The 144,179-nt window shown below is 48.4% G+C and overlaps 2 protein-coding genes across 4 annotated transcripts; one reads left to right on the top strand and one right to left on the bottom strand.

Annotated features, from left to right (window-relative positions):
* Nucleotides 1-23,846: 23,846 nt before the first annotated feature.
* GALNT1 (polypeptide N-acetylgalactosaminyltransferase 1) lies at nt 23,847-96,851 on the bottom strand. Of its 2 annotated transcripts, none has more exons than XM_029053661.2 (12): nt 96,661-96,851; nt 65,041-65,289; nt 48,134-48,308; nt 38,740-38,906; nt 37,176-37,383; nt 36,002-36,172; nt 34,666-34,783; nt 32,858-33,038; nt 28,843-28,982; nt 27,628-27,726; nt 26,937-27,071; nt 23,847-25,039 (listed from the first exon to the last, which is right to left on the bottom strand). In XM_029053661.2, the coding sequence occupies exons 2-12, from the start codon at nt 65,177-65,179 to the stop codon at nt 24,893-24,895; spliced, it is 1,680 nt and encodes a 559-aa protein (XP_028909494.1). In that variant the 5' UTR covers nt 65,180-65,289; nt 96,661-96,851; the 3' UTR covers nt 23,847-24,892. The 2 variants fall into 2 exon arrangements, with proteins under 2 accessions (XP_028909494.1, XP_028909493.1); XM_029053660.2 differs by lacking the exon at nt 96,661-96,851 and adding an exon at nt 84,765-85,069.
* An 11,066-nt stretch (nt 96,852-107,917) lies between these two features.
* Nucleotides 107,918-135,581, top strand: INO80C (INO80 complex subunit C). Of its 2 annotated transcripts, none has more exons than XM_007655525.3 (5): nt 107,918-108,106; nt 125,376-125,486; nt 131,585-131,696; nt 132,992-133,059; nt 135,219-135,581. In XM_007655525.3, exons 1-5 carry the CDS (start codon nt 107,972-107,974, stop codon nt 135,348-135,350), a joined length of 558 nt encoding a protein of 185 aa, XP_007653715.2. In that variant the 5' UTR covers nt 107,918-107,971; the 3' UTR covers nt 135,351-135,581. The 2 variants fall into 2 exon arrangements, with proteins under 2 accessions (XP_007653715.2, XP_016080755.1); XM_016225269.1 differs by lacking the exon at nt 107,918-108,106 and adding an exon at nt 118,627-118,650.
* The last annotated feature ends 8,598 nt before the right edge of the window (nt 135,582-144,179 follow it).

Below are 144,179 nucleotides of genomic sequence, written 5' to 3'. Positions count from 1 at the left end.
TCGTCGACCTTTCGGGAGCCTGGGAGGGAGAATTTTTCCCTTTCCCCCTCGTGTTGTGAGGAAGAAGAGTGAAAGGCCCTTCTAAACCAGTCTGGCCTGTGGGTAAATCATGACTCCGAGAGACAAAGTTGCTCATCAGGACACACGGGCCCCGGGCTCATTAAAGCACGCTCAACTCTGAGAAGCTCTTGAGCAGAAACGTCCCGAGCTACTGCTCCTTTGTGGAACATTTCTTTGTGAAAGGTTTCTTCGGCACGCTCCGCCAATGCCAAACCACTTCCTTTCCCTCGCTTTCCTTTCTCTCGGCTTTCTCTCCTCGCTCAGGCCCTCCTTCCTCTCCTTCGTAGCCGACAGACCGCTGCTCTCCCCGTCTTCAAAGCCCTACGAAAGATCACATCTCCTCCAGGAAGTCTTCCCTGAATAATCTCTCGCGTCCACTCCCGGTCCCCTGAACGTCTGGGTTGGCCCCTGACCTTCCACCTCAGCTTTGAAGTGCGTATCTTTGAACACGGTTTTTTTCCTCCTAGCGTGATTCATTTTGGAGTCTACTACACCTATCACGCCTTTTCACGGGCTTAGTACAGTGCCCACAGTGAGCACTCCAGTCTGAGGACCGGGAACGTGTCTTCTAATTCTGCTGTGAGTCGGGCACTGGGGAGGGATGGTCTCTATCTGTTGCCGAATTGTCCACTCCAAGCGCTTAGTACAGTGCTCTGCACTGAGTAAGAGCTCAATAAATACTATTGAATGAATGAATGAATGCTGTATTGTCCTTTTCCAAGCTCTTAGTACAGTGCCCACAGTGAGCACTCCATTCTGAGGACCGGTAGCGTGTCTTCTAATTCTGCTGTGAGCCCGTCACTGGGCAGGGATGGTCTCTATCTGTGGCCGAATTGTACATTCCAAGCGCTTAGTACAGTGCTCTGCACAGAGTAAGCGCTCAATAAATACTATCGAATGAATGAATGCTGCATTGTACTTTTCCAAACACTTAGTTCAGTGTTTTGAACACAGTAAGTGCTCAATAAACACCACTGATGGAAGGATGATGGTGCTGGCGCACTCTGGGAAGAGCGAGGAGGGGGCTGATTTTTGCCTGGGACTCCCAGCGCTCAGTACAGTGCTCCGCACATTCATTCATTCAATCAATAGAATTTATTGAGCGCTTACTATGTGCAGAGCACTGTACTAAGCGCTTGGAATGGACAAATCGGTAACAGATGGAGACGGTCCCTGCCCTTTGACGGGCTCACGGTCTAATCGGGGGAGACGGACAGACGAGAACAATGGCAATAAATAGAATCGAGGGGATGAACATCTCTTTAAAACAATTGCAGATAAATAGAATTAAGGCGATGTACATTTCATTAACAAAATAAATAGGGCACATGGCAAGCGCTCCCTAAATACCATCGATCGATTGGTGTTCCGGGGCTCACCGCCGTCATTCCCTGACCCTATTCTCTTTCCCAGCGGACGGTTGGCTTGCCAGCTGAGAACGGATTGGAGATGTCCAACAGGGATCGCGTCGGTGCCTAGAGAGGCCCGGTAGTTTCCCGCTCCGGTTCGCTTCCGGGATTCCCGAATCCCGGGGCACCAAACGCCAGTTTGTCCGCTTTGGCGAAAGCCAACGAGGGTGGAGCTACCCACCAACGAATTTCACTTCCCTCCCAAACTGGAACGATCGGATAAGGGGGACCAGAAGCCGGAACAACTAGATCATTCAAAACGGTCTTCTCGTAAACCGAATATCATCTGTTGACCCCTGCAGCTCTTCCCCAAGCTGGCAAATCGATCCTATTTACCGAGTACTTATTATGTGCAGGGCGCTTTACTAAGCACACAGGTGAAAGTACAATATAAGAAAACACATTCCCTGCCCACAGCGAGTTTAGAGAAGCAGCGTGGCTTAGTGGAAAGAGCGTGGGCTTGGGAGTCTAGAGGACGGGGGTGTCGAATCGGGATAAACTCGGGCAAACCACTTAATTTATTGCTATTCTTCTTGTCCGTCTCCCCCGATTAGACCGTAAGCCCGTCAAAGGGCAGGGACTGTCTCTGTAACTGATTTGTCCATTCCAAGCCCTTAGTACAGTGCTCTGCACATAGTAGGCGCTCAACAAATACTATTGAATGAACTTCTCTGTGCCTCGGTCGCCTCATCTGGAAAATTTGGGATGAAGACTGTGAGCCCCATGGGGGACAACCTGATTGCCTTGTATCTTCCTACTGCTCAGAGCAATGCTTGGCACATAGTAAGCGCTTAACAGATATCATTGCTATTATTATTATTACAGTCCCTTGAAGAAATCGCCCATGACACAATTCATCCACGACTGTGTTTGGTGCCAGACGGTTCACGTTGGGGAATAGAATAGTAGGTCACAGGAAGCCAAACTCCACCCCTCCGCTTCATCCCTAAGGGGTTATAATAATAATAATAATGTCGGTATTTGTTAAGCGCTTACTATGTGCCGAGCACTGTTCTAAGCGCTGGGGTAGACACAGGGGAATCAGGTCGTCCCACGTGGGGCTCACGGTCTTCATCCCCATTTTACAGATGAGGGAACTGAGGCACCGAGAAGTTAAGTGACTTGCCCAAAGTCACCCAGCTGACAAGTGGCCGAGCCGGGATTCGAACCCATGACCTGCGACTCCAAAGCCCGTGCTCTTTCCACTGAGCCACGCTGCTTCAGTGGGTCGAACTTACTATGCGCCAAGCACTGCACTAAGCGTTTGGGATAGAACAATGCAACAGAATTAGCAGAGCCGCTCCCTGCTCCTAATGAGCTTACAGGGGAGAGACGTTCGATGCTATTTATTGAGCGCTTCCTGTGCGCGAAGGACTGTACTAAGCACTTTGGAAAGTGTGATATATGAATAAATAATTTATAATATGTAATTTAAAGATATACGAGGGTCATCTAGGCGGGAGCAGAACTGCCTCTCTGTAGGAGGCCAGGACGACCAGGTGACCCGGTGTAATAATCAAAAGGAGAGAGCAGACTCCAAGAAAAATGACGGGAAGGGGTAAGGCTTTTTAAGGGCTTAGTGGACTCAACCTCCATCAGCATCTCTGGTCTCAGGGACTAGCGTTAGGGAAGAATTTTCTAAAAAACACATGCAGTGTGGCCTAGTGGAAAGACCCTGGGCCTGGGCGTCAGAAGACCTGAGTTCTAATCCGAGATCCACTACTTACCTGCTGTGTGACCTTGTAACTTCTCTATGCCTCCATTCCCTCATCTACAAAATGGGGAATACCTGTTCTTTCCTCCTTCAAGAATTCCAGGAGGGGCCTGATTCTCTTGTATCGACCCCAGTGTTTATTAAAATGCTTGGCACGTAGTAAGCACTTAATAAATACCATGAAACAAATATGCCGGGAAGCCCAGCGCTTAGATTTCTCTCCTCTTTAATTGCCTCCTGGACTCCACTCTGCTCATTCTTTCCCCCCGCTCTGTAATCCTTAACGTATATTCTTTCTTTTTCTCCCTTTCTCTCTCTCTCCCCCTCCCTCCACACCTCCCCCCCCCCCTTTTCTGGCTCACCTTCAACCGGGCTCTGAAATCTGGCCTCAAACCACACCTGTCCTATAAATGTTCTCTTCGTCCTTTATTTCACCCCTCTTCCTCCTCGATCCATCAGTCAGTGGTATTTACTGAGCGCTGACGGTGTGCAGATCACTGCACTAAGTGCATACTCAGGTGAAAGTAGGACAGAATTTCATCAGTAATAACGATAATGCTTCTTGCCGCCCTCCCTCCCCTCATCTCACAGCTGGAAGTCTGCAGCTGCAGGACACAAATCCCCGTCACACCCACACATAAACCCACTCTCTCAGACAGATGGGACTGTTTTATTTTTAAAGTCCTGAGCAAATGACATTCTCCACCCTTCCTCAGTAGCCTATTCAGAGGTTTTAACACCCTTCACTGACAATAATATCTTCCTTATACCTACCTTCCACCTCTCCCTCTTCGAAACCAGGAAAGAACAGAGCTAATACTCCTCACCAAAGAGTTGCCCATTTTTTCTGTTCACAGTCTGTAATGCTTAACCCACACGTAATAATAACTGCGTTATCTGTCAGGTGCTTACGTGCCAAGCCCTGTACTAAGCGCTGTAGATAGAAGGTAATTAGGTCAGACACGATCCCTTTCCCACAGAGGGCTCACAGTCTAAGAGGGAGAAGAGGGATTGCATCCCCAATGAAGGAAATGAGTCACAGAGAAGTGAAGCCCAAGGTCACGTAAAAGGCAAGTGACAAGAGTCAGAATTAGAACCCAAGTCCTCTGGCTTCCAGACCCTACTCTTTCCACTAGGCCACACTGTTTCTACAAAAACTGGTAGCACAAGATGAGCCCAGGAGGGGGTGATTTCACAATTTAAACCTCCTTCTTCACATTCACTGCAGTCAATTTTTCCAAGACCAATCGACCTGTTCCTTGAACACAGGGAACGTGTCTACCGACGCTATTATATCATACTCTCTCTGGCGCTTAGAACAGTGCTCTGCACACAGTAAGCCCTCAGAAAACGCAACCGGTTGTTTAGGTGACCGAGAAAGAGGGACTTTCTCTCATCTTTTGAGCCAAGGAGCTCTCCGATGCCAACTCCAAAAGCAGAGCCTCGCTCCATCTTCATATGGCTAAGCAGCTTCCCGCTGATTGCAGCGCTCTTTCCAGGATCTTTCTCCGCACCGACGGAGAAGAAAACCTTACAAGGAGAAACCTCCCTGCATTTCACACGGCCTTGCAAAAACCCCAAACGGCGCACGTTCCGTTGTCAAAATTGGCCCTCCGTGGGAGTTGGTGGTATCGATTGTGATTTTGGCATCTGATTTTCCTCACAGGTTTTCCCGAGTGACGGCTGATTGATGGGTTTCGAGATTGGCTCTGGGCAGGAGGGGACGAGGAGGGGGTGGGAGAGAGGGGGAGAAGCCACCCATCTACCCATTCCCAACTGCTTCCACTCTTGGCTTTATTCTTAAGACAACCTACAGCTAACCCACCGCCTTCTCCAGCCACAACCCACTGAAAACCACGGAGAAGAGGTGAACTGCATTTCTTTTAGGACCGCTGCCCAATTTCTTTTACGCCTCGGACTTGTTTTGTTAGACTGGGAAAATTCTTCTCTCTCCAGCCAAGAGAATTAGTTTCCATTTGGCCCCCGCTCGGCTCCAAGGGGCTCTCCGTCCTGCTGAGGGGAACATTCAGCTGCTTTGGCAGAAATCCTCTGCATCTGCTGACTTTTCGTTTGGGGGTTCTGGAGGTAAAACTTGGAGCCATCAGTCATGTCTTTCCTGTGTTTCTGGCTCTCTCGATCCTTCCCGTGGCTCCTCTGGCAATAGATTTTGCTCTTGACGCTTCCCCTTGGGGCACTCGGCGTGGTCTAGTGGATAGAGCCCGGGCCTGGGAATCAGGAGGACCTGGGTTCTAATCCCGACTCCTCCACCTGTCGGCTATGTGACCCTGACCAAGTCCCTTCGCTTCTCCGGGCCTCGGTTACCTCACCTGGAAAATGGGAATTGAGATTCATGTGGAACAGGGACTGTGTCCAACCTGATATGCTTGTATCCAGCCCAGCGCTTAGAGCAGTGCCTGGCACATGTCAAGCGCTTGACGAATACTACAATTATTATTATTATTATTAATACTCTGAGTCAGAGGCTGAAAACTTAGAATCCCTGTTTGATGTCCACGGATTCAGGATGGGGCCAGGTCAGAGACACGAATCCCGGCTCTGCCACTTGTCTGCTGTGTGATCTTGGGCCAGTCAATTCACTTCTCTGTGCCTCGGTTACCTCATCTGTAAAGTGGGGAATGAGACTGTGAGCCCCACGTGGGACAAGGGACTGTGTCCAACCTGATTAGACTGTATCTACCCCAGCGCTTAGTCCAGTGCCTGGCATAGAGTAAGCACTTAACAGATACCATAATTATCAACATTAGACACACGCCCGCAGCCGACACCTGCCCGCCCTCGGTACAGACACCCGGGGGGACTTTTCCACCTCACCCTCCAATTCTTTGTACGGTCACCCTGAAGCCCAGGCCCCGCCTGTCGGGAAGGACAGTGACGATGAGATTTAAGTACTTACTAAGCAGTGTGGCCTAGTGGTTAAGAAGGTGGGCCTGAGAGTCAAAAAGACCTGGCTTCTGAACCCAGCTCTGCTGCTTGCCTGCAGTTGGACTTTGGGCAAATCACTTCACTTCTCTGTGCCTCAGTTCCCTCATCTGTAAAATAAGGATTGAGATTGTGAGCCCCATGTGGGACAGGGACTGTGTCCCATCTGATCACCTTCTATTCATCCAAACGTATTGATTGAGCGCTTACTGTGTACAGAGCGCTGTACTAAGCGCTTGGGGGTGTACAATACAGTGCTTGGCACTCCCGGGCCTGGGAGTCAGAAGGTCATGGGTTCTAATGCCGGCTCTGCCACTTGTTTCCCTTCCCTGGGCCTCAGTTTCTTCATCTGAGAAACGGGGATTAAGACTGTGAGCCCAATGTGAGACGTTCATTCATTCAATAGTATTTATTGAGCGCTTACTATGTGCAGAGCACTGTACTAAGCGCTTGGAATGGACAAATCGGTACATGGACTGTACATTGAGACATGGACTGTGTCCAACCCAATTTGCTTGTATCCCCCTCAGAGCTCAGTACAGGTACCTGACATAGAGTAAGCGCTTTACAGATACCATCGTGAACAATAGACCCATTCCCTCCAGAGCTCAGTACAGTGTTTGGCACACAGTAAGTGCTTAACAGATACCACATTATTATAATCATTATTATTACTATGTGCCAGGCACTGCCCTAAGCGCTGGGGTAGGTACAAGATGATCATGTTGAACACAGTCCCTAAGTAGGAGGGAAAAAAGGAATTGAGTTGCCATTTTAGAGAGGAGGCACTGGGCTCCATCCAGCGTGCTATGTTGCTGCTCTCCCAAGGGCTTAGGACAGTTTTCTGCCCGCAGTAGGCCCTCACTAAATAGTTTTTGAGTGATTGATGTGACCCCGTGGACCCTTTTCACTGAAAAATAGAAACCTCCCCTTCAGATTTCCCATTTTAGAAAGGAGGCACTGTGCTCTATCCAGTATGCTGCTCTCCCAAGGGCTTAGGACAGTTTTCTGCCCGCAGTAGGCACTCACTAAATAGTTTTTGAGTGATTGATGTGACCCCCGTGGACCCTTTTCACTGAAAAATAGAAACCTCCCCTTCAGATTTCTGCCCGCAGTAGGCCCTCACTAAATAGTTTTTGAGTGATTGATGTGACCTCGTGGACTGAAAAATAGAAACCTCCCCTTCAGATTTCCCATTTTAGAGAGGAGGCACTGTGTTCTATCCAGTGTGCTGCTCTCCCAAGGGCTTAGGACAGTTTTCTGCCCGCAGTAGGCACTCACTAAATAGTTTTTGAGTGATTGATGTGACCCCCGTGGACCCTTTTCACTGAAAAATAGAAACCTCCCCTTCAGATTTACGAAGATGACATTAAAATTGTTGACACGGAAACTCATAAAACATACTGACTGAATCGATATAATTTTCCCAAAGAAACTAAATGGTTGGGGTTTTTTTTTTTTTTTTTTGTATTATGACTCACCCACCTTGTGCAAAACAAAATCCTTCAAGCAAATAGCATAGAGACACAATTGATTTTCTTGCAGAAAGTCTTGTCAGGATAGCTGAATTAGATTCTCGCCGATACAATTATCTCGCTGCCAACTAAGTGAATCGGATTCTGAGGGATAAGCCTGCTGCTTTAATCAGTCACTTTCTAAAAAAACTCAAGCAAACTTTGTATATTTTCAGAACGTCGTTGCCGGAGAGTAAAACGTGAGGCTGTCGTATGTTAAAAGTGAGATGAAACACTACTGATTTAGCACTAATACTTATTTTAAAGGTTTCTTAGATTGTAAGTCTCCCGAAGTTTCTGGTTCTATGGCTCTCAGCCTCAACACCGGTGGAAAATCAACCAGGAGAAGCAACATGGCCTAGAGAATAGAGCCCGGGCCTGGGAGTCGGAAGGTCATGGGTTCTAATGCCGGCTCTCCCGCTTGTTTGCTATGTGACCTTGGGCGAGTCATTTCCCTTCCTCTGAGCCTCAGTTTCCCCATCTGAAAAACGGAGATTAAGACTGTGAGCCCAATGTGAGACATGGACTGTGTCCAGCCCGATTTGCTCGTATCCCCCTCAGAGCTTAGTACAGTTACCTGACACATAGTAAACGCCTAACAAATACCCCAATTATCATCATTATTAGTGACTGTTACATTGAACTATTAGTGACTCTTCCATTGAACTCTCCCAAGTTCTCAGTACCCCTGCGTACAGTAAGCGCTCAGTAAATACAACGGATCGATTTTCTGAAAAAAAAAATATCTGCTCCCTTGAGGTAGGGTGAACTGCTACAATCAGCTAATCAATCAATGGTATTTATTGAGCGCTTCCCGTGTGAAGAACCCTGTACTAAGCGCTCGGGGGAGTACACCACGACAGAGTTGGGAGACATGTTCCCTGCCCACAAACGAGGAATAATAAAGGGAAAACTCGGAGCAAATAAACAAGAGGGGAAGCTTAAAATCAAGAGGGGCCACCTGCTCCGGAGAAATGCCGGCAATCAAATTAAAAGCAAAATCAAATAAAAGGAAATTACTGATGTATAGAGTGGGAGAAATCTACCAGCTGTCGGATCAAATTACCGGTTGAGCACGGATGCCAAAACCTAATATTAACACCAGGGAAATCCTGGTTATTTCCAGTTTGTCATGATGTCACGTCTGGGTTTTTTCCTTCCTGCATAAATGACAGACTCCCCCTGGCCCGCCTATCTTTTTGCCCCACCCTGCTTACCCAGTCTCAACTAAAATGATTCATTATTTACGCACTAACCGAGTCACTTAAAAAAGCCAAACTAAAGTTTTCCTTTGTAATGTCCGGAAAGCAGCTGCTGACTTCATTCTCCACCATCTACCTCCACAACCACTCCTTTACCATAGTAATAATAATGTTGGTATTTGTTAAGCGCGCACTATGTGCCGAGCACTGTTCTAAGCGCTGGGGTAGATACAGGGCAATCAGGTCGTCCCACGTGAGGCTCACGGTCTTCATCCCCATTTTACAGAGGAGGGAACTGAGGCCCAGAGAAGTGAAGTGACTCGCCCACAGTCACACAGCTGACGAGTGGCCGAGCCGGGATTCGAACCCATGACCTCTGGCTCCCAAGCCCAGGCTCTTTCCACTGAGCCACGCCGCTTCTCCAATAATCATCGTGGTATTTGTTAAACGCTTCCTATGTGCCAAGCACTGTACTAAGTACTGGGGTAGATACTCGCCAATGAGGTCAATCACAGTCGCTGTCCCAAATAGAGTCACAGTCGAAGGGCGAGGGGGGGAGAAGAAGAGGTTCTGGACCCCCCATTTCACTACGGAGGAAAATGAGGCACAAAAAAGCCAAGTGACTTGCCCAAGGTCACACAGCAGGCAAGTGGCAGAGCAGGGATTAGAACTCAGGTCCTCCGACCCCCAGGACCGGGCTCTTTCCTCTAGGCCACCTTTGATGGCAAGCTAATGAGTCTATGTTGTTCCCTGCCTGAGACACAGGGAAGCACCCTGGTGTAGTGGACAGAGCTGGGTGTCTGTCAGAAGGGAGTCAGAAGGACCTGGGTTCTAAACGCGGGTCCGCCACTTGTCCACTGTGTGGCCTGGAGCAAGTCATTTCACTTCTCTGAGCTTCAGCGACCTCACCTGCAAAATGGGAATCGAGACTGTGAGCCCACGTGGGACAGGGACTGTGTCCAACCCAAATTGCCGGTATCCACCCAGCGCTTAATACAGTGTCTGGCACATAGTAAGTGCTTAACAAACACCACAGAGCCTATAGGGAGATTACAAAAATAGGTCTGAGTTAACAGAAGGTTCCCCCAGATAAGTTGTAAACAACACGGCCTAATGGATACAGCCCAGGTCTGGGAGTCAACAGGACCTCGGTTCTATTCCCAGCTCCTTCAGTTGTCTGCTGTGTGACCTAGGGCAAGTCACTTCACTTCTCTGTGCCTCAGTTCCCGCAACCGTAAAATGGGGGTTGACTGTTAGCCCCGTGTGGGACATGGACCGTGTCTAACCTGATCAGCTTGGGTCCAGCGCTTAGTACAGTGCCTGGCACATAACGGATGTTTAACACATACCATTAAAAAAAAATCCTTGAGGGCAGGATCGTGTTTACTTACTCTCTCATACATTAGACAAGCAGCGTGGCTCAGTGGGAAGAGCCCGGGCTTGGGGGTCAGAGGACATGGGTTCGAATCCCGGGCTCTGCCACTGGTCAGCTTTGTGACTGTGGGCGTCACTTCACTTCTCTGTGCCTCATTTCCCTCCTCTGTAAAATGGGGGTTAACTGTGAGCCTCACGTGGGACGACCCCATCACCCTGTATCTCCCCCCGCGCTTAGAACAGTGCTCTGCACATGGTAAGCGCTTAACAAATACCGACATTATTATTACTACATTCCCGAGCGCTTAGTAGAGTGGTCTGCACATAGTGAGGGCTCAAAAAATACCGCCGATCAATCGATCGACAGGGAATACAAGCGATGGCGGGAAAGGAGGTCGGCACCCCGCAGCGGTAGAAGGATTCCTTGGAAGGAGAAAGGATTAAGGAGGGATTTGCAGGAAGGTAGAGTACAGAAGATGTCAGAAGAGGTGAGTTTGGATCAGCATATTTTATAAACAATGTGGAGACCTTGGAGAGGGTCCAGTGTCGGGAGATAATCATTAAAGGGATAGAGGGGAGATCCAGCGGGGAAGCATCAAGAGAATGTGAGTTGTTCAGCCTGTCAGGCAGAAGCGGTGCGGCCTAATGGATAGAGCCCGGGCCTGGGAGGCAGAAGGACCTGGGTTCTAATCCCGACTCCACCACGTCTGCTGGGTGACCTGGGGCGAGTCACTTCGCTTCTCTCTGCTTCGGTTACCTCATCCGCTAAATGGGGATTAAGACCGTGAGCCCCAAGCGGACGGCATCCGACCTGATTAGCTTGAATCTACCCCAGGTCTTAGGACAGTGTCTGGCACATAGTAAGCACATAACAGATATCCTAATAATAAAAAATTAAACAAAGCAAAGGGTGGGCTGAAAAACCAACCACCACCTGGGCATGATGTGGGGGTCCCCGTAACCAAAGGAGAGGGAAATGCAGCCTAACGAAGCGGAAGAGAGAGGGAGGACAGAGACGCTAAGATCCAGGAGACAGATTCCTCTCTCCTCACAACAACCCAAACTCACCTCTTCCCTGCTCACACACCCATGTCTGCTCAGAAAAACAAACACCCATGTCCTCACTGAGCATAAAAACACCCCTCTCTATTTATAATGGTCTCTTGGGTTTGAGGAGGAGGGGAGATAGACGGACACAGAGTATAATGGAGGAATTTAGTGCCCAGAACATCACGTCTGGTGGATTTTTTTTTCTCTTTTGGTGGAGAGGTCGGGGGTTAAGTCCTAATAGACTAATGCCATCCCTGTTCACGCCCCATTTCCTTTTCCCCATCCACAAAAGACTCGCAGATCTAGAACTGTGTGCAATTTGGTCTGACTTTTTAAAGACCATTTGAGCCTTAGCATGGAAACTTGAAAAATAGAAATCTTGAATTCAACCTAATAAATCTTAACTTCTTAACTTAACCCTTAACGTCTCTGAACCTCAGTTTCCTCATCTGTATAATGAGGATTCAATACCCTGTTCTCCCTCCTATTTAGACTGTGAGCCCCATGGGGGACAGGGACTGTGTCTGACCTGATTAACACGTTATCTAACCCGCAGCTTAGAATAGTATTTGACACGTAGTAAGTGCTTAACAAATACCATGAAAAAAATCATAGTTTAAACAGAAACAAGTGGAAAAAAAAATCCTCTTGCCTATGCACATATGGTGACATAGTCTGGAAAGTTGAACCACGACGCTATGTCATTTTGACAGCCAGAATTATAAGTCAATTCTATTTTTAGATAATGTTCATTTCTTCAAGAAAAAACCCTCCAACTCCTCAAAAAAAAATTAAAAGCCTTGGTAAATAGGAGATTCTATAATTAAGGTGAGGTCCAGGGTACACTTGGACAAATACTACCTGTCGGGAGAGACACGACACGGTTCGTATATGGGGAAAATCATGTTTCACTGAACTGCCGGTGTTCTCTGATGGGGTCGGTCAACCTGAGACCACAGGGGACTCGGTGCGCATGATATATTTAGATTTTCCGAAGGCCCTTGACAGGGCTCCAAACCAAAGGTATTGAAAAAACAAAAAAGGAGAGGTCATGAGGTTGGAGGGAATGTTCTGTTATGGAGAGAAAACTGGCTAAAACAGGGGAAACAAAAGAAGAGGCGTAAATAGCCTCTTCTGAGGAGAGAGAAGGTAACAGAAGGCGCTTTGACATCGATGCTAAAATTCAAAATAAAATCAGTCTTAATATAGAATTTGGAAGAGGGAGTGTGTAAAGCAATAAAACTTGGGCAGGTGATGCAAGGCTCTTTTGTATGGTACTTCTTAAGCGCTTACTAAATGTGCCGGACACCGTTCTAAGCGCTGAGGTAGATACAAGGCTCATCAAGTTGAACATTGAACACAGTCCTTGCTCCACATGGGGCTCACAGTCTCAATCCCCATTTTCCAGATGAGGTAACTGAGGCACAGAGAAATAACCTGCCCCAAGTCACGAAGCAGACAAGTGGAGGAGCTGGGATTAGAACCCAGGACCTTCTGACTCCCAGGCTCATGTTCTAATCCACTAGGTCCCACTGCCTCTCTTGGTTGATGGCGAGGGGATAATAATAATAATGATGATGATGGTATTTGTTAAGCGCTTACTAGGTGCCAAGCGCTGTTCTAAGCGCTGAGGGGAATACAAGGTAATCAGGTTGTCTCACGTGGGGCTCGTAGTCTTAATCCCCATTTTACAGATGAGGGAACTGAGGCACAGAGAAATGAAGTGACTTGCCCAAAGTCACACAGCTGACAAATGGTGGAGCTGGGATTAGAACAGCCGGGATAAGGATAAGCCACTTGATAAACCTCATAAAACTAAGCGAAGCGCAGACGAACCCACAAGAGCAGGTGTTAGGGGAAGCATCTTTGGAAAAAACATCAAACTTCAACTCCAGGATGACACGCCCTGAGGGAACAGGCAAAAACGCAGGAAAGAGGTTTTGTTTTTGTTTTGTTTTTTACGGTACTTGTTAAGCGCTTGCTAGGTGCCAAGCACTGTACTGAGGACGGGGGTAGGCACCAGATAATCACGTCGGACACAGATCGCGTCCGACATGAGACTCGCAGTCTAACGGGAGGGAGAACCCGTACTGCATCCTCGTTTGGCAGGTGAGGCAACTGAGGTACAGAGAAGTTAAGTGACTTCCTGAAGGTCACAAAGCAGGCAAGTGGCCGAACTGAGATCAGAACCCAGGTTCTATTCACTACGCCACGAGAAGCAGCTGGGTGTAGTGGATAGAGCACGGGCTTGGGAGTCAGAAGGTCAAGGGTTCTAATCCTGGCTCTGCCGCTTGCCTGCTGGGTGACCTTGAGCAAGTCACTTCACTACTCCGGGCCTCAGTTACCTCATCTGTAAACGGGGATTAAGACTGTGAGTCCCCTGTGGGGCAGGGATTTTGTCCAACCCGATTACCTTGAATCCACTCCAGGGCTTAGTACGGTGTCTGACGTAGTAAGTGCCTCAGTTACCTCATCTGTAAAATGGGGATTAACTGTGAGCCTCACGTGGGACGACCTGATTACCCTGTATCTTCCCCAGCGCTTAGAACAGTGCTCTGCACATAGTAAGCGCTTGACAAATACCAATATTATTAGAGAAGCGGCGTGGCTCAATGGAAAGAGCCCGGGCTTGGGAGTCAGAGGTCATGGGTTCGCATCCCGACTCTGCCGCTTGTCAGCTGTGTGACTGTGGGCAAGGCACTTCACTTCTCTGTGCCTCAGTGACCTCATCTGTAAAATGGGGATTAACTGCGAGCCTCACTTCACTTCTCTGTGCCTCAGTGACCTCATCTGTAAAACGGGGATTAACTGTGAGCCTCACGTGGGACGACCTGATGACCCTGTATCTACCTCAGTGCTTAGAACAGTGCTCTGCACATAGTAAGCGCTTAACAAATGCCAACATTATTAACAAATAGCATTATTATTATTATTATAAAGAGGGATAATGTCCAAAACCCATACTCCGCTGATAATCTTGACAGAATTACACTGGAATTGAGGTGACACTTCGCCACAGCCCGTGCTAACAAAGCATCAACGCTAATCGGAGGTGATGCTTCCTTTAATTGAGGTCAAGCAGCAGGGATATAGCTTTGAAAATCCACTCTGACAAGTATAGCGGAGATCTCGACCACGCAGTTAAAAACGGCCACGGTCGAGTCTCGTAAAATACCGTACGCTCTGCACGTTGCAAACCGTAGCCAGAAAACTGCTCTTTTAGAAGGGCCGATTTCCCTGCGGGTCAGCAGAATTTGAGGAGGCTCTCAAAGTCAGGAAGCCAGGAGAAATGAATCCAAATGACCCCGCGAGGCAGGAAACTGAGAGTAGAGGTAAAAAGCCCTTTGGCGATTGGAGACGTGCCTACGAGAGTAGTAGCGGGGCCGAGTGGAAAGAGCCTGGGCCCGAGAATCAGAGGACTCGGGTTCGATTTCCGGCTCTGCCGCTCACCTGCTGTGTGACCTCGGACAAGTCGCTCTAACATCTCTGTGCCTCACTTTCCTCAGGTGTAAAATGGGGATTCAATAGCTGTTCTCCCCGCTAGTCTGTGAGTCCCATGTGGAACAGGGACCGTCCAATGTCGTGGCTCAGCGGAAAGAGCCCGGGCTTGGGGGTCAGAGTTCATGAGTTCGAATCCCGGCTCTGCCACTGGTCAGCTGTGTGACTGTGGGCGAGTCACTTAACTTCTCTGGGCCTCAGTTCCCTCATCTGTAAAATGGGGATTAACTGCGAGCCTCACGTGGGACCACCTGATTCCCCTCTATCTACCCCAGCGCTTAGAACAGTGCTCGGCACATAGTAAGCGCTTAACAAATACCATTATTATTATTATTTCGTATCTACCCTAGCGCTTGTGCAGAGCTCAGTCCAATTTCTTAATGCTTAAAAAATATCATTGCTATCATTATTATCATTATTAGTGGAGAACCCGAGGAGCCAGTGTTTTTGGACTGGTCTTACTTAATGTTATCATTTTCTATTTTTTTAATGGTATTTGTTAAGCACCTATTATATACCAGGGACTGTTCTAAGCACTAGGGTAGCTACAAGGTAATCAGGTTGGACACAGTCCCACATGGGGCTCACACTCTTAACCCCCATTTTAAAGGTGAAGTACCTGAGGCAGAGAGAAGTAAAGTGACTTGCCCTAGGACACAGAGGAGACAAGTGGCAGAACTGGGATTTGAACCCAGGCCCTTCTGACTCCCAGGCCTGTGGTTTATCCAGTAGGCCATGCTGCTTCTCCTTTCTTGCATCAGAAACAGTAAATACCAAACCTCTAGATAAAAGGGAAGAACGATGCCAGTCTTACATCATCCAGGGCAAGTTTGCACTCTACAATTATTTAAGTTCATGCCAGGTGCCATATCACTGATACTATGCCCAAGTGTCCTGACGGGAAGAAATGAAGCTGGCGGACCACGAGTCTAAGACGGGAGAACCGATCACACCCTTTCAAGTCCATGTCGAATCAAAACGGCGGAGCTTCGAGCGGGCCCGATGTATTGTTCTCCCCTTTTTTTTCCACTTTTGAGCCTACAAACCGCGGCGGTAGATTTTGCTACAGTGCTTCGAGAGACGGAGCTGTCAGAAACATCGCTACCCATTTCTGGCCCTCATTTTCCAAACCGAACAGGGCCCCGTCCGAGCTCCTCACCTATGAGAACCCCGAGGGTGGATAGCGTTCCTTCTACTCACAGAAATCGACGGTTCGTTCGGGGAGCTTCAGGTGGGGCTCGCAGACTATGAAGAGAAATCACTTGGCCGGGAACGGGGAGGGTGAACGTCAGAGGCCAGGGGTTCGCCAAGTTACTTTTCCCCATGGATTGGCATCAAGCGTGACCTTTCCACGTACCTGGCTTCGGGCTCGAGCTCTCTGGGGGCTGCTGGTGGATGGGTGGGCTGGCACCCTTCCTGATGGAAGGGGTGAGGAATACCGTCCCCTGCCTCCCCACGCCCCGACCCCACGGAATGGGCCGCATCAGTCCTCCTGCCGACACTGTCTCAAAATGGACACCGGCCAGTCGCTGAGCAAAGAAAGAGAAACGGGACTACAGCAAACCAGCGGACATCCCTCCCGGCCCACGCGTCGGCCCCTGGGACAACAGCTTTCCTATTCATTATAGGAGAACGAACGACTTCCCCGTGCCCTGCAAATAAAACATTTGACTCCCAGACAGCCTGTTTCCCTCACCCTAGCTCCAAACTAGCTTGCGGTCTCGGGGTGGGTCGGGGGGAGATGGACATTAATATAAATAAATAAAATTACAGGCATGTACACAGTGTTGTGGGGCTGGGAGGGGGGTGATCAAGGGAGCGGCGTCCCAAGCTTTTAGTCCAGAGGTCTGCACACAGTAAGGGCTCAGTAAGTAGCCTGATTGAGAGGTCAACGACAACCCAGCTTCTTGTCCGAGCGCTCTGCCAACGTCACTGCCCAGGTTTCACTGTGTTCTACCCACAGCTGGACTGGTCTGCTCTGGGTCTGTTCTGATGAAGCTCACCCTCTAGGCTGGGAGCTCATTACGGGCCGGGAACGTGCCTGCTAATTCTGTACTCTCCCAAGTGCTTAGTACAGTTGTCCGCACCTAGTAAGCGTTCAATAAATACCACTGACTGATTGGTCCATGCGGGACCGACAGGTCTCAGTTTATAGACATCTGGGCGGAGAACAGCCTTTCTGTACCCCCCCCCCCCGCCCCCGCCTCAGCTTGACACACACGGGTTTCGACAAGGCCTCCTCCTCGTGCGGCGTCAGCTCAGATCCACGGCCCCGGTCACAAGGGCGGAGGCAGGGGGACACACAGAAGCCGCCGGGAAACCGAGAAACGGTTTAAAAGTCACTGGGGCGGGAGGAGAGAAGAAGCATTTAAAGAGGGTGGGGGTGGGGGAAAAGCAGGATAGACTGAGAGGGAGTGAAGTGAGGGAGGGTGTGAAGCCTCCATTTCATCTGCAATAAACTAAAAGTCAGCTTCTCACACACGCGTACTCCGGTGCTATGAAAATAAATGAACGTTGACTATCATTCATCTGTAAATGGCGGAGTACACAATTCGGCGGCGTCTTGGTAAAAACAGGGCCTGTGTCCTGGGTTCGGGAACCCATCCCCCCGATCAGACGATGTTCTGGGTGAAGATGCGAGTCCTCGTTTTTTATTTTTTTAATGGGATTTGTTAAGCACTTACTATAAGCCAGGCGCTGTACTAAGTGCTGGAGCAGATACAAGTTCATGAGGTCGGACACGGTCCCTGCCCGACGTAAGGCTCACAGGCTTAATCCCCATTTCGCAGATGAGGAAACAGGCACAGCAGAGTGAAGCGATGTGCCCGAGGTCACACGGCAAGCGATGGGCAGAGCCGGGATTAGAACCCAGGTTCCCTGACCCCCAGACCCACGCTGGTATAATATTCATCCGATCGTAGTTACGGAGCGCTTACTTTGTGTCGAGCACTGTACTAAGCGCTCGGGAGAGCACAATACAACAATAAACAGACACTTTCCCTCTCCGCACGAGCTTACAGTCTAGAGAGGGAAAGGCAGACATGGCTAGACATAAAGGACAGACATGCCGGGAGCGGGGAAGAATCAAGGGACGAGTCGGGGCGACGCGACGTGAACCAGGACCGAACAGTAAAGCTGCTTGGGCTCATTTTAAGCTACGGTCCGAGAGAGGGCCGAATTCGAGGAGACGGCCGTTGCCACGGGTCAGTCTTTGGGAGAATCCCAGTGGATTCTCTCAGGCACGGTCGGACGCCGATCCTGCCCGTTGCCACTTGGGGCCAACACACCTAGGACCTTCTTCGATTGACCTTTGCGGGCCTCCAGTTTCCCCGGGACTCGCTTGGCCTGGATCCTGGACTCGGCGGTAGCCCCCAGCCTCCTGTCGAGTGCCGACACGGACGAACGGAGATCGTCCATTTATTATTTCCAAGCTTCTACGAGTTCCAAATGCCCAAAACACCCTCTGGGCCCATCACAGAGGCGATAAATCTTCATGAGAGAAACAAACAGGAAGTGCCCGCTCAGGTATGAGGAACTAAAGAGCCAAGGGGAGGTAACGGCCACCTCTGGGCACCTACCGCCAGGCGACGAGAGGTTCAGTTCCGGGCCTAAAGGTCAGGAACTTGGCTTGGTCCGACGGGGACAGAGAAAGGCCACCTCAAATAATCCCCTCTTCGTGCTTCCAAAACACCTTTCTTTCACCCTAGAATCAAGACCTTCCACAGTCAGCTGACTGTGGGCAAGTCACTTAACTTCTCTGTGGCTCAGTTACCTCATATGTAAAATGGGCATTAAGATTGTGAGCCTCACGTGGGACAACCCGATGACCCTGCATCCACCCCGGCGCTTAGAACAGTGCTCTGCACATAGTAAGCGCTTAACAAATACCAACATTGTTATAATCTCCCTTTTTTTGTGCATTGTGGTATTTGTTAAGCGCTTACTATGGGCCAGATACCGTACTAAGGACTGGGACGGGTACAAGCTAATCAGGTTGGACGCAGTCCGTGCCCCACAAGGCGCTCACGGTCTTAACCTCCGTTGCAGATGAGGTAATTAGTAGCGTGGCTCCGTGGAAGGAGCCCGGGCTTGGGAGTCAGAAATCATGGGTTTGAATCCCGGCTCTGCCCCTTGTCAGCTGTGTGACTGTGGGCAAGTCACTTCACTTCTCTGGGCCTCAGTTCCCTCATCTGTAAAATGGGATTAAGACTGTGAGCCTCACGTGGGACAACCTGATGACCCTGTATCTACCCCAGTGCCTAGAACAGTGCTCTGCTCCTAGAAAGCGCTTAACAAATACCAACATTATTATTAACTGAGGCCAGAGAAGTGACTTGCTTAAGGTCACACACAGCAGACAAGTGGAGGAGCCGGAATTAGAACCCAGACCTCCCGTTTTCCAGGCCTGGGCTCTTTCGGCAAGGCCACGCTTCTGCCCGGGACGCTCGTTGGCCGGAGACGGCTGTTCGGTGGCTGAGGAAACCAGGCTCCGGGAAGGCGGAGCGGACCACGGCCCAGACCCGCTCTGACGAAGCCAAAGGGGGTATGGGCTGGGCCTCGTCCCCGAAGGCCTTCTGCTTAGCTTGAACTCTTGCCGCTGTGGGGTTTCTTCGGTTACCCGGTCCTGGATGGAGGGAGGAACTTTGGTTTCCCCGGAAGCTCCCGGCCCCCTTATCCGGCAGACTCCTTTTCCAACGCACCTGAGGCCGTGGAGGTTGTAGGGGAGGAGGGAGAGAACGATCCCACGTTTCCCTGGCATTTGAAAAGAAAAATAAATATCAAATCTTTTTTCACTGTTTGCACATACAGGGGATAGGCAGGGGGCAAAAAGACACTATCCCCGCCTCGTCTGGACTGTAAACTCCCAATGGGCAGATAACGTGTCTGCTCTCATATTTGTACTCTCCCAAGCGCTCCGTACAGTGCTCTGCACATCCTAAGCGTGCAACCAATACCACCGATTGATTGTTCTCTCTCCCACTTTAACTGTGAACGCCACAGGGGACGGAGAACGTATCCGATCTGCTCGTGTTGGATCCGCCCCAGCCCTCAGCACGGCGCTTGGCACGTCGTAGTAGTCCGTATTTATCAGCAAGGACTTAACGACAGTCTCGATTTTTACCCGAACGAGAGCCGGCGGCTCGTTGGAAACCTCGCTTCGAAAAGGTCTGAACTCGAGGTTGCTGCCGGGGGTGAAGGTCTCGGCGAATCCCACCGAGCTCTTCAGATACGGCCAGGACGCTGATCTTCGACCGTTGGAAAAGGGGCCAGGACGCCCGGGACCCTCTCCGCTCACGTCTCTGTGTCTTCTGCTGTTCTCTCGGCCCGTAGCCAGCGTTTGGGAGCCCGCACGCACCTCGGGAGATGACTGCCATCCCGCTACCACGGAACCGGGACCTTCGGCAGTCAAGGGAGGTGGAGGACGCTGGAAGAAAACAGGTGCTCAGCCCCCCACCCCCTCCACAAGACAGACACCTGTTTAAACCAGAAAAAGGCGGGGGGCCGGAGACGGGGAAAGGAACGGGGCGAGGGGAGGTGTCTTTTTCCTGCATTAGCGCTCACCTCCGCGGTTGAGTCACTGGCTTCCTTCCCAGCTGTTTGGAGAATGGCCAGCCCGGAGTTTCTATTGCTCCATATCAACCTAATATCCTAGAATTTCTTTCTCCCCATCTCGGGAGCAGGAAGGCTTCTTCCGCCAGTTGGCCAGGATTTGGAAGGTAATCAACAAAGTATCACGGAGCTCGCTCGAAGCAGAGTCCAACTCCCAGAAATCATCCGCTCTGCAGACCGGACCAAGGTGGCCTCAGCTCCTTCTTCGCCTCCTTCCGCACTTCCTCTGTCCTCTCTTTCTTTCATCGGACCCAGATCTGTTAACCGATCAACGAACTCACGGTATTTATTGAGCGCTTCCTGGGTGCGGTGAACTCACACACTATACTAAGCGCTGGGAGAGCGCAGTGGAGTTGGCGGACGTTATTATTTCCTACCCTCAAGGACTTAAAATCCCACTTTAATCCCACTGGTTGGTCTCGGGGGACTAGGTTGATAACCATGAGGCAAACCCTAAAACACCCCGAAGGCAATCTGAAAGGAGTTCATTCTTTTTCATTCTTTTCGAAGATAATTTGAGCTGCTCCAAGTTCAGGGATCATGCCTACTGCCTCTACTGCATTCTCCCAAGCGTTTAGTACAGTGCTCCGCACAGAGTAAGCACTCAATAAATACCACTAATTGACTGGGAGAAAAGGCCACCAGAAGTGAAAAGATGCCAGGCCTGGGAGTCAGAAGGTCATGGGTTCAAATCTTAGCTCCGCCACGTGTTTGCTGTGTGATCTTGGGCAAGTCAATTCACTTCGCTGCACCTCAGTTACCTCAGCTGTCAAATGGAGATTAAGACCGTGAGCTCCAGGTGGGACAGGGACTGTGTCAAACCCAGTTTGCTTGAATTCTCCCCCCAGCGCTTAGTAGAGTGCCTGGCACATAGTAAGTGCTTAACGAATACAATTGTTATCATTTGTTACTCAGCTATCCTGCTTCATTTCAATTCCTTCATCTATTCAGTGATTTGAGTGCTTACTACATACAGAGCACTGTACTGAGCGTTTGGGAGGGTACAATACAATAAGCAGACACATTCCCTGCCCGCAAAAATCAGGACCAAAATAAACACCCTCAGCACAAGCGAAGACCGGCTTCTACGGCAGAATTTAGAAGTTTCGCTGGCTTCTGTTGCAATTCTCCATATGCCACAGAACCAACCCAGGCTGACTTCCTTCCACGTGGCGTTCGTGAGCAGGCTTAATCCCGACCGAGAGAAACCGTACACCCGCCCGTCATCCCGGCGTCGACCCTGAAAACCTGTTTCTAATTATTCTTCCCTTGAACAAACCACTGCGCTTTACTCGCTAAACCATGAAACCCCACCTCCCCTCTGTCTGACGAAACCCCGTCCTGTTCTCCAGAATGTCCCCGACTTTATCCACCTCCGGTGGCAGCTCCAAACCACCCCATGGGGAATTAACTGGATTCTAACAGGAAATTAAATTAAATTTTTACGCCATTTGCTAAGCTCTTACTATGCGTCAAGCACTGTTCCAAGTTCTGGGGTGGATACGAGTTAATCGGGTTGGATACAACTCCCGTCCTATATGAGGCTCACAGGAACAGGTATCTGATCCCCATTTTACAGTTGAAGCAACTGAGGCAACGGAGAAGTTGAGCGACTTGCCCAAGGTCACACGGCAGGCAACCGGCGGAGGCGGCATTAGAACCCAGGTCTCTGACTCCCAGAACTCCTCCAAGAGGCCTTCCCTGAGTAGGCCCTCATTTCCCCTTCTCCCACTCCCTTCTTCATCCCCCCCCGCTGCACTATTTGCGCTATTCATTCACCCCTCCCTCAGCCCCACAGCACTTACTCCCATATCTCTAATTTACTTCTGTCGATGTCTATCTTCCCCTCTAGACTATAAGCTCATCGTGGGCCGGGAAAGCCTCTGCCAACTCTGTCCTATTGTACTCTCCCAACTGCTGAGTACAGTGCCCTGCACACGGTGAGGGCTCAATAAATGACTGATGTTCCACGGAGCCACGCTGCTTCTCAAGGAAACTCTGGGAGATGTCCCCCTCAGCAGCTGCATTCCACTCCAGTTTCCAAGAGGATTTATTCAGTCGTAGTTACTGAGCACTTACGGTGTGCAGATCACTCTACTAAATGCTAGGATCTATTTTCTCAGGACCCTCCGACTCTCGACAGAGCCCAGTTCCCGCCACTCTCCGCTGTTCGATCGCGAAATAATCTACGACCGTCCCGAGATCAATGGCTTCGGGCACGGTCATCCCTTTACGCCGCTGCCGACGGCCCCGGAGCTGGGTGAGACCAGAGTGTCAGATATTTACGAGCCCATTTTAGTACGGTACACCCTATCTCAGTACACTCGGTACAGTGCTTGGCACACAGTAAGCGCTTAAACACCACAGTGATGATCATCGTTCTGACTCGTTCAAATCGGCCTGTCGCCCGGACATATTTCCGACATCGGCCCGAGCGGACGGGACGGGCACCTGCGGCCACAGAATCCACGTCAACAAACCGCTGCCCTTGGAAAGGCCCAGAAGGAGAAAGGAAAACACAGACCCGAGCTAGAGTAGGTTTCCTCCCTCGGGCCAGCTCTTCAGTCTGGGTGTGGTTGAAAGCACAGGAAACGAGCGAGCGAGGAGTAGCAAGGAGTGTGGAATTCGCGGGAGCACAAGGGAAATGAAGAGGCACCTTCAGTCCCGGCAGAGGCAGAGAGAGTGAAGTCGACGAGCAGGGAAGCACGGCACGACGACTCCACGCTGGGACTTCAAATCGCCCCTTGGCAGGACTTCTGTTCAGTGGCATCTCCGAAGCGCTCACGACGTGCCAGGCACCGTTCTAAGCGTTGGGGCACGTTCAAGCTGAACAGGTTGGACACGGTCCCTGTCCCACCTGGGGCTCACAGTCTAAGAGGGAGAGAGAACAGGTACTGCGTCCCCATTTTACAGATGAGGAAACAGGCCCTGAGCAAAGAAACCTCGGACGTGTCACGCGGCGGGCAAGCGGCTGAGCGGGGATTAGAACCCATGACCTCTGGCTTCCGAGCCTGTGCTCGTTCCATTAGGCCACATTCCTTTAGGCCGGGAAGGTCGGGGAGCACAATGATCCCACAGTAGCTGGCTTTAATGTATTTGGAAGAAAAAGGGCCGTTCCTTGAATTTGTCTTCTAAAGACCTGTCTCGCTCAGAGCAGTTTGGAGTTTCAAGATCCGAATAATCCAAATGGATTTAACTGAACGTGGAAGGGAGGCTGGAAATGCGCTCGGTATACTCGAACAACAAAGAAAATACGATAAGGCTGGGTTCCCTATTTTTAAAATGCCAAATGAACCATTCTCCTTCAGATTTTACTTGGGGGGAAGAGAAGTAGATCGATATTACATTTCGAGCCTCTAATCTCAATGTGCTAGACAAACAAGCCTAACTGAGTATGGAGTGGAAAAGATTTTCCAGAAAACCTTTGGCTACATCAGCCTCCGGTTACCCAAATAATAAATCACATTTGCAAACTTTTTGTGGACTGGAATAATAAACCAAGGCCAAAAGATTTATTGCTGTGAAAACAAATCTGTAGTACAGTAGTAGGAGTGTTGGGCACTAGGTTTAATCAGTCAGGTTAAGTTAAGACGACGAAAAAAGCAAAAGTCGAAATCTTTTGCACAAGTCCGATGACCTAAGAACAACTGAAACGGAAGATCTGGAAAGACAAGTGAGACCTGTTATGCCTCCGCTTTTTAGCAGGCGATAAAAAATGAAATAAGGGCGCTACAATTTCAACAACCTCCAAACCAACGTAAGGACAAAGTGTGAAAAAAAACGAACTGACATTCCAAGAGCCAAATTTTTTCAGCTCAGTTTAATTTCAGCACCCCAGGAAAAAAAAAAAAATGCATCCATGACTATCACGTAACTGAAAACAGAAAATATTGTTGGAATTGGTTAATCCTTCCCCATTGAGGTATAAAATCTACATATAAATTTGATACTTTACTATAACAAATTGTACTTTTCATAGTTCCGATTTCATTTCCTTTAAACCCTGTTTAATATATTTCTGTAAAAATGATATTTCGTGATTCTGGTTCCGTCTCGGTTCCATTTATTCTCGTATCAATATTTAACGTCCCGGTTAGCAATTCTAACCGGGGGAAGAAAAAAATCTCGGAAATCTCTTCCACTATGACAGCACTCCTCGCGTAAGTTACTGTCATGCAAGCAAACTCTACTGAGGCAGCTCTCCAGAGAGCAGATTTCATTGATTAGGTTTTCATTGTCTAAACGTTCTCTACAATGATTCTTTGACGAAAGACTCTTTCAATCTTGTAAACATCAGTGTGCACAGTTTCACCAGTAAAGAGTGTCCACGTCCACGTCGGAGAGGCTGGTTTCACAGCTGGTGAAAAAGCGAGGGGCAGTTTCCACGGCTGATAAACCTTGCGTTCTCCAGAGCTGAAAGTTCGTTTCCTCTTTTTTTCGCTAGGTAAGGACGTGGCGGAGATGGTTGCCGAGGTAGCCCAGCCGATCCTTTATTCGTTCTCTTTTTGGAACTCGAACCCCTCAGAATATTTCCGGCAGGGTCACGTTCCGCAGCAGCCACTGCTGGGATCGGCTGCCGTTGCAGTCTCTAATGCTGGGTACCTGACTGTCCTCTTCTGTGGCTTTGTCCAGGCATTGATTACTGTTCACATGCAGCAGGGTTAATTTCTAGGAGGGCCGGGGAGAGAGAGAGAGACAAAATCAGCAACCGTGGCTAAAAAAAAAAAAACAACCTGGAAGAAAATGCATAGCATTCATTTAGGGACAGGATAAAGCTGACCTTTGGAAAGAGTTATGATTCTTTTAAAAATACACCCCAGTTGGTGTGGGCGATTTATGTTTGGCTCTGAAACCAGGCCGACACCGGCTTTAAGAATCCGGCCGGCCGTGCGTTATATCAGTGCATCGGCCGGGCGCAGGACACTGTGCCACACCAGAAATGCGGCGCTTCAAGATGGGAAACAATTACTCCGCTTACTCCGCTGGCTCGGGTGGCTTTCGCCACCTTGGGTGTGGGGAAGGTGAGGAAGAGCGCGGGGCCGCCCGCGGAAAGGGGCATGCAGGGATCTCTATTAGGAAGAGGAATTCATCTTGTTTACGGGTTACGTGTCTGTCTTGCCGGGGCCAGCTTCCGACTCTGAGCTCCTCGAGGGGAGGAGGGAGTTCAGCCGCAATCCTGCTCCAGGCAACGGCCTCAAATGGGTGTGGGAGCGTGGGGATCAGAACCGTCCACGTACCAGGATCCTCACCAGGTGCCAGGCCCGGCCGGGATCTCCGCAGTGCCAAGTCCCCACTCCCTTCAGGCCGGTCAGTCAGTCAACCGTATTTACCGAGCGCTTACTCCGTGAGGAACGCCGTACTAAGCGCTCGGGAGAGTACAATAAAACAATATGACAGATTCCCTGCCCACCGTGACCTTACAGTCTAGAGGGGGACGACCGACATTAAGAGAAATAAAGGAATGACAGATATGGACATAAGTGCCGTGGGGCTGGGAGGGGGGATGAACGAAGGGAGCGAGTCAGGGTGATGGAGAAGGGGGTGCGAGAAGAGGAAAGGCAGGGCTTGGTCAGGGAAGGCCTCTTGGAGGCGATGGGCCTTCAATAAAGTTTTCAAGAGGGAGAGAGTAATCGCCTGACGGATCCGAGGAGGGAAGGTTCCAGGCCAGAGGCAGGATGGGGGCCAGAAGCAGGCGGTGAGCTAGACGAGACGGAGGTACAGTGAGAAGGTTGGCATTAGGGGAGCCTAGTGTGCGGGGTGGGTTGTAGGAGGAGAGTAGCGAGATGAAGTAGGAGGAGGCATGGCAGACAGATGGCAGAACCGGCATCGGAACCCATGACCTTCTGACTTCCAGGCCCGAGCTCTTGACCGCAGCATGACTAAGAGGATGTGGCTTTCCCCCCAGGGCCATAAACCCATTTCCCAACTTCACTTTCTACCCAACCTATCTACCTTCTCCACTCCTTGGACAATTTTAAATGGTCGGTGCCACGCTGCAAGTAAAACCCCAGCTCTTCTGGAGCTGAAGCCACGATGGCTTTTTTTTTTGCGGTGGGGCGGGGGGTTCGGGGTTCCTTCCACAAATGGAAAAGGGATCATTTTACTGGGTTGTATAATCTGAGGGGACTGCCATGGGCTGGGAAATGAGAGAGGCAGCATAGCCTAGAGGAAATATCACGGTTGCCGGGGTGGGTACAAATTAATTAGGTTGGGCACAGTCCTTATCCTCAATGGGGCACACAGTTGGAGTAGGAGGGAGAACGGATATCCCCATTTTACAGTTGGGGAAACAGAGATCCAGAGAAGTGAAGCGACTTGCCCAAGGTCACACTGCAAGCAACCTGCAGGTGCAGGTTTCGAACCCAGGTCCTTCCAACCCAAAGGCCGTGCTGTCTCCACTCGGCCACGCAGCTTGTTCAGTTCTCAAGTGACCTAGGCTCTTTCGCCACGTCTTCATCTGGAGAGGAACGTCCTTTAAACGGCCTTCCAAAAACCATCTCCCACCCTCCAAACAACCTGATAGGAAGAGTCCATAGGCTCCGACCGCTAGGATCGGACGACTCACCGTGGGATCGTATTCCCAGAGCTGATTGCCTTTCAGGTGGTGGCACTTGAGCATTGTGACCGGACCGTTAAGTTTGGAGACGTCCAAACATAAATCATCCGTCCGAATTTCTTTGTTGGCAGTGTAGGAGAACACCTGAAAAATACAGCATCCATTTCAGCACCCGGCTTCCACGGCGAGGAATGACGCGCTGTTTCAGTGGCGTTTTAACCGTCACTGACCGCAGGCAGGTCTCCGAGGCAAGGGGAGTAAGGACGGTTTTTAGTCGAACCAACGGGGTTTTGCGGCTTTAGGCAAAACTGTCAAAAGTTACCCTTCGACGCAGGGCTTTGTTTAAAAAAAGAAAAAGAGAAAAACAACAACAAAAGAAAGGGGAAAAAAATACAATCCAAGGTATGTATTCATTTCTATCCTCTGGACAAAATGATTCGGAAAAGATTTTGCCAATTAACTGGGAAAGGGGTTGCCGCCAATGACAACCAATCTGCAAGGTGCTTAAAAAAAGAATTTGCCATTGGGTGTCACCTCCTTGACAAAGGCTGACACACGCCCTTTGCCTCTGCAATAGAAATGAGCCATACGGGACATTTACATTTGCTACAAATCACTCTTCCCTCCTCCTACAGCAAAAAGCCTGCTCAGGTGACAGACCAATCTTCCTCCGCGCTTTTCTGAAGAAACTAACATTCACCTGATTACCCCCCATTCCGTGGCAGTTAAAAATTCCGACTTTTTCATTCTCTTTCCTTGCCATGTTATCCAGACACTGATTTGTTTCCACGTTTCGTATCTGCCGAGAAAACGGACAGGAACAACGGGTGTGATAATAATCGAGATATCGCTGGCCTCCCGGACAGATAAACCTTAGTACGGCGCACTGTACTGAGCGCTTTGGAGAGCACAGTAGAACAGAGTTGGTATGCACGTTCCTTAGCCATAAACTGACAGTCTAGAGAGGGAGAGAGCAAACTATGGACGTGGACATAAGTGCCGTGGGGCAGAGGGTGGAGATGAATAGCAAGTACTTAAGGTAATAATAGTAATAACTACGGTACTTGCTATGTGCCAAGCACTGCTCTGAGCGCTGGGTTAGATCCAGGTCATTCAGAGCCCCATATGGGGCTCACACTTTAAATCCCCATTTTACAGATGACGTATCTGAGGCCCGGAGAAGTGAAATGACTTGCCCACGGTCATGCCGCAGACACGTGACAGCCGGGATTAGAACCCTGGTCCTCCCGTCTCCCGGGCCCGGGCTTTATCCACTGAACCACCCTGCTCCTCATTACAGATCCAAGTGCATGTGGGATGCAGAAGGGAGAGGGAGGGGGGGAAATAAGGATCTCCCCGGAACACCCGTGATCCAGGCCAACCCAAACTCCCAGGGTGGCAAGCCTGGCAAGGGTGGTCAGGAATTTATCCAGCCAAAGTGACAGGACCAAACGCTGATAATCGGCAACGGGGCGGTTGGATGCGCAAACGTCGGCACGTGCACGAATGGATAACGGTGGTAACGCCCGGCAGACCAAAGTCAGTTGACTAATCAGAACTCCATGAATGGGTTTATTAAGTGTGATAATAGAAACAGCGCCAGCCATATTGAACGCTTTAGGAGATATTTCAGCTGTAATGGTACTAAAGAAGTAATTTATTTAGTGACTATGATTAGAACCTATTTATTTGCTGTCACCCGGGCACCAACATGACTAGCTCCCGGAGTTCAGTGGGATAAACTGTATCATCTCAGATGGAAACGTCAAAAATGCCTTCATACATTAATGAGAAACACACTTATCGGGATGTCTCAGTGCACCCATGGCTCTTGGGTGCAGAGAATCCCTTAAGTCAGAATTTTGATCCTTACTGCGTTAGGCAGAGGGTTTATACAAGAGGAAAAGCTTTTTACCTCTCCCAAAGAGAAATAGTGTCGTGGAATCTGGGAATCGGGATAAACATTTTCGAGGTACCAAGAGAAGGGCTTGCATTGTAGTTTGTGTCTTAGGCCAAGTCTTGATGATATATCCCCATAATCTACCTTTGTAACTCCTGTGGAGAAGAACCGTTGACAGTAAATTGTCTGTATTTCATGAGACAGAACACTTCCATATACACACTGAATCCAACAAGGTAGAGAATGCGGGGCATTATAACCTTTGAAAACAAAGAGGCCTCCCTAACCCTGAAGTGAATGATATATTGGTCTGCCGGCTCACCCGTTACCGGAATCAAAAATTTCAGAATAAAATTTCACGGAGGCAACCACTCAAGCTCTCCTGTCGAGCATCCTAGATCAGATCTGTGGATTTATGAACATCCCGAAATCTTCCGGCTTCTTGATTCAATTCTCGTGCCTTCCTCCAAACTGTCCCGCTTCTAACTACTGTCTCCAAACAACGACGACAAATAGTAAATGGACTAAATCTGAGCGGATTGCTACCGAGTCTTCCCCAGTGATTAGCACAGTGTTCGGTACAAACTAGGGACTTTAAGAGCCACTGTTGTTTATTTATGTACTTTTTTTGCATCCACAGTACACCTCTCGGACTATCAAGGCAGAACAACCAAATTCAGAGTTGTGTCCCTTAAGGTTTCTTCCAGAGATGAAGATTTCCTGTTGAGCCTCCTGAGATTTGAAAGGTGGGTCGAGACAAAGTGACTCAAAACCTGGAGGTGACAAAAACTTCCACCTCAACTTCCTCATCTTCACTTCAGGTGACGAGTAATTCCATGTAAAGCACCTATATAAACCAACACTTAAATGTTTTTAAGCTCCATATGGGAGAATGGCTCGACAGCATGAGCAACTGAGAAGAAGAATGCTCAAATTAACAATGAAACGTCTCTAATATCTTCAGCGGAACGGCAGTGACAAAGAACAGCCTGAAACTGGTAGGGAACTGCACTTTGAAAGGGTAGAGTTCAGTCACGCTCCCCATTTCCCCATTAGAACTTACCCTTTTGATATAATAGAACGGTATACTAATAATGATTCAAATTACAACCCTGAGTTCTAAAACAGAGTTTACGGTAAGCCACGATGTTATTTGTATAAGAGTTTTAAATGTCAGACCCAAACAATGAATGTGTTTTTCAGCTGTAGCCTCAAAAACCGTGGTCATGGCAACAGCCATATTAAAGTAAGGAAAGCAGAGTGGCTTCTACCCCTAACTTCCTTGATTTTACCACGCTTGAGGAAACTGATTCTGGTTCTCTTCCAAAGACAGCTAAGTTATCCTTATCAAAATTTCTGTTAGGCATCCAGATACCTGGTGGTGACCACAGCACCGTAAAAACAAGTTAAACAGATACGGTCTTTGCCTTCCAATGACTGCCGTTCTACAGTGGTTTTATTTTTGCGGGGAGAGGGGGAGTGACCAAAAAAACCCCCCAAAACCATCACCACCAAAACCGTCACCCCCAAAACACGGTTGCGAACCCAGAATATTCTGAATATTGACTTTCTTGTTACGACTGTCTTTGACTTGATTACCAGAGATTATTGAAGTTGGTTCTGCCCCAACTCGAAGACCATCTGAATTCAGGCGATAGGGATTCAGGAAGTTTGTAGGAAATATTGAAATGAACATTAAGTTCTAGTTGACAACCAGCTTCCCACACAGCCCTACCTCTCTAAATTTACGCAACTTTTAACATCTGGGAGAACTGAGCTAATCATGGGAAATTTGATCTTGGAATCGCTTTTGTAGGTACGGAGTCTTGCCCCGATTCAGTGACACCCAAACCGAACCCGTTTCCTGAACAAACATCAATTAAAGATGCGTGACCATCACGCCGGCCTGTGCCAGTCCACGCGAGATCTAAAAGCCTACTAATCTTAGCTGATAATAATAATGATTATAATTGTGGCATTCGTTAGGTGCTTATTATCCACCCCACTATACTAAGCACTGGGGTGGATATAAGAAAATTGAGTTGGGCCCGTCCCACACAGGGTTTAGAAGTCTCAATCCCCATTTTATAGATGAGACAAAGAGAAGTGAAGTGACTGGATAAGGTCTTCCAGCAGATAAGTGGTTGAGTCGGGATTAGAATCCAAGTCCTCTGACTCCCGGGCCCCTGCTCTTTCCACTAGACAACACTGCTTCCTAGTTAGGCAGTTAAAAAAGCGGTCAGGCCTTTTTATTCACTGGGCTAGATTTCAGGGAGGGAAAAAGTTTAGTAAAGCTGGAAATGATTTGCAAGAGAAGGAGAGAGAGCCAAGAGACAAGAAAAGCTAAGAAAGGCTGGTCGACCGGAGAAAGCACTGGTCAGTATGCCTTAGAGGTGGCATTCTGATGAATGATACTTGGGAAATGCCCTGGGGTTTTTTTTAATTTCTTCACCCTTTCTAATTTGTAGCACGGGACTGAAAGTTTCCTTAAGCTACAGTATCTATAGGCGGCCTTGTCTGGGAGTGAGGAAGGGTCGGGAGATCTCCGTCTGTCCCTATGACCGTGGGCGGGTTCTTCGGACCTTCTTATGTGATGAAAAATGAGAAGCTGAGTGGCCTAGTGGAAAGAGCCCGGTCCTGGGAGTCAGAGGACCCGGGCTCCTGTCCCAGCTCTGCCACTTGCCTGCCCGGTGACCTTGGGCACGTCCCTCAACTCTGCTGTGCCTCAGTCTTCTCCTCCGTAAAGCGGGGATTCCATACCTGTTCTCCCTCCCACTTAGACGTGAGCCCCATGAGGGACAGGGACTGTATCCAACCCGATTATCTCGTATTTACCCCAGCGCTTCCTACTGCAGCACGGTGTAGTGGATAGAGTCCCTGGCCTGGGAGTTAGAAGTTCTAATCCCGGCTCTGCCACTTGCTTATCGTGTGACCGTGGGCCAGTCACTTCATTTCTCTGGGCCTCAGTTCCCTCATCTGTAAAATGGGGATTGAGGCTCTGAACTATTAATTTTATATCAATTTCAGTGTCTTCTATAACATATGATTTGAAGAAACCCAGAAAAACAGCCATTCTCATCCCCTCCTGCAGGTCTTACAAGTTTTTGGTTTCTCCCGTTCCAGCATCCTGGAACTTACATCTTATGATGAAGGATTTGCTGTCATGAAGGGCTAAGCCCTGCAGAGAGGTTTTGGCCGGGCTGCTCCTGAGAATTTTAAGGATTTTTACATTAACGAAATAAGATGAAATGATGCTAGAACTGATCGCTTACACTATGGAGAACTAGAGAAGCAGCGTGGCTCAATGGAAAGAGCACGGGCTTGGGAGTCAGAGAAAATGAGTTCGAATCCCAACTCTGCCACTTGTCGGCTGTGTGACCGTGGGCAAGTCACCTAACTTCTCTATGCCTCAGTTACCTCATCTGTAAAATGGGGATTAAGACTGTGAGCCCCATGTGGGACAACCTGATTACCCCGTATCTACCCCAGCGCTTACAACGGTGCTCTATACATAGTAAGCGCTTAACAAATATCAACAATATTATTATTATTAAGGTTTTTTTGTTTAAAAAGTTTAGCTGAAATGTATCCTTGAATTTTTATTTGCCCTTTGTTCCATTCACTCATTCAGCCGCATTTATCGAGTGCTTACTGTGTGCAAAGCACGCTTGGAAGAGTACAACACAACAATAATCAGAAGAATAAGTTTGAAGAAAGCTTTGCAGCGTTCACCGGGAGACAGTGGGAGAGCCAAAAAACACACACCTTACAGAAACAGCTAGACGTGTCAATATTTTATCACAAATATTTCTCCTAGTCTGAGTCAAACAGACAGTAAGGAAGTCATCTTCTCCCCCTCGTGATGGCCTTCCCTATTTGAGACCAGTCCCTGGTGATCGGCTCTAGGACTCATATTTTCCTTTCCTGTAATTTCGGGGTGAAAGCACATCACATCCGGCTAGGGCATTTCTGACATTCATTTCGGAGAGGAATCGGATTCAATGTCCAAAATACGAAACGCGTTACCGACCCGGGGAAATGATATAGAAGAAATTCTTGAACTCGTCCATCCACACCTCGGCGAGCCTTCTGTTGTTTTTGTTGATGATCTGTCCCGTTCCCCCTGGAAATGTGTACGGGGTAGCTTTTCGGAACACATGCCCGACGTGTGAGCAGGTCACGATCTCCAAAGTACCCCCGCACTGCCATATCTGAAAATTAAAAACAAACGAAACAAGACTGTGACACAGAACGGGGAATGCGTTAGGAAGCAGCACCGGAGGTTCCATCAAATTACTTTTTACCCCTAGCTGTACGAGCCGGAATCTGAGGTGTCGGTGGAGTCGGGTCCCTTTAATCCGTAAAACTGGGAGAAGTTGCCATCGCTCATCTTCGGGTTCCACTGGCCGATACGCGGGGAGTTGGCAGACCATCACGTCACGGAGACTATCTCTGCTGAGCCTCGGGGTCTAATCCCAGCCCCAGCACTCGCCTTAACTTCTTAACTTGTAGAAGCAGCACGGTTTAGTGGACAGAGCCCGGGCCCGACAGTAGGGAGGACCTGGGTTTTAATCCCGGCGCGGCCACGGGATCACTTCTCTGGGCCTGGGTTTCCTCATCAGTAAAATGAGGATAAGACTGTGAGCCCCGTGTGGGATGGGGACTGTGTCCAATCCGATTAACCTGTATCAACCCCAGCGCTTAGAACAGTGCTCTGCACGCAGTAAGTGCATAACAAGTACCATTATTATTATTATTACTGCCCGCTGTATGACCCTAGGCAAGTCAGTCCTGCCTCTGGCCTGGAATTCCCTCCCTTTTCATGTCCGACAGACGCTCTCCCCCCGCATTCAAAGCCTTACTGAAGGCACATCTCCTCCAAGAGAGCTTCCCTGACTAAGCCCTCTTTCCCACTCCCTGCTGCGTCACCCGGCCCCACAACATTTATCATATATCCATCATTTATTTGTTTATATTAATGTCTGCCTCTCCCGCACCATCACATCTCCCGCATCATATCAACAGCACGACAAAGTGGACAGTGTTTTCTTACAAGACGGAGATCACGGTGTTTGCTATCTTAAACAACTGTCATTTCTTGAGTGGTCCGAACTGTATTTCGATGAAAAGGTCGAGCTGGTACCCTAAGCGTACCTTCCAGTCCAGCTTGGAAGTGTCTGCATATTAGCCAATGGATCTAAGTCTTTTTCACGGCTCTGACATGAGACTTCTTTCAAAAGTACGAATAACGGGGATCCCTTGTATAAGCTTAAAGCTACCTGTATTTTAAAAAAGCTGACAGGTAAAAAATTGGGCTGATAAATTCAAACACGCCCGACAAGTAGCTGCGTCATCGAGCACGCAACACTAAGACCAGTGAAAGCCTGCCCGACTATCCCTTCAAATAGCGTCGCTAGAGCTGTGCTAATTATGGTGCTTATTATGTGCTTATTACACGCCGAGCGGCACACTAAGCTATTTGGGTAGATTCAAGATAATCGTGTCTGACACGGTCTCCGTCTGACAAAAGGCTCGCAAACTAAGACCCACGATCAGTTCGAACACATAACGCACACCACACACACCTTTCCCTTAAAGGATTTTTTTCCCCCGTTTAAGGCTTCTTTTGACCGGAAGCTCCGAAGACAACTCGCTTTCCGTTTTCTCTGGCTGAAAATAAGGACCTCTCACTTGCCCTATAGACCGAGAACGTGAACAATCAATTACTATCGTCATCTGAAGTAAACTGGTGCCTGAGCACCAAAAAACCAGAGAGATATTCTTGAACACCACTAAACAGAAACAAAAGGTATTCAATAATAAAGCCGGTCTACTTACCCTGAAGGAGATCTCTAGGTTTTCTCCTCCCCAAATATCCATTCCAGCATCATACGTGCCTATTTCTTGAAAGTAATCTCTATCTATTGAAAAAAGCCCTCCTGCCATTGTAGGGGTCCTGAAAATGATTAATAAAGGGACAGAGGTTTAAAGGGAAAAATGCCTTTGATGACAGAACCACAATCAGTCACTCAGGAAACGTGCCTATCAACTCCGCTGTACTGCACTCGCCCAAGTGCTTACTACAGTGCTCTGCACACAGTAAGCACTCGATAAATACAACTGACCAAGTGATTGATTTCATATTTTAGGACTTCACTGGATCTCAGTTGTCTGGCCAGAATTCTGCTTTTCCCCAGACGAGACCTGGTCCCTTACATATTTCTTTCTTTTCTTTCTTCCCTTCTCTCTCTCTCTCACACACACACACACATCCGTGTATCTAGAGAGAATATGTTGCTGCAGTTCTCCATCCGGGACATCGGGATTAACTATCGACCGGATCGGTGATTAATTACAGAAGATAACAGGAAACTGTAGTTCAAATATACATACACCCTTGAAATGGTCAGAAGTTACAATGGGTGCAGAAGATGGAAACAAGATTATCATTCTTATTGTTATTACTACTACTATTAATGATAATGAACAGGTTCTAGCAAATACAGTTAAGGGTCGGAAAGTGATAGAGATGCTCTTGGGGATGTGTGCATGTGTGTGTGTACTTTTCCTCCCATGAACCTTGTATTGCATCATTTATAAAGTCCCAAAACATGTTCTTATCAATATCGTTAGGAAAGATGCCCCTGAGAAAAGCTTAAAAAAAACCAAATCCTCAGGGTATTTCCTCTCATCTTCATTAACATTTAAGCTCTGTAAGCTCCTCTTAAGACTGTAAACTCCAGTATAGTGTTCTCTCCCAAGCGTTCGGTGTAGAGTGCTCTGCACACAGTAAGCGCTCAATAAATATGATTGACTGAGTGACTTTGACCTTGAAGTCCCAAAGTCCTCAGGTTGAAATCTTCTGGGCGATGTTTTAGCATTAATAATGTTGGTATTTGTTAAGCGCTTACTATGTGCCGAGCACTGTTCTAAGCGCTGGGGTAGACACAGGGGAATCAGGTTGTCCCCACGTGGGGCTCACAGTCTTCATCCCCATTTTACAGATGAGGGAACTGAGGCACAGAGAAGTTAAGTGACTTGCCCACAGTCACACAGCCGACAAGTGGCAGAGCTGGGATTTGAACTCAGGAGCCCTGACTCCAAAGCCCGTGCTCTTTCCACTGAGCCACGCTGCTTCTCTGTCATTAGCATTGTGAAATGCATTTTACTATACCTGACGGGAAGAGTCCGGTCTCCTTTCCTTCGGTCCATCTCTCTCTGGGGAACGGGATACCACCGGAAATTCAATTTCCAGTTGAACCCACCGTAAGTCATGTCAGAGCCGGCCATGTATTCAAAAGTATCGTCGCTGATTACGTCAATGATTGGACACACTACTGTTCGCCTTTAAGAGAAAAAAACAAAAAAAAAGGAAAAGCACATGAAAATCAATTAAGTAACTAGAAAGGCTTTCTATAAGCCATACTCGAAAAGAAAAAAGGAACCCTTCACTTTTACACAATGATTTGAATGGTCATAGGAGAAGACTTCTGACATCACCAAGTACTTTATTAGGGAATATTTCTGCTGTTTTTGTTGCACTACACTCTTATGATGGCTTAGTACAGCGCTCTGCACATAGTAAACACTCAAATATCTCTGACTGATCAGATTGGAGTCACTTATGAGAAGACTCACTTAGTCGTTGTGGTACTTCAGTACTACTGCTGGTCACTTTTCCCAGTGTGACTTCATATATTAGTGATATTCAGTGGCCTCAACTTCTAAAAAGAAGGAGGGGGGCTTAGCGGAGAGAGCACGGGCCCGGGAGTCATTTGCCTGCTGTATGACTTTAGGCAAGTCATTTAACTTCTCTGGGCCTCAGTTTCCCCATCTGTAAAATGGGGGTTCAATACTTGTTCTCTCGCCTACTTAGGCTTGAGCCCCAGGTGATGGCGTTGTATCTACCCCGGCACTTAGTACAATGATTGTCACACCGTGTTTCAAGATACCACAATTTAAAAACTTACAAGGGAAAAGGTCGACTGTATTAAGCCGCGTGAAACAATACAAAACTGAAAATGTATCTAGAGTTCCCTTCCATTCAATTCATTCCATCGTATTTATTGAGCGCTTTCTGTCTGCAAAGCACCGTACTAGGAGCTCGGGAGAGGATAATACAACAACCAACAGACACATTCCCTGCCCACAACAAACTCGCAGACTAGAGGGGGAGGCAGACACCGATACGCATAAATAAATAATTTACAGCTATAATTCTTCTGACCTATCCCTTAGAGAGCCCAAAAGCTGACTTGATAGAAAGTAAGTTTCCGCTCAGTACTACTAAGGAAGACACGGAGCCCCTTTCTAAGAGCTCGGGAAGCTACAGGTTTCCGGACAAATACCTGTCAAATTTGATCCTGGCTAATAGCGGCTCCAGCCACCCTACAGTACATTCGCAGTGTGCGTCCAAGAAGGTGATGACCCGGCCTTTGGAAGCAGCGGCCCCCTTCAATCGGGCTCGAATCAGCCCGCTGCGCTGCTCCATTCGAATCACGTGAACTGGCACCCGCAGTTTCCTCACGTAACTCTCCAGAGGTCTCTTCAAGAAGTCTGAAAAACATTCGTGAGGAACGTGAAGGGCAGAGCGGACTTTCTTTAAGGGGGCTGGACAGGGCAACATCACCTTGTCTTTCCCTCCTGGGCTGTGCAAAGATTAAGGGCGAGAGAAAGGGAATTCTCGGTATCGATCGAGACCCTGGCTTACAGGCAAGAGGGGGAGACAGACATTGATATAAATAAATGACAGATACGGTCGTAAGTGCTGGGGGGTTGGGATGGGAGACGAATGAAGGGAGCAAGCCAGGGCAGAAGGGAGTGGGAGAAGAGGAAATGAGGACTTAGTAGTCAACCTAGGGAAGATTCCTGTAAAATACACTCCCGGCTGAAGCATTTTACAACTCGGGTTATCACTTAGTAAAATCCTTCTACACCACGAGCTCCTTTTGTTCCTACAATTTAGAAGCTGTACTCTAGAGGTTGAATTTTCTGCCTTCCCGTGTGAAATTCTGCCCGCCTTACAGGATCGCCCTCTTTCGGTGCACCCAGAATGTAATTATAATCTTCGATAGGTTTACGACGTCTTTCAGATCGTACCACACGACGATCGAGTTAGCACATTCTAGATGATTTTCACTGATCTCTGAAGACAAAGTGTAGAAAAGTGGACTGGGAGGCAGAATGAACTTTGGAGGGATTACTTTCGGTCACCCCTGAAAGTGGATTACTACACCAGGCCTAATTTCTCTCTAGACTGTAGACTTACTGTGGACAGGCAATGTGTCTGGAATATTGTTACACTGTACTCTCCCAAGCACTTAATACAGTGCTCCGTACACAGCAGGGCTCAATAACTGCGATCGATCGACCGTTGTGTTAAAAACAACTCCACTGGTGACGCCGTGGTCAATAAATACCCAGTCGCTTGGAGAGGACACAATTGTACGGCAGAACCTAGAGATTAGAGAGCTAACTTTTATTCTCCCTTTGGTGACCGATTCCCGTGGATAACGAGGGGGTCAAGGAATTTACCCTCTCTGGGTTATTAAAATTGCACACCCCAGCTAAGTGAATGCAGATGTGTCTTGCTGGTATTTGCTTCACTACTCGAATAACTGAATGTCGTCGGGCTTGGCAATATGTTCGTTTTATGATGTAAAAATCTGGCTCTCGGTGCCTTAAGGATTTTCCTTTCCAGGACAGGATGGACTTTTTACACAGCGTGCGCTTTGTAGGGAACCGTGCTGTCTGGAAAACTGGAGCAAAACGCCGCTTTCTCCGGCACACGATAAAAGGAATCCTATGAAAACCCAACCTGGCATATTGGTTATTTCTCGCTTCTCTAACTAATTCTGTGCCAACTTCGTTCCAACTAGCAGCAGCCAACCCTTGGGAGTGCATCTACTTTACCTCTTTCGCTGGCATCGTCTACCAGCACGATTTCTTCCAGCATGTGTCTTGGCGAACGGTTTATTACACTGTGAACGGTTCGTAAAAGCGTGCTCCAGGCTTCGTTGTGGAAGACGATCACCACGCTTGTTGTAGGAAGGTTATCTGGATACACCTTAGTTTTACACCTAGGCGCAGGGAAGACAAATCAAAGGGCTGAAGAGCCTAATAGGAAACTGAGCCTCTAAAGCACATCCCTAAGGACTGGGGGAAGTGAACGCGCCTCCCGACTGCTTACCGTCCTCTCCCAAGCGCTCAGCATAGTGCTCTGCACACAGTAAGCGCTCAATAAGAGAAACAGCGTGGGGGAAGAGAAGGATTCATTCATTCGGTCGTATTTATTGAGGTCGTGCTGTGTGCAGAGCACTAGGGAGAGTGCAATATCGCAATAAGCAGAAACCTTCCCTGCCCACAACGAGCTTACTGTCCAGGGAGGGACACAGACATTAATAGAAATCAATAAATTGCATTACAGATACATACATAAGTGTTGTGTGCTGGGAGCGGGGATGAATAAAGGCAGCAAGTCAGGGCGCCGCAGAAGGGAGTGGGAGAAGAGGAAATGAGGGCTCAGTCAGGGAAGCAGCATGACACAGTGGACAGAGCCCAGGCCTGGGAATCAGAAGGACTCTGGGTTCTAATCCAGGCTCTGCCACTTGTCTGCTGGGTGACCTTGGGCAAATCACTTCACTTCTCTGGGCCTCAGTTCCCTCATCTGTAAAATGTGGGACAGGGACAGCGTCCAACTCGGTTACCTTGTATCTACCCCAGGGCTCAGAACAGCACATAGTAAGCACCTAGCAAGTGCCATAATTATTACGATTATTATTATTACTGAAATGATCTACCGGACTTCAGAGGCTGCTCTGAAATTTCTTCCACACTGGCGGCCTTTAGGGCGTCGTGGGAAACCCATCGACGTGACTCAAAGTCAGCTTCTAAATCCTCCGAGGCATGAAGGAAAACGGGGGCCGTGCTTGTTGGCCTCCACACTTAAACTTCATTACGTTGCTTGTGCGTCGGCGATGGTGATTTGATTTTCGAAGCTCTTACTGTGAAGAGCTTTGTCTCGTTTTATGCTGTCGACCATAGCGACGTCATGGACGCATCTCACCCAGAACGTCCCACCCCCATCTGCGATCGTTCTGGTAGTGCCCATAAGTTTCCTCGGTAAAAATACGGAAGTGGTTGACCATCACCTCCTTCAGCACTGTCAACTCGAGTCTCTTGATTCTCCGCCCTCAAACTTGCAATCGATTATTCTAGAAGGCTTCTCTCGTCGAGCTTCCACGAGTGTGGGCTCAGACAACTCTCTGGATTTCCTGTGCCTATGATTGCTCTCAAACCACCTCCCTAGATGTCATCTTGGAAACGGAAGTTTTGATCCACAGCTTTTTTTTATTAATCCATCTGCTCCGGCCCTCCAGTTTTCACTTTGTCGGAATAAAGGCAGGAGAGTTCTCCTTAAAAGGTCTCTTCTCGGAAATACACTTCGCTACAGAGTTGAACAGCCCTTGCATCTTTTGATCTTCCACGTGCAATGGAATTTGTTTATCCCAATGTTTAGCCATTTAACGGCACTAGAAGGCAATCTTTTTAGTACAGCCTACAATGCCTTCTTCAAGAGTTTGGTAGAAAGGCTCTTGGCAGAGAATGGATTCTGTGAAGATGACATGCAATGAGGAGGAAAAAGATTTTCAAGAAACTAAGCCCGATTCCTGAGAATGAGATCAAAACTTCTGCTTGAAATTTAGTTTTGTAAAACACTTCGGTCTACTGAGGCTGGTGAGGTTTCTTTAAAGTGACAAAACTATAAATGCAAAGAGAGGCTTTCGACTAAGTCCCTCATCTGTTTTATGTAATGACAATTAATGTGGCATTCGTTAAGTGCTTACCGTGTGCCAGGCACTGGGCTGAGCGCTGGGGTGGATACAGTCCCTGTCCCACATGGGGCTCACAGTCGCATTCCCCATTTTATAGACAAGGTAACTGAGGCACAGAGAAGTCAACTGATTTGCCCAAAGTCACAAAGCAGATAGGTTGCGGGGCCAGGATTAGAAGCCATGACGTTCTGACTCCCAGGTCCCTTCTCTAGCCACTACACCTAACCTCCACCTTAGCAAAATAGATAAGTGTTGAACTTCTAGAGTTATCAGTGACACCTCAAAAACGGGAAGGCAGGGTGAAATTGAGATTCTCTCAGAATGGGGAATTAAAAAAAGACCCCACACAAAACTTCCCAGTAAGAGCTTCAAAAATCAAATTACCATCACCGACACACAAGCCCCATAATCAGGTTTAAGTGTGGAAGCCAACAAATATGCCCCCGTTTTCCTTCATGCCTCGGAGGATTTAGAGTTATGTGGATTGTGCTCTCAAAAATGTCCATTAGGTGCCAAGACCTTAAATGCTGCGGCATAAACAGGGATATTTAGCAACCATAGCAGCGGGCAGATTCCGACTGCTGTTCGGTCATCAGGAGAAAGGCGGTTCTCTTTAAGCAGAAGGTTCCGGGCAATAATTATCTCAAGAAAGAGTGGCCAAATTATCGCCAGGCAGCACAAATCGCACATAAAACTGCTGGGCAAAGGATGGTTTTTACATCTGGTGCATCAAATCTGCTGCCAGGCACATCATCTCTGAAAAGCAGAGAAGCGAGGCAGAGAGGACTGAGCAGGGGCCTGGGAGTCGGAAGGTTGTGGGTTCTAATCCCGGCTCCGTCACTGGTCTGGTGTGTGACCTCGGGCAAGTCACTTCACTTCTCTGGGCCTCAGTGACCTCATCTGTAAAATGAAGATCAAGACCGGGAGCCCCACGTGGGACGGGGACTGTGTTCAACCCGATTTGCTTGTATCCACCCGAGCACTCAGCCCAGTGCCTGGCACGTGGGTAAGCGCTTAACAAATGCATTATTATTACTGTTGTTATTATCTCCACAAATACATTTCCAGAGCCGGCCATTTTTTAGCTTGTAATTATTCATGCCAAATTCATTCATCCGTCATAGTTAGAGAAGACTCGTCAGCGTTTCTCACTCACCTGTCTAACGTCCCCCAGGCACGCTCACACAACAGTCACAAGAGGTTTCCTCCAACAACACGGCATGCGGGGCCCAACTAGCTCACGAGGTCAGAAAAATGGTCTCTACAATGGCCAAAACGGCCAGCTAGCCAAAACGACACAGTGAAAACGTACTCGGGCGCAGCTCCAAGCCTCTTGTTTACTGGCTACAAAGTCCTTTTGGTGACGATGAAAATACATTCTGAAGGTTTGCGATGCTTAGTTCTTTTCCCCTCCTTGTTTTGTTTTTTGTTTTTGGGTGGGGTGGGCAGGAGGAACTTATATTTTGCTCCCAAAGTATCACAGGTTCCGAGCGAGGCAGAATATGGCCTCTCTGTTAACTGCAAGTGAAATCTGTTCTGCTCATGGAAGAGGCCTCGTTTATACCTCTCAAGGCCAAAGTCAGACACCTGGAGAATCAGGTGAGGACGAAACAAAGTGGAATACTCTGAAAGAAAAGGGGTTTTTTTTACGGTATTTGTTAAATATTTACTCTGCGGCAGGGTCTGTCCTAATCATGGGGGGAGCTACGAGTCGATCACGTTGGACATAGTCCCTTTCGCACGTGGGACTCGGTCTTAACCCGCGTTTTACAGTTGAGGGAACGGAGGCCCAGAGAAGTGAAGTGACTCGCCCAAGGTCACACAGCAGACAAGTGGCGGAGCCGGGATGAGAAGCCAGGTGCTTCTGAATCCCAGTCCCGTGATCTAGCCAGCAGGCCACACTCCTTCTCTAAACCTGAGGTACTTATATCTCTAGTGATATGACTTGCATGAGAAGCAGCATCGGGTAAGGCTTTGTTTTACCAATCAAGAGCATCTGTTGTGCACTTACTGTGTGCTAAGCACATGAGAGAGTACAACACAACAGAGTTGGTAGCCACATTCCTTGCCCACACTGAGCTTACTTTGTCCCTAAAATGTCTCCACCCCTCTCAGAATCGCACCTGGAGAGTTTCCACTCCTCCACCCGTCTCGGCGACGGGAGGGAGAGTCAAGCAGAGGCCTGTCCGTGCCATTCCTAGCCTGGGCAGTGGCTAGTGAGCGGAAGGCAATCTGCTACAAGTCAAAACTCACCTGTGCTGGGCAGAAGTGGCATGGGAGAGATTAGAGAACAGAGACTCAAGGTTACCGCGCGGAAGGCGGCCGTCGTAAACCACTTCCATATTTTTACCAAGCAAATTCTAAGGGCACGCCACCGGAACGATTGCAGGTGGAGGCGGGGGCGTAGTGGGAGACATTCATTCATTCATTCAATAGTATTTATTGAGCGCTTACTATGTGCAGAGCACTGTACTAAGCGCTTGGGATGAACAAGTCGGCAACAGATAGAGACAGTCCCTGCCGTTTGACGGGCTTACAGTCTAATCGGGGGACATGTGTCCATGGAGTCGCCACGGGTCGGAGACGACACATTTATCTGCTTTTGTTTTAATGAGATGTTCTTCCCCTTGATTCTATTTATTGCCATTGTTCTCGTCTGCCCGTCTCCCCCGATCAGACCGTAAGCCCGTCAATGGGCAGGGACTCTCTCTACCCGCTACCGATTTGTCCATTCCAAGCGCTTAGTACAGTGCTCTGCACATAGTAAGCGCTCAATAAGTACTATTGAATGAATCGAATGACACGACAGCATAAGACAACGTGTCTCCTCTGCTCTCCGTACCTTCCAACAGATACATCTCTCTGTCCCTTGTTTTACTGTGTTATTTAACACAGCGCTTTCTGCGTGCCAAGCACTGAGGTCGCACGGGGGGCTCACAGTCTACGTGGGAGAGAGAACAGGGATTGAATCGCCCTTCTGCAGATAAGCGAACTGAGGCACAGAGAAACGAAGCAACTTGCCCAAGGTCACACCGCGGGCCCAGTGACAGAGCCGGGATTAGAACCCGGGTCCTCTGATTCTCAGGCCCGGGCTCTTTCCACTAGGCCACACTGCTTCCCACGCTTTCTCTCCTTGTCTGGAATGTTCTTCCACCTAAAATAGTACGTGGAGGAGCGGATCCCTTTATAGAAAACCCTCTTCTCTATGGGACCGGGACAACACAGAGCTATTACTCCAGGAATTATTAGATTTTAAATTTCTTCAATCAATCCATGGTGCTCGTTGAGCACTGACTATATGCAGAGCACTGTACCGAGCAATTAGACTTACCTTCCAACCGAGTTAGCTGACGGGTTCCCTGCCCACAGCGAGCTTACAGTCTAGATGAGGCAGGGACAGTGTCTTTATGCCTATTCTCTGTCCCTATGCACACGATATATGTCCTAATGCTGGACACAAAGTATGTATCTTTCAGGCTCCAGAGCCCAATAATTACAGCACTTATCAAGTGCTTACTCTGAACTACGCACTGGGGTTAAACTTGTGAGCCTGGACGCAGCCCCCGTCCCAGAGAGTTTCACAATCTTTTTTTAATCCCTGTTTTACAGATGAAGACACAGATGAGGTCCAGAGAGGTGTAGTGACGTGCCAAAGGTCAACTAGCAGGCCAGGGTGAGGCTGGGACTTGGATTCAGGTCTGTTACCGATTTGTCCATTCCAAGCGCTTAGTACAGTGCTCTGCACAGAGTAAACGCTCAATAAATACTATTGAATTGAATTCAGGTCTCAGCTTCCGGGGCCGTTCTGTACTTGGGATCTTTGCCCTAAAGAACTTTCTTTGATTCCCCAGTAAAATTTTCACTACCTTGAAGGCAGGTAGTTACAGCCAATTCCAACAAACGCAAACACCAAACAAACACCAACGTCAAACCCAACACCAACAAACACAAATGCCAGAACTATTATTACTACGGTGTTGTGCTTTTTTGCCTCTTTGCCAATCTCCAGTCTCCACAGCCTCACCACTCGGTTGTTAGAACTAGCAGTTTCTCGCTCATACCCTGCCCACCTTCAAAAACCTTAGTCACTACTGGACAAAAATCACATCTGAATTGTCAACAACTGATCCAATAATGTAGGGGAGCAGGCAGCACCTTATCATCCACAGTTCTCTTGGTGTCGGGAAGCACCACCAAACCGGATAAAGTATTTGCAATCAGCAAGCCGCTCTTCTCTCCATCAGAAGAGACCTATTTCATCGGCCTTTCAAATAAAGATAAAAAAAACAAAACAGAACAACCTCTGCCGGTCCAATTTCACGGCAGTCCTCCCTCTTGCTGTGAGTCACAGGTAGAGCACAGAGATCCAACCTGATAAAAGTCAGTGTTGTGTAAAGGCACGTCGGGGCTTTCCAGGCAAGAAAACGTTGGGTCGTCGCATTATACTCTCGCAAGCGCTTAATCCAGCGCTCTGCACACTGTAAGCGCTCCATTAATATGATTGGATGAACGAAAGATGATCCCAGCACAGGGGAGGGAGGGTTCTGGAGGGCAGAATTAGAAATCCATCCATCAATCGACTGATTCCATTGAATGCTTCCGACGTGCAGAACACTACACGGAAGGACCATGAAGTCGAGGGGCTTAAGTGGCTTCCTCACTGCTAAAGCCAGAATCCAGTCTGTCGTCCACTCCTCTGAGAGGAGACCGGTGGAAAAGGAAACCCAGGTTTAAAAAAACCTTCTGGGACTCACCCCCTTCAGAAGTTTCCAGACCGAATCCACAGCTGATCTGCCTTCCTGAACCCAGTGATAATAGGATCGGGGGAATCGAGTCTTTGTGGAGAAACGGCTGTGGCAATCCAGAAAAAAAAAAACACCACCGGGGGCAAACACCGGAGTATTTTCAGTTAGGAAACCATTTTCCAGAGCCAAACGATAAGAACAGACGGAAGATCTATATCTGGCTCACTGACTGATCTTTTGGAAATAAACTCACAATCGGTCTATCAAAGGAGCAGACGGCTTAAGGTAATCGAAACTTTCTGAATGAAACGGCTGCAGATGTCTCTGGTGACCTTCCTGTTCGCTGACTGGCGAAGAAAAGGGGCTACTTAGCACTGAGCCCTGCCCTAGGGACAGGGGAAATGACAAAACAAATGAAGACGGGTCTCCGGTCCTCAGAATTCACGATCTAAGTGACCCTGGGCAAGTCACTTTACTTCTCTGGGCCTCAGTTCCCTCATCTGTAAAATGGGGATTAAGAGTGTGAGCCCCATGTGGGACAGGGACTGTGTCCACCCTGATCAGCCTGTATATCCATCCCAGCGCTTAACAACAGTGTAGTAAGTGCTTAACAAACGCCATCACTATCATTACTTACATCCACACTTTGGGTCTATTCACTGCATGTCCGATGGAATGATGCCAAATTCCAGATGGGCCTACGTGACGACCTTGCCGACGTACCACGTTACTTCACTGGACAACACAGGACAGTCTCGAAAAGCCACAACTGCACTTTCAAGCAGCGTCGTTTCAATAGCTTTCTCTCATTGGCAAGCGGCGTGGCCGAGTGGAAAGACCACGGGCCTGAGAGTCAGAGGACCTCAATTCTACTCCTAATTCCACCACTTGAGTTCTGTGCGACCTTGGGTAGGTCGCTTAGCTTCTCTGCGACTCAGCTTCCTCATGCCTACTCTCTCCTACTAGTCTGGGAGCCCCAAGCTCAGTACTGTCCTTGGCATGTTGTAAGCGCTTAACAGGTAGAAGCGGCGTGGCTCAGTGGAAAGAGCAGGGACTTGGGAGTCAGAGGTCATGGGTTCTGATCCCGGCACCACCACTTGTCAGCTGTGTGACTGCGGGCAAGTCACGTAACTTCTCTGGTCCTCGGTTCCCTCATCTATAAAATGGGGATGAAGAATGTGAGCCCTATGAGGGACAACCTGATCACCCCGTACTCCCCCAGCGCTTAGAACAGTGCTTTGCACATAGTAAGCGCTTAACAAATATCAACATCATTATTATTAAATACCATGATTTTTTTGTTATATCTGTAGATGAGGATTCAAATTCAAACCGGGGCGCTTTCTTCCTTGATAACAATAATAATAAAGTTGGTATTTGTTGGGCGCTTATTATGTGCAGAGCACTGTTCTAAGCGCTGGGGTAGAGACAGGGTAATCAGGTTGTCCCACGTGAGGCTCACAGTCTTAACCCCCATTTTACAGATGAGGTAACTGAGGCACAGAGAAGTGAGGTGACTCGCCCACAGTCACACAGCTGAGAAGTGGCAGAGCCGGGATTCGAACCCATGACCTCTGACTCCCAAGCCCGGCCTCTTTCCAGTGAGCCACGCTGCTTCAACCGCTCCCACTGCACCAGACACCAACTGGAATAATCCTGTAGATTTAAATTGGGTCATCGACTTTCCTGTGAATTGTGGTCTGGATTACGTTGTCAAGGAAATATTTATTACCTTAATTTCAAATCACAAAGTATTTCCATTACAGCAAATGAGAAAATGCGATATTAAAAAATGCAATAAATGATTTTCCAACCACAATTAACGTTTTGTAGATTATGTCAATCTGGACGGTTTCAGCGCCAATAAACCAAAACCGCTATATTTGCTCTTAAAATGAACGGGCAGGGTTCTTTTCTTCTGCAAAGAATAATTACGAGAATGAGGCAGGGTGGGCTAGTGGGTAGAGCAAAGGACTGGGGTTAGAAAATCAGGTTCTAATCCTGGTTCTGCTGGTTGCCTACTGGGTGACCTTGGGCAAGTCACTCAACTTCTCTGATATTTTGTGGGTTCTTTTTTTTTTTTAATGGTATGTGTTAAGCACTTACTATGTGCCAGTCACCGTACTAAGCGCTGGGTAGATACAAAGTAATCGTGTTGGACAGGTCCCCGTCCCACAGCAGGTTCGCATTCTTAATTCCCATTTTTCAGGTGGGAACTGAGGCCCAAGAAGTGAAGTGACTTGCCCAGGGTCACACAGCAGGCAAGTAAGTGGCAGAGGCAAGGAAATCCAGGTCTTTCTGACTCCCAGCCCGGGCTCTATCCACTAGCCCCTGCTGCTCCTCATCTGTAAAAGGGGAATAGCAATACTGATAATAATTATAATACCGGTATCTCTTAAAAATAAAACCGCTTAGATTATGAACCAGAGGTGGGGGGGGGGGGGGGGGATCGTGGCTGATCTGATTCACGTGTATTTACCCTGACGCTTGGCTCACAGTAAGCACTTAATGAAGGATAGCATTATTATTCATAATACAGAGGTGGTCAAAAGCTGGGAATCTGGGGAAAGGGAGAGAGGTGGAACGGCGAAAAACTGGTAGGCAGTCAAGTCTTCTCAAGTCTTTCAAACACTGTCCGGCGAAATATTATACAATCATTTGTTGACGCCTCCGAAAATGTGATTTTTCCGATAAAGTACAAGCATCGGCAGAACAGTGGGTACTTACCCTTCTAACCTGACATCAGGCAAAGACCTGTTAAAAGCGATCCTCTCGCTTGCCATTAAATTGAACTGATTGATTTTAAACATCTCTTTCATCTTTTCTTGATCCTCTTTAGGAATGACGACGGGTTTTCCCATTTCTCCGGGGCCTTCGTGTGGCTTTTGAATGGGCTCTGGAACTAAGAACGAGGAGGAGATTTAACCAGTGAACATTCATTTTTACAGCGGCGAAGTCTTCTACGGCTAAAGACCCGTTAGGTTTACGCCTACGACATCCATTCCGAAAGACTTCATCTATCATTGGCCGACACGGGCGGAGGTCACACGCGGTTTTAAAGGAACGGTTCTGAGAGACAAATAAAGAAGATGGAAATGGCTTCTGTTCGCAACTGGAAAGCTCTACGGGCGGAGGAGAGTGAGGGAGATCAGAGCCGCCTCCTTCCCAAGGCCTCCTTTGTCTTTCCAAATTTACGGAGTTCCTGTTTCTTCCAAGGGGACGGGGAATCTGAGCATCAGGACTCCCTGGACCATCTCCGAGAGAGTGGGGCCACGGCCGCCGTCGGCGGCCGCAACACCGATGCCCAAAGCAGCCTTCACGGCGATGGCCAGTTTGAGGGGAGCCAGTCGACGGTATTTATCGAGCGCTTACCGTGTGCAGAGCACTGTACTGAGCACTTGGGAGAACACAGTATAACAACGAACAGACGCGGCCTCTGCCCTCAACGAGCTTCTTAAAATCTGAGCCACCCCGGACCCCCTTGCTATTTCCCCACCCTTGACTTGGGTAAGCGAAGACCCCGTTGGCGAGCATCTGGAGAGCAATCTCAATGCTGAAAATGGCAGGAGGCAGCGTGCTTCTCTGTGCCTCAGTCACTTCATCTGTAAAATGGCGATTAAGGCTCCGAGTCCCACGTCGGGCAGGGACCGTGTCCAACCTGAATATCTTGTAGCTAATCCCAGCTTTTAGCACAGTGCCTAGTAAACACTTAGCTACCATAAACAAAAAAAAGAGGCAGAAGCATCTCCGTCCGCTAGGCTAGCATGAGCTTGGCCCCATCTCCAAATTCCCAAGTGGTTCAACTTGGAACACGATTGATAAAACGCTACTGCTAAACCCCACCATTTTCTGGTATTTTTGGCTAGGCTGGCATAGAATGTTGGAGGGAACTTAACCACAGTTTCTTCTTTTCTTTTCTGGTTTGCTGGGGGTTTTTTAATGTTCTGCATTTACAATTGACAGTTCGCAGCACCGAGGTAGGTACAAGTTAACTAGGTTGGACACAGTCCCTGTCCCGCATGGGGCTCACAGTCTAAGTAAGAGGGAGAAGAGGAGAAGTGAGGCACAAAGAAGTGAAAGTGACTTGCCCAAGGTCACACAGCAAGCAATTGGCAGAGCGGCGATTAGAACCCAGACCCTTCTCACTCCCAGGTCCATGATCTTTCCACTAGGCCACGTTGCTTCTGCACAGTTCATCTTCCTCTCCCTCCCCCTCTAGATTATAAATTCCTTGAGGGGAGGGATCGTGTCTACTTCAGTGCACTCTCCCATGCGCTTAGCGCAGTGCTCTGCACACAGAAAGTGCTCGGTAAAGACCACTGATCGTTTGATTGGTTTCCGGTGAAGGTGGATAAGCTAAAGATAATGTTCAAATCTTCCAAAGTGCATCGGCAAAAAAAAAATGGCGTGTCCAGCTATGCTCCTCGCCCATACGATATTGTTTCGAAGTTTGAAAACTCAACTCTCAACATATAATTCAGAGATTTAGTCATGCTTAAAAATGCTTCATCTAGGTTTCTGTGTGCAAATAACGTGGAATGTCAAATTCTAAACTGAAAAACCTTAAGTGGTGAGTTGGCAGGTGCAAATTAAGCAATTCTTCAAAAATGCCTGATTTTTACACTGTAATTACCTACGTTTCTGGAAAATATGTACCTAATCTTTCTTTTCATTGTCTTGAATAATCGAAGAGTAACTGCATCTCATCTTCTCCGTTTCCATAACTTTTACAGTCTCAAAAAGAGCTTTGAAAATACCTTGCAAACCCAATATACTCACATATCTACTGTAGACCATGTGAAAACACTTTCTTTGTAATTACAGTGGGAGCGGAAATTCAATCTTGCTTATTGAGCGCTGGGTGCAAAAAGCACTGTACTAAGTGCACAGCGAATGGGTGGACACTGATCGAAATGTGGAGAGAGCACGGGGCCTGGGAGTCAGAAGGTTCTGGGTTCTAATCCCGCTCCGCCGCTTGCCTGCTGTGTGAACTTGGACAAGTCACCTCCCTTCTCTGAGCCTCAGTCACCTCATCTGTAAAAGAGGGATTGAGGCTGCGAGCCCCACGTGCGACAGGGACTGTGTCCAACCCCATTTGCTTTTATCCAGCCTAGCGCTTAGGACGGTTCCTGGCACATAGTAAGCGCTTAACAAATACCATACCATTATTATTATTCTTCTTCTTGTAATGTGGGAGGGAGGTGGAGTCTGTGCGTAGAAGAAAACAGAGAGAGAGCCTGTGAACCCACAGATATGACAGCTATTTTGCCGGCTGCGTTTGATTTTAGGACTGTTTAGGAATCAATCATCTTTACTTACTGAACACTTACTACGTACTAGGCGCTTGGGAGACTGTGGGCAGGGAATGAGTCTGTTATATTCTACCCTCCCAAGCGTTTAGTACGGTGTTCCGCATAGAGTAAACTCGATACATAGGACTGATTGATTGATATAATACAAAAGAGTTAGGCAGACACATTTCCCGCCCACAATAAGCTCACAGTTTGGGGTGGGGGAGGTGGGGAGAGACATTTATATAAATAAATAATGAATAATTTCAAATTTAAAGATATTTCCAGCAGTGCTGGGGGGTTGAGGGTAGAATGAGTCTCCCTCCTAGTGATTCTCCCTGGGAGGTCGGAAAGGACGAGCTAGGGAACCCTCTTAGTCGCTTCACTTCTCTGTGCCTCAGTTACCTCATCTGTGCAATGGGGATTAAATCCTCCTCCCTCCAATTGAGACTTTGAGCCCCACGTGGGACAGGGACCGCATCCAACCTGATTAGCTTGCATCTACCCCAACGCTTAGAAAGGTGTTTGAAACACAGAGAGGGCGTAACAAATACCACTTGAAAAGCATTTTTTAAACTCAGCCCCATCATCTTCAGGTATTAATTCACAAGTTTCCACTGCCACACAGGCAACGGTTTGGTTGCTTTTCAAAACTACTTTCAAACCACGTAGTTGCTTTTGTTTGTCAGTTATATTTCTGTGGGGTTTTGTTGTTGTTGTTTTTTAATAAAAACCACTGAAATCACACAGGGATTAATTTCTACATTTATAAATTTACTCTGCTCAACTAGCAATCTAAATGGAAATTCCACTAAATGCAGAAAATGGTGTCTGATTTGCATATTCCATCAATTATTTTTCCTTTTAGATAATTCAGACCAGTGCTTTATGCAGTTAACTGACTGAGAGTGGGTGGAATTTGAGGGGGGAACAATTTTAAAATACATGCACAAAAACAAAGGAAATGTACTTGCTCATAAGCCTGAAAACTCCCCTGTGGACAGGGATCACTTATACCTACTCTTCTGTATCGTACTCTCCCAGGAGCTTATTATAATGCTCTGTAGACAGTAAGCGCTTAATACCTTTGATTGACTGAAGCATACATATATGATCTTAATTCCTACCTCTTGCTTCACTTATAATGCTTTATCATATGTTTCGGGGGATAAAGGAGTAGAAATTTCGACAGTTTTACATCCTAGACTTCAGTTACACCCAAAAGCTGCTGAAGAAGCACCTTGGCCTAGTGGGAGTCAGAAGGACCTGGGTTCTAATCCAGCTCTGCCACTTGTCTCCCGTGTGACCTTGGGAAAGCCACTTGTCGGAGCCTCAGTTCCCTCGTCCGTAAAATGGAGATTAAGACTGTGAGCCCCATGTGGAACAGGGACTGTGTCCACCCTGACAACCTTGTGTCTACCTCAGCGACTGGCATATAGTAAGCAATTAAAAAAAAGAAACACACACACAAAAAAAACCAAAACCCACAAAACAACTGCTTCTCAAGATTGACTGGAATATCATTAGTAAGAACAAAACATTTGAGACAAAACAAAATTAATTCAAGAGAGCAGTGTGATATAAAAAGAATACACTAACGGCCTCCAATCTCTGATTTTTACCACTATGATGGCAAAATAACTCCAAGACATCGACCTAAGATACCATATTGCTCTGAGAGCAAATAGATGCAGAATGTTATGAAAAGTCCCTTAAAATATGATACTTTGCCTCATATCTTGCTATCTCTACCCTTTCTCTCATCTCTGAACCCAATCTTTTGCTCATCCCTTTTTCCCCCCTTCTTTATTTTCTCGAACAACTTCCATATCCCTTATAGGGGCACACTTTTTTTTTCCTCCCACTTGTCAGAAGAGACAAGCCCATCAAACTGAGATACCAGGACAGTGACGGACCAAAGGAGCCAGAAAGAGGAAGAGGCCGAGGTGTGGCCACACTCGAAAAAGGCAAAGAATTTGGTTCTTCCCATCCTTTCGATCAATCAATGGTATTTATTGAGTCCTTACGGTGCGCAGAGCACTGTACTAAGCACCTGGGAGAGTTGGTAGACATGTTCCCTGCCCACAGTGAGCTTACAGTCTAGAAGGGGTGAGCTTACAGCCCACTTGCTTTATTTCTAAGAAAAGGGGAAGGACAGGAAAGTAAGGGGAGAGGAGGGAAAGAGTGAAGTGGCCTCAAATTCCAGTGTATTTCGGTGCGGTTAATGAGATTATTTTAAAACAGGCCTTTACTACGATTAGTGCTAAAAGGCTCCCAAAAGCCTAAGGGTGGTTTTGACTGTTCTGAGTCTGAATGAAGGAATCTTTCTTCTAGAAAGGCCTACCAAAAGCTCTGGGGCTTTGCTTCACCTGAATTGTTTCAAAGCCTTATTGAAGGCCTATCTCCTCCAAGAAGCCTTCCCTGATTAAGCTCTCTCTTCCTCTTCGCCCACTCCCTTCTGCATGGATCTTGCACTCGGATTCGCTCCCTTTATTCCCCCCTCCCCTCAGCCCTACGGCACTTACGTCCATATCTGTAATTTATTTATGTTTACGTCTGTCTCCCCTTCTAGACTGCAGACTTGTTGTGGGCAGGGAACGTTTCTACCAACTCTTATTCTGAATTCTCTCCCAAGCGCTGTACGGAGGTACAGTGCCCTGAAAAAACGACTCATTGATAGGATCCCACCTACCAATGAGAATGTAGCTTGGTGTTTTTTTTTTTAAGAGCAATACCACAACCTTCTTATTTATTCCGGCACAGTCCTATCTTTAAAGTTTTGTCTCAACGAAAGATCAGTAGGAAACTGAGAAACTTGAAAGACCTGCAAGCTTTAAAGGACTCCTTTCTGCTTAGAGTCTACTTTACAGGGTGGCTGTGTTTAAAGCCCCAAAGTGCAGAGGGGTGGTTTCCAGATATTCCGTTTGTGTCCGGGGATTCGGCGTTGTTAACGCTCTGTCTCTTGAGAACTAGCGCTGCCCTAGATGCAAATAAGAAGCACCATCCCATGACTACAGAGCGATTCCCTCTTCTCTGTTTACAGAGAGACAAACGGCACGTCTAGTGGACAGGGCGCAGGCCTTGGAGTCAGAAGGACCTGGGTTCTAATCCCGGCTCCACTGCTTATCTATTGCGTGTCCTGGGGCGAGTCACTTCTCTTCCCACCGGCTTTAAGGCAGTAAATCACCTTGACCCCTCCTGCCTTCTCGCTTCTTTCTTACTACAACCCGGCCCGTAGGCTTATATTGTACTCTCCCAAGCGCTCACCGTCCTGTTCTGCCCACAGTAAGAGCTCAGTAAATATGATCGATCGCTTCTCTGTGCCTCCGTTCCCTCATCTGTAAAATGGGGATTAAGACCGAGTCCCCTGTGGGCCACAGACTGTGTCCAATCTGATGATCTTTTATCTATCCCAGTGCTTAGTACACTGCCTGGCACACAGTAAGTGCTTAACAACTATCACCCACTCGCACAAAAAAAAAACAAACCAGATTATCTGACTGACCAAAAGACGCCTCTTCCTCTCCCAAGTTCTTTCCTTCCACCATATTTCACCACCCCGGCCGGCATCCGTGAGAAAACGAGCAATTGCACACAGTAGGCGCTCAATAAATACGACTTAGCCCCATCTTCCATCTCTAATGACGGAACGCCCGTCGTCTCGGATCATCATCCTGGGTCGGGATGGATCATCGGCCGTTCCTACCTTTACGCTCTACCCCCCTTCCTTGGCGAGCGATTATGAAATGCCCTTTGGTGCCAGCTTAGGTGAGTGAGCAACAGCTTTGCTTCATAGCTCTCTACAAATGTTAATTAACCATCTGGGCCCTTACTTTATATTCTAGGGAGCTGATGGAGACCCAACGGCAAATTAGCATTCATATTCCTTCCTTCCAAGTCTTGATTTAGGCAAGTAAATCTCACTATTTCCTTCTCTGAGGCTGGGCCATCTATAAAGGCTCTTTCGGGTTGGGGGTTGAAAAAAAAGTAATGTGTGAGAAGGCTAAGATCCAGAGCAAAAGGGTGAATTTGCCATAAGGTTGATGGTTACCTGCACAGTTCCCAGGAGTTTCATTTAATACTTTAACATGACGTTAGAAAGGTTATCTGAATTATAAGAATGAATCCGCGAGCCCTAAGGGGGACAGAGACTGTGTTCGACCTGACTACCTTGGATTTGACCCCGGCATAGTACCTGACACATAGTAAGGGCTTAAACATCCCAATTATTATGATCAATTTTATAATTACCGCCCATCAACGGTATTGACCGCTTACTCTCTGAGGAGCACTAGGCGCCCGGGAGGATATGAGGAGCGGACAAGGTCTGTTGTCCTGAAGGAGCTTCAGTCCATCGAGGAGACAGACTTGATAACTAATAATGATAATAATGATGACATTTGTTAAGCGCTTACTAAGTGCCAAGCACCGTACAAAGCGCTGAGCGCTGTTCTAACTCTTTACTACATGGCAGGTGAGGAGGAAGCAGAGAGCTATGTAGATCAGAGCAATGGGTGGCTACAAACCGCTTTGGAAGTACCAAGGCTTCCGTGTAGAGTCCGAACCGCTAAACCTTCTGTCCCTTTTGTTTGATTCATAAGAATAATAATAATATTTATTAAGCGCTTACTATGTGGCACGTACTGGTCGAAGCGCTGGCTTGGATACAAGCACACAGTCCCTGTCCCACATGGGGTTCACTGTCTCCATCCCCGTTTTACAGATGAGGGAACTGAGGCACAGAGAAGTGAAGTGACTTGCCTAAGGTCACACAGCAGACAAGTGGCAGAGCGGTGATCAGAACCCGTGACCTTCTGACTCTCAGGCCGGGCTCTATCCACTACGCCATGCTCTTTCTCATCTCATCTTCATCTCATCCCTGACTTGAACTAGAGGAAGCTCTTCCACCATCTCTCCTCCATTAACTGAGGGGTGACCCTCATGGCTCTGTTCTCGATACTCCTTTCCTCTCACTTTATGCTCACTTCTTCGGGGAGAACAGTAGATTGCTCTGCATGCAGTAAGCAGGCAATCAATCAATGCTATTTATTGAGCGCTTACCGTGTGCAGAGCACTGCACTAAGCACTTGGGAGAATACAATATAGCAGACATATTCCCTGTCCACAACGAGCTTACTGTCTAGAGGACAAGGATTATATTTACTACTACTAATGATAATAATTGTGGTATTTAAGCGCTCACCCTGTACTAAGCACTGGGGTAGATACAAGACCATCAGGTCCCACACGGGGCTCACATCTAAGTGGAGAGAGACCGGGTATTTTATCCCCATTTTACAGCCGAGGGAACTGAGGTCCAGAGAAGCCAAGTGACTTGCCAGGGTCACACACCAGACAAGTGGCGGAGCCAGGGTTCGAACCCAGGTCCTCTGACTCCCAGACCTGGACCCCTTCCCGCTAGATCACGCCGTCTCCCGCAAATCCCAAGCTAAGCGCGGTCTGGACCTTGGTCACAATGGCTCCCACCTACCTCTCCTGCGCTCTCTTTACCCTTTACGGCAGTGCTTAAGTACTCGCTATATGCGACTGATTGATCGATGGCAGGGAAGGAGAGTAGAAAGGTAATTCGGGAAGGGAGGGCGAGGGCGGAGAGGGGAGACGGTCGAGATGGCGATGGGGTGTGTTTAACTGGGGCCGATAAAGGGGCAGGAGCCAGAGTGTGGCGTGACTGTGAGATCCTGCCGCTGAGGCGTTCAAACTGAAATGCCTCTGCCAAATATTTGTTCTCCGGAAGATTCGTTTTAAGTCTCTTCTGTGTGGATGACACCTCGCTGTCATCGATCCCACTCCCTGCAGGCTCTCTCAGAGTTCTCCCGGAGGAAGCGAAACAACAGAATTAGCCGCGGGCTCAGTAGAGTGCTCTGCACACCGCGGCGCTCAATAAATACCACTGACTGATCTGTCACTGTCGTTATCCTTGGTTACCTATCTCACACGCTCTATTACTTAGGTACTACTGGTTGCCAAATTGTACTTTCCAAGCGCTTAGTACGGTGCTCTGCACACGGTAAGCACTCAATAAATACGACTGAATGAGTACTAAGGACCTCACTTTGGGATCACAGACTTTTCTTTCCACAGTGACTGCAAAAAATAGCCAACAGGTATAGTGGGTTTCACTGAATCGAGTGGAAAGCAGGGCACTTTAGACCCATCAGTTTCCACAGAATTGTTACGGAGAACTCTGAGTTCCTGGCAGATTCATCTGAAATACCTGGACTCCCGTTCCTAACTCACTGCTGTTGGGTTAGGGTTGGTTTTTTTTTTTAATATTTTGTCACATTTATCTGGAAAGAACACTTATCTGGAGAGAAGGAAAGATAATTTCTCCGAAAGTCTCTGGTATGTCCCTCCTGTCACCTCGTACAATACGACGACTGAGAAAAATGTCTTGTTCTAATCTATAGCATGTATGAAACTGATTCAAATTCAAGTTACACAGCATTGCATAAATACTCAAAAAATCCAATGGTCGCCTATGGCGATTTTTCCAATAAAAACTCAAACGCAATATTAAACGTAACGTGATTTAGACCACTCCAAACAGAATAACATAATAACAGAATAATATCAGTTTAGAGAAGAGCAATTTCTAAATCCTGCTCTGAATCATCAGATGAAGAATGGCAGTTATAACTACCACTTGCATAATTATGGAGTAGAATTGCTTCATCAGCCCCTCCAGATACTCCAAGGGATCTAACTTTCCACAAAACTGCCTCACTGCAAGTCGGTGGAATTGGAGAGGACCTGGCACCTTTTCAAACCGGTTCTATTGGTAAATCTTTCGAATCTCTCCTTGTTCTGGTTTACACAGCAGCATAAGGCTTGGAGCCAAGATGTCTTTTTGAAGAACGTTTGTTGATTTAGTTGGTGAATTTATTCCTCTGCATAAGGCACGGCTCTCAATGTATTCATATATCTTTCTGTGAGTCACAATTACTGAATTAGAAGGAATATTTCTTCCTGGGGAAGCTTACTTTAAATCTGAACAAACTTACTCTAATCTTAGATAAAAACTCTGCCCATCACGCGACGGTGAACCGCAGAATGGAAAGTAAATGCAACCTGGATTCTCCAAAAGAATAAATCCACCCTAGATCATCAGGGAAGGAATCAGAATGATAGACTACAATAACAATAATAATCATAATAATAATAATGTTGGTATTTGTTAAGCGCTTACTGTGTGCAGAGCACTGTTCTAAGCACTGGGGGAGATACAGGGCAATCAGGTTGTCCCACGTGAGGCTCACAGTCTTAAGCCCCATTTTACAGATGAGGTAACTGAGGCCCAGAGAAGCTAAGTGACTCGCCCACGGTCACACAGCTGACAAGCGGCAGAGCTGGGATTCGAACCCATGACCTCTGACTCCCAAGCCCGGGCTCTTTCCGCTGAACCACGCTGCTGAGCCCTGTAAAGTACAAAGACTATATTTTCTTTAGCAGTTCTCACTCCTTGCTTGCCTCGCCTCGCTTCAGGAGCTGAACTCTGCTCCTGACTCTTGTTGGTTTCCCTTCTGCAAACCCTGAATCATGACTATAACGCGATCAATTTATTTATTGAGGGTTTACTGCGTGCAGAGCACTGTACTAAGCACTTGGGAGAGTACAATATAACAGAACAGGTAAATTGCTCTCAATCAAATCTCTCGAGGCCCAACTGTGTACAGAGCAACGTCCTAAGCACTTGGAAAAGTACAATTCTACAGAGTTGGAATTTCAATTCCAACTCCAATTCCAATTCCAATTCCAGACTTTTGGAGAAATTATCTTTTCTTCTCTCCAGATAAATGTTCTTTCCAGATAAATGTGACAAAATATTAAAAAAAAAAAACCCTAACCCAACAACGGTGAGTTAGGAACGGGAGTCCACGTATTTCAGAGTGGCTCCCTGCCCACAACGAGCTTACAGTCTAGCTTACAATATCACTTAAAATAGCTAGAAGCATTAAGACAATCACTGTAACAGAGCTTTTAATGCATTACAAGCCCATCCAAAGTTGGTTCATCACTGGTATTTTTTTTTTTAATGATATTAAGCGCTTTCTATGTGCCAGGCACCAGGACTAAGCATTGGAATAGATACAAGCTAATCAGGCCGGATACAGTCCATTTCCCACATGGGGCTCGGTGTCTTAATTCACATTTTGCGGATGAGGCAACTGAAGAACAGAAGTTTAGAGACTTGTTCAAGGTCAGCCAGCAGACAAGTGGCGGAGCTGGGATTAAAAAACCCAGATCCTCTGTCTCCCAGGCCCGCGCCTCCCTGCTGCTTCAGGTACATCCTTCGAGTTTTCTCTGCCTGAGCTTTGAAAATTTGGCCTATCTTCTAACTAACCACTGGCAATACACTAGGAAAATACACTAAAGAGACAGACCTTAAAAACGCTACAAAAAGATTAAGAAAAAAAAAAAAAGTGGGATAATTGGTAAAACAAGGGGAATAGCTTTTCTCTGCTTGCCCAAGAGAGGAGGTGGTAAAACTGGGAATGGTGATAAAGGTGATAATGGGAATAAAGATCAGAACCTTGCAAGGGGCAGGGATCATGTCTAATTCTCACTTGTGCGTTCCCTGCCGGCACTCGGTACAGTGTTCTGCCTCCAGAAGGCACTCAGGCGCTTAGTACAGTGCTCTGCACACAGAAAGCGCTTAATAAATATGATTGAATGAATGAATACAGCAACTAAATAAATTCTTAGACTGTGAGCCCCATGAGGGGCAGGGACGGTGTCCGACCTGATGAATCTGTAATCCACCCCCGCTCTCAGAAAGGCGCTCAACCTAAGGTGAGCGCTTAATACCATAAATAAATAATAACAATATGGTCCTCTAGACCGTAAACTCCCTGTGAGGAGGAAACATGCCCATCAACTCTGTAATACTGAACTCTTCCAAGCGCCTAGTTGCGGTGCTCTGCATTCAGCAAGCGCTCGATAAATGCCACCGATCAATCGATAAATAGTATTACTACTAAAAATAGGAGATAAGAAGAGCGAAGGTGCTTAATAAATATTGCCAGCTTTGACCGGCAACAGATTAGGGACTATGGAAGAGAGCAAAAATGACAGAAAGGCAAAGACATGGGGAAAGTAGAGGTGGGATGGAGTTCTGCTGCTTCTCCCAAGAAGGTTTTGTTTGGAGTTGGCAGTTCCGGACCCCACGAACGCCACTCTAGTTCAATCCACGAACAATAATGGTATTTGTTAAGCACTTACAGCACCGTACTAAGCGCTGGGGTGGATCCAAGCAAATCTGGTTGGACACGGTCCCCGTCTCACACGGGGCTCACCGTCTCAATCCCCATTTTACAGATGAGGGAACTGAGGCCCTGAGAAGTGAAGTGGCTTGCCCAAGTTCACACAGCAGACAAACGGCGGAGCTGGGATTAGAACGCCAGTCCTTCTGACTCCCAGGCCCGTGCCCGGTCCGCTACGCCACGCGGCTTCTCTACGCCATGCAGAACCCTTCCGGGTCAGGCGTGCGGTGACCACACTCACAGAAGCGCTACCTTGGAAAAACGTGGCCCAGTACAGCCAGTGGAGAAGTGCAATATCACCTTGGGAGGAAACGTAGGCTGCTACTTAAATACCGCCTTCCCCTTGCCGAATTAGGTGAAGGAACGTTCGGCCTCTACGGTCTCCAAGCTGGTCACCACCAGAGAAAATCAAGTCCTCCGCATTGAGGATTTCATCTTACAATTCTCCGCTGATTCAAGATAACCCCATTTACCTCCCACAGATCCTGGAGCAAAACCTGAAGCCAGAGGCTGGTAGCCTATGAACCTACTTTGTTTCTGCTTGCAGCAAGTCAAAAAAACAAACTAAAAACAAAACAAAAACAAAACTTCTGCTCATCTGAAATTTCACCCAAAATGAGTTTGGGAATTATACAGTTCCTATAGACTGGCTCAATGGAAAGAGCCCGGGCTTCGGAGTCAGAGGTCATGAGTTCGACTCCCAGCTCTGCCACTCGTCAGCTGTGTGACCGTGGGCAAGTCGCTTCACTTCTCTGGGCCTCAGTGACCTCATCTGTAAAATGGCGATTAACTGTGAGCCTCACGTGGGACAACCTGATTACCCCCTATCCACCCCAGCGCTTAGAACGGTGCTCCGCACGTAGTAAGCGCTTAACGAATGCCAACATTATTATTAGACTCTATAGGTCTAAGCCTGATGGCTCAGTCTGGTGGCCTAATCTGGGTGAGTGGTTTGGCTTCTCTGGTGATTTTGCAAGGACGAAGAGGGGGTGTGAGTCAACGACCGAGTTTCAAATTCCCGGTGTTAACTGGAGAGCGCCACCTGACAAAAAACCAGAAACCTCATTTCAGTCCATCGCTTCGTATCGCCTCCCCGGCCAAACTGAGCACCTTCCAAATTGTAAAACTGGCCAATTTCAAGTTTGGCCATCGTGCTGGAAAGACCCACATGAATGTTGAAATGAACACAAGATGGGAAATTTAAAACGCCGGGGGCCTCGACTCACCATCTCTACAAGTTCACGGCCTTTTAGGGAGCACGGGTCTCGGAGTTAGATGGACCCGGGTTCTAGTCCGGGCTCCGCCACTTGTCCGCTCTGTGACCTCGGGCAAGTCGCTTCACTTCTCTGTGCCTCGGTTACCTCATCTGTAAAATGGGGATTTTTTGCCCTTCCCTAAGCCCTCATTTCCCTTCCCCCCTCCCTTCTGTGTCGCCCTTGCACATGGATACGTACCCTTTATTCGCCCCTCCCTCCGTCCCACAGCACTCCCATGCCAATGATTTATTTTAATGTCTGTCTAAACTCTAAGCTCCTTGTGGGCAAGGAACGTGTCTACCGACTCTACCGCACTCTCCCAAGCCCTTAATTCGGTGTTCCGTGCCCAGTCAAGGCTCATTACATGCCACTGATTGATTGACTGTTGGCACCAGTTTAATACTATGAACGGCAAGTCCTTGAGGGCTTTGAACATTCACTACGTCTGGTCCTTGGTCCAATTACTGGGGTTCCACTCGATATGCTCGAGACGACTATGACGTGACCCATGAGGTACGATCGCACTCTCGGATCTTGCCAATGAGAGTCACGTGAAACTAAACCCAAATTTTACCCACGTAAGGGCGCGGGCATTTTCTGTCTCCCTCCCTCTCTTTCATCTATTTATTACAGAAGAAAATTAAATTGGCCTGGTATTGCGCTTTACAAAGTTTTGTTAGTGGTTTCCTCTTATCTTTTTATGGAGGCCAATTGATTTTTTTTTTTTTTCCTCCAGAATCTTCCCGGATATCAATATTAAGCTAACCAGACCACTCTGATTGGGGATTTTTAAAAAACGAACACACTGTCCCTTTTCCAATGCTCATGGATTTCTCTTCTCCTCCTCAGGCTATTAAAACAGGGGTGTGACTCTGCATTAATAAACCATAATTCCTTAACATCTTGACATCAGGCTCAGCTGACTGAGGTGCTCCCAAGTGTTTAGTACAGTGCTTTCCACACAGTAAGCCTTCAATAAATACCACCGATGGGGACTGATGCAATCGACTGACGGACCGAGGCACATTCAGAGCCAAGTATTAGATCCAGACTCTAGTACTCCTTGCCAAGCTTCCACCGAAAGTAAAACCAGCCCCGGTCAACAGTCACCCTAGACGGTCTCTGTCATTTTCCTCCTCAACTATTCGCTCAAGTAGTCAACGTGTTTGGGATACCAAATTGTCACGCTATTCCCCGCAGTATAAACCACGAAATTTCTTTCTTATCAAACTTTCCCGCTACTTCAGACCCCGTCGTTGTTATGCATTTATAGTGCATATAAATTAATTCGGAACACTCTAAACCGTAAGCTCCCTGGGGGCAGAAATGAGGCTACCGACTTCATTCAATAGTGTTTAGTGAGCGCTTACTATGTGCAGAGGACTGTACTAAGCGCTTGGAATGTACAAATCGGTCACAGAGAGAGACAGTCCCTGCCCCACTTGGTTGGGAAGCAGCGGGGCCTAGTGGAAAGAGCACGAGCCTGGGAGTCAGGCGATGTGCGTTCTAACCCCGATCTGCCATATGTCTGCTGTTTGACCTCGGGGAAATCTCTGTGCCTCAGTTCCCTCATCTGCAAAAAGGGGATGAAGACTGTGAGCCCCATGTGGGACAGGGACTGCGTCCTACCCGATTACTCATTTCTACCCCAGCACTCAGAACAGCCCTTAGCACACAGTAAGCACGTAACAAATAGCACAAGGATTACTATTATTATTGTACTCCCCCAAGAGTTAGTAGAGTGCTCTGTACACAGAAACAATATGGCTTAGTGGAAAGAGCCCGGGCTTGGGAGTGAGAGGTCGTGAGTTCTAATCCCGGCTCCGCCACTCGGGAGCTGTGTGACTTTGGACAAGTCGCTTCACTTCTCTGTGCCTCAGTTCCTTCATCTGGAAAATAAGGGATTAAGACTGTGAGTCCCACATGGGACAACCTGACAATCTTGTATCCATCCCAGGCCTTAGAACAGTGCTTGGCCCACAGTAAGCGCTTAACAAATACCATCAGCATTAATACATACCACCGACATTCATGTCATTTCAACTTAAGTTTTGACTTGCTGTAAACCTGTTGTCACAGAATATTTACTTGGCATCTGAGCCTAGCACAAACTTTATTTCTATTCCAAATTATCCTTAATTTACCTTTATACTACAAATTGAACTTCTCCCATTTCCATGCCTTTCTTCAAATTAGACAGGCATTTGACTTCCTTCTTGTCTACATTGAGCAACTCTAAGTGGTTTTGGTATGTGGCATTTTTCTTTATCAGCTGTATATCTTGTTTCTTTTTACTACCTGCATCATTTTTTTCTGTAACAAACTAATGCAAAAAGATTATATATCCACTGCAGTAGTAACACTTTTTTTTTTTTAATGCAGAAAATGTTGCAATCACCTTTTTGCAATTTAATATGTTTCCAGGCTCACTACATTCTCATGCATTATTTGAACACTTCAACCAAAGTCTGGTTATTCTCGCTCATATGACTCATCTGTGGTGGCTTTGGTTGTTTTGCACCATTAGCAGCAGCAGTTTTGCCTATTTTGCATTCACCCTTTTATTCCCCTTCTAGTAACTTTCCCTATATGCCCAGTTTTATTCATATAACTTTGATAAGAGATGGAGACACAGATGGACAACAACAAGCTAGAAATATGACAGCTTCTTCCTCTGCTCCATGTAGTCACTTCTCACCAATAAGTCAAACTCCTCAATACGACATTTCCAATAATGGGCTCCATTCATGTCAGTTTTAAATTTCTAGCTCTTTTAACTGTTACATTTTTAAGTGCTGTAACTTTTTCTCCACTCGTGAATGCTGTCTGCCTTCAATTCTCTTGGGATACCACGTTTCCTATCTTCACCAATAATCAAATTGGTCACTGCGGGTTTGATGCATCATTATTTGATCTCTCTCATGCTCTCTTCTGAAGTTTCCTGCTGCCAAAGACAGCATTTCCTGTTACTCTTAAAGGTAGTTGTCCTAAGTCTGTGTTTATTTCACACAACTCAAGGGTCCTCCTTTAGCCTGGCTGCATTTTTTTTTCTGGCTTAACTATCCTAATCATGTCTACCACCTCTGTTATACTGTACTTTCCCAATCTCCTGGTACAGCGCTCCTAAATTCTACTTTTGGTGCTTTCTTTCATTAGTCCCTCAGGCTGCTGTAAAATCCTCAGTTTGGCCATCTTGGCAAATGGTTTTTATTCTGGTCCTCCCTCTGCCCTGGAAGTGGTGGGGGGAACCAACATGTCAAGGGGAAAAAAAGGAGGGGGAAGCAAACAAACCAATAATGGTCTTAAAGGGAAAAATGCTCGTCCACCAGAATTAAAGAGAACAGGCTACACATCAAAGAACAGGCTCTACCAACTCAGCTGTATTGTACTCTCCCACGTGCTCGGTACGGTGCTCTGCAGTCGGTAAGCACAAGATGATCAACACGCATGAATAGAAAGAGTGAGAATGGATGGATGAACACAGGGTGGTCGTTTAAAAAGAGTTGGTGGGAGAGAAGCAAAATGAAATGAAGAAAACCATAGAGGAGATGAAGGAAACAAAGAGCAGAGAAAGGAACAAGGGGGACACAAAAGAGCTTGGCTGTGGAGTTTGCTACCTAATTGAATCATCCTATCATAGAATTAGTCATTTTACTCTAAATCCAGAGTGATCGCAGTCTAAAAGGGATAATAGTTTCGCCCCGGTTCGGCAGAGCTATTCCCATAAACAGACGAATTGCACCGTTCAAGAATTGACTTTTATTATTATTATTATTATTTTATTATTATTAGAAACGGTGACTCACCATCCCCAGCAGGCAGTCCTCGCTCCTTTTTCTCATCGCATTTGTTGCACTCACTGAAGTACAGCAGCAAAAACATATCCAAAAGGACCCAAACCAGTGAGGTGGCCAAGACCACCTTGCAATATGCAAATTTTCTCATGGCACTTTGAGTCAAATGCAAAAAAAAAAAAAAAAGTTTAAAAAGGTAGAAGCGTTAAGATATCACTAGGAGGACTTGATCCAGTTCCGCTTGGAAAACGCCTTCAAAACCTGGAGAAAGGGAAAAGGAGAAAAGAGGAATTAGTGCCAGAATGAAAAATGAGGGAAGATTTTCATTTTTAGTTTTAATGTTTACACCAGCAAATAAGACGCTGTAGCAGTTAATCATTCTCCAATACTGATTATAAACACTTTATTCCCCCATGATCATTTTGCATATGGTTTCCAAACAAAACTATAAGCAGGGCTCTTTTATTTCCACGGTGGAGAAGCATTTCAAATCAAGGAGGAAAGAAGTTCAACCATTAGTCCAAATCTTAAAGCAAGACGAATATAGCCAAATGCTATGTCGTTCCTTCAGCCGTACTTATTGAGCGCTTACTGTGTGCAGTGCATTGTCCTGAGCGCTCGAGAACGGTACTACGTGCTTCACAAAACCTACTGGCCTTTCCTAGAATGTACAGCTTTTCACGAGAAATGGAAAACCCAAAATGCAAGAGGAGTAGTCAGGTCTGTATAAACGTTAGAGCAATAAGTCACTGATCAGAACGTGCCTCAGCTGTAGAGTTGTGACAAATGCATAAAAGATCATTTTGATTTTGCTGCCTAGCATCTTGCCAATCTTAATTTCCTTTTAAACTATAACAGTTTACATCATAAAGCGTAACGTGAGTTCCAAGAAACACCACCAACAGAAAAGCCTATGGGAATTTCTTGATAGGTATATGCCTCGTGCAACATGAAACACGAAATTCTTAATATTTTCTAGGGCAGGTAGAGGGAATAATATTTATTAGAGGCTTGCTGTATGGAGAGTACTGTACTAAGTGTTGGGAGAGAATATTCTAAAGCAGCACTGTCTCATTGCACTTTTACCATACGAAAACCTACCATTTTACCGGAAGGCAATGAGTCTCAATTTTCAGGATACTAAGCATACCGGGGTTTGGACGGGTGGGGAGGCGAGAGAGAAACTAACGTACTACACTTTCAATTCCAAAAACAGAACACTGGTTTGCTAAGTCTGGTGCAGCCTTTGCATTACCCATCAACGGGAGTCTCACTTGGTCGAGGTCAGTCATATTCAAACTTGCCCAGCTGAAAGGAAATCTGCGCGAGAACAGGCACCAAAAAACTCAAAACTGTCAATATCGATTCGCCTCACTCCTCTCCCACTTCTCTTTAATACCTCCCTGCTACACTCACTTTCTAGTCTGACTTGTCACCCATAGCCCGAGTTTCCCTCTTCTTCTATATTACATTGTTAAGCTCTACGAGGGTAGGGACTTGGTATTATTTTTAGCGCCTTCTTCCAATACTCTGTCCTCAGTAATCCCTCAAGAAGTGATTGCTGGCTTTAATAGCAATAGCGTTGGTATTTGTTAAGCGCTTACTGTGTGCAGAGCACTGTTCTAAGCACTGGGGTAGATACAGGGTCATCAGGTTGTCCCACATGAGGCTCCCAGTTAATCCCCATTTGTCAGATGGGGTAACTGAGGCACCGAGAAGTTAAGCGACTCGCCCACAGTCACACAGCTGACAAGGGGCAGAGCCAGGATTTGAACCCATGACCTCTGACTCCAAAGCCCGGGCTCTTTCCACTAAGCCATGCTGCTTCTCTACTTTAGAGAAACTTTGATCACCTGTGGCTTTACAAACCCACAGGTGATCAAAGGCTAATGGGCTACCATCAGACCAGAGAAAGTGGACTTTTTTCTTGTTTTAAATGGCACAGTAAGCGCTTACTGTGTGCTAGGCACTGCGCTTAAGCGCTGGGATAGATACAAATTAATCAGGCTGGACAAAGTCCCTGTCCCACAGAGGGCTCAGGATCTTAATCCCCATTTTACAGATGAGGTAACCGAGGCCCAGAGAAGTTAAGTGATTTGCCCAAGGTCACGCTGCAGACAAGTGGCAGAGCCGAGATTAGAACTCAGGTCCTTCTGACTCCCAGGCCCGGGCTCTAGCTACTAGGCCACACCGCTTCTCACTGGAGAGGACACCCCCCAAAATACTGGCCCCTTCTCTCCTTGCCCCTATAAACCAGAATAATCTACTTTAGGAGAGAGGGGATGCCCTCCACCAATTACACAACAAAAGCTTTTCATTTTTTAGAAGACATTCTTCTTGGTAGCATGATATGCTAGACACTCTTGCCAAACTGCTGTATAAATCTTCCTGGGAAGTAAAGCATTTCCAGAGATTAATCTTGCAGGTCACTAGGAACCCATTTTGTGAAGGCCAAGCATGAAAAATGTCAGTTTAAAGAGAAAATTTCAGAATAAATAAATGAAGTATTTGGTAGCACTATCTACCCATTACTTAAATAATACACAGAGGAATTTTCCCCAAGTTGCAATGAGCCAGCATTGAAACGGATAGCTTTTCTACTTCTCCGGCAACAATCAGCATGAAAAGCAAGAGGATTAAAAGGAAACAAAATCCTCCCTTTTTAAGGAAGGAAAAATCTGGGTGGATACATAAAGTCTTAAATCCACCCAAAATTATGTTCAAGGATGCATTTAGAGATCATAATACAAAATATCTGATGAACACATGGTCCATTAAGGCAATTCAGGAAAAGACTGGCTTTCATTTGTCAAATTAACTTTCGGTAGCAGAAATTTGTTTTCGTGGAATTGGGACCGAGAACGATTCAGAGGGGTTAGGTTTTGTCAAAATGAGCAGTACCACGCAACAGATTCATAGAAGCCACGGTATAAGATCAAAAAATCTGGCTCTTCTTTCTGTTCCTAGTGGGAAGGGAACGTATCGACCAAATCTGTTGTACTGTACTCTCTCAGGCATTTAATACATAGTAAGCGGTTCAGTTAATACCTCCGATTGACGGATTGGTATTTATTAAGTGCTAACTGAGTGCAGAGCATTTGCGCTAACTGCCGGGAAAGAATACCTGGGTGGGAATTAGGAAATGTTCAGAAATGTTCCTGAGGGGCTCGTGGGTTCTAAATTACCTAACATTCATTGTGACTTGAATTAGGTCACTTATTTCCCTCCTATAAAATGGTAATCCTGGGTGCCTCTTTTGCCATTCCGTACTAAACTGAAATTATCATCAAGAGAAAGCCAGTCTAGTTTAACCGGGCCTGGGGCTAGTTCAGAAAAGCTAGAGAAGCAGCACAGCCCAGTGGATAGAACCCGGGCCCGGGAGTCCGAAGGACCTGGGTTCTAATCCCCGTCCTGCCACTCATCTGCTGCGACCATGGGCAAGTCTCCTAACTCCTCTGTGCTATGGTTCCCTCCCCTATAAAACAGAGATTCGGTCTGAGCCCGATGAGGATGATAAGAGAAGCAGTGTGGCTCAGCGGAAAGAGCGCGGGCCTGGGAGTCAGAGGTCACGGGTTCTAATCCCGGCTCCGCCGCTAGTCAGCCGTGTGATCTTGGGCAAGTCACTTAACTTCTCTGTGCCTCAGTTACCTCATCTGTCAAATGGGGGTTAAAAAAAAAAAAAACTGTGAGCCCCACGTGGGACAAGCCGCGTGTGAGCCTTGTATCCCCCAGCGCTTAGAACGGTGCTTTGCACAGAGTAAGCGCTTAACAAATACCACAATTTATTTTATTTCATTTTTTTATTTTTGTCCGACCCGATCGGCCTGTTTCTACCACAGCTTAGTACAGTGCCAGGCACCTAGTGAGTTCTTAAATACCATTAAAAACCAGAACAAAAAGCCCAACTTTTCTTCCCTCAAAAAAAAAAAAAAAAAAAAAGGAAGGGGAAAAAGGTATGATCCCAGTCATGGGGAACTTATGGTAGAAAACAATGCTGGATGTTTTCAGATTGGAATTGGACCCGAACATACAGAGGGAAGAAAGGCAAGAAGCGATGAAGGAGGGAGTGACTGGGAATGGGGAATGGAGAGGGGAAGGTGGGGGGGTTTGAGGGAGGCCGCGAGAGGATCCAAATGATTTTTATTCATTCCACGAGGTGGCGATTTATTCTAGGAAAAAGGACCTACGAAGGGGAGAATAAGAGGAGAGAGAGAGAGAGAGAGAGAGAGATCTCAGGCTGAAACTATTTAAGGAACACTGTACTCCAAAAGCTCACTACATTTCAGTAACAGGGCACAGTGTGACGTTAAGCCCCAGAGAAACCTGCAGGCTGAAATCATTCAAACACACGTATTCTACCGGTCTCTTTGGGAAGGCCAGAGGTTTTAAGATCCTCGCTGGCAACTAACACAAAAGTTAAACGGACTCTAACGTTTAAAGGACACACCGTCCTCTGGCCTCTAAGCTCATTATGGGCAGGGAACATGCCTGCTAATTCTCTTGTATTAACAGTATTGTACATTAGTATTGTTGTATTCGTTCTCCCAAGCGCTTAGAACAGTGCTCTGCACAGAGTAAGAGCTCAATAAATACCATGATCGGTTTAAATGGCCATAAGAGGCCACGTTTGGGGTAGATCTCTTGATGTTACCACCCTAATACTACTACCTGGACTTTGATTTAATCAACTTTCTACTATTTTATAAAAATTATAACCCATTATGAAAAGTTAAGCAGCATCCACTTTCGTTCTGTCATTCAGTTGTATTGACTGAGCGCTTACTGGGTGCAAAGCAGTGTACTAAGAGCTTAGGAGAGTCCAATATAACAACAGACACATTCCCTGCCCACATCTATGCAACTTGGATAAACTCTACTCTAATTATGAACATAATTTGCTTCCACTACTACAAAGGTAACAAGACAAGAGGGAGGATTAAAGAACAATACTACCTGGCATACACATCATCAAAATGGCCAGTGTATCTTAAAAGAAGTGAAATTAAACTATTTTTTTTTTAAAAAAAGTAGTCGTTGAGAAACAAACACCAGCACCCCTCTCAGATCTTTCATTTCTTTAAAATGTGTGTGGAATGCAAAAATAGAAATATTACTGAAATAAAGTACTCTCTAACAGTGATTGAATTGGAACGAAGCCCTCATTCCCTCTTCTCCCACTCCCTTCGGGCATCGCCCTGATTTGCTCCGCTTCTCGACTGCAAACTAGTTGTGGGCAAAGAACGTGTCTACCAACTCTGTTCTACTGCACTCGCCCAAGCGCTTAGGAGAGCGTTCTGCACACAGTAAGCGCTCAAGAAATGCAATCGATCGTTCAGAACAGTTCTCCCCAAATAAACCTACTTAGACGGTGAGTCCCACGTGGAACAGGAAATGTGTCTGACCTGATCAACTTGTATCTACCCCGACACTGAGAAGCGTGCTTGACATATAGTGAGAGCTTAACAAATCAATAACAATAATTCTAATATTAATAAACCTGGGTGATTGGGGAAAAAACAAGCTTCATTCCCCCTGGGTCAGATTAGGAGAGTGTTCGAAGTACGCATCCATTCCTTAAAAAATTAAAATCCTTTAAGGACCCCAATATTTTCGGACCCAAACATCCCGTTAGTCTATTTCTTTAATTTAAGGACATCGTGACTTTTATTCCAAGTCTTCCAATCAGTCAATCAAGTGACGGTACTTCCCGAGCACTTACTGCACCACACTAAGTGGAAGAACTGGGAGCAAGAACAATATATTCTTTATGGTTCACAATGAGCCACTGGATGACTACTCTTCTGGGGAATTAATGTACTGGGGGTTTGGGAGGATACAACAGAGATAGCAGACAAGACAAGCAGGAGGCTGAGGGGACCTACGTTCTAATCCCGGCCCTGCCAGTTGCCTGTGTGACCTTGGGCGAGTCACTTAACTGTAAAATAGGGACGTATCACCTGTAAAACAGGAATTTGATCCCCGTACTCCCCCATACTTAGACTGTGAGCCCCGTGTGGGAGAGGGATTGCGCCTGACCCGATTATCTTCTACCTACCCCAGAGCCTAGAACACCGCGAGCCACACGGTGTAAACTTGATGTACAGGGTAACGATAAGGGTCATTTGCTGATTCAGTCACGGCCGACAAGTCAGGGATGCTCCTAGAGACTAGTCTTAAAGGGGAGGAGGAGGAAAGTTTTGCCCCATCACCCAAATATTAGCCTAGGACCCAGGATTGTAGACAGGAGGGAGTGATAACACCTTGGCTGTGGGGTGGGAGGGAGAGTCCTGATGTGTTCATCAGACTGGATGGAGGGGCAGCATTAGCTTAGTACAGTGCCTGGGCACATAGTAAGGGCTTAAATACCACTGGGGGAAGCCTGTTTGCTCATCAGAATGGAGAAGCCTGTTTGTTTATGGGACTGGGGAGAGTCTCGTTTGCTCATCAGATTAGGGGGAAACCTATTTGCTTGCTGGATTATTGGGGGCCTGTTTGCTTTTCTGATTAGGGGGAAACCCTTTGCTCAACAGATTGGAGGAGGCCTGAGAGCTCTTCATATTACAGGGGACGCTTGTTTGATCACCAGATTGGGGGAGACCTGTTTCGTTCACCCGATGAAGGGGAGGCCTATTTACTCACCCCATTAGGGCGTGCTGCCTTTTTTCCCCCACCAGACTAGTATGCCACTACGGCAGGCTGCTGAATTCTGCTTTCCTAGACTCGGGGGCGATCTTCTAGAGGATTTTGTCTGCCTCCTTCCTACCCCGGGTGCAGTCAAATAGACTCTGATGATTACAGACTCGCCCTGCTAGGTGGAGGCATGCCCCCAGAAGGATCCATCGCTAAACTCTGGCCTAGTATTTGGGGAAATAAAAGAATTCTGGCTGCTAGAACATTCCGGCTGCAAAAGTGTCAGATCACAAATGCTTCACTGTATCCATTCATTCAATAGTATTTATTGAGCACTTACTCTGTGCAGAGCACTGTACTAAGCGCTTGGAATGTACAGTTGGGCAAACAGATAGAGACAACCCCTGCCCAACGACGGGCTCACGGTCTAAACGGGGGAGACGGAAAAGCAGAACGGAACAAAACAACATCATCGAGATAAATAGAATCATGGAGATATACACCTCATTAACAAAATAAATCCTAACTAGTTGATGAAACTGCCACAGCGGACAGTGCCAGAGGCTTTTAAAAGGACAGACACGTTACACCTAGAAGCAGTGTGGTCAAGTGGAAAGAGCACGGCCCTGGGAGGCAGAAGGACCTGGGTTCTGATCTTGGAGCCTGTCTGCTGTGTGACCCTGGGCAAGTCATCTGGAAAGTGACTTTCTTCATCTGTAAAATGGGGATTAAGACGGTCAGCCCCATATGGGACAGGTGACTGTGCCCAATCTCTTTACCTCGTATCTACCCCGGTGCTCAGTACGGTGCCCGGCACACAGCAAGAGTTTAACCGATACCGCGATTATCGTTATTATTATTCTTGCCTCCATCCACCACCTGGTTTTCAAAACGGTACTCGGGCACACAGGGAAATTAATCGTGTCCCATCTGATGAATCCTACCTAGCTTTTGTTCTTCCCGCTGCTTGTAAATTCACTATTCGGCCGTTTGTTCTAACATCTTCCCAGAGTTATAAACTCAATGACCAATTTGTATCTATAGGAAAAAAAAAACATTTATCGAGAACTCTGACGTAACCAAGGATATATTGATTCAAAATTGGAAAAAGAACAACATGAGGAATTCTCAGGTGCAATTTCTTCACAGCTGAGACCATTCCTCTGCATGGCTTTTGCAGATCTACATCAAACTGACATAAGAGGTTCAGCACTCTATTCCATCTCATTCTCATCCATCCAGCAAAATTAAGAAATTGAGCTGAGCACACAGGTGTCTACTAGCAAGATAAAAAGCATCAGCGAGAAGCATCAGCTCTTGCAGTGGAGGCAGGCAGAAGAACACAACTCAAGAGACCAGGTTTCAGTCCCCCGCATTGAGTGGCTCGGTTGGAAATCGGGTCCGTAACATTTTTGTGGCGGTTTTAATTCTCCGGGAAATCCAGCTACACCCCGATGCGATTATCCCTAAATCAGATTTGGGTGCCAAAATGCCTAGACCGTAAGCTCGGTGTGGGCAGGAGACGTGCCTGTTTATCGTTGTACTGAATCTCCCGAATGCGTAGTACAGTGATCTGCACACAGTAAGCGCTCAATAAATGCGATGGAGCGGAAGGCGTGTAAAGCCCGAAAGACTGTTTTGGCCGGGATCGGTGAAACGCCCAAAATAGGAGGCCAGAGGGTTTGGAGCGTCTGCCCGTTAGGGCTACGATAAGACTTTACTGGCATCTTGCTTCCAGTCTGGGGCCACCCTGAGAAACTTTGAAAAGTTCAGCAGAAGGCAGGATTTGTGGAACACGCCCTCCAATCCCACAACTCCCCAACTAAATGGGTCTAATCCAGACCCGACCCAAAGGTCTACATTCAAACCAGACCCAGTCAATCAATCGGTGGCATTTATTGAGCACTTACCTCTGGATAATCAATCAATCCTCTTTACTGAGCGCTTACTGCGAGCAGAGCTCTGTACTAAGCGCTTGGGAGAGGACAATGCAATACGATACATGCCCTGCCGTCAACGAGCTCACAGTCTAGAGGGGGAGACAGACATTAATACAAACACATAATTATGGGGTTTGATAGCTTGAAGAGTATTTAAGTAGTGGCCCCCTTAACATTTTGGAGCTTTCAAAGCATCAAACCGTCACATTTTTCTAATCAGGGATACACGAGAGGGGGGTTCCATGTTTATGTCAAATAGGAATAACTCCCAATCGAAATACGGTCACAGCACTACATCACGGTACAGTTTTCGGATTGCTACATTTCATCGTGGCTCGTGCAATTAAATGTAGTTTACTTACAAGAAACAGATGTTTCAAAAATTATCAAATGTTTGCCAATATAAACCTTTCACACAGGAGGAGAACGATAAGACCCTAAGGCCCTGTTTTAACTGTCGAAATTTTTCTTTCCGTCACGGCCCTCTTACATAAACTTTACTGAATCATAACCCGCTGTTATATACTCTTGTAAAAGCAGACTGTAAAAGTTCAGATAATATAATTAGATGGCACTTCAGGCTCAATGCCCCAAGGCCTCTCTGACAGTACCAGATGAGGTGTTCTAAAGGCATTCGTTCATTCAGTCGTATTTATTGAGCGCTCACTGTGTGCAAAGCAAAGACATCCTCAGAACACGCCACACTGCAATAACTGACTTTCCCCCATGTCACCATAAAGCACGGGTCAGATGATCTTGGGATAGCCCCAACTTCAGGGCAAGTGTTTTTTAACCTAGTTCCTTCAGATTCTGAAAAGGAAAACGAATAATAATAATAATCATCGTCATCACGGTATTTGTGAAGCCCTCGCCGTGTGTCAAGCACGGCCCCGAACACGGGGGAGGATAAAAGATAATCGGATCCCACGGGGGGTTCGCAGGCTAAGTAGGAGGGAGAATCGGTACTGAATTCCCATTTTTGCAGATGAGGGAACCGAGAAGCGAAGTGCCTTGCCCAAGGTGAGGCAGCAGAAACGTGACGTAGCCGGCATTAGAACCCAGGTCCTCCGACTCCCAGGCCCGGGCTTCTTTCCATTAGGCCACGCTGCTTTCCTAATGGTTCTGGGTCAGCTTCTCCTGGGCCCGACTAACTGCTAAAAAGGTCCTCTTGTTCAGCTCGCCTCTTACAGAGGTACTAGCGTCGCATCTCCTCCAAGAGGCCCTCCGGGATTAAGCCCCTTTGCCCCCTGCTTGCTCTCCTTTCTGCATCGTCTGCGTCCTTTGGACGTGTGACAGTCACCCCACCCCCAACCCCATGACGCTTATCTTTAAATTACACATTATAAACTATCTGTCTCCCCCCTCTAGACTCTAAGTTCGTTAGGGGCAGTGAACGGCTCCATTAATTCTTTCGTATCCTTCTCCCCAGAGCGCTTAGTGCAGCGCTCTGCACATAGAAAGCGCTCAATACATTCCATGGATTGGCTGTTTGAGAGTAAATGTTACCAGCTCACCGAAAAATCTGCCAACCCCACAGCAAAGGGGAGAAAAAGACTCCCTCCCCACCCCCATTCCTTCCCCCGCCAGCTTTGCCTCCTTTTCTTTAGCTTGTTCTGTCCTTGTTAGTTTGGCGAGGGGAAAAATGGGAAAGCTCGCTGTGGGCACAGAGAATTAATTCACCTCAGTCCCACCAGAGCCGCTACACAGCCCAACGGCAAATTTTGCAAGATGTCACAGTTGTCGACACAGAAAGGACGGCCTGTGACCCAGATAGTCTCCCCCGATCTGATCTTGCAACTCCGAGCAAGATTTTCATCAGCTCCACCTCAGCTGTTCACTCAGGAAATACCCAGACGTGAAGAACGACACCTGGACGCCAGATTTAACGTGACTTCTTGAATTTTCCTAAAGAACCAGGGTAAACAGTTGCCCGTGTCTCCTTCAAGCAGAAGCAATCTATCGTAGCTCTTCTTTAGAATCCAGCCCCACGTGGGACACGGACCGTGTCCAGCCTGATCAGCTCGACTCTTATCCCGAGGCTCAGTACAGTGTCCGGCACATAATAAGCGCTTAACAAATACCATTTCGCCGCCTCTCTCAGGCATGACATTCGGGATCACACAGCAAAACAATAAGCCAGACCTCCGGGAGAAATTCTTAGGGGCGGGTTACATAGAAAGATAAGCTAGATAAACTACCGGAAGGTAAATCTTCAAAGATTGGGAAGAGGTGTACTAGGTGATGAGAGAATCCACCAAGGTGACTGCGAAAAGTGAAACACGCAGGATCCCCTAAGGGGGATTGCACCCCGAACGTGTACTTATGGGCCGAGAGCCACTGACTTCACAGAGCTCCGCTGATTTTTTATTTCCTCCTCAATTTACAGTTCCTTATGATTTTCTTCTTTCCCTAAATAACCGCTTCACTCCTGATTGAAAGTATGTTACAACAAGCTTGCAGATTGAAACGCATTCCACATTTCTAAATTGGACTAAGCTGAATGCCGGAGCGCTAGATAACTGAATAATTGAGTGGATCTTTACATCAACTGGCAAAATCTAATAAGCGTGTGAATTTAAAGGAAAAGAGCTGTGTCTCACTTTTTCCTGGTACTAATTCCCTCTATATAGCAACTGAATACGCACCGCTGGTTTATTTCGTCGTAAGAAGGTGGCTTTTCGCCACTGTCACGAATAACATTCCGAGCTACGTTTTACGTCCGTTCTTCCTCTACTAGGTAAATCCCGCCGAATAGGAGCAGTCCGGGTAAAACACGGGAGTTTCACTCCCGGGCACGCTCCGCGATACGGAGGGGTTACGGTTCCTCGAAGATGTGGTCGTAAAGAAATCCCCCGAGAAATATTAAAGCCCCCAGCATAAGCCGTCCGAGGAGACGGAATTGCCCTCGGTTACCCACCGGTTCTGGGGTTCCCCTCGTGCCGCTCAGCAAAGCGCCCTCCTTCTTGGCGATGTTCTTCTGGACTGGGGTGAGTGGTCAGGCTTCCCGCCTCCCCTTCTCTCCTCCCTCCCCTCTTCCCGACGACTTTTTCTGCCCCGCCCCACGGCCCCTTTGGGAACTTTACTGTGGACACTGATTTGGGGGTCCCTGATACTGACCTAGGCGACGGGGGCACGCCCCCTCTGCTTTACCCTCATTACTATCTGTGCCTCAGTTACCTCATCTGTAAAATGGGGATGAAGACTGAGCCCCAGGTGGGACCACCTGATCCCCTTGTGTCTACCCCGGGGCTTAGAACAGTGCTCTGCCCATAGTAAGGGCTTAACAAATACCGACACTGTTACTATTATTTACCCATTCGCTGTCTTGAAGCCTTGTTTCTCCATCCCGGCCGAGACCGTGGAAACACACTAGGGTGAAACTTGGGGGCACGGAGGGGGGGAAAGAACGGCCCAGTGGTTTGGGGGGCGGGACCACTTCCCTCCCCCAACGCACCCCGATTCATTCCCGTCTCCACTCGCACGGCTCCAACCGGGGTGAGAAATCCGAGGGGCCAGCCGTCAAACGGGAAGCGGCGAGGTGAGGCGGGGGAGGATAAGATCCGGCTGAAAGAGCCCCTCTCTAGACTGTAAGCTCATCGTGACCAGAGAAGGTATCCTCTCCCAAGCGCTCGGTACGGTGCTCTGCATACGCTAAGCGCTCAATTAATCCGATTGCTTAGAGAGACAGAATCAAAAATAAAAAAGAACCCTCAGGACAGCCCATTCAGCACCAAGGAGATAATAATGTTGGTATTTGTTAAGCGCTTACTATGTGCAGAGCACCGTTCTAAGCGCTGAGGGAGATACAGGGTCATCAGGTCGTCCCACGTGAGGCTCACGGTTAATCCCCGTTTTACAGATGAGGTCACTGAGGCACAGAGAAGTGAAGCGACTCGCCCACGGTCACACAGCTGACAAGCGGCAGAGCCGGGAGTCGAACCCATGACCTCTGACTCCCAAGCCCAGGCTCTTTCCACTGAGCCACGCTGCTTCCCAAGGGACGACAGGGAAGAAGCCCGACGGCTACCAATTACTTTTGTTGAGCTGTACTCTCCCAAGCGCTTAGTACGGTGCTCTGCGCACAGTAGGCGCCCAATAAATACGACTGAATGAATGGATGACCAGGAAGAGGGGAGGGCAGCTTACAGAGGGACCTTCCTGCGGCAACCGGCCATCACACTGGTGATGAGCTTGTGTTTTCCGACATCCGCCAGAGCGCTTATTTCTGGGTATCTTTATGATCCGTGGAGGGCCCGGAACCGGGGGTAAGCTCGTATATTCCTCTTTCTGGGTCCCCAAAGGAATATCGCCGGGCCAAATCGCTTTTTAGTTAAAATTCAATTAAAGATAATCTCCAGAGCTACTGGAGCCGATCGGGCACGCTGGCCGTATCCACGAGACCTATTTCGGGCAATACACTGCAACATATAATCAACAATAATCGTTCCAAATCAAAGGATGGGAAAATCAAAATTAAATACTTGCCTCTTTAATCGAACCGCTTTGGATGCTGGAATACTAAAAAAACGGGGGGCGGGGGCGGGGGGGGGGGGGCAACAGGCTTTAACAGCATCGACTCGTTCTGATGCGTCAACGTTTCTAAGTCGGAGCTCTCGAATGACTAAAAAAAGGGCACCTTCCGATGACCAATCTGACGGGCCGTATTACTGAAAGGAGTCTCAGACCGAGGCCCACCCCGTAGCCGAGAGCGAGCGAAAAAGCAGGTAGGCCTGGAATTCCAGTCGACGGGACCCGCTGACAACTGCTGGGTCCCCGGGTCTTGGAAGATTTAGAGAAAGTGGAGGCCGGACAGGGGCACTGAGAACAAAAATGGGAGAGGAGGGGAGAGCCGGCCAGGAAGTTCACGGGGCCTGTTTCATCCCCTCGATTCTATTTATCGCGATGAAGTTGTCTTGTTTCGGTCCATCCGTCTCCCCCGATTAGACTGTGAGCCCGTCAACGGGCGGGGACTCTTCTATCTGTTGCCGAACTGTACGTTCCAAGTGCTTAGTACAGTGCTCTGCACGTAGTAAGCGCTCAATAAATACTACTGAATGAATGAATGCTCCTTCCAGTAGCCAGGCGGCTCCCCTGGCTCGCTTCCTCAATCGAGGGTGACACCATCTTCTTATTCCTACCTGTAATTTATTTTGCACCCGTCTCCCCCTTTTAGGTTCAAGCTTCTCTTGGGAGGGGTCGAGCCTTCTAATTCCTGTGCTCTCCCAAGTGCTTAGTACGGTGTCCGGCCCCCAACGGGTACCCGACAAGAACTATTCATAGATCGATCGAGTAGAGGATAGGAGCGGGGTGAGGGTTAGTAGCCGTGGGATAGTGGAGAAGCAACGTGGCCTAGTGGGAAGGGCCGGGGAGCCGGAGGTCCTGGGTTCTAATCCCAGCTCCGCCGCTTAGCTGCTGGGTCACTTAACCTCACCGTGCCTCGATTCCCTAGTCTGCAAAATGAGGAATCGATACCTGTTCTCCATCCTGCTTAAACTGTCAGCCGCTTGCTTACCTTCTGTCTACCCCCACGCTTAGAACGGTACTCGACACACAGTAAGTGCTTAACAAATATCGCAAGTATCACTATTGGCAAATCATAATCACTATCGTCCTTTTCGAGGAATTATCGCAATGATCCCTGGACACCGACCACAAACTAATCTTTAAGTTTCAATAAGCTTGCGGGATTTCCACAACTGGCACCGCTCTTCTAAACAAAACACATAGAGTTCTTTTAAGTTCACGATGGGCGGATTTCAAGCGAGACCTCAAGAAACCCTACGTGCTCGGCATATCTAGCGTCTATCCCACTTTACCATAACTCCTATTGTTTCTTAGTCCATCCATAATAATCGTGCCTTTATCCCAGAGGTGACTACATTTCATTGTTAAAATGTGGTAAATCCATATTTCTCGGTGCAGAGACACAAAGGCCACAGAGCGGCTCACGAAGCTCACGAGCGCAGAACCAAAGTTCGGCTCGCCCCCCCCCCCCCCCCCCCCACTCTGGGTTCCTCTGCCCGAGCTCGTTTTAATAATAATAATGTTGGTATTTGTTAAGCGCTTACTATGTGCACAGCGCTGTCCTCAGCGCTGGGGTAGACACGGGGTAACCAAGTTGTCCCACGTGAGGCTCACAGTTAATCCCCATTTTACAGATGAGGTGACTGAGGCCCAGAGAAGTGAAGTGACTTGCCCACAGTCACACGGCTGACAAGGGGCAGGGCCGGGATTCGAACCCATGACCGCCGACTCCCAAGCCCGGGCCCTTTCCGCCGAGCCACGCCGAATGGCCCGACTAGGAGGCGGCGGACGCTGGTACCGGGGAAAGCCACGATCGGCGAGGGGAGGGGATCCTCTCCCAAGTGTTTCGTACAGCGCTCCGCACGTAAGCGGCGCTCGATTAAATACCGCCGAATGACTGAGAAGCGGCGTGGCCCAGAGGACCGGGCCCGGGGGTCGGAAAGACCCGGCTTCTGATCCCGGCGCCGTCACCCGTCCGCCGTGGGACCCCGGGCAAGTCGCTTAACTTCTCTGCGCCTCGGTCACCTCGTCCGTAAAGCGGAGACTGAGACCGTGAGCCCCGTGTGAGACAGGGACTGCGTCCAACCCGACCTGCTTGTAACCCCTCTCCAAGTGCTCGGCACAGAGTAAACGCTTAACAAATATCACAATTACCATGATTATCATTTCCAATAGGTTACTCCTTACTAGGCTGTAAACTCAATCTGGGCAGGGAACATATCCACCAACTCTCTTATACTGGACCCTCCCCAGCGCTTAGTACAGTGCTCTGCACACGGAAAGCACTCAAATACGACTGCTTGATCGATCCCTTCTTTCAAGCTGCTTGTGGCATCGAAAGGGACCAAAAGGATCCCCAATCCTTTCGGGGCTTGGTTTTTTCTCTCCTTTTAAACTCATCCACCTGTGATAAACGTACCAAAGCTGGAAAACGGGTGACGGATCTATGCCTAGCAGCGAGGAAACTCGGTCACCGAATAACCGTCCGGAGGCTACGAGAGGCTGTTACAAGGGGGAGACCGGCTGGACTCGAGCTCCTCAGACGGAACAAGAGAAAATGGACTTAAACCGCATCAGGAAGGATTTAGGTTAAACATAGATGAGGCTTGGGGATTCTTTCAATTACGCACACTAAACCCTCTCCACGATACCAACTAGGAAGTCCTAATTGTGTCATTTACGATGCCTTATAGTTTCTAACCTAAGGATTAAAGGGGGGGGGGGATAAAACTGTTACGCTTATGACTTCACCTTCCAGGTGATCTATTAATTTACCTCCACGAACCTCAATAGTCCCTCGAGCGCTTTACAATATGCAGCTTCTAGGCTTATTAAAGAAACCAGCAATTCCAGACGTCGCGGCAAAACCGTAAGGGAGACGGAAGGGCCCCGCACAGTTGCGCTCCCGACGAATGGCGCGAATATTATCTTTCGATCCCGTTGGCTTCTGCCCCACCAGAATTAAAACCGCACTTCCCTGGAAGCCGCGTATTGAGAGTCGACTCCGTTTTCTAAATGAAAAATCTATTATTTAGTGAGTGACGACTGAAGTCGGTGGAGGCGGCCAAAGGTTTGAGAAGGGGGCTTCGCAAAGATCCGAGAAGCGGTGTGGCCTAGTGGACGGAACGCAGGCCTGGGAGTCAGGACCCGGGTTCTAGTCCCGGCTCCGCCGCTTGTCTGATGCGTGACTTTGGGCGAGTCACTTCACTTCTCTGGGCCTCAGTTCCCTCATCTGTAAAACGGGGAGTAAGACTGTGGTGCCCCATGGGGGACAGGGACCGTGTCCGACGCGATTGGCTTGTATCCACGCCAGCGCTTAGTAGTACAGTGCCCGGCACAGAGTGAGCACTTACCAAATACCATATATTATTATTATTACTAAAGGGCCGATTTTCATTAGGCGGCTTGAGGGGAGGTGAAGAGGGGTGGTCTGCCCCCCGCCCATCTCCACGACCCCAGGCCCTGGACGGGGCTCTCCGGTGGACAACGGGGCTGCTGCCGAACAATTTCCACAGCGGGAACGTCGGTTTTCCGGGCCCTTCCCTTACTCCGGATCCGAGCTGCGGCCCATCCCGCCCCGCCTGTGACATTCAGCTCTCACCCGCGCTCGGGAGGAGCAAAGCCCATCTCCCTCCGTCACCACCTTCTATCTGGGTCTCTCCATTTCGCGCCCTGAATTCAGGGCAGTGACTGTCCTCTTCCGAGGGAAGCGGCGTGACTTTGCGGAAAGAGCACGGGTCTGGGAGTATGGCCTCGGGCAAGTCATTCATTTCTCTGCGCCCCGGTTTCCTCACCCGCAAAAGGGGGGATTCAATACCGGTTCCCCCTCCAAACTCGACATGGGAACCTCGGTTTGTCTGTTTACACTGATGTCTCTCCCCCTCTAGACTGTAAGTTGGTTGAGGGCAAGGGAACGTGGCCGCTGTTTTGTTAGACCGTACTCTCCCAGGCGCTTAGCACGGGGCTCCGCCCACAGTAAGCGCTCAACAGAGCCGATCGACCCTGCACTAGAAGGGAGAGTCGGGGAAGCCGCGGCACTTTTCGGTCCGGGAGCCGGACGGAGGGTGGCCGGGAGGAGCCGGAGGGGAAGAGAGGTTGAAGGGAAGAATCTGGGAAGGAAACTGCAAGGTCCTCACCTCAGGCGCCCGGCTACCCGGTCACATAAGCCTGTGGACAAAGAGGAGGAACCCCGAGAGGTCACTGAACTCTGCTCTTCCTCGATGGGCGCGACGCTCAGCAAGCGCCCACTTCTCCATTTCCCGGGTCCACGCCTCCGGGCGCCGCAGAGAAGTGGCACCCTTCTCGGGACCGGCTTCCCCACCTCCCGCGGGATCCCGGACCTCTCCGGCGGCCGTCATCTCTACCGACACTTTAGGTCTCTACTCTCTTCCGCCTCGTGACTCTCCCTCGCCACCCTCCCCTCTCCTCAATCCCTATCCCCTACCCGTCCCGCCCCCTCCCGTCTCCCAACCCGTCGTTCCTCCTCTCTTTCCGATAGCCCCATTCTGCAGGTGGGTAAGGGGAGGTCCGTGAGCAGGAGGGCCGGGGGAAGAAAAATCAAGAACCACCTCTTGGGATGCTATATTTCTATTCCTCTATGGGAGGATACCCGTAATTACCGCAAATCTCTTGCTGAGCTTGGGCGAAGGATTTCGTCTCCTAGGACTCCTGCTCTCCCCATTTTGACTAGCACTATGCGGTTAAAGGAGACGACGGAAGGGACGCAAACCTTCACCTCCCCGTCCCTGAAGAAATAAAAACGCGCTCTCTTTAAACTGCCTATTATACACTCCTCATTTCGGCGAAGTCGCAGGCGGCTGCAAGATCTTAATTTTGAAGGTCTCGTGGAAACGTCCCTCGGGATTTTCGCCCCTGAGAAGGCACGCTACCTCACAAGACCCCCCGAACGCCCCAACGGTCATCTCCGCGAGGGAGATCTGGCCCGTGGGTTGGGGCCGCACAGAGATCTGCAGCCCCACAGCGTGAGGAGGGGTCGGACGCCTCCCCCGCTTCGGGACCGTACGAGGACACCGCCTCAACGGCCCGGACTGAAAACACCCCTCTAAATCCGGCAGTGTTTCGGAGGGGCGGCACCCCGCCCCTCCCCAACTCCGTTCCCTAAAAATATTCAAGATCCGCATCCCCGTTCATTCCTTCGATCGTCTCCCTTTACGATCGCCTCCTATCCCGATCCCATTCAGGAGGTCACCGCGACTCGACGGTCACACCGGGCGGGGCCGGCTCGCCCACCAGGAGGACGCAGACACGCAACGCTCTCGCGCTTCCCTCGCACGTTCGGGTCGGCACGGGTCAAGGGCCCAGATCTAATTCCCCTTCCCCGGCCCCGACGGAAAATTGAACCGGAGGGAAAAGGCTTCCACGGGCACCGGATCTCCCGGAGGAGATGCAGTTCGGCCTAGTCCTCTCCGACGGCGGGGAAGGGCAGGGCCATCGCTCCCTTAACGCCCGCGGCCCTCGGCAAGAGACCGTATTTCACCCCGCGGGCGGCAGTGGAGATCTACAACGTTTATCCCACGTAGTCCCCGGCCCCAAGGCGGCAGTGGGGATTTACAACGTTTATCCCTGTAGTCCCGGGCCCCAGAGGCGGGGAGCTCGCATGGTCAAACGAGTAGAAGGAGGGAAGCCGTCTCGTCCAACGTCCGCCACCCATCTCTGTTTCTGTTTCCATCCCTGACCCCGGGCTGCCGGCAGGACCCCCATCGCTCAAAAAAAAAAAAAAAAGATGACCTGCGGGGAAAATGGGGTCTCGGGGTGGGGAAGGAGGGATCTCGCAGGATCGCTCCTCTGTCCTCGGCCCCGAAAGGCAGAGGTGAAGCTGGGGGGGATGGGGGTGGGGGATCCCCGCCTCCCCCGACTCCCAACTCTGCCATTCCGGCTTTACTAGGAGGCTTCGACAGATTTAGCTGCTTTTGTGAGTGTGCGTGTGTGTGTGTGTGTGTCATTAAAAAAGCACAAACTTCCGCCTTTCCGAAGTGAGCACACAACAGACACCCGATGTCAGAGCAGGACGGAAACTGGCCTCCTTGCGCTGCGGCCTGGGGGGTCGCCCTCCCCTCCCTCCCCCCCGCACCACCTGGGATCAGTCCCCCTCCTCCAAATCCCGCACCCCGGGGGTCAGTGTCCTTCCCCCCAAATCTTGCACCCCCGAGTCAGTCCCTTTCCCCCAGATCCCGCACCCCGGAGTCGGTCCCTTTCTCCCTAAATCCCGCACCCCGGCGTCGGCCCCCTTCCCCCCCAGATCCCGTGCCTCGGAGTCAGTTCCCTTCCCCCTAAATCCCGCACCCCGAAGTCGATCCCCCTCTCCAAATCCCGCACCCCGGGAGTCGGTCCCCTTCCCCCCAAATCCCGCACCCCGGAGTCGGTCCCCTTCCCCTCAAATCCCCTACGTCGGAGTCAGTTCCCCCTAAATCCCGCACCCCCAAGTGGGTCCCCCTCTCCAAATCCCGCCCCCCGGAGCCGCTCCCCTTCCTCCCCACCCTGCAGCCCGGAGTCAGCCCCCTCCCCCCCCGCCAAATCCCGCCCCCCGGCGTCGGTCCCCCCCTTCCCCAAACCCGCCCCCCGACCTCTCGTCCCCCCCGGGGGTCGGCAGGCCGCAGGCCGGGCCGGGGCCGCTCCGCTCACCTGGGGCCGGTCCCGATGCGGGGGCCGACGACGACGACGGCGGCGGCGGTGAGGGGTCGGGCGCGGCGCGGCCCCGGGGCGCCCAGCCTCATCCCGCGGCCGGACGGGCGGACGGGCCCGGGCCTGGCCCCCGCTCCGCTCCGCTCCGCTCCGCTCCGAGCCCGGGGCTCCCGCTCACCGCCGGCGGGGCTGCATGGCCCGGAGGGGCGGACGGGCACCGAAGGACGGAGGGACGGAGGGAGGGAAGGAGGGAGGGAAGGAGGAGCGGGGGCCTCCGCGCCCCACGACGGCTCAGCGCCCACTGCCGCCCCGCCCGCGCACGCGCACTGCCCCCGCCCCCCGGCCCCGCCCCCTACCCCGGCCCCGCCCCCTCCGGAGCCGCCGCTGACGTCATCCACCCCCCCCCCCCCGTCGCTCAGTCGTTCGCTCAGTCATTCAGTCAGTCCGCCAGTCGTTCATTCATTCATTGTCATTCGTTTATTCAGTCAGTCAGTCAGTCATTCATTTATTCATTCAGCCAGCCAGTCATTCGTTTATTCCTTCATTGTCAGTCATTCAGTCAGTCGGTCATTCAGTCAGTCGTTTACTCATTCATTCCGCCAGGCATTCAGTCAGTCATTCACTCAGTCGGTCATTCAGCCAGCCGTTCGTTTATTCATTCATTCAGCCAGTCATTCAGTCATTCGTTCATTCATTCATTGTCGGGCAGTCATTCAGTCAGCCGGTCACTCGTTTATTCAGCCCGTCAGTCAGTCAGTCCGTCAGCCAGTCAGTCGTTTATTCATTCAGTCAGTCATTCAGTCGTTTATTCATTCAGTCAGTCGGTCATTCATTCATTCATTCAGTCAGTCAGCCAGTCATTCGTTTACTCATTCATTGTCAGGCATTCATTCATTCAGTCAGTCAGTCATTCAGTCAGTCGTTTATTCATTCATTCCGCCAGGCATTCAGTCAGTCATTCACTCAGTCGGTCATTCAGCCAGTCATTCGTTTATTCATTCATTCAGCCAGTCATTCAGTCATTCGGTCAGTCATTCGTTTATTCATTCATTGTCAGTCATTCAGTCAGTCAGTCGGTCATTCAGTTAGTCAGTCATTCAGTCAGTCAGTCATTCAGTCGTGTATTCATTCAGTCAGTTGGTCATTCATTCATTCAGTCAGTCAGTCAGTCATTCGTTTATTCATTCATTCAGCCAGGCATTCAGTCAGTCATTCAGTCAGTCATTCGTTTATTCATTCATTGTTAGTCATTCAGTCAGTCAGTCGGTCGGTCATTCAGTCAGTCGTTTATTCATTCAGTCGTTTATTCATTCAGTCAGTCGGTCATTCATTCATTCAGTCAGTCAGCCAGTCATTCGTTTATTCATTCATTGTCAGGCATTCATTCATTCAGTCAGTCGTTTACTCATTCATTCAGTCAGCCGGTCATTCAGTCAGTCATTTATTCATTCATTCAGTCAGCCGGTCATTCAGTCAGTCAGCCGGTCATTCAGTCAGTCATTTATTCATTCAGTCAGTCAGCCGGTCATTCAGTCAGTCATTCGTTCATTCATTGTCCGTCATTCAGTCATGCATTCATTCGTTTATTCAGTCAGTCAGTCATTCATTCATTCATTCGTTCATTCATTCATTCATTCAGTCAGTCATGCATTCGTGCGTTTATTCATTCATTCAGTCATGCATTCGTGCGTTTATCCATTCATTCCGTCATTCATTCGTTCATTCCTTCGATTCATTCATTCACTCATTCACGCGAGAAGCAGCATGGCTCAGTGGAAAGAGCCCGGGCTTGGGAGTCAGAGGTCATGGGTTCGAAACCCGGCTCTACCGCTTGTCAGCTGTGGGACTGTGAGCAAGTCACTTCACTTCTCTGGGCCTCAGTGACCTCAACTGGAAAATGAGGACATAGTTAACTATGTCCAATGCCTGGCACATAGTCAGCGCTCAACAAATACCTGCACACAATAAGCGCTCAATAAATGCGACAGAATGAATGAATGAATGAATGAATGAATGAATGAATGAGATGCCAATAAAAGAAGAACTGAAGGACTGGCGCTTTGTCTCTCTCTCTCTCCCCTTGGATTCCCTGAGGACAGAAATCTTGTCTTGCACCAAACACTTATTAAATAGAGGTCCGGATAGAGTAGGCGTCTAGTAAATACTAGTGAGCGATAAAATCTTCCTCTAGACTGGAAGCCTCTGGTGGGCAGGGAGACTTCTACCCACTCTTTTGCACTGTACTCTCCCGGACGCATCAAGATGGGCTTCGGTGTCGGGTGGATTTTTAGCGGGGTCTCAGAGGAGGAGAGGGACACAGATGTCGAGGAGCTCTGTGGATTCTCAGCCGTCTGGGTTAGGGTCTCCGCAAAACTTTGGAAACAATAATAATAATTATGGCATTTGTTAAGCGCTTACCACGTGCAGAGCACTGTTCTAAGCGCCGGGTAGAGGGTAATCAGATTGTCCCCCGCGGGGCTCACCCTTTTTAATCCGCGTGCTTACAGATGAGGTGACCGAGGCCCAGAGAAGTGAGGTGACTTGCCCAAGGTCACACAGCAGACAAGCGGCGGAGTCGGGAAATACCGTGAGGGCCCTCGGGCGGGAGCTGCCGGGGACCGAATAGACAGCGTGACCTGTTCCGTCCAGGAGGTGGACCGCCGGTCATTCGCGGCACCGTGCGGGACAATTAGCCTTTAATATCTGTTAAATTACATTACAGCTACGGGTTCCTGCTCTTAATCGGTTCCGTGAATCAGAGCGTTAAATGAAAGAGCACTAGATGAAGTACAGCATCCCACAGGAAAAATGGAAAGCGCGCTAACGCGTTCCCGAGGTCCCCCGAATTGACCGAAATGATATACATGTATTAAAGACTAGTCGCTGCGGGTCGGAAACGACTCGACAGCGTAAGGCAGGGCAAGACAAGAGGCAAAAAATACCGTGGGTTTAGTTATCCTTCAGTTGTGAGCTCCCCGAGGAACGGGGACTGTTTAATCTCCGCTTCCGTGTTCTCTTCCGGGGTTTAGCGCAGCGCTCCGCACCCAAGAAGGGCTTAATGAGACGATAACTACCAATAAATAGAGCATGAAATGGCAATAATGATAATAATAATAATGATGGCATTTGTTAAGGGCTACTATGTGCCAGGCACTGTTCTAAGCGCTGGGATGGATACAAGACAATCAGGTTGGACCCAATCCCTGTCTCGCAGGGGGCTCACGGTCTGAATCCCCGTTTTCCAGAGGAGGGAATTGGGCCCAGAGAAGAGATGTGACTTCCCCAAGGTCACACGGCAGACGAGCGGCGGCGGCGGAATTAGAACCCAGGATCTTCGGACTCCCGGGCCCGGGCTCTCTCCATGAGGCCACGCTGCTTCCCTGCCATATAAATATGCACCGGTCAGTCATACCAGATGTTGAATTCGATTTTTGGGGTGTGCACCGTTCCAAACACTTGGAAAGTACAACTGAATTGAATGAATGAACGCTCCATTTAATATACATGATATACTTCTAGGACTGCCTTGTTCTGAGAAGATTACCCTGAACTGCCCTTGACTCTTTGAAAATAAGAAATGAGACGCAACCCCTTCACGGATCGGCAGAGCGTCCGACGTAGCCTACACAAGATAATGGTAATGATAACGTCGGTATCTGTTAAGCGCCTACTATGGGCAGGGCACTGTTCTAAGCGCTGGGGGAGATATAGGGTCATAGGTTGTCCCACGTGAGGCTCCCGGTCTTCATCCCCATTTTCCAGATGAGGGAACTGAGGCCCAGAGAAGTGAAGTGACTTGCCCACATCACACAGCTGCCGAGTGGCAGAGCCGGGATTCGAACCCACGATCTCTGACTCCCGAGCCCGGGCTCTTGCCACTGAGCCACGCCGCTTCTCTATGTTCCGCGCATTCCAGACTGGACGCTTTCACCTGAACCTGAAGGAATGTTCTCGTCCAAAGTATCGCCAGGGTATCCACCATAATAATGTTGGTATTTGTTAAGCGCTTACTATGTGCCGAGCACTGTTCTAAGCGCTGGGGTAGACACAGGGGAATCAGGTTGTCCCACGTGGGGCTCACGGTCTTCATCCCCATTTTACAGATGAGGGAACTGAGGCACGGAGAAGTGAAGTGACTTGCCCACAGTCACACAGCCGACAAGTGGCAGAGCTGGGATTCGAACTCATGAGCCCTGACTCCAAAGCCCACGCTCTTTCCACTGAGCCACGCACCATCCCTTCCCCACAGGAATTGCCCTCCAGAGCAGCATAAAGCGACAAAGATCAGGACGGCTAACGGATAGAGCGTGGGCCTCGGCTGCAAAATGGGGATTGAGACGGTGGGACAGGGAAACTGTCCAACCCGACTGGCTTGTATCCACTTAGAACGGTGTCTGGCACATAGTCAACGCTTAACAAATGCCACAGTTCGCGGTGGACCCCGTCTTCTCGTCGGGGTCCACAGGTCCGGAGAGGCCCTGAAGACGAAACTCTGCTTTTTCAGCGTTTGGTTTTTTGGAACCCGGCTTTTTGAGGGTAAGGAAGGCCTCCCAACGCTGCCGTCTTCTCCCAAGCGCTTAGTACAGCAGTCAGAGCTCAGTGAATACCACCGATAGATTCATTAGAGACCTGATGATTCCTCTATCAATCAATCAGTTGTATTTACTGAGCGCTTGCCGTCTGCCGAGCACCGCGCTAATCGCTTGGGAGAGTACGGAATAACAGGGTCGATGCACATTCCCTGCCCATAACGAGCTTACAGTCTAGGGGGGTAAAAGAGATTTTAACCAAATTTCCAATGATCTGGAGCTAAAATGGAGCTAGTAAAATGAGTTTAAAAGGCAAGGCTTTTCATTCATTCATTCGATCCTTTTTATTGAGCACTTACTGTACGCAAAGCACTGTACTAAGCACTTGGGAGAGTACAATTCCCAACGCTTTAGATCACTGAGGAATTTAGGATGACTATGAATTTTGGATGAAAATGTCTTTTCAGCCACAGTGAGCCCCTGGGACGGATTTAATGATGTTGGTATTTGTTAAGCGCTTACTATGTGCCGAGCACCGTTCTAAGCGCTGGGGGAGATACAGGGTGATCAGGTTGTCCCATGTGGGGCTCACGGTCTTCATCCCCATTTTACAGATGAGGGAACTGAGGCCCAGAGAAGTGAAGTGACTCGCCCACAGTCACGCAGCTGACAAGTGGCAGAGCCGGCATTCGAACCCATGACCTCTGACTCCCAAGGCCTTGCTGTTTCTGCTGAGCCACGCGGCTTCCCAACGACTTTTTAGCTCATCGCACAGGGGGGAGAAAAAGAAATAAGGTAAAACTGCAACTTTAGACACGATTTTCAAGGGGAAAAAAAACCCAAAGCCTCTGCAGAGCCTGTAGCTGTCCCGCTACTGATAAACAAAGGCCTTCATATATCGTGTTTTAATAATGTCTGCAAAATCTACTCTTTTCCCATTCTGGTTAGCCTTGGAGGATATCCTTTCTTTTCTTCATTCAGTCATATTTACTGAGCATTTACTGGGTGCAAAGCACTGTATTAAGCGCTTGGGAGAATACACTATAAACGGCAATTGTCTTAAGCATTATACCCGGCGCTATTCGACCTCTAACGGTTACCGTAAAAGGAGGTTCACTGCCAATATTTCATGCAGCTGACTCGGTTGGAATATGAAATCTTGTCATTTTCTGTTAGCTCCAGATGGAAAATATATTTTCAAGCAGCTCTTTCACTTCTAGCCAAAAAAAGCAACTAAAAGAAATTCTTTGACAACCTAGTTTTATCCCAAGAGTTCCATTATTGCAGTAATTACCTACTTAAAAAGCTTAAAACAGGAGAAAAAGATCTGATCGCAGTCTCGATACCACGGAATAGGCTGATTTTCTCCCCAAAAGGCAAGGAAGTAATGAAAGAATGAAGATAAGCAATAAAATGTGCTCAGGTATCCAAAGTAATCATTTCAGAGTATTTTTACTTTTGGTTTTTACCATTTTGTCCTGTTCTTGTACAGTGAAGCTTGTCAACCTGTAAAATTAGCTAATTTGATTTTTTTTTTGTGTGTGTGGTTTTACAATCCAGCCGATCAGAGGTTGGTGACAGCTGCTCTCAGTCTTTCCTGCTGATCGAGCGGAGAAGCAGAACGGGGTAATGGGTAGAGCCCGGGCCTGGGAGTCAGGAGGTCGTGGGTTCGAATCCCAGCTCCGCCACTTGTCTGCTGTGTGATGTTGGGCAAATCACTTCACTTCTCTGGGCCTCAGTGACCTCAACTGTAAAATGGGGATGGAGAGTATGAGCCCCTCTTGGGACAGGGACCGTGTCCAATCTGATTTGCTCGTATCCATCTCGGCATTTAGCGCAATGCCTGGCTCACAGTAAGTGCTTAGCAAATACCCCAATTATTATTAATGATATAATGATTATTAGTAGTAGGGAAGCAGCGTGGCTCAGTGGAAAGAACACGGGCTTGGGAGTCAGAGGTCAGGGGTTCTAACCCTGACTCCCCCGCATATCGGCTGTGTGGCTTTGGGTAAGCAGTGTGGCTCAGTGGAAAAGCTCACAGAGGTCATGGGTTCGAATCCCAGATCTGCCACTCGTCGGCTGTGTGACTGTGGGCAAGTCACTTAACTTCTCTGTGCCTCAGTTACCTCATCTGCAAAACGGGGATTAAGACTGTGAGCCTCACATGGGACAACCTCATTACCCTATACCTACCCCAGTGCTTAAAACAGTGCTCTGCACATAGTAAGCGCTTAACAAATACCAACATCATTATTATTATTATTATTAATAACTTCTCTGTGCCCCAGTTCCCCATCTGTAAAATGGGGATTAAGACTGTGAGCCCCATGTGGGACCTCCTGATCACCTTGTATCCTCCCCAGCGCTTAGAACAGTGCTTTGCACCTAGTAAGCGCTTGACAAATGCCATTATTATTATGATGATGTCTTTTCGTGAGTATATTTCAGCTAAAAATGTGGCTGGGGTAGAGGGTCTTTATTTAAGGGATTGTGAGCCCCCTGTGGGACCAGGTCCGTGTCTAATTCCCAACTTTGCACTCTTTCCCAGTTCTGAGTACGGTTATCTGCACACAGTAAGTGCTTAATAAATGAATTAATTCATTCAATAGTATTAATAAATGCTCTCGCCGCTAGAGTGGTGTGTATGCGGACACTCTACGGCCTTACCGGACTATACAATGGTGTGATTTTCCCCGAGACGTTCGGAACCAGTCACACAGAACGTGCATGCAAGTTTTTTTGTTTTCTGTGGTATTTATTAAGCACTTACTATGCATCAAGCACTGTCTCAAGCGCTGGGACCCCTCTCAGGGTGGCACCTGGAGAGTTTCCAGTCCTCTACCAGTCCCGACTACGGGAGGGAGAGTCAAGCAGGGGCCCGTCCAGTCCATTCCTAGCTCGGGCAGCGGCCAGCGAGCGACAGGCCACCGGCTCCAAGTCGAAACTCACCCGTGCTGGGCAGCGGCGGCACGGGAGAGAGTCGAGGGCGGAGACTCAAGTTGACAGCGTGGAAGGAGGCCATGGTAAACCACTTCCGTATCTTTAGCGAGAAAATTCTACGGGAACACTACCGGAACGATTGCAGGTGGAGCTGGGGCGTTCTGGGGGAGATGTGTCCGTGGCGTCGCTGAGGATCGGAGACGACTCGATGGCACCAGACAAGATACAGGGGAATCAAGGTTGTCCCACGTGGGGCTCACCGTCTTAATCCCCATTTTCCAGATGAGGTAAAATACGACTGATCGATTGGGTTTGTTACGGGTACAGCGAGTTGTGTATTTTCTGGGATAATAATAATATTCGTATCTGTTAAGCACTTACTATGCGCAGAGCACTGTTCTAAGGGCTGGGGGAGATACAGGGTCATCAGGTCGTCCCACGTGAGGCTCACAGTTAACCCCCATTTTCCAGATGCGGTAACTGAGGCCCAGAGAAGCGAAGTGACTGGCCCACAGTCACCCAGCTGACAAGTGGCAGAGCCGGGAGTCGAACCCATGACCTCGGACTCCGAAGCCCAGGCTCTTTCCACTGAGCCACGCTGCTTCCCTGGGAATGACAAGTCCCAGCTTTATTCTCTGGCAGTGAAACCTGGGTCTCCTCTGGGATGCAACCGGGCACAGGCTGAACCCAAGCAACAGTATCCTGGGACTCCTCGAGCCAAAATCGCAGCCATCTCTACACTGGGAAAATCGGTCGATGGTACTTATCGAGCACTTGGTGTGTGCAGAGCGCTGTACTAAGTGCTTGGGAGAGTCCGATACCAGAGTCGGTAGACACAATCCCTGCTCTCGAGGAGCTTCCCGTCTAAGAAATCAACTCGGGAGCCCGCAAGGATATACACCAAACACATCCGCATCCAAACACACAGAGGGATAAGAGTTAGACCGACTGAGAAGCGGTAGAATAAAGGGAAAAGCGAGAAAGAGAATCCTGGAGAAAAGAGAGAGAAAGGGAAAACGGAAAGAGAGAATGGAAAGTCCATTGTCTAGATACCCATTCTTGGTCCAGGTTGTTTCTGTGAGAAGTTTCCGAAGGCAAAGACTGTAATACCGTGTTGTAAGTATTCGGATTTTATTATGTAAGGAATATTATGTAAAACATAATAACAACAAGGAGTAATAATAGATTGGCTGGACCGTGACTTTCGCATTTTTTTAGGGCCTTACAAAAGAGTGGATTTTGAATTTTAATTTACTTTTCAGATATACATATATATATATATATATATATGTACGTGTATATATTTTCCTCCAAATTAAAGGGAAACCCAATTCTGCCATAATGCAGCGTGGCTCAGTGGAAAGAGCCCGGGCTTGGGAGTCAGAGGTCATGGGTTCGAATCCCAGCTCTGCCACTTGTCGGCCGTGTGCCTGTGGGCAAGTCACTTCACTTCTCTGGGCCTCAGTTACCTCATCTGTAAAAATGGGGATGAAGACCGTGAGCCTCACGTGGGGCAACCGGATTACCCTGTATCTACCCCACCACTTAGAACGGTGCTCTGCACATAGTAAGCGCTTAACAAACACCAACATTATTATTATAATGCATTTGAAGTGATCCTGTTGAAGAATTAGGTACCTTCTTTCAACACCGTCCAGCTGTCAGGCCAGAAAGCGAAAGAGTGTCTGGTTGTGCCTACGCGCACAAGGACCGTTTATGTCTATTACTGCGTGAATTCTCCCCGGCGCGAGGTTCTTCAAGAATTCAACTCCCGGGTAATAAGAGAACCGACCCTACTGTCGCCGCTGGTGAATCCTAAAACATCCCAGACTCGGCGGATCCAGGGACTGCAGCTGTACAGATTAAAGCGGGTCTGCCTCGACTCGTATTTGATGAGTTGGGAGGAAATGACGGGAAGGATTAAAGGTGCCCAGGAGCCCTGGCAGCCACGGCCAGTTGGCCTCATTTAAATGCCGATAAAAAGGGACCGATCCGCAAATGATGATGCCGAACCCTGGATCTCGCCCAACTCAAACACCACGTTGTTCCAACGCCGCCCATCTCTGGTTTCCAGTTCGATGAAGAGCAAAGTAGGAAAGGAAAATGGAGAGGAAGGAAGAGCAGAAAGGAAAGAACGAAGAGCTGTGGCTGGCATCCCTAACCAGTTAACTTATCACACGTGATCAAAAATTGAAAGAAAAAAACAAAAACCCTCAGTCCAACGGGCCCGGGAGTGGGAGGGCCCGGATTCGAATCCTAACTCCGCCTCCTGCTCGCTGAGTGACCTTGTTCAAGTCACATAACTTCTATGTACCTCAGTTTCCTCAACTGTCCCATGGGGAGGAAACAGTTGTTCTCCCTCCCGCCTGGACTGCGAGAGCCGTGAGAGACCGGGACTGTGTTTTATCTGATTGTCTGATCTCTATCGCAGTACTTGAGTTCAGTGCTTGGCACAAAATAAGCACTTAACAACCAGTATTATTATTATTATTATTATTATTCCCCCCATTCAGGGTGTCTTTCCTTATGCCAGCTCGTGGGAGTTTGGGTTTCTGCTGAAGCAGCACTTAAATGGTACTGCACACTTGAGTTTTATTTCATAATAACTTAGATTAGTTTTTATGGGAAAAACATCAGGAACTTTCAGGCTGATTTTGGCAAGAAGACAGCATTGATTTTCACATATTGCAAAACATGTATCAAAAATAAATATTCCCCCTTACAAACGTAAATATTTAAGTTCCCCAAGAATAATAACTGTTAATCTGTATGCAAATTGTATATTGTGTCCTGAGGATACTGTATTATTCAGGAGCCCATCGTGAATGTCTCTCGTCTAGGACATTCAAAGTGAAGTTGATGGATTCTCACACGGGTGATTTGTGAAACATCCTTTATGTTGCCTCGGGGTGACATAAATTTATTATAAAGCCCTGATAATGAAAAGATCATGATTAAGTCCCCAACTACGTTTCAATTAAATTATCGTTTCTAATGGTTACACCAAAAGGTGCCATCGTCTAAAGCAGAGAAGAGGAAAACAACACCCTCAAACTACCTTTACTCTCTTGCCTTCTGAAAACCATCTGAACTCTGCTCTAGTAAACATCTCTTCGCTCAGTTCTTGATAGATATGTTTCAGCGTCCTATGCTCCGAAAGAGAAATCCTTGTTTTCAAGTTACCGCTTCGAATCGTCACCGAGGGTGATTTTTCCAATTCATTGTTTAATTTTATTTTACTTGCTCAAGAGAATTCTTGACACAAGGGAATCAGGTTGTCCCACGTGGGGCTCACAGTCTTAATCCCCATGTTACAGATGAGGTAACGGAGGCACAGAGAAGTGAAGCGACTTGCCCAAAGTCACACAGCTGACAAGTGGCGAGCTGGGATTCGAACCCATGATCTCTGACTCCAAAGCCCGGGCTCTTTCCACTGAGCCACGCTGCTTCTCTAGTGAAGCGCTTCCATCGCAAATGAGGACAAGCCCTACAAGATTACCAAAACCTGAAGTACTTATATCACATTTTTTAATGGCGTTCGTTAAGCGCTTACTATGTGGCCGGCACTGTAGTGAGTGCTGACTTCAGATACGAGATCATCGGGCTGGACACGGTCCATGTCCCGCCTGGGGCTCACAGTCCTAACCCCATTTTACAGATGAGAGAACTAAGTATCAGTCAATCAGTCGTACTTAATTGAGCGCTTACCGTGTGCAGGACACTGTACTAGGCGCCGGGGAGAAGACACTGTAGCGATGTAACAGACACATTCCTTGCCCACAACAAGCTTACAGTCTACAACACTGCACATTCTCTTGCCCTTTTTTCTTTATGGCATCATTATTATTATTGTAATTAAGAGCTCAGAAAGGAGTCGTCAACCAACCAGTGGCAAACACCCATTTTATTAATAACGGCGTCATCTGTTAAGCGCTTACTGTGTGCCAAGCACCGTTGTACGCCAGAGGAAGCAAACTGTAGCTCTAATGGGAAAGGCGTGAGTCTGGGAATCGGGGGATCTGAGTTCTAATCCCGGTTTCAACAGGGCAGGTCACTTCTCTTCTCTGAGCCTCAGCTTCCTCTTCTGTAAAATGGGAATTAAATACCCGGTCTCCCTCTCCCGAGCCCCGGGTGAGATAGGGACTGTGTCTGAACGGGTTATCTTGTTTCTGCACCACTTTTAATGCAACGCAGCGAGATTGCCAAAGGGAGATTCAGGCTTTTGTTCCATTCGGGAGATTTTCATAGCAACCTCGATCGGCGCTTTAGTTACACGATTAAAGCAAATCGAGAGCGACTGCCCAGATACAAAGCCAGTATTTGCAGGCTTAAGAAGTGGGCTTGAAAAGTAGCAGGTACACAGAGCTTAAATCAGGCTCTTATCTCATTTGCAAATTAATCAATCAAATCATCTTCAAACCATTTACCTTTCAACTCCGCATGACTTTTTCCGCACAAATTCCACTTCTCGGTCATAAACCATTCGAACTTCTTCCACGCGACTTAGCTGTGCTCTTGATTTATGCGAATGAAAGAAGTGAATACCTCACTTCTTCTGACTCTTCCGGGAAGGTGTACGGTGCAAACTGGAAATTCATCTTCACCTCAGGCTTTAGTCCTCTCCCCCCTTTCTTCCTCTAAAAATATTTAGGACAAAAATAGTTTGAAATATTTCTGCCGGTGGTTGCTAATCCATCTCTCCGTTTTGTTTTCGCTCAATTATCTCGGTCGCCGGTAACTGCCGCGAAGCTTCACATGCTGATATTTCCTCCCCTTTTTTAAGGAGAAATGGGCAGAGTGGTTGTTTATTTCTCTTATTTTAAATTAAGTACATTTTCAAAAAGAGATTTGGAGTTGGTTGGCTAAAAGTAAGTGAAAGACATTGATCAGGATCTTGTCTTTAATTCTATTGCTCACATCCTCCCCCTTGCCTGGAACTCCTTCCCACTTGATATCCAACAGACAACTAGTAGCCGTGTGGCCTAGTAGAAAGAGTATGGGCCTGGGAGTGAGAGACCCTTATAGGTTTTTGGGTTTTTTCCTGCGGTATTTGGGTATTTAGTGCCAGGCACTGTCCTAAGCACTGGGGTAGATAAAAACTAATTCATTCGTTTGATCGCACTGAAGGTTGGACACAGTCCACGTCCCCCATGGGGCTCACAGTCTCAATCCCCATTTTACAGACGAGGGAACCGAGGCCCCGAGAAGCCAAGTGACTTGCCCGAAGTCACACGGCCGGCAAGCGGCGGAGCAGGGATTAGAACCCAGGACCTTCTGACTCCCAGGCCCAAGCTCTATCCCCTAGTTAATAATAATGTTGGTATTTGTTAAGCGCTTACCTTGTGCAGGGCGCCGTTCTAAGCGCTGAGGTAGATAGAGGGTAATCAGGTTGTCCCACGGGAGGCCCGCAGTCTTAATCCCCATTTTACAGACGAGGGAACCGAGGCCCCGAGAAGCCAAGTGACTTGGCCAAAGTCACACGGCCGGCAAGCGGCGGAGCAGGGATTAGAACCCAGGACCTTCTGGCTCCCAGGCCCAAGCTCTATCCCCTAGTTCACGCCGCTTCTCATGTGGGCAGGGAATGCGTCTGATTATTGTTCTATTCTCCCAAGCACACAGAAAGCACTCAATAACTACGATTGAATCAATGTATATAAATACAGAAAAGCCTAGCGGAGTCCAAGCAGCACAGCTCAATAAATACCACCGCCTGACGGACTGATGAGATTTCCCTGTCGGCGGGGATCGTGTCGACCAACTCCACTGTACTGAACCCTCCCGGGTTCTACTGTAGTGCTCGGCGCACCGTGGGGGCTCAATAAATACTATCGACTCATTGATCTCTCTCTCTGGACTTGAGCTTCTCGTGGGCAGGGATCATATACACCAACTCTATTGCCTCGAACTCCCCCAAGCGCCTAGAACAGTGCTTAGCACCCAGTGAGCGCTCAGTAAAGCCCCTGACTGATAGAGCGCATTTACCTCGTACAGATATCTAGGCGGGAAATTCATTTGGGAACCATTTCTCTTCTTAGGGGATACAATATATCAACTGAATTTCCACGTGTACTAACGGATGAGCGAAGGTCAGTGCTTCACTAATACTGAGAAGCTATTAGGGAAGCGGCGTGGCTCAGTGGAAAGAGTCCGGGCTTGGGAGTCAGAGGTCATGGGTTCGAATCCCGGCTCCGCCACCTGTCAGCTGGGTGACCGTGGGGAGAGTCACTTCACTTCTCGGGGCCTCGGTTCCCTCATCTGTAAAACGGGGATGAAGTCTGCGAGCCCCCCGTGGGACGACCCGATGACCCTGTATCTACCCCGGCGCTCAGAACGGTGCTCTGCACGTAGTAAGAGCTTAACAAATACCAACATCATTATTATTAGTGGTAGGTTGGCGATTTGTAGTGGGGGAGGGGGGCGCTTGGTGAAGAGGGAAGAGTTGGAAATGGGAAAGAGGCCAGAATGGCTTTTTATAAATACATTTATAATATATTTGTTTTAACAGGAGGCTGCGCCTGTTCTCCGTCCTGTCTTTTTAGCACTTGAGATGCTCGGGGCAGAAATAGCGAATATACGTTCCAGACGACACTTAGCACAACGGGAGCGCTTCATAAACGCTCGGGAATAATTGGCATTCCTCCAGGATCAGATATCTGCCGTATTCCTGGACTGCCGAGGGCCAGAAGCTCCTGGATCACATTCCTTTTTTTTTTTTTATATAATGCCTGCCTCATTTCCCCCTTTCTGGAAAATCTCTCACTCACAAACAGGGCTAACGTCGTCGAATGGGGGGATGGTGGTACTGACCGATTTCCACCCACCTGGATGAAAGAAAATCTATTCTCCGAAGGGCCGGGGCTTATAAAAACAGAAGTAGACAGAGCTCTTCTTTGTGTGGATGAGAGGGAAGTGGAGTACGTTAGAGGAAGAGGGAGGTAACACACACACACACACTCAGTCACACAATACACCCTCAGACCCACAATACACACACTCGGACACACACTCATAGGACTGTTCTCAGACTGGCACCGCAAACACCTTCAAAGCCTGACTAAAATCACAATCTCCTCCAAGGAAACTTCCCCGATCAAGCACCCATCTCCCTTGCTCCTTCTCGGTCGTATTTCTTGAGCGCTTAACTGTGTGCCGAGCACCGCTCTAAGCATTTGGGAAAGTTCGCTCGAACAACACAACAGTGGGTAGACGCGTTCCCTGCCCACAACGAGCTTAGAGTCTAGAAGATGACCTGATCCTTGGGTGTCACCTAGGCGCTTGGATCTGTCTCCTTTAAACGCTCGACGTTCCCCCCATCTTCAGCCCCACGGCACTTCTGTACGTAGCCGGAATTTATTTTAACGTTCATGCGTTCGGTCGTGTTTACTGAGCGCTTACCGGGTGCGGAGGACTTGCTCTGAGCGCCTGGGAGAGTCCGATCTAACAATAATCGGAGAAGCAGCGTGGCGCGGTGGAAAGAGCCCGGGCTTGGGAGGTCATGGGTTCGAATCCCGGCTCTGCCGCTTGTCAGCTGTGGGACTGTGGGCCAGTCACTTCACTTCTCTGGGCCTCAGTGACCTCATCTGTAAAATGGGGATTAACCGTGAGCCTCACGTGGGACCACCCGATGACCCCGTATCTCCCCCAGCGCTTTGAACAGTGCTCTGCGCGTAGTAAGCGCTTAACAAATACCCACATGATTATTATGATTAATAAACAGACACACTCCCTGCCCCCAACGAGCTTACAATCTAGAGACTAATGTCTGCGTCCCCGTCTAGTCGGTAATCTCCTTGAGGACGGGGAATTCATTCAATAGTATTTATTCATTTATGCGTCAGGGAATCAACTCTGTCGTACTGTAGTTCCCCAGGCGCTTCGGTACGGTGCTATATAGATACTTAATAGATACCACTGATCAACTGATACAACTATTAATTTGTGGGATTTGTTAAGCGCTTACTATGTGCAGAGCACTGTTCTGAGCGCTGGGGTGGATACAGGGCAATCAGGTTGCCCCACGTGAGGCTCACGGTCTTCATCCCCATTTTCCGGACGAGGTAACCGAGGCACCGAGAAGTGAAGTGACTTGCCCACAGTCACACGGCTGACAAGTGGCAGAACCGGGATTCGAACCCATGACCTCGGACTCCCGAGCCCCTGCTCTTGCCACCGAGCCACGCTGCTTCTCTCAGTCTGACCAACTGGGCCCCTCCTCTGAAGTGGGGGAGAGCAATTATCTGACTGATATGAGGAGGGAGCTCACCCTGACACAAGCTGATCAGGTCGGACACAGTCCGCGTCCCACGTGGGACTCGCGGCTTCAACGCCCACTTTACAGATGAGGTAACTGAAGCGCAGGGAAACTAAAAGCGCCTTCCCCAAGGTCCCACAGCGGGCAAGCGGCCGAGTCAGGATTAGAACCCGGGTCCTCGTCCACGTTTCTTCGCCTCCCGAATAACAAGAGATCATTCTTTTCGGATTCTGTCACGGTAATCTGTGCCTTTATGTTTAAGGGCCCTACATACGCCGCATTTGAGAAAGGATTTTTTTTTTTGTTAACTTTAGAAGAGAATAATTAGAAGAGACTACCCTTTACATTAAAAGATTTATGGACAATAGGGAATTCCTTCCTCTCGATTAGATTCAGGGTATAAACACCAGGAATCGCTCGGTGTTCAAGTGGAAAAAGCGATCTATCCGTAAGTGCCATTTTATTTTCTTTTATTGCCATCGTTCTCGTCTGCCCGTCTCCCCCGATCAGACCGTAAGCCCGTCAGACGGCAGGGACCGCCTCTATCTGTTGCCGACTTGTTCGTTCCAAGCGCTTAGTACAGTGCTCTGCACATAGTAAGCGCTCAATAAATACTATTGAACGAATAAGTGGTACGTATCGAACGGACAGGGTGTGCAGAACACGGTACTGAGCTTTTGGCGGAGTACAATACGACAGAGCTGATCGGATCAGAGCCCACCAGGCAGGAATCCATCGGAGGACGCGGCCCACGAGGGGTGGTAAAATAATCCTCTCAGCTGGCGGAATACGATCGAAGAAGGTCGCCTGGAGACCAATCGTTCCTCGGTCTTCCGTAGTCTAGCGATGGCGCCCGCCGTTCGTGCACCCTTTCCCACGGCGCAGTGGCTAGCGCACGGGCCTGGGAGTCAGGAGGTCGTGGGTTCTAATCCCGACTCCGCCAGCTGGGGAAGCAGCGTGGTGCAGTGGGAAGGGCCCGGGCTTCGGAGTCAGAGGTCATGAGTCCGACTCCCGGCTCTGCCCCTTGTCAGCTGTGTGACTGTGAGCGAGTCACTTCACTTCTCTGGGCCTCGGTGACCTCATCTGTAAAATGGGGATTAGCCGTGAGCCTCACGTGGGACGACCTGATTCCCCTATGTCTACCCCGGCGCTTAGAACAGTGCTCGGCACATAGTAAGCGCTTAACAGATACCAACATTATTATGATGATTATTTGTCTGCTGTGTGGCCTGGGGCAAGTCACTTCACCTCCCTGTGCCTCGGTGGCCTCATCTGTAAAATGGGGATTAAGACTTTGAGCCCCAGGTGGGACGGGGACTCTGTCCAACCCGATTTGCTCGTGTCCACCCCGTCGCTTAATACGGTGCCTGGCACAGAGTAAGCGCGTAACACGTACCGCAAATATTATTACGTTCATTCATTCATTCATTCAAGCGGATTTATTGAGCGCCTACCGCGTGCAGAGCACTGTACTAAGCGCTCGGAATGGACAATTATGTCAGAGCGGAAGCTGGCTGAGTGGATGGCTGGCAGGTTCATTTGGATTCTGTACCTGAAGGGTGGATTCTGGGTATTCCATGCGCAGAATCAACTATCTCAGGCAAGGACAGAAGATCAGATTCTCCAGGGAGAGGGTCTTGAACGTGGAACTTCATCTCAGTGAATCTGCATCAGGCCACCTGGGGATGGAAAACTTTCGGTAAGGGATTTGAAGGTCACGCATCCACGTACGCACGCGCATCTTTCTCCTGACCTATTCTATAGGCTACAGATCGAATGATATCAGCACCGAGCCAACTACGTCCCGCAGCAAGGCGAAAGGCGGTCACAACGGTGAGAGTGGACGGAACCGAGAAACACGCCGTTCAAAAAATGCGCTAGACAGAGGCCACTTAAAAAAGGCAGGTTTGCACTTGGTCCCGGAGATCTGGGCAGGGAATTACCGTAATTCCATTTCTCCAATTGTTCTGTGATTCACAGGGAGAAACTTGTAATTCAGGTAAGTATAGGGCCAATCCTCTATTGACTCAGAGAGAGGCAAACAGGCTTTGAGAACGAAGTTTGCCAACAGCGGCCGAAGGCCAGGAGCCCCTTACTTTGGATCGTCTCTATCTGTCGCCCAATCGTCCCCTCCAAGCGCTCGGTACGGTGCTCTGCGCATAGTGAGCGCTCCATAAATACTATTGAATGAACTTTCTCTTCGCTGTTGGAGAGAAATCACCTCCTCCACCAGACCAAACTTTAAGCGGCCTCCCGTTTGAGAAGTTATCAATCAGCCCTTTTGGGTCACCTCTGGGATATTAAATTATCCTTTACTCAAAAGTAAAAGATTTATGAAGGATTGCCAATCAGAAGGCAGGGCGGGTAAATTCTTATTTTGTTCAGGCCTTTTGCAATCCGTTAGCCATTCGGCAAATACCAGTTTCTCCCTTACAGAGTCCGCTCATCAAATCAAAGTACCTCTCTGCTTTAAAACTAATAAAAAAGTCGAACAATTTTTCTATTTGAGTTAGTACAGTCATTCTAGCTAATAAAGGATTTATAAAATAAATAATTCAACAAAAAAGGATGAGGTAACTCCAGATAGGCAAGACGAACTCTTTTAAAATCATTCCCACAAGATTAAATCTTCTGAGTAATAAACAGAAAGCAGGGGGGTTTTCCAATTAACTTGCCATCCCACTTCCACACCGTATTTCTCAATTTCATATTATAAAAAGCCCCGATGATCAAAACACGGATCCCGTCGTTAAAAAACGTGCCGCTCTGAAATCTTATATGGAGTTAGAGTTGTTCTAGTTGACGTGATTTTTGTTGACGTGGCGTAAATCGGCAATTGTTTTATCTACATCGAAGGATTGAATGGCCGTTTCCTTGTTGTATCGCGCGGCGGCCGCATTCAATAAACTCGAGGCAATTAAGAAATAAATCTGTACTTTGAACTTCGGGAAAAGCATTACCGAAATCAATTACGTTACTTCTCGACCCAGGTGCTTTATAGACGGAGTCAGACATCCTCTGGGGGCAAAAATAAAACGTCTAAAGGAGGCACCGGGCACTTTAGGCGGGGCAGAGTTAGTCGGCAACACAACCGCGCTGCGCCCCGCGGAGACGCTGGGCGGCCGAGCCAATCCGCGGCACCTCCGTAATCGGGTACGGTTTCGATCGACCGAATCGATCCATCTGGTATTTGTTAACTGCTAACCCCTCCGCCAAGCACTCTACTGAGTGGTGGGATGGAGAGGAGGTAGTCGAGTCAGACTCAAGCCCCCCCGGGACACTGTGAGCCCATGGGGGATTAGCCGATTTGCCTGTACCTACTTTTACGGTGCCTGGCACGTTAATAATGATGGTATTTGTTAAGCGCTTACTACGTGCCAAGCACCGTTCGAAGCGCCGGGGGAGATACGAGGTCATCGGGTGGTCCCACGTGGGGCTCACGGTCTTCATCCCCATTTGACAGATGAGGGAACTGAGGCCCAGAGAAGTTAAAGAGTAATAAGAATGTTGGTATTTGTTAAGCGCTTATTATGTGCGCGGCACCTTTCTAAGCGCTGGGGTAATAATAATAATGTTGGTAGTTGTTAAGCGCTTACTATGTGCAGAGCACTGTTCTAAGCGCTGGAATAGATAAAAAGGGTCATCAGGTTGTCCCACGTGAGGCTCACAGCTAATCTCCATTTTACAGATGAGGGAACTGAGGCACAGAGAAGTGAAGTGACTCGCCCACAGTCACACAGCTGACGGGTGGCAGAGTCGGCATTCGAACCCCCGACCTCTGACTCCCGAGCCCGGGCTCCTTCCACTAAGCCGCGCTCCTTGCGCGCGCTTAATAAATACCATTATAAAATGCATAGTGATAGTAACTGTGCTACTTGTTAAGCAGTATGTGTCACACCCCGTGCTAAACGCTGGGGTAAACACAAGATAATCCGGTCAGCTACACAGCTCAAAGGGGGAGGGAGGACAGGTATCGATCTGATCGATCCCCATCTTTACAGACATCGTGAGGCAAACCTAGACTCTCTCGTCTACAGAATCTCGCAACACGAACACCAGGACAACAATCTCCGTCTACACGGCAAAACGATGACAAGCGATTTCATAAAATCACTTGGAAACAATCTGTCCCACATGCCAATAAAATAATCATAAACTTGACGGACGCCTCGGATCGTCCTCCCTGTGTGCGCACTGCAATTTATGCCATGAATATTTAATAGAAGGTATTTTAAAATATTTACGAATATCATTCCTAAATCATATTTTTGTTGTTTTTTAATGGCATTTGTTAGGGGCCAGGCACTGTACTAAGCACTGGGTTAGATACAAGTAATCACGTTAACCTCGTCGCGTGCCCGGGAGCGTGCGTTTATTGCTGTATGTTACGCTTCCAAGTGATTAGTACAGTGCTTTGCACGCGGTAAGAGGATAGAGCAGGGGCCGGGGGGTCAGAAGGTTATGGGTTCATTCATTCGATAGTATTTATGGAGCGCTTACTATGTGCAGAGCACCGGACTAAGCGCTGGGAATGGACAATTCGGCAACAGAGGCAATCTCTGCCCAATGACGGACACACAGTCTAATCGGGGGAGAGACACGGACAAAAACAAGACAACATAATCAGGATAGTATCATGGGTTCTTCATTCATTCAATGGTATTTAGTGAGCGCTTACTATGTGCAGAGCACTGTACTAAGCGCTTGGAAGGTTCAATTCGGTAACAGATAGAGACAATCCCGGCCCAGTGACGGACACACAGTCTAATCGGGGGAGACAGACAAATACAATAGCGATAAATAGAAGCAAGGGGATGTACATCTTATCCCAGCTCCGCTACTTGTCTGCTGTGACCTTGGGCAAGTCACTTCACTTCTCTGTGCCTCAGTTCCCTCATCTGTAAAATGGGGATTGAGACCTTGAGCCCCACATGGGACGGGGACTGTGTCCAACCTGATTACCTTGTATCTACCCCAGTGCTTAGAACAGTGCTTGGCTTATAAGAAGCAACGTGGCTCAGTGGAAAGAGCCCGGGCTTGGGAGTTAGAGGACGTGGGTTCTAATCCCCCGCTCTGCCACTTGTCTGCTGTGTGACCTTAGGTAAGCCAGTTAACTTCTCTGTGCCTCCGCGACCTCACCTGCAAAACGGGGATTAAGACCCTGAGCCAACCTGATTACCTTGTATCTTCTCCAGCATTTAGAGCCGTGCTTGGCACCTAATAATCGCTTAACAAATACCGTCATTATTACTAACAAATACCGCAATAATTATTTGTAAGCACTCGATAAATACAATTAAATAAATCAGTGGATGTTGGACACAGCCTAACCCACATGGGTCTGAGTCTTAATTCCCACTTTCCAGATGGGATAACTGACGCTGGTTACTGAAGTGACTTGCCCCAAATCACACAGCGGACAAGCGTGAAGCAATGTGGTCTAATGGATAGAGCGGGGGCCCGGGAGTCAGAAGATCAGTGCCTGGCACACAGTAAGCGCTTAACAAATACCATAATAATAATAATGTAATAATGATGGCCTTTGTTAAGCACTTACTGTGTGCCAAGCACTGTTCTAAGCACTGGGGTAGATACAAGGTAATCAGGCTTTCCCACCTGGGGCTCACAGTCCTAAATCTCTTGTCTTAATTGCCTCTATCTGTTGCCTACTTGTACATTCCAAGCACTTAGTACAGTGTTCTGCACACAGTAAGCGCTCAATAAATACGATTGAATGAATAAATAACCCCCCCTTTTACAAATGAGGGAACTGAGGTACAGAGGAGTTAAGTGACTTGCCCAAAGTCACACAGTTGATAAGTGGAGGAGCTGGGATTAAAATAACAATGCTGGTATTTGTTAAGCGCTTACTATGTGCCAAGCACTGTTTTAAGCGCTGGGGGAGATACAAGAGAGTCGGGTTTCCCCATGTGGGGCTCACACTCTCAATCCCCATTTTATAGATGGGGTAACTGAGGCCCAGAGAAGTGAAGCGACTTGCCCAAAGTCACACAGCTAAGTGGAGGAGCTGGAATTATAATAATAATGCTGGTATTTGTAAAGCGCTATGTGCCAAGCACTGTTCTAAGCGCTGGGGGTATACAAAATACCAACATTATACAAGGTGATCAGGTTGTAATAATAATAATGGTGGTATTTGTTGAGCGCTTACTATGTGACAAGCACTGTTCTAAGCCCTGGGGGGTTACGAGGTAGTCAGGTTGTCCCACGTGGGGCTCACAGTCTCCATCCCCATTTTAAAGATGGGGTAACTGAGGCACAGTAAAGTGACTTGCCCAAAGTCACACAGCTGATAAATGGAGGAGCTGGGATTATAATAATAATGCTGGTATTTGTTAAGGGTTTATTATGTGCCAAGCACTGTTCTAAGCACTGCTGGGATACGAGGTGATCAGGTTGTAATAATAATAACAATGTTGGTATTTGTTAAGCGCTTACTATGTGCCAAGCATTGTTCTAAGGGCTGGGTGGATACAAGGTAGTCAAGGTTGTCCCACGTGGGGCTCACAGTTTTAATCCCCATTTTCCAGATGGGGGAACTGAGGCCCAGAGAAGTGAAGTGACTTGCCCAAAGTCACACAACAGATAAATGGAGGAACTGGGATTATAATAACAATGTTGGTATTTGTTAAGCGATATGTGCCAAGCACCGTTCTAAACGCTGGGGGAGATACAAGGTCAACAGGTGGTCCCACGTGGACCTCCCAGTCTTCATCCCCATTTTACAGATGAGGCGACTGAGGCCCAGAGAAGGGAAGTGACTTGCCCAAAGTCGCACAACAGATAAGTGGAGGAGCTGGGATTATAATAACAATGTTGGTATTTGTTAAGCGCTTACTATGTGTCAAGCATTGTTCTAAGGGTTGGGTGGATACAAGGTGGTCAGGTGGTCCCACGTCGGGCTCACAGCTTTAATCCCCATTTTCCAGATGGGGGAACTGAGGGCCAGAGAAGTGAAGTGACTTGCCCAAAATCACACAACTGATAAGTGGAGGAGCTGGGATTATAATAATAATGTTGGTATTTGTTAAGCGCTATGTGCCAAGCACCGTTCTAAACGCTGGGGGAGATACAAGGTCATCGGGTGGTCCCACGTGGGCCTCCCAGTCCTCATCCCCATTTTACAGATGAGGCGACTGAGGCCCAGAGAAGGGAAAGGACTGGCCCGAGGTCACCCAACTGACAAGTGGCAGAGCCAAGTTGAGAACCCACGACCTCTGACTCCTAAACCCACGCTCCTTCCCCTGAGCCACGTGGCTTCCCTAAGGTCGTGGGTTCGAATCCCGCCTCCGCCACTTGTCTGCAGCGTGACCTTGGAGCCCTGACGTCATAGAGGGTGGGAGGCTTCTCACCAGGCCGGGCCGCGCATGCCCAGTGCGGCTACGGGGGCCGTCGAGGGACAGTTTTTTTTTTTTTTTTCTTTTTCGCGGAATCGTCCGCCCGGCAGCGCGGGGCTGCGGGTCGCGATGGCCGCCTCCCTCCCCCTCGGTGCCACCGTCTGCACCCCCGGGGCGGCCCGCAACAGCAAAAAGCGTCCGGCCAGCCCCGCCGGCAACGGCAGCAGCAAGAAGAGGAAAGTGGCGGCTTCCTCCTACGGCCAGGTAGGACCGGGCCCGGCCCGGGTGGGCCGCGAAGGGCCTGGAGCATGCGCAGTGACGGCGCGGGCTGGGACGGGTGTGGAGCATGCGCAATGGAAGGCCGGGGACGGGGGTGGGGGGGTGAACTGGAGCATGCGCAGTGGAGGCCGGGGAACGGGAGGGGGAGGCTGGAGCATGCGCAATGGAAGGCCGAGACGGGGGGGGGGGTTGGAGCATGCGCAGTGGAGGGCCGGGCTGGAAGGGCTTTGAAGCGTACGCGGGGGCTGGCGGGGGGGGGGGAGTATGGCGCATGCGCAGTAGAGTTGGGCGGCCTGCGTCGGAGCATGCGCTGTGTGGGATCCAGGCAGTAGGAGCTCAGTAAAGTGGGTTGTATTTATTGAGCGCCTCTTGGGTGCAGCCCTCTGTACCGTGGAGAGTACAGGATGACAGTCATAACAATAATAATAATTATGGTATTTGTTAAGCCTTCCTGTGTGCCAAGCACTGTTCTAAGCGCAGGGGTTGATGAAGGTCATCAGGTGGTAATAATAATAATAATGTTGGTATTTGTTAAGCGCTTACTATGTGCAGAGCACTGTTCTAAGCGCTGGGGTAGCCACAGGGGAATCAGGTTGTCCCACATGAGGCTCACAGTCTTAATCCCCATTTTCCAGATGAGGTCACTGAGGCCCAGAGAAGTGAAGTGTCATGAGTTCGGATCCCAGCTCTGCCACTTGTCAGCTGTGTGACTGTGGGCAAGTCACTTAACTTCTCTGGGCCTCAGTTCCCTCATCTGCAAAATGGGGATTAAGACTGTGAGCCCCACGTGGGACAACCTGATTCCCCTGTGTCTCCCCCAGCGCTTAGAACAGTGCTCTGCACATAGTAAGCGCTTAACAGATAACATTATTATTATTATTATTATTGACTTGCCCACAGTCACCCAGCTGCCAAGTGGCAGAGCCGGCATTCGAACCCCATGACCTCTGACTCCCAAGCCCGGGCTCTTTCCACTGAGCCGCGCTGCTTCTCTACGCTGCACGTGGGGCTCCCTGTCTTCATCCCTGTTTTGCAGATGAGCTAACTGAGGCACAGAGCAGTGAAGTGACTTAAGTGACAATAATGAAAGCGTGGGCCAAAAAGTGTTTTAAGCACTGAGGTAGATGCAGGATACAGTCTTGATCCCCATTTTACAGATGGATAGATGCAGGATACAGTCTTAATCCCCATTTTACAGATGGAGTAACTGAGGCACAGAGAAGTTAAATGACTTGTCCAAGGTCACACAGCAGACAAGTGGCGGATCCGGGATAAGAACCTACGTCCTCCGACTCCCAAGCCTAAGTTGTTGCCATTAGGCTACGCTGCTTGTCTTAATATATAACAGACATATTCCTTGCCCATAACGAGTTTACAGTCTAAAGGGGGAGACCAACATTAATAAGAATAGTTCTTATGGTATTTATGAAGCGCTTACTTTGCACCAGGCACTGTAGTAAGCCCTGAGGTGGATGCAAATAATGTTGGTATTTGTTAAGCACTTACTATGTGCGGAGCACTGTTCTAAGCGCTGGGGGAGATACAGGGCGATCAGGCTGTCCCACGTGGGGCTCACAGTTTGAATCCCCATTTTACAGATGAGGTCCCTGAGGGCCAGAGAAGTTAAGTGACTCGCCCACAGTCACAGAGCAGACACGTGGCAGAGTCGGGATTCGCACCCGGGACCTCTGACTCCCAAGCCCGTGCTCTTTCCACTGAGCCGTTGGGCACAGGCCCCCATGGGGCTTACTGTCTCAGTCCCCAATTACAGACGAGGTAGCGGAAGTGCGGAGAAGTGAAGTGACTTGCCCAAGGTTACACAGCAGACAAGTGGCGGAGTTGGAATTAGAACCCATGACCTTCACATAAAGGATGCGCCCCAATGACGCCCCAAGATTAGACCGGGAGCCCGTCACTGGGCAGGGATGGTCTCTGTCTGTTGCCGAATTGTACACTCCAAGCGCTTAGTACAGTGCTCTGCACCTAGTAAGCGCTCAATAAATACTAGTGAATGAATGAATAAAATGAGGAGGAAGACCGTGAGCCTCCCGTGGGACAACCTGGTTACCCTGTATCTCCCCCAGCGCTTAGAACAGTGCTCCGCACGAAGTAAGCGCTTAACAAATACCAACATTATTATTATTGTTACAATCGGGTCTGACACAAAACCTGCCCCTCATGAGGCTCAGTCTGAGCGGGAAGGACAACAAATATTTTTTATCCCCGTTTCACAGAAGAGGAAGCGGAGAGGGTGAACGATTTATCCAAGGTCATCGAGCAGCAAGTGGGAGTGACCCTAAGCTCCTGTATCTATTTTCTTTTTCGCTGTGGCATTCGTTAAGCGCTCACTATATGGCCCAGCGCTTAGAACAGTGCTCTGCACATAGGAAGCGCTTAACCAATACCAACATTATAAACGCTGGTTTAAGAGCCGGTAATCGGGTGCTGCGAAGTAATCACGGGAAGCAGCGTGGCTCCGTGGAAAAGAGCCCGGGCTTCGGAGTCCGAGGTCACGAGTTCGACTCCCGGCTCTGCCACTCGTCAGCTGTGGGACCGTGGGCGAGTCACTTCGCTTCTCTGTGCCTCAGTTCTCTCATCTGTAAAATGGGGATTAACAATGAGCCTCCCGTGGGCCAACCTGATGACCCTGTGTCTCCCCCAGCGCTTAGAACAGTGCTCGGCACATAGTAATCCCCCCGATTAGACCGTAAGCCCGTCACACGGCAGGGCCCGTCTCTATCTGTTGCCGACTTGTTCATTCCAAGCGCTTAGTCCAGTGCTCTGCACCTAGTAAGCGCTCAATAAATACTGTTGAATGAATGAACAAAGACCAACATTATGATTATTATTAATAATCAGGTCGGAACTACTCTGAGACCGACGTGGGGTTCACAGTCCAGGTCGCAGTCTGATTTTCTTCTGTCCGTGTTTTCTCTTTCCCAGTGGAAGAAAGGAATATTGCGTAACTCGATTCCCGGTTCCACTAGTGGATTCGTAGAGGAAAGCTCCCATCTGTCAGATTCCGGGAAAGATCAGTCGCGCCTGACATCTGTACAAATTTGAGTTTACCTAACCACCGGCCCCTTGTGATATCCAAGTTAACAGAGTGCTAGCGTGCTCCCTTGCGGAATTATAATGGGGACTGTCGTATTTCCGGGCACAAAGAATACTTCTATAATTAGGCTGAGGGGCGGAAGTAACCCGGAACGCTCTGAAATCGGACTCCGGTAGGATCATGACAGGAATATCGGGTTCAGGGTCAACGCAGCTGAAGTAGAAGCCGCGTGACCTAGTGGACGGAGCAGAGGCCTGGGAGTCAGAAGGACCTGGGTTCTAATCCCGCCCCTGTCACGTGCCTGCTGTGTGACCTTGGGCAAGTCGCTTCGTGAGTTCGAATCCCGGGCCCTGCCACTTGTCAGCTGGGTGACTGTGGGCCGGTCACTTCACTTCTCCGTCCCTCAGTTCCCTCATCTGTAAAATGGGGATAAAGACCGAGAGCCCCACGTGGGACGACCTGATGACCCTGCGTCTACCCCAGCGCTTAGAACGGTGCTCTGCACGTAGTAAGCGCTTAACAAATACCAACATTATTATTATTATAATCCCGCCTCTGTCACGTGTCTGCTCTGTGACCTTGGGCAAGTCGCTTCATGAGTTCGAATCCCGGGCTCTGCCACTTGTCAGCTGGGTGACTGTGGGCGAGTCACTTCACTTCTCCGGGCCTCAGTTGCCTCATCTGAAAAACGGGGATTAAGACGGTGAGCCCCACGTGGGACAACCTGATTCCCCTGTGTCTACCCCAGCGCTTAGGACGGTGCTCTGCACGTAGTAAGCGCTTAACAAATGACAACATTATTATTATTCTCTGTGCTTCAGTTACCTCATCTGTAAAATGGGAGTTAAGACTGTGAGCCCCGTGTGGGACGAGGGACTGCCTCCAAACCGATCACCTTGTATATTAATAGCGATGGTATTCGTTAAGCGCTTACTGTGTGCCAAGCTGGCGCAAGTTTCTTCCAGACGTGATTCCCCCTCCAACGTCCTTAACTTCTCTGTGCCTCAGTTGCCTCATCTGTATAATGGCGATTAAGACTGCGAGCCTCCCTGTATCTGCCCCAAGATCCCCCGATTAGACCGGGAGCCCGTCACTGGGCAGGGACGGTCCCTGTCTGTTGCCGACTTGTACACTCCAAGCGCTTAGGACAGTGCTCTGCGCATAGTAAGCGCTCAATAAATACTATTGAATGAATGAATAAAATGGGGAGGAAGACCGTGAGCCTCACGTGGGACAACCTGATTACCCCGTATCCACCCCAGCGCTTAGAACGGTGCTCGGCACAGGGTAACCGCGTAAATACCAACTCACACGGACGGAACGCAGCGGAAAGTTGCTTCAAATTCTCAGCTCCTTTAATAACCATAACGGTTCCACTGGTGCCTGTGACGGCGTCCTCGGGTTCCCTGGGCTTTAAATATTCCCTCGCATCTTCCAGCCGGATTCCTAGCCTCGGAAGCTTTAAATACTATTGCAGTTTGGGCCCTGCCCTTAAGGTGGTTTAGATGGACCAGCGTATAACCTCTTGGGCATCACGCAGAACCACAGAATAATCAGATTTGTAGACCTTGTTCGAATTCAATAAATAAAAAAAAAATCAGTGGGTTAAAAAAAAAAAAGTGCGATCCTTGCATCATTAATCTCCACGGCTGCTTACTGAGGGAAAGACCAGTAACGCCTGGAATCGATATTCAGGAGAACCTTACGTAGTGCAGATTTCTGGAGAGGAATTTGAATAGTTGATGCTTACCGACTATGTTATATCGTACTCGCCCAAGTGCTTAGTGCATTGCCCTGCATATAAGTGCTCAATAAATTTGATTGATTGATTGACTTTGAGCCCCACGTGGAAGACGGACTGCGTCCAGCACGATTATCTTGTACGTTCCTCTGTGCTTAGCACTTAGCAAGCGCTCAAAAAACACCATAGCGTGGCTCAGTGGAAAGAGCCCGGGTTTGGGAGTCAGAGGTCATGGGTTCGAATGCCGGCTCTGCCACTTGTCAGCTGGGTGACTGTGGGCGAGTCGCTTAACTTCTTGGTGCCTCAGTCACCTCATCTGTAAAATGGGGATTAAGACTGTGCGCCTCTCGTGGGACAATCTGATGACCCCCGTATCTACCCCAGCGCTCAGAACAGTGCTCGGCACATAGTAAGCGCTTAACAAATGCCAACATTATTATTATTATCTACCACATAGTAATCACTTAAAGTACCATTATTATAATAATAATTATTACCTACACGCAGAAAAACAGGGCAGCAATGGGGCATACAAGCCTACTGACATTAATCCAGAGATTCATGAAAATAAAATCTATTTTGAGGATGCGCTATTTTAAAATGCGTGTCAATCTTTTCGCAACTATCCTTTAGTTCACCTTGACTGGAGGATGTCATTTCCCAACGAGATAAGAATCGGTGACGGAAACAAAGCCGTGACCTGTTAAAGCACTGGCTCGTCCAGCCTCTGCTTTCACCTCTGGAAGCGGCAACAGGAAGCTTGGAGAAACCATCTTTTAGCTTACCGCTTTTTCATTCTTTCTCTCAATTTCTCAAACTTTCTCTCTTTCGTAGACCGCTGACTCCTCGGTTAATCCGAACTCCTTTTGAACCTGCTGATCTTTTCTCTTTGCCCAACTTCCTACGGTGGAGAATGCGACTGTGGAATTGAATTTTCCTACTAAGACTTCGAGCCTCATGTGGGACAGGAACCGTGTCCCTCCTGATTATCTCGTATCTTCCCCAGCGCTTAGTACAGTGCCTGGCACATAATAAGCCCTTAACAAGCACCATTTGAAAAAAAAACTGCACTAGGGATGATTCTGTAAGAGGAACCTGCGGGTTTTCACATATATTCACTTATACTATTCTGAAATATAGGCAGGTCTTAGCCCAGTTTTGAAAAGGAGAAAATTGCTACACACAAGGTTGAGTTTCCTTTCAAAGTCCAGCCGCTAAGTCAGCCGGGACCAGGGTCAGAAAGTCACCCAGCGGGCCAGTGACGGAGCAGGATTAGAACCCAGGTCCTCGGACTCGCAGGCCCGTGTACTCTATCCACTAGGCCACGCCGCTTCTTGTCTCAGTCAACAGACTTGAAATCCGAGTCGTTGCCTGAATGGAAGACACTCTCCGGTGAATCGGTCGTTCGGTGGTATTTATTGAGCGCTTCCCGTTGTGCAGAGCACTGTGCTGAGCCCTTGGGAGAGTCTAATACAACAGAGTTAATAGACATACTTCCTGCCCACAATGAGCTTAAAGTCTAGAGACCAGATAGAAGAGAAGCAGCGTTGCCTAGTAGAAAGAGCACGGGCCCGGGAGTCGGGGGATCTAGGTTCTAATCCCGGCTCTGCCCCTGGGCTGCCGTGTGACCTTGGGTGAGTGACTTAACTTCTCTGGGCCTCAGTTACCTCATCTGTAAAATGGGGATTGAGACTGCGAGTCCCACGTGGAACGGGGACGGTGTCCAACCTATCTCGTATCTCCCCCAGCGTGTAGTACAGTGCCCGGCCCGTAGTAAGCACTTAACAAATACCATTAAAAAGCAAAGAGTAACTAGGGGTAGGATGAGGAGAAGAGAGGTCTTTGCTGTGGTTGGTTTTTTTTTGAACTCAGCGCTTCCGATTCTTGTCGGCTGTGTGACTGTGGGCAAGTCACTTCACTTCTCTGTGCCGCAGTTCCCTCATCTGTAAAATGGGGAGGAAGACTGTGAGCCCAACCTGATGACCCTGTATCTACCCCAGCGCTTAGAACAGTGCTCTGCACATAGTAAGCGCTTAATACCCACATCATCATCATTATTATTCTGACTTTCAAATGAAAGGTTTTTATTGGCCATATTGAGGGAGTCATTTTTGTTCTTCATGTGAGGCTCCGGATTGTCATTTTCATAAGAAACATTTTCATTCAAAAGTACTTATTGAGCGCTTACTATGTGCAGAGCACTGTACTAAGCGCTTGGAATGCACAAATCGGTAACAGATAGAGACGGCCCCTGCCCTTTGACGGGCTTACGGTCTAATCGGGGGAGTCGGACGGACGAGAACGATAGCAATAAGTAGAATCGAGATAAATAGAATCAAGATATCTGAAGAGTCACTCAGGTACGTCCATACGCTGAGAGATGTCAGCCGATAAATATTAGCCTGCCTCATTTTGGAACTCGCTACTGTATTAACTTTTGACTTAAATCACTTGGATTCCATGGACCAGCTCAGGTGACACCTCACTAACCCAAACTAGGTGAAACGGCACCTGTAATTCAAATTTGCCCTGAACTGTAGATGTTCGTTACGTAGAGAAAGCAACAACTATTTGATCAGGACCCCTTGGCTTCTCCGCAGGTCATTTCTCATGTTGTTGTTTTTAGTTCAATTTGTCGCGATGTTTTCAGCCAAATCCTAGTGGAGGTAAATTGGTTTTTTTGAATGCTTTTGAAAAACTCTAGCAGATTGAGAGTAAAGTGAAATTTGATCCGTCACAGGGCTGTGTATATGCCTTTTCCTTTCTCGTTCCCCATGTAGGAGTTTACCGGGTCGAAAGCTGGTCGAAGAAGATATGTATTCCAGTCATTTCCTGAGTATTTCTTAGGTTATTTCCAGGAAGGAAAACTATTGGCCATAATATAGAAACTGAAAATAACCCTAATCCATCAAATGAAATCTAAAAGTAATATATCCTTCGCGGGGAGGTCAGAAGGAGATCTGTGGCTTCTGGAGATTGAAGTCAGCTTTCTTTGACTGCCTTGGCGTAAAAGCTGTTTTCGATCACCTTTTCGTTTTTTTGAGAAAATTATTTTCTTCAAGCACATGCTACATTGAAATGTTTTCCGGGAAAGTGGCTGTCTCTTTTGAACTAGATAAATACACTTAACCCGTTCAGATTGAATTTCTCTTGGTGTTTTCAACCACTCATGGTTGTCAGCCCGCTTCCCCGCACGGACCTCCCAGTCTTAATCCCCATTGTACAGATGAGGTAACTGAGGCACAGAGAAGTGAAGCGACTGGCCCGGGGCCACCCAGCAGACAAGTGGCGGAGCCGGGATTAGTTCCAAGGCAAAATGAACGGGGTCTGGAAGGGAGTGTCCGACGGCAGCAAGGAGAGGAAAGAAGCCATCAGATCTCCCTTCCCTCCAAGTTGTGTTTGGCTGCAAACAGGATTAAAATCTCACCGTCTTCGGCCACACTTACGATTTTAAATTCCAACCATCCCACCCTTTAATAATTGAGCTTTGCTTTAGGGTCTTTTAAACCTTATCGAAGTGACTAAAGTAATTAGTATTTTGTACAGTTTGGCAGTGTCTTGTCACTCGAGGCCCCGAGGTAGGTGAGTAATAACGATTTGAAGCCAAAGCGGTGACAGGAGCGTGAATGAAAACGTTGCCCTTTAATCAAGAGCACTTGAAGTCTATTCTGCAGAAATGCTCTATAGGTGCTCTTTTATAAGCCGTTCATCATAGCGTGACAGTCCCTGCTTAGAGTGGGAAGTCAACCTGTAAAAGACAGTTGCGTGTGTGAGCCTGGCCGTTGCCGCATATATCTGTTGCCGAATTGTACTTTCCAAGCGCTCAGTACAGTGCTCTGCACACAGTAAGCGCGCAATAGGTACGATCGAATGATTGACTGACTTTGATTGCCGCTAAGACCTCCATCTTGCTCCCCCCGGAAGGCGTTGACTCTCTCCTCCCGTCACCGCTGTAATAAATACGACGGTATTTGTTAAGCGCTTGCTATGTGTCAAGCACCGTACTAAGCGCCGGGGTAGCTACAGGTTAATCGGGTCGGACACAGTCCCTGTCTCACATGGGGCTTCCAGTCTTAACCCTCATTGTACAGATGAGGGAACTGAGGCAGAGAGAGGTGAAGTGAGTGGCGCGAGGTCACACGCCAGACCAGTGGCAGAGCCGGGATTAGAACCCAGGTCCTCTGACTCCCAGGCCTGTGCTCTTTCCACTAGGCCTCGCTGCATTGCTCCTCGTCGGCTGGGAAAGTTTCTACCAACTCCGTTATTTCGTGCTCTCCCAAGCACTTAGTTCAGGCCTCTGCGCCCAGTAAAGTTTCAGTAAGTACCGTCGCTTGATTGTAAGGGATGGTACTCGTTAAAAGCTTATTTTGTGCCAAGCACTGTTCCAAGCACCAAATCAGACTTCAGCCCCTTCCGCCGTGGCTTTTTTTGACATCTGGTCAATCGCAGCTCTCTCTCCTTTGTAATCGAGTGCTGGTTTGATACACCTAGAGGTTTGGGTCCCTGGAAAGGCTGCCAGTTTTATCTCTTCCTCAGCAGAAGCAGCGTGGCTCAGTGGAAAGAGCCCGGGCTTGGGAGTCAGAGGTCATGGGTTCGAAGCCCGACTCTGCCCCTTGTCAGCTGTGTGACTGTGGGCGAGTCGCTTCACTTCTCCGTGCCTCAGTTCCCTCGTCTGGAAAATGGGGGGGGGGGGGGGGGTGAAGACTGTGAGCCTCACGTGGGACAACCTCATTCCCCTGTATCTCCCCCAGCGCTTAGAACAGCGCTCTGCACGTAGTAAGCGCTTAACAAATACCAACATTATTATTAACTTCCTGAAGTCCCTCTGAATCCTCTGACCAAGTTGACGGCTATTAAAGCCTGTTTCCATTTCGCATCGGAGAATAACTGATCTGTTTAACCCCGCCGATGGCGGGCGTTAGCAGACGATGCCGTTTTGCCAAGTGACGGATAACGTTTTGAAAGTGACGGCTCGATTTACATATGTTCCCACTAAACATCTTACTCAGAATGTTACGTTATTGACATTTGCAGCTGGTTCTCTATGGTGTGTTTTATCATGTTTCTTCCTCTAGCCCTTTTTTGGGGCCTTACTTTCCGGGGCCAATTATGAGTGTTCATTCGTTCAGTCGATCGTATTTATCGAGCGCTCACTGGGTGCAGAGCACTGTACTCAGCGCTTGGAAAGTACAATTCGGCATTAAAGAGAGGCAATCCCCGCCCACGATGGGCTTCCAGTCTAGAGTTAAACAGGGTTTAGCGGTATAGATAATATTACCAGGCATCGGTGGTATCTATTGAGCCCTTACTGCGTGCAAAACACTGAGCCAAGTGCTCGGGAGAGTGCAGTACGCTCTCCAGTTGTATTATACTCCCCAACTGAGTTGCGAGAGACAATCCCCGACTTCAAGGAGCTTCCGATCGAGCGGGGGCCCATCGTTACGGTACTTGTTAAGGGCGTACTTTCTGCCAAGCACCGGGGTAGCTGAATAGGGTGGATACAGTCCCAGCGTTCTGCGGTAAGTCAATGAATACCAGTGATCGATCCGTAATTTCCTATTAATAATCCCTTCCCCTCTCGTTCAGAAGCGTGATCCAAGGAACCTCATTAATCTGAATCCCCTTTCTCCCCTTGTCTTTATAGGATTGCCAGGGAGAGATGCACTTTGATCTAAAAAGGAAGAATTGGTCAATACTGTGGTTAGTGAAGTCTCTGTTAGGCTGATGCTGAGGGTGAGAGAAACATAAAACATTTCCTAAATCTCCAGCTGTTTAGGTAGATTGAAAGAGACAGTAGAGAAAGATGTAGATAAACGCCGGACAACTAAGCCCCAACTCCCTGTGTAATCAGAGACAGCAAACAGAATAACGTTATTGAAAAACTAGTAAACCGTACTAATCCATGCTAGTTAAAACAACACTACAACTCAGACTTTGTATAAATTAGTGAGGTTCTGTTTTATCTAAACAAAGGCATGTACCGCTTAGCAACAGTGTAGGATATTACAGATGCTTTAGCGTGAAAATCTTTCTCAAAACCTCTTCCTAAATCACAAAGGTTTGTGATTGGGATAGGAAAGGAGGATGGATATTGATTTTAAAGAGCCGTAGGAAGTTGTTTACCCTTTAGGTAATTTTGAAATCTCACAATGGTGTTTACCCGAGTGCCGGATGTACAGCAAAACCACTTATCATAGTTTTCTTGTGGTAAAAGTACATTTTGTAGGGAAGGTGGATGCCAAAACCTGAACTCTCAACACCCATAATCTCCCTTTCCCTGCCCTCCCTCTCCTGGAAAGTTCTACTTCCCTATTGAGTCAAGGCTAAGGTGGAGAGAAGCTGTGTACTAATTGAAAACTTCCTTTAATTATGGGTCTTCCAGCGCAAGCATAAGAAAACAAAAACTGGTCATTAAGCATGACTACCTGCGTAAATTCAGGTACAAGTGTTTTGGATTTTTTTCCTCCCCTGTGCTTTTCCTGAATGACCTAGATTATTGCCTCCATTCCCTTTCACCTCCCCAGACGGGTCCTACTTTGGTGTCCCAGATACCAAATTAAGAACTACATTGGGTCCCAGATCTTACCAAATTAGATGCAGTTTCACTACCCTAGAGGATTGAGCTGGGGGGGGGGTGGAAAGATTGGGAATGTTTGGGGTTGGTTTCGGGAAATCGTAAAATTGCATAAAAAGCAGATTGCTTTGTATTACCTGTCATTTCCTTTCTGCAGCTCACTGATTGCAGGCCCCTTTTAAAGGAGTAAAAACTCGAAAGCAACCTCCTCTCCGGTCTCCCTGTCTCTAGCCTCTCCTTTCTCCCGTGCATCCGATGCCGGGATCATGTTTCAGAAATGTTCTGCCCTTCTCTCCGCTCCTCAGAAGCTTCCGCGATTGACTGTTCCTCTTGCATCAGGCCACCCGTACCTTAGCACTTAATCCTGCGGTGGATTTACATTGACCTACACTTCTTGGTTTAATCAGTCGATTGTATTTATCCGTCACAGCGCTTCCTGTGAGCAGAGCACAGTACAAGGGAGTTGGTAGACAATTTTATGCCCGCAGGGGGCTTACAGTTTAGTCTTCCGTACTCTCGCTCTAATTCGCCGTAACGTTTTGTGAATATCTTGTCTATCGTCCCCATCTGATTGTCAACTCCTTGAAGGCGGGGGCCTTTTCTCTTAGTTGTAATTTAGTGCTTACCGTGTGCAGAGCGCCGTACTGAGCACTTGGAAGAGTACAGTATAACAGAGTTGTAGACACGTTCCCCGGCCACAACGAGCTTACGGTCCAGAGGGAGAGACAGACATTAATATAGATAAATCAATTACAGATAGGTACATAAGTACCGTGGGGCTGGGACGGGGGGCGATGAATTGGATACAATGCGCTGCACGATCCTTCTTCCCCGTCCTCCCCGCCCCAGACCGGGAGCTCGTTGCGGGCAGGGACCGTCACTGTTTATTGTTGCATTGTACTTTCCTAAGCGCTCTGCACACGGTAAGTGCTTAATAAATACGACTGAGTGAATGCGACTGGTTCGCCATTTTTCGAACGGTCAGGGATCATCCATTCACTCGTATTTATTGAGCACTTACCGTGTGCAGAACCCTGTACTGAGCACTGGAGAGAGTACAGTAGAACAACAGAAGGTTACACGATGAGCTCAGAGTCTAGAGAAGCAGCGTGGCTCAGTGGAAAGAGCCCGGGCTTGGGAGTCAGAGGTCGTGGGTTCTAATCCCGGCTCTGCCACTTGTCAGCTGTGTGACCTCGGGCAAGTCACTTAACTTCTCGGGGCCTCAGTTCCCTCATCTGTAAAATGGGGATGAAGACCGTGAGCCCGACGCGGGACAGCCTCATGCCCTTGTATCTACCCCAGCGCTTAGAACAGTGCTCGGCACATGGCAAGCGCTTAACAAATGCTAACGTTATTATTATTATTAGACGGGGGGAGACCGACATTAACAGACATAAATGACAGATATGTACATAAGTGCTGTGGGGCTGGAAGGAAGGATGAACAAAGGGAGCAAGTCAGGGTCAGGAAGAACAGGATGGGAGGAGGTTGGTGGTCTCCACATTTGCTGGACAGTGACGGGAATCGGGCGGCTGCCCCAGCTGGCATCGACACCGATTTTTTTTTTTTTTTTACCAATACTCTTCCAGCTTTTCAAAAGAGCACTTCAGGGAGGTAGTTTTTTAGAGGCTTTATCGGCGGAGACAGTCAGGAGTCTGAGGAAAATAGATAGTTTTTGCCCTCAGAGAATCTATCCGGAACAAAATATTGCAGGAAACCTTTCATTCATCCTAAAAGACAGGAAGTTTAAATGAATCCAGCCTTTCCTTCCCAGGGCTCCTACAGATGAATCTTTAATGCAAGTAACGAGGACCGCTCGATGGACCAAGCACGTCAAGATGTGCAGTCATGTCTTAGCTCAAAATTGCTCGACTAGGGTTTGCGGGCTCTGATCGAATTCTTCGTTTAGCGTGTTCTGCTGTGTGTAGGGGAAGACTGAATTCAAAACACCTTCCTCTTCTGACATTCTCTATCCCTCAGCTGCTCAAATCGCATTCTGCACATATCCAGAATTTAGTTGATCGATCGATCGCATTTACTGAGCTCTTTCTACATGCAGAACATTGTACTAGGCGCTCGGGAGAGTCATTTATTTACATTAACGTCTGTCTCCCCCAGAGACCGTCAGCTCACTGTGAGCTGGGAATACGTCGTTGTCGACCAACTCCGTTATAGCATCCTCTCCCAACCGCTTAGTACAGTGCTCTGCGCACAGTAAGCACTCAACAGATAAGATTGATAATTAGGGATTTTTGAAAGAGGCAAAGAAGCGGGTCTTCATTTTCCAGAGAAGCCGGCTGGTGTGCGCGTGTGTGTTTTTTTTTATTTCCGGTATTCGTTAAGCGCTTACTCAGTGCCGAGCACTGCACTAAATGCCGAGGTAGACACAAGATAGATTGGACGCAGTCCTTGCCGGAATTGGGGTTCCCATTCGGAGTAGGAGGGCATGGGATGTCTGGAGACCCCTTGGTCGATTGAGTCGTACGGACTCCTAGTTATTTTATAAGACCAAAGTCCACAAGCCCCTCCGCCCAACAAGGGGATCGGCAGAGCACGAGGCAGTGGAAGCAGAATTTCTTTGAGGAAAGAGGCCCCGCGGGTCAGAGCTTAGCAGTAACTGGAGACGGCTGGCAGAGGGAATGGCGCCAGGTTGATTTATGCAATGCAGAACAAACCGGAGACTTTTCCCTACAGGAAAAAAAAAAAAAAAATCTCAAAACTTTCAACTCCTGGGCCCGATCCAGGAAAGAGGGTTAGCAGTCGGGGAGGGAGGGGAGGCTTGGATCAGATAAGGTCCCTCCTGGTAAGTGGAAATGGGGGCTCCGAGCGGCTGTCGGTAGTCTCCAGGGAGAAGCAGCACGGCTCAGTGGATAGAGCACGGACCTGCGGGCCAGAAGGTCGTGGGTTCCGATCCTGGCTCTAATAATGATAATGATGGTATTTGTTAAGCGCTTACTATGTGCCGAGCTCTGTTCTAAGCGCTGGGGTAGGCACAGGGTGATCAGGTTGTCCCACCTGGGGCTCACAGTCTTCATCCCCATTTTACAGATGAGAGAACTGAGGCACAGAGAAGTTAAGTGACTTGCCCACAGTCACACAGCTCTGCCACATGTCTGTCGTGTGACCTCTGCTCCCTCTGCTGCCCCCCCCTTCACCTCCCCTCAGCTAAGCCCCCTTTCTCCCCCCTTTCCCTCTGCTCCTCCCCCTCTGCCTTCCCCTCCCCTCGGCACTGTGCTCGTCCGCTCATTTATATATATTTTTATTACCCTATTTATTTGGTTAATGAGGTGTACATCCCCTTGATTCTATCTACTGCTGTCGTTTCAATGAGCTGTCCATCCCCTTGATTCTATTTATCGCCGTTGTTTCTGTCCGTCCGTCTCCCCCGATTAGACCGTAAGCCCGTCAATGGGCAGGGATTGTCCCTGTTGCCGAATTGTCCATTCCAAGCGCTTAGTACGGTGCTCTGCACATAGTAAGCGCTCAGTAAATACTAATGAATGAATGAACCTCGGGAAAGTCACTTTACTTCCCTGGGCCCTCAGTGGCCTCACCTGTAAAATGGGGATTAAGAGCGTGAGCCCTATGTGGGACAGGGACTGCGTCCCACCTGACTAACTCGTATCTTTCCCACCACATAGAACAGTGCTTGGCAGATAGTAAGTGCTTAACAGGTGCCATAATTATTATTATTATTATTATTATTATTATTAGAGAAGCAGCATGGCTCAGTGGAAAGAGCATGGGCTGGGGATTCAGAGGTCATGGGTTCAAATCCCTGCTCTGCCGCTTGTCAGCTGTGTGACTTTGGGCAAGTTACTTAACTTCTCTATGCCTCAGTTCCCTCATCTGGAAAATGGGGATGAAGACTGTGAGTCCCACGTGGGACAACCTGATCACCTTGTATCCTCCCCAGCGCTTAGAACGGTGCTTTGCACATAGTAAGCGCTTAACAAATGCCATCATTATTATTATTATATTGACTGAGCACTTACCGTGTGCAGAGCCCTGTACTAAGAGCCTGGGAGGCTTCAGTGCAACGGAGTTGGTCGACACGTTCCCTGCGTACAAGGACTAGAGCCCGGCATTTGGAATCAGAAGGATCTGGATTCTAATCCGGGCTCCTGTGTTCATTCAGTTCATTCAATAGTATTTACTGAGCGCTTACTATGCGCAGACCACTGTACTCAGCGCTTGGAATGGACAAATGGGCAACAGACAGAGACAATCGCTGCCCTTTGACGGGCTTACGGTCTAATCGGGGGAGACGGACCGACAGAAACAATATTGGGCAAGTGACTTCACTTCTCTGTACCTCATCTGTAAAATGGGGATGAAGACTGTGAGCCCCATGTGGGACGGGGACTGTGTCCCACCTGATCAGCCTGTATCTCCCCCAGTGCCTGGCAGACGGCGCTTCAGTACCGTCAAAAAAAAGAACTTACAGCCTAGAGGGGAAGACACAGTCAGATAAATTATGGATATGTAAATAAATGCCGGGGGTTGGGGTGAATGAAGGATACAGATTCAAGTGCGAGGAAGATGCAGAAGGGAGGGAAGTGGCGGAGTTGAGGGCTTAGTCTGGGAAGGCCTCCTGGAGGAGATGTGATTTGAATAAGGCCTAGAAGGAGGGCAGAGTGATTGTCTGATGTGAAGGTGGAGGGAATTCCAAGCCAGAGGCAGGACTTGCGTGAGCGCTGGGCAGGGTGGACGGGTTTAAAAATGACCTTTCCCCCTTTGTCGCTGACCGAATATTGAAAACTGGCTGTGCGCTTACCGCTTCTCCCATGGGCAGAGGGACAAGGACTCCATTCTTCGGGGAAAAAAATCTCCGGAACCCATCGACTCCTCTGTCCTCATTTGTTCTCTTCAACTGAAGGGAATCTGCCACTCCCCGTCGGGAACTGTCGCAGAGGAGCACTCTCTGGGGCGTTCACGCGCTGCTGGTCATGGAGAGCTGGGGTAGGAGAGTCAGACCATCCCATTACTGGGGGGAGAAAACAAAAAAAAAAATGTGAGTACGTTCTGCTCTGCGCCTCTGCCCTGACTTAAACGGAAGTAGCGTGGCTTAGTGGAAAGAGCCCGGGCTTGGGAGTCAGAGGTCATGGGTTCTAATCCCAACTCCGCCACTTCTCAGCTGTGTGACTGTGGGCAAGTCGCTTCACTTCTCTGGGCCTCAGTGGCCTCATCTGTAAAATGGGGATTGAGACCGTGAGCCCACGTGGGACAGGGACTGTGTCCAACCCGACCTGCTCGTATCCGTCCCGGCGCTTAGTACGGTACCCGGCGTAGAGATGAGCGCTTAACAAATGCCATAATTGTTATTATTATGATAGAGTCTGCAAGTCAGAGGAGCTGGGTTCTAATTCCGGCTCCGGCTCTCGTCCGCCCTGTGACCTCGGGCAAGTCAGTTAACGTCTCTGTCCTCGGTTACCTCATCTGTAAAATGGGGATTAAGACTGTGAGCTCTAGGAGGATGGGGATTTTTTTCAACCCGATTATCTTGTAACCACCCCAGTGCTAAGTACAGTTCTGGCACATAGTAAGCACTTGACAGATACCGTAAAAACAAGTCCTGGGTAAGTAGGACTAGAAAAGCCGAACGGCTTAGTGGATGGAGCACAGACCAGGGAGCTAGGAAGCCTGTGTTCTAATCCCAGCTGCGTGACCTTGGGCGAATCCCTAAACTTCCCTGGGTTTCCTCGTCTGGAAAATGGAGATCGAATATCCACACCGCCCATCTCCACCTTCGACTCCGAACCCCATGCGGGACGGGGCTGTGTCCAATTTGCTCCTCTGGTTTCTTTCCAAACGGTCAGTACGGCGCTTGACGGAAAATAAGTGGAAACATTCTTAGTACCAAATATCATGATTTTGTTTTCAGGGCATCAGTATCGAGTCCGTGAGCGAGACCAAGACGGTCTCAATGGATTCTGGCGCCGGCCCGGTCGATGCGACGGCTAAACCTCTGCCATTTAAGGATCCGAACTTTGTGGTAAGCGATTGTTTTATTATTAAGCATTATTAAGTATTTCATACTGTACAGTGAGCATTCTAATGAGCTCCCTAATGTTCATCCCCCACCCCCCCCCAGCCCCACGGCACTTCCGTACATATCCGTAATTTATTTCTGTATATTTATGTCTTTGACCCCCTCTAGACTGTTAGCTCGTTGTGGGCAGGAAATCTGTCTATTGTGATATCGTACCCTCCCCAGTGCTTAGTACAGTGTTTTGGGCACCGTAAGCACTCGGTAAATACGACTGACTTCCTGATTGCCACTTAAAGCACAAAGCATACCGAGAAGACCCTTCTGTAGAGATTCCTATGCTCTCCTATTTTTCCTCTCCCGGATCAATTTTTACATCCATCTCCCCCTATAGACTCTAGGGTCCCCAACTCGCTTATATCGTACTCTCCCAAGCGCTTAGTACAGTGCTCTGCACAAGAAGAAAAAGTGTTGCTGACCTGTTATCCGGATGAGTGGAGAATCTGTGTCAGGCTGAGTTTGACAGACCTCTGTCATTAGCTCACAGAAAAAAGAAAGTCATCCAACTATCCTGCACCAACTAGCCCATCAACCCCGGAAGGGAATTCCGAGCGGTAGCTCCATTCGTCACTTAATAAAACCGCTGGTTCTGAGGTCTCGACTTGGAATTTATTCTCACTGGAGCCTCTTTCCCGTCCCGCATTTTGAAGACATTGCTTCCATTTATTTGGAGACGTTTCTTCTCCCACTCCCTTCTGCCGCCCCCCTGAACTCGGATTTGCTCCCTTTCTTCACCCTCCCTCAGCCCCACAGCACCTATGTACAGATCCGTGATTTACTTCGGAGAAGCAGCGTGGCTCCGCGGAAAGAGCCCGGGCTGGGGAGTCGCGGGTCATGAGTTCGAATCCCGGCTCTGCCACTTAGCTGTGTGACTGTGGGCAAGTCGCTTCACTTCTCTGGGCCTCAGTTCCCTCATCTGTAAAATGGGGATTAACGGTGAGCCTCACGTGGGACAACCTGATCACCCTGTATCTCCCCCGGCGCTTAGAACAGTGCCCTGCACATAGTAAGCGCTTAACAAATACCAACATTGTTATTATTATTTTATTCGTGTCCGTCTCCCCCTCTAGACTGTAAGCTCGTTGTGGGCTGGGAATGGGTCTACCAACTCTGTTGGATTGTACTCTCCCAAGTCCAGTGCTCTGCGTTCGCTCGGTCATATTTATTGAGCGCTTACTGTGTGTAAAGCGCTGTACTAAGCACTTGGGGGAGCACACTATAACGGTAAACAGATGATAATAATAATAATGATGTTGGTATCTGTTAAGCGCTTACTATGTGCAGAGCACCGTTCTAAGCGCTTTTGGGGATACAGGGTAACCGGGTTGTCCCACGTGAGGCTCACGGTCTTCATCCCCATTTTACAGATGAGGTCACTGAGGCCCAGAGAAGTGAAGTGACTCGCCCACAGTCACACAGCTGACGAGTTGCAGAGCCGGCATTCGAACCCATGACTTCTGACTCCCAAGCCCGGGCTCTTTCCACCGAGCCACGCCGCATCCCCCGCCCACGACGACCTGACAGTCTAGAAGGCGAGCTTACACCCAGTAAGCGCTCAGTAAATACGACCGATTGAGAGCAAGCCTTTCTTCCTCTGGGCATTTGAAACCACAGTCATTTTCAAGAGCTGGGGGATGGGTGGCCAAATCTTCTTGCCAAAGAGCGAGGATTTACTTGCCCGCACCCTTCAACCCCCAGCCTTCCCCCGAACTCCGTAGGGGAAATGTGATCCTCGCTCATCTGAGCCTGAGCTTCTCTGCAAAAGAGAGTTGCGGGTGGGCCCGGTGGTAAGGGTTCTTGGCTTTAGGGAAATTCCCACACACCCAGCGTTCATCCCCACGGTGTAGTAAATAGCGAAGCGAAAATGAGGGTGATGGTTTTATGTAGGTCAACCTCCCGCCAGAACAGAATCTGGCAAGCACTGAAGGAACATGGACTTTTCAGACCAGTTAGAAAATGATGGCATAGGGTAGGAATTGTAATTATTCTGGTTTGGATTTTTATTTTATTTTTTTTTTAGATGAAGGGTGTTTTCAAGGCATGGGGAAGCCAGCCGGGAAGGGGTGGGAATCTCGTGGGTTTTTATCGCCTCAGAACACGCCGTCGGAATCACTGGGTCAACTTGAGAGAGACTCGAACTCCCTTGCTTTTTTATTTTTTTCTGGGGATTTGCTACATGCTTACGGTGTGCCAGGCACTGTACTAAACGCCGGGTTAGGTAGAAGCTAATCAGGGTGGACACGGTCCCCGTCCCCCAGAGACCTCTCGCGTTTCCCCCACTTTCCAGATGAGGTAACTGAGGTCTAGAGAAGCGAAGCCACTTGCCCGAGGTCACGCGGCAGTCACGTGATGGGGCCGGGATTAGAACCCAGGTCCTCCGTCCTCGCGGGCCCCGGCTCCGTCAACCGGACCACGCTTGCTTCTGCTCCTTGCCGAGTGGGGCAGAGCCAGAGGCTACTTTGCAGGCGAGGCGGGCTAGCAGACACCGTCCCGGGGCCGTGACCCACATGAGGCTCACAGTCTTCATCCTCATTTTCCAGATGAGGGAACCGAGGCCCAGAGAAGTGAAGCGACTCGCCCGCCGTCACACGGCTGACGAGCGGCAGGGCCGGCGTTCGAACCCGTGACCTCTGACTCCCGAGCCCGGCCTGTAGCCTCCACGCCGTGCTGCATCCCCGAGGGAGGCGGCGTGGCTCAGTGGAAAGAGCCCGGGCTCGGGAGTCAGAGGTCACGGGTTCGACTCCCGGCTCCGCCGCTCGTCAGCCGTGTGACGGCGGGCGAGTCGCTTCCCTTCCCCGGGCCTCGGCGGCCTCATCTGGAAAATGGGGATGAAGACCGGGAGCCTCACGCGGGACAGCCCGATGACCCTGTATCTCCCCCAGCGCTCAGAACGGTGCTCGGCACGTAGTAAGCGCTTAACCAATACCAACTCCCCAGCCCTCTCTCCGGTCCCCGCCCGAGTCTCGACTCAAGCCCTTCTTTTCCACGGTCCCCGCCGTATCCTGCCGCCGCCGCCGCCGGGTTCCCCCCAACAACCGCGGTCCGTCCGTCCTCCTCCCCCCGCTGACCCCAGGGGGCCGGCCACCCCCGGCCCCGACTCGATGGTCTTGCGGACTGGAGGAAGGGGGAGAGAGGAGCCCGAGGAGAGGTCGCTTCCCAGCCGGCCTGGCACAAGAGCTTGGGGCTCGGGCGTCCGAGGTGATGGGTTCGAATCCCGGCTCTGCCCCCTGTCAGCCGGGTGACCGTGGGCCAGTCACTTCACTGGGCCTCAGTGACCTCATCTGTAGAATGGGGATGAAGACCCGATGACCCTGTATCTCCCCCAGCGCCCAGAACGGTGCTCTGCACGTAGTAAGCGCTTAACGGATGCCAACGTTATTGTTATTATTATTACTAAGAGCGCTTTTCTCTGCCAAGCCCCGGGCTCTCCTGGCCCTCCTCCCCGTAAAAGCCCTTTTCCCCCTCTCTCTGACTCAGAGGTCGGGGGCGGAGGGTGAGGGAGGGGATGACACACACTCCTCACACACATTCGCCCCCAGCTCCCACTCACGGACGTAGCCCCAGACCCGCACACCGCGCTCGGAGCCACCGAAAGAAGACACCCACAGCCTCCACCCCGTGATTGTACATGCATCTTTTCGCAGCGTGATGGTCATAATGTTGGTATCTGTTAAGCGCTTACTATGTGCAGAGCCCCGTTCCAAACGCTGGGGTAGATACGGGGCGATCAGGTTGTCCCGCGTGAGGCTCACGGTCTTCATCCCCATTTGAGAGGTGAGGTCACTGAGAAGTGAAGTGACTCGCCCACGGTCACACAGCTGACGGGTGGAAGAGCCGGGATTCGAACCCATGACCTCCCAAGCCCGGGCTCTTTCCACTGAGCCACGCTGCTTCTCTATGCAGCGTGCATTTATTAAATGCATTTTAAATGCAGCATCTATGCATTTAAAAAAATTAATTATACAGAGATCTCCCACCATAGAGCCTTTCTTCTAGGGTTTTTCACAATAGCCCCAGTGGCCTACTGGATAAGGCCTCCTAAGGCAGGGATTGTGAGTTCGAGTCCCATGTGGGGTGCAAGATGCTTTTTCTTTTAGACCACGAGCCCGTCATTGGGCAGGGATTGTCTCTATCTGTTGCCGAATTGCACATTCCAAGCGCTTAGTACGGTGCTCTGCACATAGTGTGCACATAGGAAGCCCTCTTTTCCCCCCTTCCCCTCTGCTCCTCCCCCTCTCCCTTCCCCTCCCCTCAGCACTGTACTCGTCCGCTCAACTGTATATTTTCATTACCCTATTTATTTTGTTAATGAGATGTACATCGCCTTGATTCTATTCATCTGCTGTTGTTTTCATGAGATGTTCATCCCCTCGATTCTATTTATTGCTACTGTTCTCGTCTGTCCGTCTCCCCCGATTAGACCGTGAGCCCGTCAGAGGGCAGGGACTGTCTCTGTTCCCCATTTGTCCATTCCAAGCGCTTAGTACAGTGCTCTGCACATAGTAAGCGCTCAATAAATACTATCGAATGAATAGTAAGCACTCAATAAATACTATTGAATGAATGAATAGCATTCTTGAATTTTTTAATGTCGGCATTTCCGACGGTCTTCTCCCGTCAGGACGGCTGCAAAGTTTTTCTTGCCTTAAGCGATTCCCTCCCCAATCCCTTTGAATATTTTGATTGAGTCGATAGAGTGATGAAGCTCCACTTCTATTTAACGTCAGATAATGCCATGTTCATGTAGCATACCTGACGATATATAGTGTATATTAGCACAAGGCGCCTTTCTGCTGGAGATGTGAACGAAATTGGAAATTAAGCATTACGTAGGCCCGTCAGATTTATTGCCTTCTAATTGGAGCTTATTTGCCTGGATACCTGATAATGTTACTACATGTGGGTTTATTGTCAGTGTTTTTAAATACTTGGATTCACTCGGTGTTCCATCCCTCAGGGAATGTTACGGCCAAGTCCCTTCTATCGTAGTCTCCCAAGCACTTAGCACAGTGCTGTGCACACAGGAAGCGCTCACTAAATACGATCGATTGATTTGGGATCTTGGGAATATACTGATGTTGTCCATTTTTTTTGGTTTTTTTGCACCGAATGTCTTCTGGTAAACACTCCGGTCACGGAACTATTAAAATTGCTCTCCCTGGATGTAAATACTGTATACGCATTTTTCTATTTATATATTCAGTATGTGAAAGCAAGGAACCCCGGGTGAAAAAATGTGAATTAGCGATGTGTTTTTTCTCTCCATAATCTCTTCCATGCTTATCTAGGTTCCCAGAACTGTTCTTTATGCCACTCGTTCCTTAACTCTGTATTTGACTGTCGGCTCCTTGCGGGCAGAGCGCGTGTCTACCTTCTCTGCTATATTGTACTCTCCCGAGGGCTTAGTACAGTGCTTTGCACGTAGTGAGAGCTCAGTAAATCCGCCACTGAATGACTGATGGGTCCTTTGGCATTGGGTGGTTCCCGATGACTTTGAGAAATGACTCTGCAGTAATGGTGCCTAAAAATGAGTTTACTGTGATTATAATGGTAACAGCCCGTCTTCCCTGAGATGACTTTCAAAATGAAAAATGACAGCGCCGGCTGGCATTCAAGTCACACGCTTTCCTTTCTCATCTGAAGGCAAAATACAATCTCCGGAAGGCCCGCCGAATCACGACGAGCCGCGCGGCCTAGTGGAAAGAGCGCGGGCCTGGAGGACCTGGGTTCTAATCCCGGCTCCGCCGCGTACTTGCTCCCTGACTTTGGGCAAGTCGCTTAACTTCTCTGAGCCTCAGATACCTCATCCGTAAAACAGGGATTCGATGCCTATATCTACTTAGCGCTTAGTATAATGCTTGGCACATCGTACGAGCTTAATAAACACTATTTTAGAAAAAAACAAACAACTTTTGTAGCTATTAAAATGAAAGTGTACAGTGCCTTCTCCTGTCAGGGAGATTAGCCCGGATAAGAAATAGTTTATGACAGGAGGAGAGATATATCCACGGATGGACGTTTCTCACCCGGTGTTTTAATTTCAGCATTCTGGCATTGGGGGAGTAACAGCTGGCAAGAAGAACAGAACCTGGAAGAATCTGAAACACATTCTCGCTTCCGAAAGGGCATTACCATGGCAACTGGACGATCCTAGCTGTAAGCTGCTTACATGCTTGGCGTGAATTTATAAATAATAAAATCCACATAAATAACTTCCTTTAAAAGCAACGTGCTTTCCTAAGTAACTGCATTCCAGTTTTAAAGCAGAGAAGTGGGGCGGCATGAGAATTTCTCTTTTCTGACTAGGGTGCTGGGTGAGATTAATATTTGTCCGCGTATTGGGTGTGGGCATCGGAAGCATGGACGTGCCTCTCGGGGGTTGGAGGGAGAGAAGATGAGTTCACTGCCAACCCCAAAATAACACACCGTGTAGTTGTTTGGTTTGGGGAGTTTTTCTTGTGTGTGTTACTGTTAATATTTCAGTGACACAGACGACTAAGCGTTATGACTGTAACCGGCTCGATGCTATTTACATTACACAGTGGATTTGTTTCAAAAATAACAGAAGCAGCGTGATCTGGTGGAAAGAGACGGGCCCGAGCACCAGAGGACCTGGGATTTAATCCCGGTTCTGCCACGTGCCTGCTGTGTGACCCTGGGCGAGTCACTTAACTGCTCTGTGCCTCAGCTCTGTCGTTCTCCTTCCTACTAAGACTGTGAATTCCATGCGGGACAGGAAATGTGTCCAAACTAATTAGCTTGTTTCTCCCCCAGCGCTTAGAACAGCGCGGACCCAGAGGAAGCATTTAACAAATACCAGTCACGTGAGGAAAAAAAAGTAGTTCTGGATCTGACTCTGTTTCCCCGGTCGCTTTTGGACCATTTGCTCAAAGTAGCTCCTGGAGCAGGAAAGAAGAAGATCCTCCTTATTCTTCCTTCCATTTTTAAATGGTATTTAATAATTATGGTATTTGTTAAGCGCTTACTGTGTGCCAAACACTGTTCTAAGAGCTGGGTTAGATACAGGATAATCAGGTTGTCCCACGTGGGGCTCACAGTCTTCATCCCCATTTTACAGATCAGGTAACTGAGGCACAGAGAAGTTAAGTGGCTTGCCCAAGGGCTCACACAGCAGACAAGTGGCGGAGGCAGGATTAGAACCCACGTCCTCTGACACCCAAGCCCCTGCTCTTTCCACCAAGCCACGCCGCTGTTTACTAGAGACCAACTCTCTGGGTAAAGTGGGACATCTGATTCTGGTCTTTTGGGCACTTGGGGATAATTCATTATTTATCCAAATAATTGACTGCTGGGCTCTTTTGTGACCCTTTCCATCCTCTGCAAGCCTTTAGAGGGTTTTAATGTAGTTAAGTAAGTCATTTCTTGTGCCTAAACACAAGTCCTATTTGAAGGCTAAACCGTATTGTTTTATTTTCTCGACATTCTCTTAGACTTCAGCATTGATGCCCCACTGTCTTTCAAACCTGCAAAGAAATATTCGGATATTTCAGGACTTATTGTAAGTACAGAGGCCCCGTTACCTTTCCCCCCACCCATTCTTTCCTTCTTCCTTTCCGTCTTTATTTCTATCTGTTTTTAGAAGGAGCGGATGGAAAGAATGCCGGGTGCCCGTTGAGTTAACCTTGCGTCTTGGATCATCTATTACCCAGGGGAGAATCTATGTCTTGGAGGGGATCCAAGAGGATTAAGAGGAAAAAGAAAAGGGGAGGTGGGAGAAGAGACGGAAGACCATGAGGTGATATAGCCCGGTTCACTAAGAGCTAACCGCTACCCTTTTCTGTCCAAGACCAGGCCGGGCAAAATCACCTCCAACCGATCGTTACGGAGGGCTCGTGAGATATATCGCAGACTTCTCTGTGCCTCAGTGCCCTCATCTGTAAAATGGGGATTAAGACTGTGAGCCTCGTGTGGGACAACCTCTACCCCAGCGCTTAGGACAGTGCTCTGCACATAGTAAGCGCTGAACAAACACCGACATTATTATTAATAGCCCTTGGGAATCCCCTCAAAGTGGCCAGTTTAGTTCCTTCTCGTTAGAAGCGTTAGGGCCACAATGGCTTTTTAAGTGACTTTAACGAATGAATCCACGAGTAGAACTGTTGAGCGCTGGGCAGAGCACTGTACTTACTTTAAAGCACTCAATCTCCTGGCCCCCTCCCATTTCACCTCGCCGCTCTCCTACAAACAAGGCAGCCCACACACTTCGCTCCCCTAATGCCAACCTACTCACCGGACCTCCATCTCGTCCATCTCGCTGCCGACCTCTCACCCACGCTGGGCTTCTGGCCTGGAACGCCCTCCCTCTTTATATCTGACAGGCGATTATTCTCTCCACCTTCAAAGCCTTATTGCAGGCAGATCTCTTCCGAGAGGCCTTCCCCCACTAAGCCCTCTTTTCCTCTTCTTCCACTCCCTTCTGCTTCACCCTGATTTATTCCCTTTATTCACCCCCCCCCCCCCCGCACCCAGCCCCACAGCCCTTCCGTGCATATCTGGAATTTATTTCTATTAATGTCTGTTTCCCCCTCTAGCCTGTAAACTCACTGTGGGAAGGAAATATATATCGTCACATGCGCCTCGTACGGTGCTCTACACGCGATAGGCGCTCAGTCGATGCGACTCATTTTACTAAGCACTTGGGAGTATACAGTAGAGTCAGTACATACGTTCATATCTGAAATTTTAGGTATATGGCTGGAATTTTGGAATAGATCCATTATTCGTATTAATGCCTGTCTCCCCCTCTGGACCGGAAGCACGTTGTGGGCAGGGATCGTATTTACCTACTCTGTTGTGTTGAACTCTCCCATCTACCAACTCTGCTATACTGTCCTCTCCCAAGCGTTCTGCACACAGTAAGCGTTCAGTAAATACCAGTGATCGATTGATTAGGAGACGCAGTCTCCACCCTCGAGGAGCTCCCTTCTCCACACTCCATCTTCCCTACCTCCCTCGCTCCCTTCTCCCGACCTCTCCCTCCCAACTCCCTCATCCCTACCTAGAGAAGCAGCGTGGCTCGGTGGAAAGAGCACGGGCTTTGGAGTCAGAGGTCATGAGTTCGAATCCCAGCTCTGCCACGTGTCAGCTGTGTGACTGTGGGCAAGTCACTTCACTTCTCTGTGCCTCAGTTCCCTCATCTGCAAAATGGGGATTAAGACTGTGAGCCCCACGTGGGACAACCTGATTCCCCTATGTCTACCCCAGCGCTTAGAACGGTGCTCTGCACATAGTAAGCGCTTAACAAATACCAACGTTGTTATTATTATTATTACCTCTCCGGCCTCACTCGCGCCTCCCCATTCCCTCTTTCCTGCTTCTCTTTCTCCTTCCAAACTCCCTCCCTATTCCCTCCTTCCTCTCCCTCCCTCATCCCTACCCCTCTCCATATTCCCTCCTCCCTCTCCCTCCATGCCTCCTCCCTTTCCCTCTCTCCCCATTCCCTCCAAGATGAATTATTAATCGCATAATAAAAGAATCACATGTCTCAGGATCCTCTCTCCACAAGCGTTTCTCTAGGGGCAGGGGACGTACCTGCTAATTCCGCCGTGTCGCACCCCTCCCGGGCGCTCCGTACAGTGCTCTGTACGTGGCCGGTGCTCGATAAAGACCATCGATCGATTGATTAATGAGGATCACGCGTGTGCCCCTCTCTTCCAGGCCAACTACACGGATCCCCAGAGCAAGCTGCGGTTCAGTACGATCGAGGAATTCTCCTACATCCGGATGCTCCCCTCAGACGTAGTCACGGGCTACCTGGCTCTGAGAAAGGCCACCAGTGTGGTACCCTGAGCGTTGATGTCGAGGAGACCTGGCCGGCCTCAGGACTGTTCCCCGGGGATCCCAAACTATCACAAGTGCCCTGTACCCCGGGAGAAACGTTTGGGTGTAAATGGGATTTTTCTTTTTTTAAACGAAACTTGCCACTTTTTCAGAATTTTGTTTTAAGGTGTTTGTTAAACTCGTACGGTGTTTTGGGTGTAAATGGGATCTTCTTCGAATAAAACTTGCCGCTTTTTCGGAGGTTTTTTTTAAGGTATTTGTTAAACCCGTACTACGTGCCAGGCACTGCGCTAAACGCTTGGATGGATACAAGTAGATGGGGTTGGACACGGTCCGTATCCTACATGAGGCTCACAGTCTTCATCCCCATTTTACAGATGAGGGAACTGAAGCACAGAGAACTGAAGGGACTTGCCAGGATTAGAACCCAGGTGCTCTATCCACTAGGCCGTACTGCTTCGCAGAGAATTTGCAGAGTTTCTGCTGAATGAAATACCTAATATACCAGTGCATGCCGTTTCTCTTTTATTTTTCTACTGTTTGACAAGGAGCAAAATCTACTAGAACAGCCCTTTTTACTCACCACGGCTGGAAAGTTGAACAGATCTGCGAATTTTCAGGGGAGAGCAAGAATTTCCCTAGATGACATAAAGTGTGACATATTTCTCCACTATAGAGAAACCACAAAGTTCCCCTTACCTTCTGGCCTTCCTTCTCTCAACTTCTGGACTCCACCACTTTGAGACGACGGTAGTGACCTGGAAGAGAGGCGCGGGGAGAATTAAAGAGACGACTGAAGGGTTGGAAAATGGGACCTGGGAGGAGAAGCTAAAGGAACGGGAAGTAGCGGTGCTGGAAAAACTGGCCGGACGCTACTTGCAATAATTCCTCGGGCGTGTGAGGAGAAGCGGCTTCCTGCTTTCCAACCCGAGGAAGAGCAGACAAGTGTCAAGGACTGCCTGCATCTTGTTCCGATAGCTAAGGGAAAGAATAACCCGACGATTGAGTTATAAATACACCGGCCCAGGCTAAGCGGGCACATTGTGAAACCTCCGGAGGGAGTCGAAAGTCTAAAAATTCGTCGGTTTAGTCAGGACCTGGCTGATGGGAGGAGGGTGGGAAAGCGGAGTGGTGTTTTCTTCCAGCTCTCTGAAACTTGCAGAGTTTTGGTGAGATTTTAACGCTCACAACCTGCTTTGAAAAGTCCCCACCGAGGGCTCGCTCAATGGGCGGCTCCAGCATCTCTTGGCAATAGTAGAGAGGGAGCCGGATCTAGAGTGTGTAGGGAGTGACAGAATTTTGATGACAGCTAGCACCTGCTCAAAGCGGCTTGTAGCTTCATTGTACTTCTTCATTTAGGGTGTAATAGAGGATATTCTCCTGGATAACGAGGATATTCTCCCGGATAACGATTAGTTTCGCCGAACTGAAGTAGAATCACCGGCTCGATCTGTACGGGAAATCTAGACACAGCGTTGCCTAGTGATCAGAGCCCAGGCCTCAATTCTAACCCCAGCCCCACCGCTTGCCCCCGTGTGACCCTGATCAAGTTCACTTCACTTCTCTGTGCCTCAGTTACCTCATCTGCAAAATGGGGATTAAGACCGTGAGCTCCACGTGGGACTTAGACCAGGTCCAACCTGATCTACCCCAGTGCTTAGTATAGTGTGCGGCACATAGTAAGCATTTGCCAAATACCATTTAAACAAAAATTCAGATTAAAATTGGAAACCTTGGCTATATTTGCCACTTATTTTTTATGTTTTATGATTCAGGACTATTTTATGGGGTTTTTTTTTAATTCTCCTTGAGTGATTCCTGGAGATCAGTCAAAACCTTGGATCTTGGATAATCTTATACCTGTATAATGAGAAAAAGTGTAATGAAAAAGTAGACACCTTATTGGCAGGGTACAGCCCAATCAATCAGTGGTATTTACTGAGCGCTTACGCTGTGCTGAGCAATATACTAAGCTCTTGGCAAAGTACAAAAGAATTAGCAGACATGTTCCCTGTCTGTGTCAGATGTGAATATCTGTCTTGCAGAAGATGCTTCGCCTTACTGTATACACCCAAGTTTCTTTCAAAATTTGCTTTGAGCTGCTTAGATGACAGATACTTTGTGGAACTATGCGATCAGTATTGCCCTGAGAAATCTGAGGGGAAATTGGATTTCTGCAGTCTGTTGATGCCAGCAAATATATTTAAGATGCCTGCTGGACGAGATCCACATGGAATTGTCTCTCCATTTATTTTGGTATCTGGCGTGTTTGGTTTGTACGATTCTAAGTCCTCCTCTTTGTCAGCAGGTCATTAATATTAATCAACTTTGTCTCTGTATCTACTGACCACTATGTGTTTGTGCATGTCAAATATAATTGCATTTTAAAGACCCAATTGCTGTCCCTGTGATTCGAACATCATAGGTCTGTTTTTACAGTTCAGAGAGCTGTATGCTTTTTTTTTTTTTTTTTTGAAGTTGAGAAGCCGCACGGCCTAGTGAAAAGAGCCCGGGCCTGGGAGTCAGGGGACCTGGGTTCTAATTCTGGTGTCGCCACTTGTCTGCTGTGTGACCTCGGGCCGGTCTCTGTGTTTCAGTTCTCTCGTCTGCAGAATGGGGATTCTTTACTTGCTCCTCCTCCTACTTAGACTATGAACCCCATTTGGGACCTGGTGATCTTGAATCCGCCTCAGTGCTTAGTACACTGCTTGTCACCTAGTAGGCACTTAACCAATACAATTTTGGCGAGGATTCGTGGGATGAGAATTGTGCTGCTTGAGGAAGAGCCACTTTCCTCGAAGAAAAGGTTGGAAGGACAATAATTCGACTCGGCTATTTAACTTCCCCGTCTGGAGAACTCTTTATGTGGACTCAACACGTTGTGTGTGTGTGTGTGTTTTTCTGGGGGCAGCGAGCTGTGTTTTAAAATCTGGGTTGACATTCATTAACCCTACGCAAATACGGTGAATATTTTAACACTATTAGAGCTGAAGGGTTTCACAGCACCCCATCGCCCAAATTTCAGATTAACTTGTTTTAGAGCTTTGGCGATGGTGGGTGGGAGGAGGGAGAGGAGAGGTTCATGCCTTAATATTATATCGCCTTTTGACCCGATAGTTTCTTGTAGCTTCCTGAAATGACCCATAGAGGCCCAGAACCCCCAAAGTCACCAATAGCGATAGTATTGATGGTATTTGTTAAGCGCTTGCTATGTGCCAAGCCCTATTTGAAGTGCTGAATCTTCTTGTTCTTGATTTTACCCCCTCCTCTTCCCTCCTTTTTTTCTCTCCTCATTTCTGTTTAAATGTCTCCCTCTCTAGACGGTAGGGTCGTTGTGGGCAGGGAATGTCTCTGCTTATTTTTGTATTGTATTCTACCAAGCGCTTAGTACAGTGCTCTGTACACGGAAAGCGCTCAGTAAATACCATCGAATGAAATGGTAAGATTGGCACTTTGCTCAGCAGCTGCTCAGAGGTTTCATTTCCACGTGAAAAGATGGCAGAACGGAATCAGTAATCAAAACGCGGGCATATCCTGGGTGGAATCATCCCAGAGCTACAACCTACAAGTCCTTGATGTTTGACTCCACACAAAACTGATTCCTTTTTGCTTGACTCAGTGGTGGGAGCCCGGGCTTGGGAGTCAGAGGCTGTGGGTTCCAATCCCGGCTCCGCCACTTATCAGCTTTGTGACTTGGGGCAGGTCACTTCACTTCTCTGTACCTCAGTGACCTCATCTGTAAAGTGGGGATTAGGACTGTGAGCCCCACGTGGGCCAATCTGATTACCTGTGTCTACCCCAGCACTTAGAAGAGTGCTTGGCACATAGTAAGCGCTTAACAAAATACCATTATTATCAGTATTTTGCAGGTAAGCGAATTCCTCTCTGCCCTCTCTTTGTGTGGGCCGAGGTGAATGAATCATGGAGGAAGATGTGCTCGGTTCCCGTTAGATTTGCGAGGCATTGAAGGAACCCCTGAGGAGAGAACCAAAGGAGTGGTTGAACTGGGGAGGGTGACTTCACTTAGAAATGGATGATAGAGCAGATGTCTGTGAACTAATTGATTCTCATCCACGGGAATCAATGTCCAACAGGACCTCAGTGAACTCTGACGGTCCAAAGCATCGCTGTGAGACGCTGAAACGGGAGTTGTGGTTTTTCCACCCCCGGCTAAAGTCTTGGGATTAAAAGGTCTCACCTCAATTTTCAAGAAAGCGGATGAATTTATGAGTCACGTTGGAAGAAGATGTTCAGGAGTTTGAGGGTCAACAGAGACGTTCAGAGGAGTGAGGCTGGAAAGGCACTCCGTGAAGAAGCCCGCTTTTTAACCTCACTTGAGAAGCAGCGCGGCCTGGTGGAAACAGCACGGGCCTTGGAGGCAGAGGATCTGGATTCTAATCCCGGCTCTGCCACGTGTCTGCTGTGTGACCTTGGGCAAGTCGCTTGACTTCTCGGTGCCCCAGTTCCCTCATCTGGGAATGGACCATGTTCCACCTGATTAAATTGTATCTACCCCAGCGCTTAGTACGTTGCCTGGAACAAAGTAAACGCTTAACAAATACTATTAAAAAAAGAACCTCGAATATTTTCTTCACTAAAGCTAAAAAAAACCCATCGGAGTCAGCAGAACGAGCTTCCACTTCTGCAGACTCCTGCCAAGACGATCATATTACGACTCCTCGTTTGTGCTCTGAGTTATTTTAAAGATTGAACAATAATTTAGTGACATTTACCATTACAATATATTGCAAATCAAGGAATTTCCTATTTTTCCAGAGGTCTGAAATGGATCCAAATTTATATTAAGTAATCTCTGGGAAAACTTAACTTGTGATACAATCATATTTTCCAGGAACCTATCCTGATTATTTTAGGAAGTATGACTCTATGTCCTATCAATCGGTGGTATTTATTGAGTGCTTACCGTGTACAGGACACTGTCCTAAGCGTTTGGGAGAATCCTATACAACAGAGTTGGTAGACATGTTCCCCGCCCACAGTGAGCTTAAGGCCGTTTGCTAACTGAGGCTCACGGGCTATTACTTTCCGGTGGCCTTCAGTAAATTCCCTTCATCTTAACAACAGTAACAATACCAATGAGAATAATAATTCTGGTAACTGTTAAGTGCGTATTATGTACCAAGCACTGTAATAATAATAATAATACTGTTGGTATTTGTTAAGCGCTTACTATGTGCAGAGCACTGTTCTGAGCGCTGGGGTAGACACAGGGGAATCAGGTTGTCCCACGTGGGGCTCACAGTCTTCATCCCCATTTTACAGATGAGGGAACTGAGGCACAGAGAAGTGAAGTGACTCGCCCACAGTCACACAGCTGACAAGGCAGAGCTGGGATTCGAACCCATGACCTCTGACTCCAAAGCCCGTGCTCTTTCCACTGAGCCACGCTGCTTCTCTGTACTAAATGCCGGCATAGGAATCAGATCCCACACGGGACTCATAATTTAAGCAGGAGGGAAAACGGCTATTGAATCCCCATTTTGCAGATGCGGGAACTGAGGCACAGAGAAGTAAAGGGACTTGCCCGAAGGTCACAGAGCCGGGATTAGAACCCAGGTCCTTCGACTCCCAGGCCTAGGGAAGCAGCGTGGCTCAGTGGAAAGAGCATGGGCCTGGGAGTCAGAGGTCATGGGTTCGAATCCCGGCTCTGCCGCTCGTCAGCTGTGTGACCGTGGGCAAGTCACTTCACTTCCCGGTGCCTCAGTGACCTCATCTGTAAAATGGGGATGAAGACTGGGAGCCTCACGTGGGACAACCCGATGACCCTGTATCTACCCCAGCGCTTAGAACAGTGCTCGGCACATAGTAAGCGCTTAACAAATACCAACATTACTAGGCCACTCTGTACAAAGCAACTCTGCCTGACCCTGGGCATGTCTGCTGTAGAAGAACTAAGTCAAGGATAGTAGGAGGAGGGAAAATGAGAAATTAAGCCATTTCAGCCCTCAGGGGAGCAGTGATATCACTGTAATCGATCACCATAGGTGGTATTGAGTGATTTCTATGTGCAGAACACTGTACTAAGCGCTTGGGAGCCACGTTCCCTGCTCACGACGAGCTTTAACGGCAGTTTTCCACCCCAATTATTTGTGCATGCCAAACTGGCTTTGAATAATACCTAGCAGGTGTGTAGTCCCGGGTTGATGAATTGACTCGGGGCTACAGTGTACGGAATCCATATAATTATAGCCGATTTTGAACAGTCAATGAACAAGAAGGATGTTTTCAGGCTCAGAGTGTGACCTAACCTAATCAATAACGGAGAACACCTTATCTGGACCCAACCGGCTACTCGAATCAATTAATTACGATATTTGTTAATTGGTGAATTATGGTGTGTCGAGCGCTGTTCTGAGCCCTGCAGTCGATACAAGTTAATCAATTCAGACACCGTTCCAGTCTCGCAGAGGGCTCGTATTCTAAGTAGGGGGGAGGACAGGAATTGAATTCCGTTTCACAGATGAGGAAACCGAGGCACAGAGACATAAGTGACTGGCCCGAGGTCACGCAGCATGCAAGTAATGGAGCTGGGATAAGAACTCAGATGTTCTGACTGGGGCACAAATGCCCCCTTCTTCTTTCTGCCTTTTCCTTTTACCCTTTCCCCTCTCTATTCCCAGAGGATCTGTGAAGCTGGGGAGGGGAGCGAAAGGTTCCAAGAATCTAATCCCACTCTAAACCTACTGCCCTTAATAAATCTAGTTTGCGGTCGTCCGGTCATCCAATAAATGGTATTTATTGAGCGTTTACTGTGTGCAGAGCACTGTACTAAGCGCTTGGAAAGTACGATTGGACAACAGTCTTGGGCCTGGGGGAGGTGGCGTAGAAGGAGTTGATTACTGTCAAGACAGCGGCTTCCATGTTGTTTCACGAAATCTTCCATTGACGTAAGCCCTGGTTATTTTTGAATACCTTAATAAAATCATATAACTGATATAAAAGCTCAAATGATTGGAATTGAAATCCCTTTCCCTGAAGGAAAAATGACTCCCATTAATGCATTAAATGAACGCAGTCTATCACTTCAGCATTTCCTCATTAGTTCTGAGGCCACCGAGATTGTGTAATTCATTTTTAGTGTCTGACTACCGACGATCGGTGTGACTCTCGGTCTGAGGTAGTCCCAGCTGGGGGAAGGAACAGGTGAAATGTCAGAAGATTATTTTCATTGTTATTATAATTATTACTGGGGAAAACTGAAGCATGGATTTTAGGAAAGAACCAAACGATCTCTGGGCTTTTAAAGGACGCTTACGAGAATCAATCAGTCAATGGTATTTGATGAGCTCTCATTGTGTGCAGAGCACCGTACTAAGCGCTTGAGTATACTATAAAGTTGGTAAACTTGTTCCTTGCTCACGATGAGAAGCAGCGTGGCCTAGTGGAAAGGACACGGGCCTGGGAGTCAGAAGGATCTGGGTTCTAATGCCGGCTCTGCCTTTTGTCTGCTGTGTGACCCTGGACAAGTCACTTCACTTCTCTGGGCCTCTGTTACCTCATCTGTAAATGGAGATTAAGAAGACTGAGTCCCACGTGGGACAGTCCAACCTAATTAGCTCGTGTCTACTCCAGCGCTTAGTACAGTGCCTGGCACATAGTAAGCGCTTAACATCCCATTTTTTTAAAAAGAGCTTACAGTCTAGAGGGAGAGAACGACATTGCTATAGCATCACCCTAAGAAGCGTATACTGCATAAAAAATGTCTCTCGGGTTAATTCCGAGTATTTGAATCCAAGTATGATTGTGTTTTCCTGGGCTCAAGAAACAGAGTGGGCCATCTACTATCAAAACAATTATGTAGAAGAAAGGGATTCTGTTTAAATCCACTTAATATTTGCAATTGGTGCTTGTCGTGATTTTTCAGCTACAGAAATTGAAAAACTTAACAAATCCAGGAGACTTATCGTATTATCCTTTTGCATATCCCTCTCTTCAGATGCTTTTTGTATTAATCTGTAGGAAGGTCTAATAACTAATAAGGCACAGTTAAAGAGCTAGGAAGCATCGCTTCTGATAAGGTTTCAGTCAGACGACCTAGAGATCTCAGCTGTCTCAAGCCTAAAATACCATTTTCCATCCTGTTGCAGGCTAAAAATGATGTTTCAGATAAATTGTTCTGCTGGCAGAGATAGTAATATTTTCTTTTCCCTCATTTCTCTTGTTGCCAGCTTCCCTCCTGAGGAATTAAAGAGTTGTCCAAGACTATCGCATAACGAAAACTGGCCCTAGGGTTCTAATTGCTCTTTGTGTGAAATTCCCCCCATGTTTTATAGCCATGATATTTGGTGGCCGATATTAATATATCTAATGGGAAAAGGTAGGGAGAGGATTTGGTTCCGCATATCCCTTAATTCTGAAAATGACTTTGAGATTGCTGTCTATCTTCAATGGAAAAGCTTCTAACGACTGTTAAGGCCACGTTATGAAGAAGGAAACATTTTTTGAATAAAATTAAGAAGTCCTAACTGGATATTTTATCTAGCACATTACCTTTCTCCGAGGGGCTCATGGAATTATGGCAACCTCGCCTCATCCGTTCTCCCAACAGGCTGTGAGGGGTGAGGAGTAGTTATACGTGTCATTTGGTAAAACTCTGGCCCCCAGGAGCAACCTCAGGAGAATGATAATAATAATAATGATGATGATGATGGTGTCTGTTAAGCGGTTTCTATGCGCAAAGCACTATTCTAAGCACTGGGGTAGATACGAGGTTCTCAGGTTGTCCCACGTGGGGCTCCCACTCTAAATCTCCAGTTTACAGATGAGGTAACTGAGTCACAGAGAAGTGAAGTGACTTGCCCAAGGTCACGCAGCTGA

This window comes from Ornithorhynchus anatinus, chromosome X3 (assembly GCF_004115215.2).
Source record: "Ornithorhynchus anatinus isolate Pmale09 chromosome X3, mOrnAna1.pri.v4, whole genome shotgun sequence".
In the NCBI taxonomy this organism is placed as follows: Eukaryota; Metazoa; Chordata; class Mammalia; order Monotremata; family Ornithorhynchidae; genus Ornithorhynchus; species Ornithorhynchus anatinus.
This window is presented reverse-complemented; position numbering and strand designations above follow the sequence as displayed.

Bases quoted from the DNA above. Each gene is read 5' to 3' on its own strand.
- GALNT1 (XM_029053661.2), bottom strand. From the start codon at position 65,179: ATGAGAAAATTTGCATATTGCAAGGTGGTCTTGGCCACCTCACTGGTT. The intron at 48,309-65,040 runs GTGAGTCACCGT...CCTCGTTCTTAG, and splicing joins AGGACTGCCTGCTGGGGATG to TTCCAGAGCCCATTCAAAAG. The intron at 28,983-32,857 runs GTCGGTAACGCG...TCTTCTCCACAG, and splicing joins CTTCTATATCATTTCCCCGG to GAGTTACAAAGGTAGATTAT.
- INO80C (XM_007655525.3), top strand. From the start codon at position 107,972: ATGGCCGCCTCCCTCCCCCTCGGTGCCACCGTCTGCACCCCCGGGGCG. The intron at 108,107-125,375 runs GTAGGACCGGGC...TTTTGTTTTCAG, and splicing joins CGGCTTCCTCCTACGGCCAG to GGCATCAGTATCGAGTCCGT. The intron at 133,060-135,218 runs GTAAGTACAGAG...CCTCTCTTCCAG, and splicing joins CGGATATTTCAGGACTTATT to GCCAACTACACGGATCCCCA.